General features: G+C 40.5%; 2 protein-coding genes and 1 long non-coding RNA gene across 9 annotated transcripts; 2 read left to right on the top strand and 1 right to left on the bottom strand.

The window, feature by feature from the left end:
* Positions 1-22,782: 22,782 nt before the first annotated feature.
* On the top strand, positions 22,783-75,138 carry LOC129730164 (proton channel OtopLc-like). Of its 2 annotated transcripts, none has more exons than XM_055689281.1 (6): positions 22,783-22,984; positions 61,172-61,519; positions 61,583-61,803; positions 62,137-62,280; positions 73,600-73,890; positions 74,091-75,138. In XM_055689281.1, exons 1-6 carry the CDS (start codon positions 22,911-22,913, stop codon positions 75,110-75,112), a joined length of 2,100 nt encoding a protein of 699 aa, XP_055545256.1. In that variant the 5' UTR covers positions 22,783-22,910; the 3' UTR covers positions 75,113-75,138. The 2 variants fall into 2 exon arrangements, with proteins under 2 accessions (XP_055545256.1, XP_055545246.1); XM_055689271.1 differs by lacking the exon at positions 22,783-22,984 and adding an exon at positions 60,941-61,089.
* On the bottom strand, positions 46,090-51,680 carry LOC129730174 (uncharacterized). The gene is made up of 4 exons (XR_008728803.1): positions 51,473-51,680; positions 51,297-51,376; positions 50,626-50,771; positions 46,090-46,287 (listed from the first exon to the last, which is right to left on the bottom strand). It is a non-coding gene; the product is annotated as an uncharacterized LOC129730174 (long non-coding RNA).
* Positions 75,139-100,328: 25,190 nt separating the features above from the next.
* On the top strand, positions 100,329-143,783 carry LOC129718140 (proton channel OtopLc-like). Of its 6 annotated transcripts, none has more exons than XM_055668579.1 (6): positions 100,329-100,793; positions 101,110-101,254; positions 141,338-141,799; positions 141,859-142,076; positions 142,136-142,525; positions 142,584-143,783. In XM_055668579.1, the coding sequence occupies exons 2-6, from the start codon at positions 101,163-101,165 to the stop codon at positions 143,633-143,635; spliced, it is 2,214 nt and encodes a 737-aa protein (XP_055524554.1). In that variant the 5' UTR covers positions 100,329-100,793; positions 101,110-101,162; the 3' UTR covers positions 143,636-143,783. The 6 variants fall into 6 exon arrangements, with proteins under 6 accessions (XP_055524554.1, XP_055524553.1, XP_055524552.1 ...); XM_055668577.1 differs by lacking the exons at positions 100,329-100,793; positions 101,110-101,254 and adding an exon at positions 120,665-120,902 and having other exon boundaries at positions 142,136-142,255; positions 142,322-142,525; XM_055668578.1 differs by having other exon boundaries at positions 100,329-101,254.
* The last annotated feature ends 396 nt before the right edge of the window (positions 143,784-144,179 follow it).

Genomic DNA, 144,179 nt, shown 5'->3' with positions numbered 1-144,179 from the left:
CCCTTTCCGACCGAGCCCACATAATTGTGTAGGTGGAAAATGACGGATAACAAAACCTAAATCGAAGCAATTCCTATATTAAAACACTTGCTTGCTCCGGTATTTTGTCTCGTAGCAGCTGCGATGTTGACGCTAGCATTGTTAACAACAAAACAATGAATAGAAAGTTCAAAAAGCGAGAGAGAAGGTTTTGTTCAAGTCACCTTCTACCTACGCAATTATATGGGCTCGGTGGGAAAAGGGCAAACACGATGAAACGGTAAAAAATCCTAGTAAACACATTAAATCGAGAGGGGTTAATCAACCGACTTTTACTTCTTTACACTTGTCTCCGAAACTAAGACATGTCTTTACATCTGGCATCCCTGTCATGAGACGTGAACCAGGGTTGTATTCCCTACAGACCAGCAACCGAAATGACAGTTTGTGCATTACTTAGGGGCCAACCACATTCCAGTAGAGATCTAAGGAAAATTATCAAGTGCCTAGCGAAACGATTAGAATACGGAAAAGCATGATCATTACTTTTGTGGAAAATCGCAAGTATTCGAGTTCTGGACGGTTACTAGAATGTAATTTATCCCATTTCGTTTAAAATAAAACCGAAGCTTTCTTTTCGAGTTTTCAACTCAATATTGATTTCTTTTCGACCATTCTTTTTTTTTTCGTGTTGAGTGTTTTTGTCACTGCGACCAATTTTTTGAAATTTTGTGAAATATTCCCGCTTTTTAATCTTACTAAGTCAGGATAACATGTCACTATTGGAAGTGGTCGTTATAACCTGACCAAGAGCATTAGTGCCGTCCGGTATTACGCTTCGTATGAAGCGCACAACCGTACTGGGATTTGTTGAAATGCTGTTTTCGACCATGATTCAGCCGAATCGGAAAACAATGAGGAATATCAAACTGTATCAGACTTCTGTAAAAAATATTCGTTGTGAATAATACCGTAGAACGTGGTAGTAAACTCATGATACATTATAACCGCGTTTTAACACAGAACGAAGACGAACTTCAATTTATGTTACAAGGCAAATCGAGAAAAATATCCATCTCATTCAAAATCAGCACTTATTAACAAACACCAAAAGTTATAGATCATTTTAAACCTAAGGTAGGATAATAACATGACTATTTCATAAAAATACAAGTGTAATTGAATACGTTTATCGAATTATGTATTAAAAAAGAAAGTCGTACAATTTTCATGGAAACCGATTCGAGTCCATTAAATAAACTCCGATAAACTTTAAACTTCCGTGGCTTATTGTAGAGGTAAAAAAAACTTGTTAGACCGATACTCAATAAAATCGATAGTTAAAAAAACGGCTGTGAAAATGCGGCAAATCTGATATGTATGCAGTAGTTTGTTTATTTTAAGGTGCACCACGAAATTCTCGCTATTTGTCAACAAATAGCGCCAGCAATAAGGTTAATGTTACTTTTTTAATTTCATTTTAAGAAAACGGCGGCTGAAGCGCATGAAGAATTGAAAAATGTTTACAGAAACGCCTACTTACCTTACCAAACAGTCCCAAGCCGTGGTGTGGCCTTTGCTGTACGTAAGAGTCGTCTCTATTCCATGGCTGCAATTCACCAGCTCTGCAGTCTGCGTAGGGTCCGCAGGTCGTCTTCCACCTGATCTATCCACCTTGCCCGCTGTGCACCTCTCCGTCTCGTCCCTGACGGATTGGTTACAAGGACAATCTTCACCGGGCTATCGTTCGCGATCCTTACAACATACCCAGCCCACCGCAACCTGCCAATCTTAGCGGTGTGGACGATAGATGCCTTCCCAAGCAGCTCCTGCAGTTCTTGGTTCTCCACACTCCGTTCTTCATCTGCAGTCCACCGAAGATGGTACGGAACACCTTCCGCTTGAAGACCGCAAGGGCGCGTTGGTCCTCCACAAGCATAGTTCATGTCTCATGCCCATAGAGGACTACCGGTCTGATCAGCGTCTTGTAGATGGCTAACCTGGTGCGGCGACGAATTCTTCTCGATCGGAGCGTCCTTCGGAGACCAAAGTATGCACGATTTCCTGCCATAATGCGCCGATGAATTTCTCTGCTGGTATCGTTGTCGGCAGTTACCAGTGAGCCCAATCACTCGAACTCGTCAACCACCTCGATTTCATCACCACCAACTTTAACTCGAGGTGGGAGGCTAGCACTGTTTTCTCGTGAATCCCTTTCTTCCATGTACTTCATCTTCGATGCATTGATGACCAGTCCAACCTGTTGGCTTCGGCCTTCAGTCCGATATACATATCCGCCATCTTCACAAAGGTCCAAGCAACAATGTCGATATCGTCGGCGAAATCAAACAGTTGAACTGACTTTTGGAATATCGTGCCACTCGTGTTAATCCCCGCTCTTCTAATAACACCTTCCAGGCAATGTTAAACAGTAGGCACGAGAGACCATCGCCTTGCCTTAAGACACCTCTTCGGGAATCAAAGGGACTCAAGAGTGCCCCCGATACTCAAACTACACACATCACTCGATCCATCGTCGCTTCGACCAACCGCGTTAGTTTGTCCGGATATTGGTAGTCATGCATAATTTGCCATAGCTGGTCTTGATCGATTGTGTCGTACGCCGATTTGAAATCGATGAACAAATGATGTGTGGGCACATTGTATTCGCGGCATTTCTGCATAACCTGCCGAACGGCGAATATCTGATCCGTGGTAACGCGGGCTTCCATGAATCCCGTCTGGAAGTGCCGCACGAACTGCTTCGCAAATGGTGTTACTCGATGGCAGAGTATTCGGGAGAGTACCTTGTAGGCGGTGTTAAGCAGAGTGATTGCCCGGTAATTGCAGCACTCCAACTTGCCATTTTTGTAGATGGGGTACACAATTCCCCTATCCACTTCTCCGGTACTCGTTCTTCCTCCCAAACCTTGACAATGACCCAGTGCACGGCTCTAGCCGGACGTATTACACTAGCTCGCTGGGAAGTTGGTCCACTCCAGCAGCCTCATTGTTTTTCAGCCGGCCAATCTCCTCCTCCACCTCCAGACGACCGGGTGCTGGAATCCTGATGTCTTCTGCTCGTGCACCAAGATCAGTTGTCATACTGTCCTCGCGCTCTACTGCATCGCCGTCTAGATGCTCGTCGAAGTGCTGCTTCCACCTTTCGATCACCTCACACTCGTCTGTAAGGACGTTGCCGTCCAAGCTCATGCACATAACGGCTTGCGGCACGAAGCCATTACGGGAGCTGATCAGTTTCTCGAAAATCTTCCGAGTGTCGTTAGCTTGGTACAGCTTTTCCATTGCTACGCGACCTCGGTCCTCTTGCTGACGCTTCTTCCTTTGGAGGTCCAAGTTTTGGCTGTTCCGTGCCTGTCGGTATGGTTCCACGTTCGCTCTTCCTTCTCGTCGTCGGGTCTTCCTTCATGTGGGCAGTGCACGTTGATGATTCTGTAGTTAAAGAACCGACCCTTTATTCTCAACTTGCACACCATCAGCTCATCATGTTCGCTTTGTTCAGAGTTTCACGCTGCCACCAGGACGTTGATCAGCCGCTCCTAGCATGAAGATCAGACGCTGTTTTGAGCCGCACTGTAATTTCGATGTTAATGACTTTCCATGTGAAGGAGGCCAAAAACCTTCGAAGACGCAGAATTGGAGAAACTTAAAAAGAAACGTACAAATTACTACTTATTCAGTTCGATTCCGCTCATATGAAGACATCAAAAAATGGCTTGATTCGTGATAACCTCAAAAGACGAACACTTTTATCAAGCTTCGTTAAAGTGGTAGCAAATGATGGCCTAAACTTTGAAAGATTTATAGGTAACTAGCTGACCCGGACAATTCGTTACGTCTATTTTTTTTTTCATTTAAATTAGGCCGTTACAAATTTTATTTTCATTTCATGTCAACCCCCCCCCCCCCTCTTCAAAAATTTTGAATATTGGAAGGAGAAGAAAAAATAGCTCGTGCCGTTTTATTCATTTTATTTGTTTTCCGACAGCATTAATGCTTAATTTAGCAATGAACAAGTCCAGTGACAAGAGCGGGGGCCTAGTGTGGTTGGTAACGTCTCCGCCAACCACGCTTGAAGCCTGGGTTCGAATCCCACCGCCGACATAGGTGTCGATGGTTGTGAGGTGGCGTGATCCACTCACAACCAACCCAACTGGTCTAGACTCAATCCTAGCCGACACCGGGAGATTTTCTGAGGCGAAAAATCTCTGGGATCACGCCTTCCATCACATGAGGAAGTAAAGCCGTTGGCGCCGGTCCGTTAATAAACGGGTCGTGAGTTAGGGTCCTGGGTGTGGAGTCGCCTCCCCGGGCGTCGGTGATTGGCCACAACAGTGGCGGAACTAGACCGACGGAAAATAAGCGAGAATAAAAAAAAAAAAGTCCAGTGACAGAGAGTGTCGTCAAAAGGCAAGCGAAATAGATAATAATGATAATAAAGTGTTATTTTTCAACATTTATTTGAGTGCAAGTTACAAACGTCATAACTTGCACACAAACTTTTATCAAAGATATTTCTTTTTTTTCGTCTCGGTGTTATTTATTTTTTGTCACCCCCTTTGCTAAGTTTGATAACCTTGGACATAAAAAGAATTCGAAATTTGTATCAGCCTTATACTGTACTACAGCTTCTGAAGTGACCTTGTGCAAGTTGTGGGTCTTGTTGAATATACTTCGCTCATACTAGAAATGTTCCAAACATCCCTAAAATTTGAAGTTATCATCATCAAGACCTCATACATATTTTTAACTCGCATAAAATTTTTTCAACTCGGTTATTTCTCAACCGATTTTCAATGTGTCAACAGTTTTGAAAAAGAAAATGATAGAGCTTTTTAAATACATTTGTATGTGCTAATTTCACCAAAATATGTTGAGTTATTTGAGTTTAAATCTAGCTGTTTATACTTTTTTAAGCAATTTTTCAACTTAACTTGAAATTTGCCACTGAGTTTTCTAGGAAAAGTACTACTAATATACTAGCACATTGAAAGTATATTCAATAACGAATCAAACAGAACCAGTTTTGTGAAAATCGGTTGACATTTGACTGAGTTATAGCGTTCGTAGTCGATATTCGGCTACTATGCATCATTCCATCCATTTTAGGCTGGATCTATTTGTTTGATTAGTTCTTGAGTTATGCATTCCTGCATTACTTCATTTGTATAAAACCCCTCCCTCAAACTGCCATAGAAATATTTCTTGTTCCTAAGAACTTCCACATGCCAAATTTGGGTTCATTTGCCTAGTTAGCATTTGAGGTATGCATGAATTTGTGTTTCATTTGTGTGGGACCCCTCCTTTCAAGGGAAACGGGAGTGTAAAACTACCACAAAAACTCACCGTATACTGATCGCTGTAAGCTACTTGGCCTTGACACACTTGAACGTCGCCGAAAAATACAGCAAGCTGCTTTCGTTGCGAAAATTATGAATGGAGAAATCGATTCACTGTCGCTTCTGTACCAGCTAAACTTCCGTGCTTTTCAACGTGCCTAACGATATACTGGCCTGCTTCAAACCTCCTTTCACCGCACATCATTTGGATTCTACGAACCAGTCACCGCTGCAGACAGAACCTTCTTGAGTGTTGAAGGTTTTTTTTGAGTTTGGCGAATCATTCGCAAGTTTGTGTTTAAGTTGAAGCAAGCAAACATTTTTTAGACTTGACCCTGATTCATGTTATTTATTAAGACTTTTGTCAGATAAATTGAAGTAAAATAAACGAATAAACAAAAATATTGTTTGCTCCCTAAAACCTCCACACGCCGAGTTCGGTTCTTGAGCTTTGCAGAAATTTGTGTTTCATTTGTATGGGGCTCCTCCCCTCCCTGCCAGAGGAAGGAGGAATCTCACACCATCATAGAAACCTTTCCCAGCCTCCAAAACCCGTACATAAAAAATTTTACGTCGATTGGTAGTTTTCAAGTCTATATGGAACAGACAGACAGACAGAACTGCGTTTTTATATGTTTAGAAAAGTATATTATTTTTCGAAATAAAATTGCATTCTTTTTAGTTGCGCACAAAACAGCTTGTCGGTTTGAGTGTTTTACTGAATTTTTTGTTTACTGTTTTCAGTTCTTAATTCTTAGTTTTTTTCAGCTTTTAGTTATGAGTTTTGAGATAACGACTCTCAGTTTCCAGTTTGTATATTGCATATCTTAAATCCCAGTTTTTAAAGTGAAAATCTTCTTCAGCGTTGATACAGTACTCTTTTCAGATATATATTCAAATATCTATGACCTCACGGGGCTCCCACAGACCGTTATTATAAAAAAATGCACCGAAAAATCTGAGTACACCATTCGATTCATTTTGACGTCCAGAATCTCTGGTCAATTCCTATATCTTCTAAAATTTCATATGGTCCGTTAAATTTTGTTTCTAATTTAGGTCCTTTTTCGGTCTTCACGAGGACCAATGATCCTTTTGGAAAATTTGTGTCTTTGGCGTTTTGATTATTTTTTGAAACTCTATTCGCCTTTACTTTGAGAAGATTCTCCCTAGCTTGTCTCTGAGAAACTTGTAGCTTGTATTTCAAAATACTCGTATAGTCATTTTATAGTCTTACTAATAAAAAATGGATTGTTTTTTTTATATAAATACCAGTTCAAATTTAGCTTGCTACGCCTATGCCTTTTATACTAATTTATTCATACATTTGGCTTACAACTATGTTAGCAGCGCAAAAACCATGCAGTTGTCAGTTTGTCTTCTATCTTTTCGTAGACAAAACTTGGTGAAACGAAGTCATATTACTTAAAATTGTCTACAATATTGATTCTATTACCTTTGATCTTCGTTTGCTGTACCTACTATAAAACAGCTCTTCTTTTATTTAATAACAAAGGAATGTATTTCGCCGTACAGGATCGACACTGGAGCGCATCATATCAGTATCACAATCCGATCCATCCACTTCATGAGACTGCTTTTAATGCAATTTGCAAAAATTTAAATTGTTTCCCTCACTACTTAAACAGGGAGCCAAGCCAAGTGATTCTCTTCGACAATGATAAACTCAATGAACTGATAATTTATTTATAAATAATAAATAACGCATCCAGCTTGGTTCGCTTCATTGCTATCTTGGCCGTCGGAGACTGGCCGGCATGGAAACAAACCGCCGAAAGTCGCTGTCCTAAGGTACACATCAGTATTGTGGGAGTATTTCTGTGGCAGAAACTTTCCAGAAGTAAGCCGTCAGACAACGATCGCTTGAGACAATGAAAAGTTAAGTTCCCCTTCTGTAAGCAGCGCTGGCACCCAAACTCTCCCACGTACGCACCCAGGAGAAAAGAGAGCGTGCAAAAAGCGGCCATAGTCAGCAGGTACATGAAACATGTCTCCATAGATGACTTCCGCTTTTGAGTGACTGACGACTGTCATGCAGGAAGCATACCGTATCTAGGTGTGGTTTGTTGCTTTAAGGAGTTGTTACGAATGCTTGTAGTTTTTCAATTCTCCATGGGATTCGAAGGGAAACGGACCATTTTATTCATAGGGAACGGTAAGTTCGAAAGACACTCATGCAATTTCATCAGGATGGCATGATATGGAAAGGCAATATAATGAGGATGCAGCAGTCATTAGATTTTAAAGGCTAGGAAAAACAACGGCATCAGAGGGGTCCGGTGGAGAGTGAAATTCAATCAACGTTTACCTTCCGATGGTGTCATGTAGCGAGACGGCAAATGCTTTTATAGGTTTGTTGCAAAATATCTGTGCTAGCTGAGAGGAACAAAAGTTTTTACACAATATATCACAGCAGGCGGAATTGTTTTCGCACAATTGAAGAACGCAGTTTTCATCGGATGGTGGAGAAGATGTAACATGGACTTTTTCAGAAAACTACTAGAAAACACAGAAATTTACTCGAACTGCATCGAGCTTAAAAATCAAATTGAAACCTTCCGCTAGTAATGAGCGATAAGTTTGCATAATCAACACTTTGAAAACCGGCCATGTTTGCTACATCCTCGCGATACAACTGTGTTCCAAACAGTTGCAAACCCTAAAAAGGCCGGGGTTCAAAAGATTTATTACACCTTTAGGTTTCACGTTCCTCTTCCCCTGTCGGACTACTACAAACTAGAGTTACTCGCGACTCGAAGCAATTCGCGCTTGATCTGACTTTGAACTAATTTTATTGAGCGGAAAATTTTCTATTACCATATCGCAATCGCTGCTATGCACATGTTGGTGGAGATCTGGTTAAACTCGTACAGATATGTATGCGCTTTTCATCTAGTGCGACTCTCAGGTGCTGGGAACATCCAATGTGGAGCGCCATCATGCTGCAGGATGGGGATGTTCAAACAAGTAAAACTATTTGCGCCCATGCACAGATACCAATTTTACAATAATTCGTGACAAATCCTAAAATATGTCCAAGAATTATTCTACTTCATGTTCAACACTAAAATTTTATTTTGGTTATGAACGAAACAAAAACAGTTGATGAAGCAAACACGGACGAAATGTTTGGAACATCTCAAGTTAGTCTCGACCCTGTCCTGAGGGTGAGTGACGATGATCGAATTTGCTACAGGTAAGTGATTATCAAACGGCGAGTTATTTTATGCCTCCACTATACCTAGCAGCAGAAGCGCCAGACCTGCCATATCATTGCACTTGTATAACCGCTTTCGCTTTAGTAAAATGGAGACTTCCATTCTAGTTCGTTACCAGCTGTAACAGCAGTTTACTTTGTGCTAGTATGAACTTTTGCTCTGACCAATGTCAATCCTCCGTGAGAGACTGACCGCGACATGAACCAGAAGAATGTATCCATTTCAAAATATATTTACAAGTAAATAGATGTTTTTTTGTAACATGTTCAACTTTCTTAGAATGTTATATCCTTACAAACATAAATCACGATGTGAAGAAATGATGAAAACACTTATTGTTTATGTTGGTAAGCATTCCAAAAGGCTGTTTCTTCAATCTGTAAGTGAAATGGATCGAACTCTGTACAAAGAAACGGTGTAAACTATTCAGACATGAATAAATTTTGATTCAATTCAGCTAAATTTGTCTATCCAATTGATACGAATGGTTAATATTGCTAAAAATAGCAACGATCGCACTGTCTACAAATTTTAGACTGATCCAGATTTGCCTTGGTTAACATGTTGATGGCGTGACGTTTTTTACCAAAGAATGGAAAGCCAAATTAGCAAGTCTCTAATTAGGAGTGTTTGCAAGAAAATAATATAAACTGTAGACGCTGCGCAATATTGAGAACCAAAAATAGCATCTCTGTTGTTAGTCCCAACCCGAAAGAAATCAAGTATGAGTAAGTATCGATAAGTTTACACCCGTGCATGACCATGCCAATTTGACTAAGATCACCTGATCAGCCAAATAACTCGACAAGCACGATTGTAGCTTGTTTCTGTTGCTGAGTTTTATCGTATTCACATAACAAAAACTTTGTGCGCGCAATCAGGATAATGCATATTTGGCACACAGCCCCAACCAGAACCCAACAAACCGCCACAACGTCGTTGTTCGTTCACATGGCAGTTCAGTCTTGCAGATTTTCACGAATTTTCCTCCCAGAGCAGCATACTAACCAGTGGTCGGTGCGCTCCATCAACGTCATCACCACTGATGGGGACCTGTCACCGAATGGACGCTTTGAGGTGGCGGGCCTGGTAACGGTTGCGTTGCGGTATAGAAGCTGTACATCGGACGCGATTTATATCAAAGTCATCGTCCGAACGGAGCGGTCGGTCTGTCAGGATGCTTGCACATCGCGCGAACATATGAGCTGAGGTAAATTGAATAAATTGCTAATAAAGTTATGGTAATTATATCAAATAATTATAAACAGTAGCGCGGTTAGCCCGTTGGATGCGCGCAACCCCTTCCGAACATGGTTGGGTAGCAGGCCTTAGCGTAGGATGCATTTCACTGTCAACGGGAGTGTCTTTAAGTAATTCACGGAATGAATCAAACACTGGTTTGATGGGTTAACATCATACAGATCATACAGATGTCGAAAATGGTTACTTTTTGCGCATTTTTAAGGTGGAATTATGAGAGTTTTGGAATAAAAGGTAACTTATAGAAGAATATCTTGAAACAAAAATAAAATACTTGAAAAAAATTTGTTCAAATGTATTTACAACTTTACTAGTGGTTTCTGTTACACTGCTTTTAGTTAAAACCTTCTCATAGAAGCATCAAGTAAGTCCCAACATAACATCGAATTTAGATACACTGCTTTTTGATTTCAAAAATGTTTTTGATCAGAGTCTCATTGCTTGCCATTTTCACTCTACCCAAATAGCCTCAGATAAAGTAATTACGTTCAGAGGTTAAATACACCAGGCTCAAGGAATTTATAAATACTGTATATTTCAATCATAACTGAAGCAACGCACATTGCAGCTTCTCGAGGGATTCATCATTGAGCACACACAGGAAGCATGGACAGTTCAACAATTTAGTGATATCTTGCTTAATTGCATGTTGTTTGACAAAATAAGTTGAAGTTTTTCTTGTTAATTAACCGGTACAATATTTTTAGAACAAAGAAAAAAAATATTTTTAGAACATATTTTATACCATTAGATACCGAGGGATGAGGTGAAATTGATCAATGAGGTGAAAATGATACCCTGAAAGTTCGTGACTAAACATACTGATTACAAGATATTGATCTCACTATAATACTAGATACTGTATGGGTTCAATTATGGCTATTTCGGTCACGGGTTTATTTAAAACACGTTTTACTATGTCAAAGCCGACGTTTCAAGGATATATATTTTTTTTCTTTTGAAACGTCGGCTTTGCCATAGTAAAACGAATTTTAAAGAAACCCGTGACCGAAATCGCCATCATTGAACCCATAAACTATTTATTGGTCAAACACCGCTCAACTAGACAATGTTTACGTCTCCTCAAACACAACTATAACGAGTTTCACGTATTTTTTTTTTTTATTCTCGCTTATTTTCCGTCGGTCTAGCTCCGCCACTGTTGTGGCCAATCACCGACGCCCAGGGAGGCGACTCCACACCCAGAACCCTAACTCACGACCCGTTTCATAACGGACCGGCGCCAATGGCTTTACTTCCTCATGCGATGGAAGGCGTGATCCCAGAGATTTTTCGCCTCAGAAAATCTCCCGGTGTCGGCTAGGATTGAATCTAGACCAGTTGGGTTGGTTGTGAGTGGATCACGCCACCTCACAACCATCAACACCTATGTCGGCGGTGGGACTCGAACCCAGGCGTCGAGCGTGGTTGGCGGAGACGTTACCAACCACACTAGGCCCCCGCCCTAGTTTCACGTATTTGTCGAAATAACCTTTTTATACCCGTTTATATAGTTTCATAAAATTTCTCTAACTTCTCTAACTAATCAAATTTGATCGATCAAGTTTTAAGAAGCCTCAAATTCATTGAACTTTTTAAAGTAAACTAAATGTTGCTAAACTCCGAGAACTGAGAAAAGTTTGACAAAAGCTCAACAAATATTATGATTAACGATGATTGTACCATACTGTTATAGTAACACTAATGATTAACTAGGAAATTACAGAAGTAATCCAGAGCTGAATTTAGGCCTTGTGCAACGAATCGAGTTGAAATCAGATGAACGACGTTCAAATGAAAGCGACATCACCCATGAAGTATTTAAAAAAGAGCGGTAAATCAATCACTCACCTTGAAGAATCAGCTGTTAGGATTAGTTGACGAGTGGGTTGCCCATCTCAAGTCCACACCAAACATTCAACGAATACGGGGTCTATCATGAAGTCACCGATCTTTGCCTAAAATTATCCTCGCTGGTTGATCCTCCGACATTCGTGCCACGTGACCAGCCCTCTGTAGCCTGCCATATTTTATCAGCTTGATGCGTGTTAGTATTTCTTTTTTCACAAGATGATAGAAAACAATATCGCACGCTTAGCCTTGGGGCTAATAGCGGTCTCGATCAACCAGATTAGTTGAGAGAATTCGTTATCGATATTGTTTTTGGCACATTTTGTATGTGTAGGATAAGTACAACGATGATGATGATGATGATGATGGTCCCGCCACATACCCCTACAAAGGTTTGAGCTGGACGATTTATCTATAGATAATTAATGTAGTCACATTTTGATCAGTTATACAAAAAAAACGAACTGATTTTACCTTCAGATATAAACTTCTTCAAAAACTGTATACTTGATTCATAGAGCACACAAAACTAGCACAGGGTTTTCATGACCTCCAGCCAGACTAACCACAACTACTTCATGATTTTCTCTAAGCATTCAAATACCAATTTTAACTTTATTGCTAAAAGAAATCATTTATATCTGAAACCCGCGCGCGAGGCTCAAGCTTTTGTAGTCTCTGCCTATTATTTTTTAAAGCTACAACAACATAAATGGAAAAAAAATCCATCATTATCACCGTGACGAACACAGTAGTTTTGTTGTTAAAAATTTTGAAAAGTCCAATTTAATATAAACATATGAATAAAATTTTACAACACAATCAGATCCGTTCGCATTAACTTCGTCATTTACAAGCTTCAATAAAACAATCAATATATGAATAGAAACCAAAACAAATTATTCATCTAAAATAAATCCGTTTGTTAAAACTTCGTCATTCAAAATCCGTTTGTTCAAACTTCGTCAGGTAAACTCTACATCATTTTGAAAAACTTAGTGTCGTTCTATACAATAGAAACTTTCACGTGTGAAATACAACGATACACCGTGCCCCAGTGCTGAGTCGAGAAAATTTCCAACTCGAAAAGATCCTCGACTCGATCGGGAATCGAACCCGATATCACAACCGTGTGGGAGAGCTAGCCGACCGACATCGCTAACCACAGAGCCACGGGGACCACTAAGATGATAGAGAAATCTGCTTATGAACAGTCGAGAAGATAGCTCAAGGAGTGAGGTTGTTTTCCCGTCTCCAGCCCTCATCTTCACTATACCTGGAGACTGGCAGTTAGCTACCACCGGCGTGTTGGTGGTTGACCAGCCACACACTTTGTAGCTCCAGGACTATCTGAGAGGCTTTTTGAACTAATCTGTCCGGAGTAGTGTCTGGCCCGTTCACTACCATCATGTCGCTCCTCGCGCGCGCAATACGAGAGCATACGAAGAAGACATGCTCAGCGGTCTCCTTCACATGGACGCACTCGGGATATATGGGGGACCTTGTACTAAATGCACACTGACCAGACAGGACCTATGTCAGGTGGAAGTTGACTTCTCTGCGGCGCCTCTCAACCCATTCGTATACCTCCGGAATCCTAGCTGCAGTGAAAATATCACTCACGCCGCGAAACGGATAGCAGTTTGGGGACTGAGTCAACTTCACCGCCAGAACGAACTTCGATCCTCTGATCGAGAATTATCACTTATTCCGCACACGTTGCGGAACCCAAGATCTCACTGATTTTGTATCACACCGGCTTTCGGACAAGAAAAGACGCTCAAACAACTGATATATTGCGTACTGATCTGATATCTAACTCGCTTCGAGATTTATAGATGACAGTAATAATCGAATAATCTTAATTGATCGATTGACCACTACGCACAAAGTATACTGGCGTTCGCCTTGAATTTGATTCGATTCTATTTGTGTTAAGAAAGACTTTTAGCGTGAGTATAGATTTAGGCATTTAACTAATTAGGTTAAGATTTTTTTTTTTTGCTGTGTGGACTTCCTCACTGCGGCCAGAATCGTTGATCTATTGTGAGATATGCCCGCATGTCTGCTGTATCTCGCACTTCTATTATTAGCAATACCGCTATTGAAAAGTGGCATTGCTTATTATTATTTTTTTATCAGTGCTTGTGTGTAATGTGCTACCCTTCCTTTTTACACGCTTATTGTTCTTCTATACCGAGCCTCGTTCCTCCTGCCAAATATCGCCAATTATAATTCCCTGGAGAAGTTTCATTGTGCGTCCTTCTGGCCAGTTTTATTGATTAGACTTATTTTTGTAAAGAGGAAATCAGGCAAAGGTATTGTAGATTTCAGCGTAAAGGAAGATTGATTGGTGGGGAGCCTGAGAATAAACCTATGCTTGACAAAGCGGACTATGTTACCTTGCGGCTACGCAGCTCTCCTTTGGTTAAGATTTAGTTCTAGATTAATTCTAATTTTAAGGTTTACAAATTGTGTTTTAGCTTAGTGGTCAACTCGAACAGTAAGGTTTGTTTCATTTAGAATTTGACCGCATACAATTTCCGATTTCTTCATGAGAAAACAACGTACAAATTTGGTAAAAATATTTTTTTGCAGGGTTTTTATTAAACTTCAAAGAAAAAATACAAGAAAAATTATTTGTCTGCTGTTCTGATGATCTGAATTCCCGGACTGTTCATCGAATACCTCCCATAAATTTCTGTAGAGTGGCAACATTAACCGTATCGGCCATTTTTCTCCACCACTTCGCCATTTCAGATGATATTTTGGTTGATTTGCACACTTCTTCAATTTACACTTGATTATTGCCCAATATCTTTCGATGGGACGAAACTGTGGGCAGTTTGGTGGATTAATCCTTTTTTGGAGAACAATAATATTATTCTTCTTGTACCATTCCAATACATCCCGGGCGTAGTTTATTTATTTATTTATTTCACTTCGTCTTCAGTTCAAGCTGTACAGACTGACCTTAACTAGTTAATATATCTTATACTAATTTTAAAACGTTGTCTAGTTATATTAAAGTCAAAAACATCACTATTACTTAGTAAATTGAAACATTTCTCCAGCGGGTGGTTTAGTCCGAATACTGTTCGATGTCTAGTTGTCCAGAACAGTGAGCGTGGGCGTGATCGATGCGTTGGTACGCAGATGTTTACCTGCTGTAGTAGGTCAGGGCAATCAATACGATTGCTCAGTATATCGAAAGCGAACATGCGTTGCAAGAATGTGCGTCTCTGGTGCAAGGGTTCCAGTCTAATTAATCGGCATCGCTGATCATACGGCAATAATCTTCGAGGCTCAACCCAAGGTAATCGTCGTAGAGCGAAGCGAAGAAAACACCGTTGTATCTTTTCCATGCGAACGATTTGGGCTTCTTGATGGGGTGCCCAGATTTAAACAGCGTATTCAAGAACGCTTCGCACAATCGAGCAGTAGGGTGTTTTAAGCGCATACACGTCGCTGTAGTGCTGCTGCGTCCGCGCTCTGGTGAAGCTTATTATTTTACATTTCGTCGCGTTCATCTCCATGCCATTAAATTTATACCAGAACACTATATTGTCGATGTCTTGCTGTAAAGCGGCACGATCAACCAATAAGCTGATGACTCGGTAAACCTTCAAATCGTCGGCGTACATGAGGTGATGAGAATTAAGGCGGTGGCACAAGTCGTTCACAAACAAAATAAAGATTAAAGGCCCGAGATGGCTGCCTTGTGGTACACCAGAAGGTGTCGAAAACCGAACTGTCTCTGCGGAATTAAATTTTACCATAGCCGATCTGTCCTGTAAGTAGCAGCGGAGCCACAAGATGAGTCAGCTAGAAAAACCTAACTTTTCCAGCTTTCTTAGTGTTAGTTCGTGGGGCACCTTGTCAAAAGCTTTGGCTAAATCTACGTAGACGCTGTCCACTTAGCAGTGTTTTTCTAAATGAGTGTTGAGTTGGGACTCTAAACAGAGCTGACACGATGGTTCCCCGGCGAGACGGGGGTTGGGGAATGCCCAACAAGCCGCCCCGGAAAACAACATGTTACAAACAACGTAAGAGATAATACGGATCGGAACAATCGGCATAGACCTAGGCAACGAAATAAGGACTACGATTGGAAACTTGGGACATGGAACTGCAAATCGCTCTGCTTTCCAGGATGCGACTGGATAATCTATGACGAGCTACATCCATGCAACTTCGAAGTCGTAGCGCTGCAGGAACTTTGTTGGACAGGACAGAAGGTATGGAGAAGCGGGCACCGGGCGGCTACTTTCTACCAGAGCTGTGGCACCACCAGCGAGCTGGGAACCGGCTTCATAGTACTGGGTAAGGTGCGCCAACGCGTGATAGGGTGGCAGCCGATCGACGCAAGGATGTGCAAGTTGAGGATAAAGGGCCGGTTCTTCAACTACAGCATCATCAACGTGCACTGCCCACATGAAGGAAGACCCGACGACAAGAAGGAAGCGTTCTACGCGCAGCTGGAGCAGGTCTACGATAGCTGCCCGCGACGGGACGTGAAAATCGTTATTGGGGACATGAATGCTAAGGTAGGCCGGGAGGCAATGTACAGACTGGTAATCGGACCAGATAGCCTGCATGCCGTGTCTAATGATAACGGCCATCGGTGCGTAAACTTTGCGGCCTCCCGTGGTATGGTAGTCCGAAGTACCTTTTCTCCCGCAAAGATATCCACAAATCCACCTGGAGATCCTACAAATCCACCTGGGCGGTGTATAACACCCGCCGAAGTTGAAAGCCGCGACCAAATATTGAGCAACTGCGGGACGCCGAGGCTGCACAGGAATACGCGCAGTAGCTGGAGGCAGTGCTACCCACGGAAGAGCAGCTTGGCGCAGCTACCCTTGGAGATGGCTGGAGGAGCATCCGATCCGCCATAAGTAGCACTGCTGTAGCGCTTTCGGGTACAAGGGCCCCGAATCATAGAAATGACTGGTTTGACGGCGAATGCAAACGGTTAGTCAAGGAGAAGAATGCAGCACGGGCGAGAATGCTGCAACACCGCACGAGAGCGAACGTGGAACGATACCGACAGGCACGGAACAGCCAAAAACTCAGTCCTCCGAAGGAAGAAGCGCCAGCAACAGGACCGAGATCGCGTAGCGATGGAAGAGCTGTACCAAGCTAACGACACTCGGAAGTTCTACGAGAAGCTGAACAGCTCCCGTAAAGGCTTCGTGCCGCAAGCCGATATGTGCAGGAGCTTGGACGGCAACCTCCTTACTGACGAGTGTGAGGTGATCGAAAGGTGGAGGCAGCACTTCGACGAGCATCTAAACGGCGATGCAGTAGAGCGCGAGGACGGTATGGCAACTGATCTTGGTGCACGAGCAGAAGACATCAGAATTCTAGCCCCCGATCTTCTGGAGGTGGAGGAGGAGATTGGTCGGCTGAAAAACAACAAAGCTGCTGGAGTGGACCAACTTCCCAGCGAGCTATTGAAATACGGTGGAGAAACACTGGCTAGAGCCGTGCACTGGGTCATTGTCAAGGTTTGGGAGGAAAAACGAGTACCGGAGGAGTGGATGGGGGGTTTTGTGTGTCCCATCTACAAAATGGGCGACAAACTGGAGTGCTGCAATTATCGGGCAATCACTCTGTTGAACGCCGCCCACAAGGTACTCTCCCAAATACTTTGCCGTCGATTATCGCCATTTGCGAAGCAGTTCGTGGGGCATTACCAGGCGGGATTCATGGGTGCCCGCGCCACCACGGATCAGATATTCGCGGTTCGGCAGGTTATGCAGACATGCCGCGAATATAACGTGCCCACACATCATTTGTTCATCGATTTCAAATCGGCGTACGACACAATCGATCGGGACAAGCTATGGCAAATTATGCACGACTACGGTTTTCCGGACAAACTGACGCGGTTGGTCAAAGCGACGATGGATCGAGTGATGTGTGTAGTTCGTGTTTCGGGGGCACTCTCGAGCCCCTTCGAAACCCGAAGAGGGCTGAGGCAAGGTGATGGTCTCTCGTGCCTACTGTTCAACGTTGCCCTGGAAGGTGTCATTAGAAGAGCGGGGATTAATACGAGTGGCACGATTTTCCAAAAGTCGGTTCAACTGTTTGGTTTCGCCGACGATATCGACATTGTGGCTCGGACCTTTGTGAAGATGGCGGATACGTACATCGGATTAAAGGCTGAAGCCAAAAAGATTGGACTGGTCATCAATGCATCGAAGACGAAGTACATGAAAGGAAGGGGTTCACGAGAAGACAGTAACAGTATCAGTAACCTCCCACCTCGAGTTCAAATTGGTGGTGATGAAATCGAGGTGGTCGATGAGTTCGTGTACCTGGGCTCACTGATAACTGCCGACAACGATACCAGCAGAGAAATTCAACGGCGTATTATGACAGGAAATCGTGCATACTTTGGTCTCCGGAGGACGCTTCGATCGAGTAGAATTCGCCGCCGCACCAAGTTAACCATCTACAAGACGCTGATCAGACCGGTAGTCCTCTACGGGCATGAGACATGGACTATGCTTGTGGAGGACCAACGCGCCCTTGCGGTGTTCGAGCGGAAGGTGCTGCGTACCATTTTCGGTGGACTGCAGATGGAAAACGGAGTGTGGAGAAGGCGAATGAACCACGAACTGCAGGAGCTGCTTGGGAAGGCATCTATCGTCCACACCGCTAAGATAGGCAGGCTGCGGTGGGCTGGGCATGTTGTAAAGATGTCGGACGACAGCCCGGTAAAGATGGCTCTTGAAACCAATCCGTCAGGGAGGAGACGGAGAGGTGCACAGCGGGCAAGGTGAATCGATCAGGTGGAAGACGACCTGCGGACCCTACGCAGACTGCAGAGCTGGCAAACTCCAGCCATGGACCGAGTGGAATGGGGACGACTCTTACGTACAGCAAAGGCCACTCCACGGCTTGGGACTGTTTGGTAAGGTAAGCATGCTAGCATAAACCATTAGGTTCGTGGTAGTAGAGCGGTTTGAGTGTTTTTGCAGGACAACAGAGAATGGGGGGGCGTCACGGCAGACAATTTCCATGCGCTAGGGAAAGTACCTTCTCGTAAAGACAGGTTGAAAATGCGGCATATCGGTAACGCGAGTGTCTGTGCATCGCTGAATGAAAGCAGGAGGTAGTTTGTCCGGACCAGGGCCCTTTGACGGGTCTACAGATTTCAGCGCGGTGGTAACCTCGGCAGTAGTGAATGTCGGACGTGGCAGGTGTATATCGTACAACGACAAGGAATTCAACAACTCGGGGGAAACAGGTGTAGGGATGGAGTTGTACACTGATTTGAAGAAGGTAGCAAAAAGTTCGACCTAAGCATCAGTGTCGTTGCTGGTTGTGCCCTCGTAAGTCATCACTGTAGTTGCAGCTAGCTATACCAGGCCAGAACTTCACGGGCTTTCGTGTGACTGGATGAGCGACAAAACTATTTCCTTAAAACACTTCTCCTTATAAACTTGTCAATTCATGGTTGCTCCAGTGATGAAAACGTTTGTCTTCTTTCCACAGCTACAGATGGCTTGCCAAATCATCAACTTGTGGGCGAATTTATCCGTGAAAACATATTTGAACCTTTCTGGAGCATTTCCCTTATGGTTAGCAAGGTAAACTTTCCGACCCGGGATTTGTCCAAAGTCCATTTTGATGTATGTTTCATCGTCCATCAAAATACAGCCGTGATACTTTGACAGGACTTGCTCTTGTAGCTTTTTTCCCGGGTTTTGGCAACCAGGTTCTGTTTCAGTATCTTGTTGGGAGGGTTTTCATCGTAATTGTGCACCATTTTTTCTAGTCTCTCGTGTTTCACCTTGGATAACTTTTCAACGCGTGTACCAATGCTAATGCAATTTTCACCACTAAGTAAACAAAACTTTCAGATCAAAACGCTGTTATTAGTTTTTTGGTACGACAACTAGAGACGCTGCAGTAAATAAAAGGAAACGGCCAAATACTAAGTGGAACGAATTGTACCTCCAATTCCGCTTGTGTCATGTTGATCGAAGCACTCTACATCCTCTTTAATGGAGATGCTGGAAGGCGTCATGCTGAACAAGATGCAGATTGCGTCGCACGACACTGTACGATATTCACTCACAACCCTCAGGCTTGTTGCTCTGATTTACGGTTATTCACAACCGTAACCTTATCTTATGGTGCGCTAACTTCAGTTTCCTGGACTCTCCGATCGACTCGCCGTAGACCTCCAGCATTATGTCGTCCGCAAAGCCCACGATGACAACCCCTGCACTATAGACTAGTACTAGAGTCTGGAAATTGGTTTCCGGTGCAATGATGCTTCTGAGAGCAAGCGCTATGGACTCACTCTCCATTCTTCAGTTTTCCGCCAAACATTGAAGGCATTTCGGATGTTACTGATGGTAGGTCTTTTCGAGGACCAGACATCGACTGTGACCGTTATCTCGTCGTTTGTAAGATCCGCGCACGGTTGTCGAACGTGTTGAAATTTCGCACAGAGAGGACGATGCGTCTCAACGCTGATGGCGTGGCGAAAGAATACGCCAGAGAGCTGGATCAACGGATCACAGAACAGCAGGAGGAAGTAGTAATTACGGTACGACGCGTGGGAGACAACGTAAGAGCTGGTTTGATGCTGAGAGGCAGAGAGCGACCGACGAGAAGAACCGTACCAGGAGCCGCATGCTCACTGTAGCTTCACATCAGAACAGAGAGAGAGATACAGGGAGGCAAGAGCGGCCAAAAGTAGAGTCCACCGTCGGAAGAAGCGCGACCACGAACGAAAAACAACGGGCGGAGCTTCTAGAGAACAATCAACAGAGTCAGACTATAAAGCATTACGTTGCTCAACTTCGCATACAAAATGCTCTTCCCTATCCTGTCCATGGAATTGGAAACAATCAATGGAATCCTTCGTCGGCGAATACCAGGCTGGTTTTCGACAGGGATGTTCCCCGATGGATCAAATTTTCACCCTGCAACAGAGCCTTGATAATTTCTGAGAATATAACTTGCAATTTTAAGGCGGCATACGACTCAATTAAAAGCAACGAGCTGGGGCAGATAGTACTGGAACGCGGTTTCCTGACGAAACTGATTAAGCTGAGTCGTATGACGCTGGAGGGATCGAAATCATGCGTGCGGATAGCTGCAAGACATCAGTTGCGTTCATAACGTTAGATGGACTGAAACAGAGAGATGCGCTCTCCATCTTACTGTGTAACAGTAAGATGGAGCAAAAGTGCAAAGAAACGGTACGATCATCGCGAAATCTCACATGCTCCTTGGTTTTGTGAACGACATTGATATTGTCGGTATCAACCGTAGGGCCGTGGTGGAGGCCTTCAGGCTTTTTAAGAGAGAAGCGGCGAGGTTGGGGCTCAGCATTGACTCTGCCAGAACAAAGTACAGGATAGCAGGCAGGGAACGTAGGAGCTCCGGTGGTGTTGGTACGGAAGTGGAAATTGACGGAGAACGATTTGAAGTGGTTGATGATTTCGTTTATCTTGGTACGCTTGTGTCATGTGACAAAGATATGAGCCGCGAAGTCAAACGAGGAGTTTCAGCTGCGAACAGGATCTCCTACGGACTAGGTAACCAGCTAAGATCCCGTAGTTTGAAAACTCGCACTATACTCGAGCTGTATACGACGCTGATCCACTTTACGGACATGAAGCATGGACGCTAAAGGTTGCTGATCGACGATTGCTCGGAGTTTTTAAGTGTAGAGCTCTGCGATCGATACTTGACAATAAATTGGAAGATGAAGTGTGGTGCAGACGCATGAATCACGAGTTGTACCAAGTATACAAACATTCTGATATAGTAAAAGTAATACAGCGGGCCAGGCTTCTGTGGGCTGGACATGTGGCCAGAATGCCCGACGAGAGAGCCACCAACACTATATTCAGTAGAGAACCAGGGAGAAGCTGTCGACTCCGTGGTAGGCCTCGCCTCGGTGGATGTGCGCGGTGGAAGAAACCGCACGATCTGCTGTTGTACAAGATGACTGGACAACGGTTGCCCGAGACAGAAAAAGTAAGTAATGTGTAAACAAAAAACCCGATTGTAATGAAGTTTCAATAACAATTTCTGGGGCGACTAAACGTTTGGACTATTACGTGTTTAAGTAGCAGAATAAAATTTGATTCATATCATTATGAGTGGATGGTAATGTTATTATATTTATTGACGTTGTCCAATTCAATATTTGCAGGTCAACATTCCATACGTACATATCCGTTAATGAACTTATTGTGCTATCGTGGATGTTGAATCAGCACACTACATATAGGGTAAACACGCTACTGCTTTCCTATGATAAAACTGTGCAAAAATATTATAAGTCAAACAGTTTGAACCCGTTAAACTAAAAAATACTAAAAATGCATAATCCGTACAATACTAAAAATGCATAATCCGTACGATAATACGATTGAATGATAACAATAATAATTAACTACAAATTAATTATTTGTCACCGAAAAACAGCACCTGACAATTATCCAAATTTTGTATAATTCGCTTAACTTACCCGAGACAGGCTCTTGTACTTTACAACCTCCCTGGTAAAACTGGTAAAACAGGCGAAAAACGACACCCAATATTTGCCGGGCTCATTACGATTACCTATCACGATTTTATGATATAGCTGCAGCAGCTCATCTTTTGTCACAAATAGATAAAGTTAGCAATAATGCGTGAATGTAATAATGTAAACAGGGGCAAGTGCCAGTCACTTGACTTGATATTTGCTAAGATGCATATCCTCACAGTCGTCTGTCGAAGAGTTCAGGCGTCTGCAAAATCATATTTAATTCCGCTCGAAACAACTTATAACCTACGATTATCTTGAGTAGACATAATCTTGTTTTATTGTTGTTGAACTTTGAAAAGTTTTGGTCATTTGACGTCCTGTCAACCTACGTTCACCATTAATAAGAAGCAGCGAAAACTGCAATACATTTTCAGAAACTTTTGGCACAGTCATTAAAGCAATGAGTCCATTTCCCCCGGTGCACTCTTCTGGCAATATTTCGCGAAACTGTGAACACACCACAATAAACGACGACCCGAACAAGACTTCAATTGCGAGTCGCTTAGTCTGCGGCTGGTTCTAAGCCAATGTGGATCATGCAGTGGACAAGAAACACCACGAAATTAATCTTACGAATCGTTAATCTTACTAACTCCTATCAGTGTTTATTGCTTGGCGAAAAATCGAGTGAACTTTTGGAAAGCGAGTGCAATGGAATCGTCGGTTGCCAACCACAGGAACTTGGAACGACTCAACACGCTAGTTGAAGAGTCTTCCCAGTCAAGGTATGAATTCGTTTTTTTCATCAACGTATGCCAGAGCAAATTGATAAAGTAATTACTTATAAACGAGAGCACCCAAGAAAATCTGACAAAGTCAGTTGGGATTGGACCCAAACCAATTGGATTTCAAAAGGGTCGCATTAACCTCACAATTGCCACCGTCGGCGTGTATTCAATTTGACTATGTTAAAAGAATCGAATCAACAGCAAACAAATAGATTATTAACCATATTGGGGGCGTCCGAAAAAAAAACAACAATCAGCACGTAAGAAAATCAATTCAATTATAATGAAAATTACAAGAAAGCCGATTTTAGTTTTAGTTGAATACCATAGAAACATAATGAAAAAGACATACTGGTAGCTACTTTGGGCGCCATCTAGGAACTGTTAGTGTCTTTGGTACCTAAACCCGCTTTGCGGTGAGATTTTCAATTTCTCTACCTAACATATGATGGAGTTTTGTTGTTTATAAGGTTCATCTAAAGGGTATTTTTAATAAAACGCACGCTAACTATGGGAAAGTGCTACACTGATAGGCAAAATTAAGTGACCACCTTTTTTTTTTTTTGTTCATCTGTAATTTATTTGACACGGCACAAATACAATTTAATGTTTAACGGCGCCAATTATATCTGGTAGCTTACTTTCTAAAGTATCTTAGTGTATCTTAGTATCTTAGTATCTCCTCGCTGCCGACTACGAGCTGAAACTAAATGTAACTTAAGGCTAAAATATTTTGCATTAAAAGCACTGGTTTACTGTATGATGGTTTTCATTGCCATAGGTAAGCACATGTTCCGCTGCTGGGCCAAGAAATTACGGACTGGCATATTGGGTTGTCTCCCTCGGGCCTTGAGAATATCGTGCGGGTCTGATTGCTGTTTCCGGATCCGGGGTCTTAACGTGTTCTCGTCGTTAGACCGGATGCAGGCGGAAGGGGGTAGGATTAAACTGGGGCGTGGATGGATTTCAGGAAAACGTATATAAGGGACATGTAGGATAGGTCACGGCTCACCAAGACATCACGAACAGGAACAGCCGACTGCCTACCTTCGGCCTGCAGGGAAGCTATTAATTTAGACCTGGCGTCACGGTGTACAGGGCATGACCAAACAACGTGCTCTATGTCGTGATAACCTTCACCACAGGCACAGATACCACTTTCCCCGAGCCCAACACGACGGAGATGCGCGTCAAATCTATAGTGATTGGACATAAGCTGGGACATCACGCAAATGAAATCCCGACCTACATCCAACCCCTTGAACCACGGGTTCGTCGACACCTTGGGGATTATGGAATGTAACCACCTTCCCAGTTCCCCTTTGGTCCAAGCATTTTGCCAACTGATGATCGTATTCTGACGTACAAATGAGAAAAATTCATTAAAGGCTATTGGTCACCGTTTGTTGCGCCCACCTTAGCCAAAGAGTCCGCTTTCTCATTGCCCGGTATCGAGCAGTGAGAAGGGACCCACGCTAAGGTAATCTGAGTAGATTTTTCGGATAAAGCACTCAGATGTTCCCGTATTTTCCCCAGGAAATACGGAGAGTGCTCAACATCTTTCATCGATCGGAGAGCCTCAATGGAACTGAGACTGTCCGTAAAGATGAAATAATGGTCCGTGGGCATTTTTTCGATAATCCCTAGGGTGTACTGAATTGCAGCCAATTCTGCGACGTAAACAGAAGCAGGATTATCAAGCTTATGGGAGACGATTAAATTGTTATTGAAAATACCGAAGCCAGTGGACCCATCAAGAAGTGATCCGTCAGTGTAGAACATATTGTCGCAGTTGATGTTTCGATATTTATTGGAAAAAAATTTGGGGATCTGCTGCACGCGTAAATGATCCGGGATTCCACGAGTTTCTTCTATCATGGATGTATCGAAAAACACAGTAGAATCAGAAGTATTTGATAAGACGACACGATTTGGAATATTCGAAGAAGGGTTAATGTTATGGGACATGTGATTGAAATACAATGTCATAAAACGGGTTTGAGAATTAAGTTCGATTAACCTTTCAAAATTTTCAATCACAGGACGGTTCAAGACCTCACATTTGATAAGAATGCGAGAAGACAGGCTCCAGAAGCGGTTTTTCAATGGTAGTACTCCAGCTAAGACCTCCAAACTCATCGTATGGGTCGACTGCATGCAACCCAAGGCGATACGCAAACAACGATATTGTATTCGCTCCAGTTTGATCAAATGTGTGTTTGCTGCGGAGCGGAAGCAGAAACACCCGTACTCAATGACAGACAATATCGTTGTTTGGTAAAGCCTTATAAGGTCTCCTGGGTGGGCTCCCCACCATTGTCAGGTTATTGTACGAAGAAAATTCACTCTTTGTTGACATTTTTTCATCAGATACCTAACGTGACAACCCCAGGTGCCTTTAGAGTCGAACCAGACACCAAGATATTTGTGTACCAAAACCTGAGAAATCGTTTTACCTATTAATTGTGTTTGAAGCTGAGCAGGTTCATGCTTCCTAGAAAAAACTACTATCTCAGTCTTCTCCGGAGAGAATTCGATACCTAGCTGTAAAGCCCAAGCAGACAAATTGTCCAAGGTATCTTGCAATGTTCCTTGCAAATCGGCAGCTTTGGCTCCTGTAACAGAGATTACACTGTCGTCTGCAAGTTGTCTTATCGTGCATGAATTTGCCAGACATTCGTCGATGTCATTTACATAAAAGTTGTAAAGAAAGGGGCTTAAACATGAGCCCATGTAGCTAATGCGAAAAGTTGCCAAATCGCCGTGCGTAAAATGCATGTGCTTTTCGGACAGCAAATTGTGCAAAAAATTGTTCAAAATTGGAGAAAATCCTTGTCGGTGAAGTTTACCCGAAAGAATGTCAATAGAAACGGAATCAAAAGCCCCCTTAATGTCCAAGAACGCAGACGCCATTTGTTATTTGCGAGCATACGCCAGCTGAATATCTGTTGAAAGTAACGCAAGACAATTCGTCCCTTTGGCACGGCGGAAGCCAAATTGAGAATCTGATAGTAGACCATTTGATTCGACCCAGTGGTCTAAACGACGGAGTATCATTTTTCCATCAATTTCCGGATACAGGATAGCATTGCAATCGGCCTATAAGAGTTGTGATCAGAAGCTGGTTTCCCTGGGTTTTGGATGGCGATCTCCTTCACTTGCCTCCAATCCTGCGGTACAATGTTTTGCTCCAGGAACTTATTGAACAAGTTCAACAAGCGCCTCTTGGCATTGCCGGGTAGATTCTTCAACAAGTTGAATTTGATTCTATCTAACCCAGGTGCGTTATTGTTACAGGACAGGAGGGCAACTGAAAATTCTGCCATCGTAAAAGGTGATTCTATCGCGTCGTGACCCGGAGACGTATCGCGAACAAAGTTTTGCGCAGGAACAGAGTCCGGACATACTTTCCTGGCAAAATCAAATATCCACCGACTTGAAGACTCCTCGCTTTCGTTGACCGTTACGCGATTCCGCATTCTTCGGGCTGTGTTCCAAAGAGTGCTCATCGATGTCTCCCTCGACGTCTCGTTCACGAACCGACGCCAATATCCGCGTTTCTTTGCTTTAGCCAGGCTTTTAAGCTTGGTATTAAGCTCCGAATACCGTATATAGTCGTCGGGTATACCTCCCTTCTGGAAGGCCAAAAACGCGGCGGATCTTTGCGTGTAGACATCGGAGCACTCTTTGTCCCACCACGGAGTTGGAGGCCGCTCTTTGATCGTTACGCCGGGATATTTCTTCGTTTTGGCTTGCAACGCGGCGTCGAGAATCAAGCCCGCGAGAAGGTTGTATTCTTCAAGTGGTGGATGATGTTGAATCGACTCGACCGCTTTTGAAATCATTTCCTCGTATAACTTCCAATCGACATTCCGTGTGAGGTCATACGGAATGTCAATTGGTCGCATGCGAGTTGAACCGTTAGTAATTGAAATAAGAATAGGCAGATGGTCGCTACCGTGAAAATCGAGGATTACCTTCCATGTGCAATCCAACCGTAGCGACGTAGAACATAAGGATAGATCCAAAGCGCTTGGGCGCACTGGAGGTTTCGGGATACGTGTCATTTCACCGTTGTTCAAAATAGTCATGTCGAAGTCATCGCAAAGGTTATAGATTAAAGAGGAGCGGTTATCATTGTAGGGGGAACCCCAAGCCACACCATGAGAGTTGAAGTCTCCCAAAATCAAACGTGGCGAGGGAAGTAGTTCTATTAAATCCAAGAGCAACCGTTGCCCAACCTGTACTCTGGGAGGAATATATATTGAGGCAATACAAAGCTCTTTACCTTGTATTGTCATTTGACATGCGACAACTTCGATGCCTGGAATCGAGGGGAGGTTAATACGATAGAAAGAATAGCACTTTTTAATCCCTAAAAGAACTCCGCCATATGGTGTGTCTCGATCAAGGCGAATAATATTAAAATCATGGAAGTTGAGATCAATATTTGAAGTAAGCCAAGTTTCACAAAGGGAAAATGCATCGCATTTGTTTCTATTGATTAAAACTTTAAATGAATCCATTTTTGGTGAAATACTTCTGCAATTCCACTGTAAGACAGAGATAGAATCCTTCGTATACGCAGATGAATTAGGCATCGAAGGATACAATCGCTGCAAGGAGGGGCCATTGGGCAGTCAACTGCTTCAAAAATGATCTAGCTGTTGGGAGGAATGCTGTAAGAAAAATTTTAATTGGATCGGGTATATTGAAATTTTCAAAGATCCAGTCCACAATGTCAGAGAATTTCACAAATCCAGAGTTTGTTTCATCAACTGGGTGTGAAAAGGAACAACTGGGGTTTTAGATGTTCCTGACAGTGCTGGGAACTCCTTCTGGGACTTTAAATTTGCAAGCCCAGGAGGAGTTTGCTTCGGTTTTTCCGCAGCACTGTTTGGTTTATTTGTAACTTTCATTTCACTTTGGGAAATCTTAGGACCATTTCGGGGAAGTTTAGGAGAGGAAATATTTTTCCTCTTTCTAGACGCCCCAGGATTGGCATAAGTTGTTCCCGCTGGTGAATCGTCAGAATCGGTTTCATCAGAGGACAACAGATCAAAGGGGTTCGATGTTATGGTAGAAGTGGTCACGGTCTTCTTCAGCATCTCAGCGTAAGATCGCTTTGAACGCTCCTTAAGTGACCGCTTGATTTTATTTCTGCGCTGCATGTACACCGGGCATGTGGAGAGCTCATGCTGATTTTCCCCGCAGTGAATACATTTTTCAGCATTTACACTGCAAGAATCGTCCGCATGAGTTTCTCCACACTTGCTACATCGTGCCTTATTGCAGCAGTAGGCGGCTGTGTGGCCTAGCTGCTTGCAATTGGTGCAATTCATAACACGGGGTACATACAATCGCACAGGCAGACGAACCCGATCGATCGAGACGTGGCTAGGGAGAGCAGATCCGGCAAACGTAACACGAAACGAGTCTGACGGAGTGTACACTTTTGTGCCGTTGACAAGAGACACAGACCGCAATTGCTTGCAATCTATGATCTTCACTTTTACGTCGTGACACAAAGCATTTTTGAAGCAGCCAAAACCGCTTGCCAAGATACACTCGACCGACAGACTCGAATCGGTTATGACACCGTCGATCTCCACGTCTCGTGCGGGTATATAAACGCGATACTCGCGTGTGAAAAGCTCGGAGCGAGCAATAGCGTTGGCCTGTTCCAGGTCGCTGACCACGACACGGAGCTTGTTGGGTCTGACCTTGGAGATTTCGGTCACGGCCTTGTACCCCTCCGTCAGGTCTTTCGAAATCTGCAGGATGTTTAACGGTTTCGATTTCGGTCCTGCTTTTGGCCGAAATAAAACAGTAAAGCTGCCCTGAGATCCGTCCGGGTAAGCCTGGGGCGAGGGGGGACTGGAGAATTAACAAAGGAAGGGTTGGCAGGAGGGACAGGGTCGGAGGGGTTCGGGGATGGTGGCACGGGAGGCGAGGGATCTACATCCATCGCGCTAAATCTAGCGCGCTAGCGCCGACAGAACACGTACCTCTTTACTTCTCCTTTCAGCAGGGTTGGTTGTCCGAACGGTCGAAGCTGCAGCCGTTACAGCCAGCAGCACCAATACAGCAGCTCCAAACAGCCACCAGCAGCGAGCCGGGTGTGTGATCACTCAGCACAGCGACACAACTCGCTGTCAACTGTTGGCTTCTTCTTTTTCCTCCTTTGTGTTGAGATTCTTGTCCACTGCTGTAGCACAAATCACTTAGCAGCCAAATCGGCTTACGCACCAGCAAACAGCCACGATGCGAAACAGTTGCACAAAGGCGGGCGACCTTGAACCTTCACTCGACCAGGCAAACAATGCCAACACTTGCTCGCGCGTCTTTTGTTTTATATTCTATCGGAGCGATCACCAAACACATCCGATACTGATGCGTGTTCGGCACAGAATGAAGTGACCACCTTATCATTATATGAATTTTTTTCGTTTATTTGATTCAAAATAAAATATCCAAACACACAACACACCGTGGTCTTTTCTGATACATAAGGTATTTTATATTCTTTAAAAGTTTCATTTTTGGGATACTGACGGTCTTCTTAACAGGGCAAGTACCGAAGCTGGTCATTTTGGGACTGTTTGGTGTCTTGTCACTAAAAGGTTACTACTCATACTAAAAAGTCATTCGTTGTTTTGCTTTCGTCTTGATTAGACGCAAATTGTTTATCTCGTTTGATTCGCAAAATAACAATACACGAGTTATCGTACGGGTGTTTTTTTTTTCTTTTTCGATTAGTTCTTGTGTGCGATAACAATAGCCTGCAATATATCGGCAGAAACATCTTCTGCACACTTGTAGGGGCAGGCTACCCCGCCAGTGATCTGATACGCAGCTGATATATCAGCAAGAATAATTCTCCCGCACCGCTGTTACCCCGCTAGCAGCACGGACCATCATACGATCGAGCGAGTGGAAGTCAAATACAAGTGGCATCTACAAGGTTGAGTGTAAGATACGGCCACTGTGTCACAACACGAAGCTGGATCGTCATTGTTTGTTCTGCGGAGACACTCGATTAATCCAACTATCAGCCGTGAGGTCGTGACTTAGACGTTCGGTGAAGTATTCACTTTAGAGTTTTTATCATTATTATTAATATTATTATTATTATTGTTATTATTATAATTATTATTATTATTATTGTTATTATTATTATTATTGTTATAATTATTATTATTATTATTATTATTATTATTACTATTATTACTATTGTTATTAGTATTAGTATTACTGTTTTTTTTTTTGTTTTGATCCATTGTAGTTTGAAAAATTGTTTTTAAAATTTAATATCAACTACTTGATCCCCCCACCCCCCCACATTCGAATATTTATCGTTTGTGAGCGGTAGAGCGTAACGCTCCCGCAAAATGGATGACATGCAGGTGCTACTATTCCTGGATGTGGAAACAAATGGGGAAGAGATTGAGATCTCCCCCATCAATTCCCCTCTACCTTCCCCGCTACCTAGCCCCGTACCAAGGGTCCAACAACACGGGTGAAAGCTTACCCAGATGCTTCGAAAGGTCCGTTCGTAGTTTACTTTAGGCCCATAAAGAAGCCTCTTAACATTATACAAATAGGCAAGGACCTGGCAAAACAGTTTTCGGCCGTAACCGAGATTACGAAGGTGAGGCCGAACAAACTGCGAGTTGTCGTGAGTAGCTTGAAGCAAGCAAACGAAATTGCTAGCTACGAGCTCTTTACAAGGGAGTACCGCGTGTACATCCCTGCCAAGGACGTGGAGATCGACGGTGTGGTTACCGAAGGAAGCCTCACGGTCGATTACATTTTGCGTCACGGGGTTGGCTGCTTCAAGAACCCCCTGATTCAAGATGTAAAGATACTGGATGTCAAGAAATTACATTCAGTATCCATCGAAGAAGGGAAGAAGAAATTCCTCCCTTCGGATTCCTTCCGTGTAACATTCGCCGGATCCGCACTGCCGAACTACATCTCTTTGGACAGGGTTCGTCTGCCTGTACGCCTGTTTGTACCGCGGGTCATGCATTGCCAAAACTGCAAGCAGTTAGGCCATACAGCCACCTACTGCTGCAACAAGGCACGCTGCAGCAAGTGCGGAGGCAATCATGCTGAGACCGCTTGCAGTGAGGATACTGAAAAGTGTCTTTACTGCGAGGGAACTCGGCATGACCTTTCGGCGTGTCCCGCGTACAAACAGCGCGAGGAAAAAATTAAGCGTTCCCTTAAGGAACGATCAAAGCGCTCTTTTGCAGAAATGCTTAAGAGGGCTGAGCCACCCTCGACAGGAAACATCTTTTCCTTTTGGCCAACCGATGAGGGTACATCTGACGATCCCGTCGAAGGGTGTTCTTATGCCTTGCCAGAGGGATCTAGGAAGAGGAGAATGCTCAACTCTCCTAATCATTCTCGCAAAGGTCGTAAGATAACCCCTAGCGGAATGACCAATAAGACAACACAAAAAGGAAGCGGTGAAGAAAAACCGAAGCTAGTACCCCCCGGTTTTAATTTCAAATCAAACCAGGAGTACCCACGCTACAGTACGCTTCCTGAGGCACCAAAAACCCCTCGTACACCCATTTCTCGATCAGAAGACATAAAAGAAACAGGGTTCATAAAATTTTCTGATATTGTGGACTGGATATTTAAAACATTCAACATACCAGATCCCCTTCAAAACATTCTTCTTGCCCTTCTCCCTACAGTGAAAACCTATTTGAAGCAACTCACAGCAACTTGGCCCCTCATTTCAGCTATCGTATCTTTCGATGACTAATACGTCCAAAGAGGTTAGGAATTTTGTCACTGTGTTACAGTGGAACTGCAGGAGTATCATCCCCAAATTCGGTTTATTTTCACATTTGATAAACACATACAATTGTGATGCGTTCGCGCTCTGTGAAACTTTTCTCAATTCAAATGACCAACTTAATATCCACCATTTCAACATCATTCGTCGAGATCGAGACTCACACGGTGGAGGGGTACTTTTAGGGATCAAAAAGTGCTATTCTTTTTTCAGAATCGACCTCCCCTCGATCTCGAATATTGAAGTTGTTGCCATTCAAACGAATATGAAAGGAAAAGACCTTTGCCTTGTTTCGTTATATATTCCCCCATCCGCGCGGATTGAACAGAAGCAACTCTTGATATAGCAGAATTGCTTCCCGCACCTTTTTTGATTTTGGGAGATTTTAACTCTCACTGTTCGCTATGGGGGTCGCTGTACGACGACAACCGATCTTCTTTAATCTGTAACTTGATCGACGACTTCAATATGACAGTTTTGAATACTGGGGAAGCGACACGCATACCTAATCCTCCAGCACGTGAAAGCGTGCTTGACCTATCCCTCTGCTCGACATCACTAGCGTTAGATTGCCAGTGGAAAGTAATCAACGATCCCCACGGTAGTGATCATCTTCCAATCGTTATATCAATTGCTAATGGTTCAACTCCCCCGAACCCAATCAATATTTCCTACGACCTTACACGTAATATTGATTGGAAGTGTTATGAGTCTATTATAGCGCAATCTATCGAGACTCACGAGGAACTTCCTCCGGAGGAAGAATACGCGTTCTTAGCTGGCTTGATAATCGACGCCGCGACTCAAGCTCAGGCGAAACCGATACCCGGGGTAACGATTAGACAGCGCCCTCCCAACAAATGGTGGGACAAAGAGTGCTCTGAGCTGTACGTGCGAAGGTCCGCGGCGTATAAGGACTACCGGGAGTACAGCACTGTCAACCTGCTTCGAAAGTACGAGGCACTGGGCAAGCAGATGGAGAGCTTAGTAAAGGCGAAAAAACGCGGGTACTGGCGGCGGTTCGTAAACGCGTTGTCCAGGGAAACAGCGATGAGCACTCTTTGGGATACCGCCAGGCGCATGCGGAACCGTGACGTTTCGAATGAAAGCGAGGAGTATTCAGATCGCTGGATACTCGATTTTGCCAAAAAGGTCTGTCCGGACTCTGTACCGGAACAGAAAACCTTTCGCGACGCGTTATTAGTAACTACGGAAGAGCCTCCATTTTCGATGTTGGAATTTTCAATGGCTCTCCTGTCGTGCAACAATAAGGCTCCAGGGTTAGATAGAATAAAATTCAACGTGTTGAAGAATCTACCCGACTCTGCAAAAAGACGCTTGTTGAATTTGTTCAACAAGTTTCTTGAGCTAAATATTGTTCCGCATGACTGGAGGGAGGTAAAAGTCATTGCTATTCGGAAACCCGGGAAACCTGCCTCTGATCACAATTCATATAGACCGATTGCGATGCTCTCTTGCCTCCGGAAATTAATGGAGAAAATGATCCTCTTACGGTTAGACAAATCGGTCGAAACAAACGGGTTACTTTCAGATACTCAATTTGGCTTTCGCCGGGGCAAAGGGACGAACGATTGCCTAGCGTTGCTTTCTACTGAAATTCAACTAGCCTTTGCTCGAAAAGAGCAAATGGCTTTTGCGTTCATGGATATTAAGGGGGCTTTTGACTCTGTCTCTGTAGAAGTTTTAAGCGCGAAACTTCATTCGCAGGGACTTTCACCAAATTTGAATAACTTTTTGCTCAATTTGTTGTCAGAAAAGCATATGTATTTCTCACATGGCGATTCGACAACTTCCCGAATTAGTTACATGGGTCTTCCCCAGGGTTCATGTTCAAGTCCTCTCTTATATAATTTTTACGTCAATGACATCGATGAATGTCTTGCAAATTCATGCACGCTAAGGCAACTTGCAGACGATAGCGTTGTATCTATTACTGGTAGCTGCTAGCGATCTACAAGGACCATTGCAAGATACCTCAGACAATTTGTCTGAATGGGCTCTTAAGCTGGGAATCGAATTCTCTCCGGAGAAAACTGAGCTGGTCGTCTTTTCTAGGAGGCATAATCCAGCTCAGCTGCAGCTCCTACTAACGGGTAAAACGATCTCTCAGGTTTTAGTCGCTAAATATCTCGGAGTCTGGTTCGACTCTAAATGCACCTGGGCTTGTCATATTAGGTATCTGGCACAAAAATGCCAACAGAGGATTAATTTTCTTCGTACGATTACCGGATCCTGGGGGGGAGCCCACCCAGGAGACCTTCTAAGGCTTTACCAAACAACGATATTGTCTGTAATTGAGTACGGGTGTTTCTGCTTCCGCTCCGCAGCAAACACACATTTGATCAAACTGGAACGAATACAGTATCGTTGTTTGCGTATTGCCTTAGGTTGCATGCAGTCGACCCATACGATGAGTCTTGAAGTGCTAGCGGGTATTCTTCCGCTGAAACATCGTTTTTGGAATCTCTCTCACCGGTTGCTAATTCGATGCACAGTTATGAACCCATTAGTAATTGAAAATTTCGAGAGGTTGGTCGACCTTCAATCTCAATCCAGATTTATGACTTTATATTTTGACTATATGGCTCAAGATATTAATCCTTCTTCATACGATTCCTCCAATGTCGCACTTTTAGATACTTCTAATAATGCTATTTTCTTCGACACCACCATGAAACAAGACATTTCTGGTATCCCGGATCAATTGCGACCCCAAGAGATCCCTAAAATTTTTTCCAATAAGTTTAAACATGTTAGTTATGATAAAAGGTTTTACACTGACGGATCTAATCTAGATGAGTCCACTGGCTTCGGTGTTTTCCACGAAATTTTCACCGCCTCCTACAAACTCGATGCTCCTGCTTCCGTGTACGTCGCAGAGCTTGCTGCCATTCAGTACTCTCTTGGGATCATCGAAACCCTGCCCATAGACCACTACTTCATCTTCACAGACAGTCTCAGTGCCATTGAGGCTCTGCGATCGATGAAGACTGTGAAGCACACCCCGCATTTCCTGGGGAAAACTCGGCGGTTTTTAAGTGCTTTAACAGATAAAAATTATCGGGTTACCTTGGCGTGGGTCCCTTTTCATTGTTCCATTCCGGGCAATGAAAAGGCTGACGCTTCAGCTAAGGTGGGTGCTATTGATGGCGATATTTATGTAAGACCAATTGCTTATGATGAATTTTATAGCATTTTGCGTCAGAGAACACTCAACAGTTGGCAATCATCATGGAACTCAGATGAACTGGGACGGTGGCTACATTCCATTTTTCCTAAGGTATCGACGAAAGCATGGTTCAAGGGGTTGGATGTAGGTCGGGACTTCATTCGCGTGATGTCCAGACTTATGTCCAATCACTATACGTTAAACACGCATCTCTTTCGTATAGGGCTTGTATACAGTAATCACTGCGTTTGTGGCGATGGCTACCATGACATCGAGCATGTTGTTGGGTCGTGTACCTATTACTGTGGTGTTAGGTCTGAGCTTATAGATTCCCTTCGGGCCCGAGAAAACAACCGAACGTACCCGTTAGAGACATTCTGGGAAGCGGTGATCTCCAGTACATGACACAGCTATACGGGTTTATAAAAAATGCTGGCATTAAAATTTTATTTCTTTTATCTATTTGCTAGAATACAATTTCTGTCACAAACTGAAAGAGAATGATACACCCGGCTGGAGACACTAAAACGAAGGCTCGGCATCTCTATGTTTACGCAGACACCTCAGACCAAAACTGCTCAAATAGAACATCACTGGTTAGCCACGTACAAATGAATACATTCTGTAATATAAAATAGTTAAAAACAAAATTGTAACACCCCTCCTCTCACCTTAAATCCCCACTAGCTCGTAGTCGGCCGCGAGAATAAAAAAAGGCCTCCCTCTTTTCCCTGCTAATTTAGAATTTAAAAAAAATGTACTTGGCTCAGTTAAACATAAAATGTATCGTGCCGTGTCAAATAAACTATTTAAAAACTAAATACTAAAAAGTCATAATTTTACGACAAAATGGTCACTGAAGTCACTGATAAGTAGACAGAATTTTTGCTGTATTGAAACTATCCTAACAGATATTTAAATTCAAATATAATGCAATTATTTACACAATGAGTTTCAAAGCCCTATATTATTCACTTTTTTGTCTAAGGGGGGAAAAGCCTTTAAAGTCACTATTATTCCGAGTCCGCAACCTGTCTTGTCAGTAGGTTTCAGGTCACTGTCCTGCTGCAACACGAACTTCTCTTCCAGACCCGTCTTGATCAGTGAAAACTTTGATTTTCACGTAGATTCTGGTTGTAGCAATCTCATCACTCTCCCGTCGTTTTTCATGAGACTTTTCACTCCATCCGACGGAAACCAATTCCAGACCATCATTTATCCTCCAATGGAACACCGTTATGTTTTGGATATGGCGCTCCTGAGGCTCCTCACTCGATCAGCACCATACACTAGCCTGCCACTTTCGCTTAAGCAGTTTGAATTTCCATGCGTCCAGCTAATTGTTTTCCAAAACTCTAGGGTCTTATCAGCATGCTTCTTTGCAATCTGGAGTCGTTTGGCTTTGTTTTTCTTACTGATAAATGGGCACAGCCAGGCAACTTGTGGAGATCACCGCATTCTCCTTTTTGCGTTTCTCCTAGAAAGGTTTAGCAATTCCTGGCAAAAGATATAAAAGTGTTTTTTTTCTACTGAATCAAAGACGATTATGTGTACAAATACACTAGGCCAAGCCATTTGCTCGAAAATATCAAAACATAAACAACCGAGGGGTCTTATGTGTTCTTAAGTTTGTCGAGCGAGTCAGCCCGTTTTTTTATACAAATTGAATCGTTTTCAAGTCAAACTTTTTTCAGTATTCTGTTTTCAGTAAAATAAGAATAAAAGTATCAAAAAGGACTACAATATGTTTACTTCAATTTGAACCGAATAAATGAGAGGATTTCAACGCTCTATTTCGCCTAGCAGTGTTTCAATAACTTGAGTAGCACCGTAAAGTCAACTGACATTTACACAATACGCTCAAATAACTTGTCTACTATAATTCGTGCTTCGTCAAAAAAAAAACACAAAACATATCCATAAAAGAATTCACAAAATTCTATAATCTTTTAGACGTTTTTATTCCAAAAAATATCTTTAAAAAAATCGTGCTTCACAGTAATATTTTTTAACACTGACACCTGTGTGACTTAGAACAAAGTCAGCCGTCTCCCCTTTCTCAAGCAATAATGACCTACAGAAACGGTGAGGAAAGTAATAAAAACCCGATATGAAAAAGACTTCAATTAAATAGTGTGCTGGATAATTTTGTTGCAATTTTTTAACTCAATGCTAAGACACTTCATAATGAAGTGTGACATGGTGAGAAGTCAAGTGCTAATACACTTGAAATAAAAGTAATCATTTAGTACTGTATAGATAACACTGATCGACAAAAGTGAAAAAATGTTGCCCTACAGCTCAAACTTGTTGCACTAGAAAAATTATACCTTTTTAACCATCCCTGTAAAGCTTGGTGCAACCAGCCAGTGTAGAAATGCGTCAAAGTATCGCATAGCATTTGCTTGCCTGGTTCGTCGCTTCAACGTCATGTTTATGAGAAAACTCATTTAAGTCTCTCAATAATATAGTCGGCTAGAGGTTGACCAGTGTAATCACCGCGAGAAACATATTTTCTGATGTTATCGGCTTACTTTATTATAACAAGACAACAAACACATGAGGTTTCCGACCCAATTACTAGGGCATGACCAAAAATCTGTATCCAGTGGATTCGGTTTCCAAAACCGATGTGTTAGTGTTGATTTCGTGCACTCCCTTCAGTGAACATAAACCCTATGACAGTGGAGAGGATGAGAGGTAACACTGAGAGCGTTGAAATTTGACAATGCTGTACACTCTACGCAAGTTGGTTATTGCTGCTCCATTCAATGTATTGAATGCAACTTCTTGTGGGAAGGGAAAGGTGAGAAACTGAGCGCTTCGCGCCGCTATTCGTTTTCACTACATGCCATCGGTTGAAGGCTTCTAGCAGTGATGCTAGGACAATTCGTAAAATTTCGAATAAAGAATGGAGGTTGGGAAAATCCTCAAGCGATGGAAGTACATATTTTTTTGTTAACAACGACCATATTTTTCGAGCGAGGTCGAATCGCGGGAGAATTCTATCTTGATTTATTGAATATATTCACCCCGGGATAGCAAATTGAAAATATCCGCGGATTTTTGTAGATATTTTCGAAAATGCATGTGTTTTATAATGTATATTACTGGTGATGGCCACCGGGAAGGGAGGGGGAGTTGTTCGTATGGGACAACTTTGAATGCACAGTCAATATCCAAATCCACGATACGCCACTGGTCAAAAGCAGAGAGAATAGAACTGCTTCAATTATCTCTTCTACCATTCAAATCCAATGAAAAACGAAAAACTCACCAGCACAATGTCACCAACACTAATACTTATCTTTCGGTTCCCGCCTCGTACCTGAGCTATTGTGTTAGTGCGAGAAGCATCGCAAGGGAGAGCAACGATCTTCCTGCACACGTGCTTCTCTTGCTTTTTCAAGTTTACCTTGCGCTGCTACTCACACAGATTTATGGCGAGCGCTCGCGGTAAATGCGCTCCGCCACCGAAAAAAATGACTGCTTCCATGGATTATCACTTTAATAGCTACAACTCCGTTGCCGGATATGATTATTAGTGGCAACCAAAATTGCGCTCAGCTTCCACAGATTTTAACATTGGCGTTACTTTCACCGGTAGTACGAAACCGCCTAATTTCGTATTACGTTTTCCACCAGCTTTTGCACTTGAAAAAGTTACGATTACGGGACGGAAAGACTAAATGAATGAAATGGGATCAACAGCTATCATTGGCGCGTTAGCCATATCACGACGGTAGAGGAAATGCTTCGCCAACCTGAGCGTCTGTTCACCAAGATGGTGCGGCTCAAAACAGCGTATGATCCCCATGCTAGGAGCAGCTGATCAACGTCCTAGTGCCCGCGTGGGACGCTAAACAGAGCTGACACGATAGTTTCCCGGCCAGACAGGGGGGTTGGGGAAGACCCATCGAGCCGCCCCGCAAAACACCAAGCGTTGCAAATATCGAAGAAGTAAATACGGATCGGAACAATCGGCACAGACCTGGGAGACGCAATGAGAACTACGATTGAAAACTTGGTACATGGAACTGCATATCGTTAGGCTTTCACAGCTGCGAAAAGATTTTATATGATGAACTCAATCCACGCAACTTCGAAAACGTAGCACTGCCGGTACTTTGCTGATCGGGACAGAAGGTATGGAAAAGCGGTCATCGAAAGACTACGTTTTATCAAAGCTGTGGCACCACCACCGAGCTTGGGACGGGCTTTATAGTGCTGGGTAGGATGCGCCAACGCGTGTTCGGGTGGCATCCGATCAGTGTCAGGATGTGTGAGTTGAGCGGCACTTGGTACAATGGCTCCGAAAAGGAGAAACAACTGGTTTGACGACGAGTGCAAACAGTTAGTAGAAGAGGAGAATACAGCACGAGCGAGAATGCAGCAACATCAAACGAGAGCGAACGTGGAGCGCTACCAACGCGCACGGAATAGGCAAAACTCGGTCTTACAGAAGAAGAAGCGCCAGCAGGAAGATCGAGATCGCGAGGCGATGGAGGAACTCTATCGTTCGAGTGACACAGGAAACACAAGAAAATTCTACAAGAAGCTGAACAGTTCCCGCAAAGGCTATGTACCACAAGCCTAACAAATGTGAGGTGATTGAAAGACGGTGATGTAGCAGAGGAAAACGATAGAGTGGTAGTAGATCTCGTTGTACGTGCAGATGACGACAGAATTCCAAGAGGAGATCGGCCGGCTGAAAAACAATAAAGCCGCTGGAGCTGACCAACTCCCCAGCGAGCTGTTGAAACACGGTGGCGAATTACTGGCTAAAGCGCTACACTGGGTTATTGCCAAGATTTGGAAGGAAGATGAAGGGTACAGTGTGCCCCATCCACAAAAGAGGCGCAAGTTGGATTGCTGCAACTACCGTACAATCACGCTGAACGCCGCCCACAAGGCACTCTCTCAAATTCTGTGCTGTCGACTATCACCGTTTGCGGGGGAGTTCGTAGGGCATTACCAAGCGGGATTTTATGGGTGTCCACACCTTCACGGACCAAATATTCGCGGTACAGTAGGTCCTACAGAAGTGCCGTGAATATAATGTGCCCACACATTATTTGTTTACCGATTACAAATTGCGTCAATCGATTGAGATCAGCTATAGCAGATTATGGCCGTTTGCGGTTTCCTGGATAAACTGACATGGTTAGTCAAGTCGACGATAGGATGATGTGCGTAGTTCGAGTTTCAGGGACACTTATGAGTCCCTTCGAATCTCGAGGAGGGTTACGGCAAGGTAATGGATTATCGTGCTTGCTATTCGACATAGCTTTGGAAGTTGTGATATGTAGGGTTGGTACCGACACGAGTGGCACGATATTCAGGTGGTGTTCAGCTCTTTGGCTTCGCCGATGACATTGATATTGTAGCACGAAACATCAGACTGAAGCCGAACGAATTGGACTGGCAATAAACGCATCGAAGACTGAGTACACGAGAGGAAGAGGTTCAAGAGAAGACAGTATCAACCTCCCACCACGAATTCATATCAGCGGTGATGAAATCGAGGTGCTAGACGAGTTCGTGTACCTGGGCTCACTGGTGACTGCTGAAAACGACTCCAGTAGAGAAATTCGTCGACGCATAATGACAGGGAAACGTCCCTGCTTTGGACTCCAGAGGACGCTCCACTCGAATAAAATCCGCCGCCGCACGAAGTTGACCATCTACAAAACACTGATCAGACCGGTAGTCTTCTACGGCCACTAAACCTGGACCAACGCGCTTTCCAACGGAAGATGCTGCGTACTATCTGTGGTAGAATGCAGATGAAGATGCATCATGGCGGAGGCGGATGAACCACGAGTTGCATCAGCTGCTGGGAGAACCACTCATCGTACAAACGGTGAAAGTCGGGAGACTACAGTGAGCTGAGCATGTCGTAAGAATGTCGGTCAACAATCCGGTGAAAATGGTTCTTGATAACGACCCCAGTGGAACGAGGCGACGGAGCGCGCAGCGAGCAAGGTGGCTCGATCAAGTGGAAGACGACCTGCGGGGCCTCCGCAGACGACGTGGCTGGAGAACTACAGTCATGGGTCATGGGAATGAAGACGACTTCTTCGAACAGCAAGGAACACTTCGACCTGGAGCTGACTGGTAAGGTAAGGGATTAACATATTACACTTTTCTCAACCGTACACGACTTTGGTGGCGCTTCGTCGTACAACAACCGAGAACAATAGCGATAAATAAATCGGCCGGGGGCAATTGAAAATGCGAACCGCACTGGTCGAGTGCTCGCATATGTAAAAATCAACATTCGAAATATTTATCAAATTTCGTGTAACATAACAAAAATCCAAGAGATGTGCTGCCATATTCAATAATATTCAAATGACAAGATGGCTTAATACTTGCTCCTACTTCTATTGACTGTACAAACATTTCTACAGCATAATTTACGATGTTTTCGGTAATACCTTAACGAAATTCTCGGTAATATCTATCGGTAATATCTTATGAAATAATTCCGAAGCTAGTTTTAATATACTGAGGTTATTTCAACTGTCAACGAATAATGAGACCTTCGGTAAAATTCACGTCTTTCGATAAACCCAGCAAACATTGAATTTGTTAGAGCTTCAAGAAACAAAAAATTAAAAAAAGGTTAAAAACCCTAAATTAATCCACCTAGCGGTCAGACTCAGCCTTTCTCATTCAAACTTATAGTTTGTAGAATTAGATTTACATGGACGCTTTAATCCAATAAAAGTATATTCACTCTTTGGGTTCTAAAATATTGATGTTGTAATCTACTAGGGTAACCGCTCCTATATTCATCTCAGTACCTGTATTCATCTCATCACGCCTTTTTGATCAATTTATCGTCAAACTTTACCATATTTTCAACGTAAAACTTTCAACCACTTGAGAAAATCGAGAAGCAAATAGATTTATTTTCAAAAATTTGTAGAAATTTGGCGGTAAATTGGAGAAATGAGAGTAATAAGATGAATATAGGTGCACCAAGCTGTTGAGAAGAATAATGGAGCGATTACCCTATATTAAAATGGAATTCCGTAACGCTTGATCTTATTGATATTATTCCCTCAGTCTCTGAGGTGTACAATAATCATTATCATTTTGAATCGTTCTAAATCAAAAATATAAGCGGTGACATGTAGGTTTTTTAACATAAAAATGTTCGCTGATGTTTAGGAAATACATTAAAAAAAAATAGGTATCTAATTACTAAAATTTGAGATATTATTCACAAAACTACGTAAAACATGCAAAATTATGACTTTCAGGAAAGACATTTGAGGAAAAATAATTAGCATCTCATCACTAAAACTTGAGATATTATTCACAAAACAACGTGAAACATGCAAAATTATGACTTTTTATACTTAATTCGTCTCCAAATCAAAATTCAAAGCGATGACATGTGATTATTTTTTCATTAAAATGTTCGTTGATGTTTAGGAAAGACATTTGAGAAAAAATAACAGGTATCTGATTACTAAAACTCGAGATATTATTCATAAAACTACGTGAAACATGCAAAATCATGACTTTTATGCTGAATTTGCCTCTAAATCAAAACTCGAAGCAGTGATCTGTGATTTTTACTATAATAAAATGTTCGTTGTGTTTGGGAAATATATTTGAGGGAAAAATAATAGGTATCTGATTATTTGAAATTTAAATATTTAAATTTCAATTTCAATTTTCCACAAAACCATATGAAAATGCAAAACCATAATTTTTTAGGCTCAATTTGTCTCTAAATATAATGTTCGTTGATATTCAGGAATGGCATTCGAGAATAAATAATAGTTATCTTATAACTGAAAACAGAGATATTATCCACAAAACTAAGTAAAACATGCAATATCATGAATATTTTGGCTCAATTTGTCTCTAAATCTTAATTCAAAGCTATGATATATAATTTTTTCCGTTGAAATGTTCGTTTATGTTCAGGAAAAACTTTTGAGTAAAAATAACAGATTTTTGATTACTGAAAATTGAGATATAATTCACAACACTACGTTAAACAAGCAAAATCATGAATATTTGAACTCAATTTGCCTCTAGATCGAAATTCAAAGCTATGATATGTTATTCATTGAAATGTTTGTTAATGTTCAGGAAAGACATTTGAGGAAAAATAATAGGTATCTTATTGATAAAAGTTGAGATATTACTTTTAAAACTACACCCATTGCAAACGGGGAACATTTTATTACTTTAGGGCAATTTTTTATTACTTATTGTGTCTTATGACTGCGCATTATACACAAAGAGTAGCAAACAAAAAGGAATCAAAAATTATGACAGCCACACGCTTGTATGTGTTTCTAGAGGAGAACATACAGCCAAGAACCGCAATGCATGTGTTAGCAAGACTTCACTCGCTGCATTTGTATTGATGCAACGATCAGGCTCATTTTTGTCCCCTTCATCCACACATAATCAGAATCTCACCCGTCAACCTCAAATGTCTAATTAGAAACACTATCGTTTCGTCCCCCAGTGTTTACTTGAAATGGAAATATGTAATACTGTCTGACCAGAGTTGCCGAAGTTGCGAACATTGTTCTGGATGGGCACAAGTTTTGTATTTTCAAACAGGTCCAAATGAGTTTCCACGAACCAATGATAATGTACTGTAGATAGCTCTCAAGAAAGCGAATGTTTTTGTTTTTCTCTAACGCAGTTTACAGATCGTGATGTTATTTTAAGGCGCATTTTAAGTCTTTGAAATCATCAACGTTTGCATACTCTATGACGGGGAAAATGCTGCTTGGCAGCTCTTGTCATTTTGTTTCTCTACTCCGTATGCGAACTAATACACGCACACCGGATGAATTGGAGATTGAAGAAACTTGTAACATGTGCAACATATGCGACGCTGTGTGATTTTTTTTTTGCTTGAGATGGAAAGGGAGCAGTTTTCGACAGAAAAAATCGTGCATGTGGTTGAAACGACCATTAATATTTAGTGCTCAATATATGGCAGTATGTGTTGTTACTTGACTGGGGAAGAATTTTATTGCCTTTAAATTAATAGATTTGTTACCCAAAAGGCAATTCTGCGCTATTGCTTCTAAAGTAATAAGGAAAAGTTTTGCGTGTACATAACGGTTGCTTAAGTTCGATTATAATCGAGTGAAATGGGAACGTATAGAGAAGCCGAAATTTGAAACCACTTGTTCAATCATAATTCATCAGTTAACCCTTAACTAGCCCGTTCATCTGATATCAATATTGTTTAAATCGGTTGTGCAGTTTCTGAGATAATGAAGTTTCGTGATTTTCACACTTCGATACATTACAGACGAAGTTACAGTTCGATTACAGTTAAATTCAATAGGGTGTTATGAGGCAGCTGGACCTCTCATTTGACACTAATTCAGTGAAAAACGGTTCAGCCATCTCTGAGAAAAGGGAGTGAGTTTAAGTAGTCTTGTGAATATTTTACTTTTCATTGCTGGATTTCACATTTTTAAACATAACAGGGAAAGTAATAGTCCGATTGCAAAAAAATCAATAGGGTCCTATGGGGCAACTAGACCTTCCATTTGACACCGATTTTATCAAAATCGGTACAGCCATCTCTGAGAAACATGAGTGAGATCAAATAGTCTCGAGAACACGTTTCTTTCCATAACATTTGAACCACATGTCCAATCTGTGACTGTTGGTATAATTTCTATTTAAGAATGGTGAGAGCATCGTGCGAGTAGAATAAATTCCAGTAGAATGTCAAGAAAACTCAGGTGGGATCTGATTACCAGACGTACCCCTCCCACCCTATCTCTGATGAAGCATGCAGCCGCAACGAAACAGCTTCATCCCACCCACCACCAGGGGGCGGAAAATTGAACTAATCTGCAGATGGGTGGTGATGATAAGGCGAAAAAAAAACTTGAGAGAGTAATATTCTTGGCGCGAAAAACTGAGGCTATTGGTCGTGAAAACGAGGACAACTAGAAGGTTGGTCATTTCAATTCCAACCGCCTAAAAGATAGGAAGTTACTTTATAGAAAAGTGGAGAAGTGAAGTTCAAGGAAAAGAGAAGAAGGAAGTTTATTCAATAGAAGCTTGGAGAAGGAGAAACAGGCGGTACGCAAAGCAAACGACAGGTAGGAATAAACCTTCGATCACGCTCACGATCACGACCAATAGCTACTCGACGCTAAAACGTCTTTAAACGACAGGACCCCGTATTTTTATCCTGGAATCGACGCCCATCGTGCATCACCACCACGCCGCCACGACGCCATTGCATTGCCGCCATCACCAGCCGCTGTTACCCACCACCAAAATTTACTGCTACGGTTGCACCCGGCAACCTCGCCCAACCGTTACCCACAGGCGACCCACCAGACCGCTGACCGCAGTCCCGGCTTCAAAAAAGGCGCGCCACCGAGTTTCGAGGTAGGAGTAGGGTGATTAAGAAATCCAAAAGTGGAGATATTAAAAATAAAGGGGGAAGTTTTGGTGAAAGAGAAGTCACAAGTGTTTTCTTGGCAATAAGTCGCGAACCTGTGCCGACCCTGAGGCTTGTTTGGGGGTTCTCATAATTGCTGAATAGCAATATATCCCGTTAGTTACACTTTAGAGAAGTCACAAGTGTTTTCTTGGCAATAAGTCGCGAACCTGTGTGCAATATATCCCGTTAGTTACACTTTGGCGCCCATTGTAAATTTAGAGTCGCGATTATTGTCTCGAAAGTTAACACACTTGAAGGCTTGCTACTTGTCTGCAGAAGTCTCTGGGAAAACTGCCAAAATTCTTGAGGACATCTGACCATACTCACCAAAAAAAATCTATCACTGGTAGAAAAAAAAGCTTTTAAGAAAAATATTACACTTTTGGGGTCCATGATTGTTTGCGGAGCAAGAAAATTTGCATTCCAACGCTAATAAAACAAATTTACACCTGCAAACCAAAGAATATTTAACTTACCAGAATTTCTAACTACAGTGAATATTATTTAGAAAAAAATTTATCGGTTTCGGATGCGGGAAATAATACACAAAACAATACACAAAATTTATTGAAATAGAATAACCACTTCTGACATAAAATAACTATTACTTTATTACAGTTTAGATAAGTGTGCCATATTTATAATTTTGTCGTGTTTTTATTTTGATAAATTTTACCTTCCGAGATCAAACCCAAATCATCGCAATGGAGATACCTTTGTTTTTAGCGCAGTATCAGTCGATGGATCCTTCTCATCTAATGGTGGATGAGTTGGAATACGAGTTGCGTATTCGCGGACTTAATGTAGTCTCGTCGCGTAGTCAACTAGAAAAAGTACTGCGTAACAGTTTGAAACAGGAAAAAGGCAATTCAAATGTAGTATACAATTTTGTTGCAGAATCTGTAGATCGTGAATTTGAAACTTGCTGTGAAATCGTAGATGATATAGAAAACTTTTTTGAAAGTAGACGTGGTAAAAGAGTACCGGAACAGAAGTGGAAGACTAGGATAATTCATGTGTTTTTTAGAATGGAAAGATTGAAACGCCATATCATTGGTGAAGAAAATTTGAATAGTTTAGCAATGAAAGCAGGAAATTGTTTGAAATTATTGCGTGTTTATTATTCGGTGACGTCTCATCTGCCCGAAATAAGAGCAGCCGAACTGGCGTTGATAAACGAAAGTTTAAATCAGATTCGTGCTGAGACTGACAAAAACCAACCAGAGGAGGAAAATATAGAAGAAGACATAAATATAAATCAGAACGTGGAAGAAGGAAACGTGGCTAGAGTTCAGGAGGTTGAATCGGAGATTTCAGATGAGGATGAACAACAAGACGAAGAGAGAGAGGAGGAGGAAGATGGAATAGGTGCCGTGGGTGGTCATAGTAATGAAAAGCCAGATGAGCGAGGAAAAGCGAAACTAATTGCGGAAAACAAAGACCTACTAATAGTGGTAAACCAGCTTCTACAGCGTATTCAGGTATTGAAAGCAAAGCAAGAAAAAGAACATTTAGCGGAAAATCAAGCGAATCCTGTCAATAGCACACAGATTGGTGGGAAAGAAAACCGAATCGTGCAAAACCAGAAGACAAGCCCATTAAATTTTTTAGATTGGATTAAGGAGAGGAACAGTTCGATGGGAAGTGCAAGAACGGCAGAAGGTAAAAACGTCAGTAATCGTTATGCTAGAAGAGACAATACCGTACACAAATGGACCCGTACACAAATGGACCGTGCGCTACGACGGTATGGATAACGGGAGACGACTGGACGAGTTTTTGAAGGAAGTAGAATTCAACCGACGCTCAGAAGGATTTTCAGAGGAAGAATTATTTCAATTTGCACACCATCTGTTCACACACAAAGCAAGATCATGGTTCATGGAAGTAAACGGCGAAAATGAATTGCGAAATTGGAAGAATTTAACACAAGAGCTAAAGAACGAGTTCTTACCGGTGGATATCGATTACTTCTACGAACAGCGTGCGAATAACCGGAAGCAGGGTGTCAGAGAAAAAATCCAGGACTACTACTTAGACATGGTCCGGATCTTTCGCAGCTTATCATGTCCTTGGGATGAGAAACGGAAATTTGATGTCCTTTTTCGTAACACTCGCGACGATTGTAGGGTACCGATGCTTGCTGCCAATGTTTCAACCATACCTAAAATGAAGGAATTCGGAAAACGTTTCGATTCTATTAATTGGCATTTATACCAACGCAGAGAGACTAAATACCCTACAAGAACGCTGCAGGTTGAGGTGGTTGAAAACCAGCGTCAACCGTACACAAGGCAAAATTCACAATTCCGTAATCAAGGTCGACAAGAACAAAATCGACAGCAAAAATACACATCCAATTTTTCCAGAAATTACCAAACAGATAGTAGGAAACAGAAGCAACAAAACTACGAGCAAAAGCCAACAGAGAGCGAACAGAGATATGAAAAAAAGGAACCTGGACACAACAACCAACAAAGAAATAAAAGTCCCGTGGCAGGTCCGAGCGGAACAAGCGCATTGTACCGCATAGTCAAAGCATATGTACCTGTACGGAAAGGGGTATGCTTCAACTGCCACGAACAAGGGCATGGCTTTAGAGAGTGTACTAAGCCACGGAACATTTTCTGCGAACAGTGTGGTTTCCCAGGTTTCCCAGTACCCGATTGTCCCTACTGTCAGTCAAAAAACATCTACAAGACTGCTCAGTGAGGCGAGACAGTTTTATGCACACAACAAGACCTCACAGAAACGGGGTGGAGAAAAAATTTCCCATGGATGCAGAAATCTCAACAGTATTTATAAACCTAAATGGAGATCCTAGACCTTTTGCAAAAGTAGATATGATGGGCATCCCGGTAATCGGACTACTAGATAGTGGCGCTGCAAAAACAGTTATCGGAGTAGGAAGCAGAGAATTGATAAAAAAAACTAAACCTCAAATTAAAACCTTCTAATATAAGCCTGAGAACAGCTGCTGGACAAAGGTTAGAAGTGCTAGGTTGCACAGAGATACCGATTTCTTTCAACAGCCAAACGAAGATACTTCCAGTTTTAGTTGCTCCGAATCTAAGCCGCAGATGCATTCTAGGCTTCGATTTCTGGCAGATATTTGGAATACGACCCACTGTGAGATACATCGAAGCGATTGCTGACGACAGGGAAAATGATCAAGAGAATTTAGAACTAAGCAACGCACAAAAACGACAACTAGAGGAGGTAGAAAATATGTTTCTAGTAGCGAGACCGGGAATGTTTGGGAAGACGAGTCTGATAGAGCATAAAATAGAAATCAAAAGCGAGTTTAAGGAAGCCGAAGCGGTGCGGAAAAATCCGTATCCGTGGAGTCCGGAAATCCAGAGGAAAATACACTTAGCAGTGGACAACATGTTGAGTGATGGTGTGATAGAGCCTTCGGACTCTGATTGGGCTCTGCCAATTGTACCTGTAAAAAAGAGGGACAGTGACCAAGTACGGCTCTGTTTGGATGCCAGGAAATTGAACGAGCGAACAAGAAGAGATGCATATCCGTTACCGCACCAGAATAGAATTTTGAGCCACTTAGGACATTTCAAATATCTATCGACCATTGATTTGTCGCAAGCGTTTTTACAAATTCCGCTCAATCAAGATTCGAGAAAGTATACAGCATTTTCAATTCCAAGGAAAGGCCTGTTTCAGTTTACTCGTCTCCCTTTTGGACTTATAAACAGTCCGGCGACTCTGAGTAAGCTTATGGACAAAGTTCTGGGCTATGGTGCCTTAGAACCATTTATATTTGTTTACCTGGATGACATCGTTGTAGCGAGTAACTCGTTCGATGAACACATAGCAAAATTAAAAGAACTGGCAAACCGTTTGAAAAAGGCAAATTTGTACATTAACGTAGAAAAATCAAGCTTCTGTCGTCACGAGCTACCGTACCTCGGGTACATTCTATCCCGAGAAGGATTGGCTGTGGCTATATTGAGGGAACGAGGTTCACCCTAATAACTGACTCATCAGCGCTGACCTTCATAATGAAGGCCAAATGGAAATCATCGTCACGGCTGAGCCGGTGGAGTATCACCCTGCAGCAGTACGACATGGATATCAGGCATCGGAAAGGAAAGGACAACGTTGTTCCTGATGCACTTTCCAGATCCATCGAAGTGCTAGATGACGAAGAAGAAGACAGGTGGTACAAAAACCTGTACAAAGCTGTAGAGGAAAACCCGGAAAAATACATCGACTTCCGAATCAAAAATAATAAAATTTACAAATTTGTAGCTACCCGGTCCGACATAATGGATTATAGGTTTGAGTGGAAAGAATGTGTTCCAGAGTCAGCTCGGTTAAGGATTATGCAGCAAGAGCATGACGGTAATTTGCACATTGGGTTCGAAAAATGCATCGAAAAGCTAAAGAGAACGTTTTATTGGCCACGAATGAGTACGGATTTGAAGAGGTATATCAAGCAATGTGAGCCCTGCAAAATAAACAAGCACTCGACGAAAGCTACAACACCGGAAATGGGTAATCAACGAATTGCAACCAAACCTTTCCAAATTGTATAGATTACATACAGTCGCTTCCCCGAAGCAAGCACGGTAACGGTCACTTATTGGTCATACTGGACCTTTTTTCTAAGTACTGCCTGCTTGCTCCGGTCCGAAAGATATCCGCTAATAATCTATTACATTGTGGAAGAGAAATGGTTTCGCAGGTTGGGTGTTCCGCAAATTGTCATTACGGACAATGCAACAACCTTCTTTTCCGAAGAGTTTCGAAAATTGCTGGAAAAATATGAAATTCGTCACTGGGCAAATGCACGACACCATAGCCAAGCAAACCCGGTAGAACGTCTAAATAGAACGATAAACGCGATGATCCGCACATATGTTCAGGACGATCAAAAACTGTGGGATAGCAAAATATCGGAAATTGAATATGTACTTAATAACACAATCCACGCGTCGACGAAATTTACTCCCCATCGCATCATTTTTGGTCACGATATAGTAACCCGCGGAGCCGAACATGAATTGGAAGAAGAACCCGATTTTACCGAATAAGAACGAACGGAGAAAATGTGGGGGGCAAGCAAAAAATATTCGAGTTGGTACGGGAAAACTTGCAAAAGTGCCATGATAAAACAAAACGGCACTACGATTTGCGGCATAAACGCTACTCACCATCATTCGACATCGGACAGCGAGTATTCAAACGGACGTTTGGACAGTCAGCTGCAAGCAAGGCCTTCAATGCCAAATTAGGTCCTCAGTATGTTCCGTGTATCATAACCTCGAAAAGAGGGTCCAGTTCCTATGAATTAACTGACCTAAAAGGGAAAAATATAGGAGTATTTTCGGCATCAGATTTGAAAGGGAAAAAGGTTTCAAGAGGGGAAGAAAAGAAGGAAAGTAAAGTATAAGAGAAGTTCAGGGAAATAAGGAAAAACCGGTTTGTTCTTGAGAAATGAGAGTCATGTGGTTAAGAGACATAATCCGTTAATTTGGATACATATCAGGAAGTGGTTGCTCTACCCATTTGCGAAATCTTAGATAAAGGAGAAAAAAGACAGACAGACATTGATTTAGGAAATCGCGATGATGAAGGTTGATCGAAGATAAAATTTGAGCGAAAACAAATTTCGTTTGATTTTTTTAATTCAGAATTTTGAGAAAAGTTGAAAGATAAGGTGGAAATCAATTAGTGCTCACTCATGCATGCACCGAATCATCTTGCCTACAACCCTGTGAAATGTATTTCAAGGGCATAAAGCAAGGGATTGGTGATAACAATGGCGAGAAATTAAGAAAGAGAGTAAAGGCGAAACCGAAGAACATGACCTTGAAATGATTACCGTGCACTACAAACCAAATCGAAACGAAACAATAGAAGTTAAATGCCGTCGTCTCACATATCTTTTGGCTATGCTGAAAACTACGGGATCCGCATAATCATTAGTTATGTCGCATCATGAAATATCACAGCCTGGAACAGAAAAGAGTGAAATTATATAATTTCATTTCTACTCACCTTCTTCAAGACCATCCTGTCTACACTCGATGAACTTTTAACTGAATCTACAGAAATGGAACTACCACAAGAATTAACATTTGAGAGATCATTTGGCCAAATATTTGTTCGACAAAATGTCGCAAAAATGATATTAAATTCTTGATCAAGTGCGCACTTATCGTAGATCTAGTCAAAACTGCATCGATCACCACATGGTGCCATTGAAACTATTGTGACAGTTCTAACTCGCATCCAAGTCACCCACACAGATTAAATAATTGAGTGACCATAAATTTTATTGATTGCAATACAAAGTCGAGCAGTATGAAATATTTCAAACCGTATCATAGTGCGGCGTTGAGAGTACAGTCCTCTCACTAAATTTATTTTATTATTTCCGGAATGTAGAATAGGTTGTAAATAAATTTAAGGATAGGTTAATATTTATTTTATTATGTGTTGGTTATAAGTAAAAGCTATTTTCACTAAGCAGATGCATAGGCATCCTGAAATACAATAAATTCTTAGGGGCTTCGTTCAGATACAGTGATAAAAAAAAGATTGGTGATTGGTCAACTATGGCTCTGGAAAAATTTGGTTCAGAGGTACGCGTCATGTAACGAGTTTTCTTGGGTGATGTTGTGTAATTTTGTGTGGAAAAAATAAATCAAATTTTTTTTTTTTTACCCGAACTGGGGGAGAGTGTGACTGTTGGTATAATTTCTATTTAAGAATGGTGAGAGCATCGTGCGAGTAGAATAAATTCCAGTAGAATGTCAAGAAAACTCAGGTGGGATCTGATTACCAGACGTACCCCTCCCACCCTATCTCTGATGAAGCATGCAGCCGCAACGAAACAGCTTCATCCCACCCACCACCAGGGGGCGGAAAATGGAACTAATCTGCAGATGGGTGGTGATGATAAGGCAAAAAAAAACTTGAGAGAGTAATATTCTTGGCGCGAAAAACTGAGGCTATTGGTCGTGAGAGCAAGGACAACTAGAAGGTTGGTCATTTCAATTCCAACCGCCTAAAAGATAGGAAGTTACTTTATAGAAAAGTGGAGAAGTGAAGTTCAAGGAAAAGAGAAGAAGGAAGTTTATTCAATAGAAGCTTGGAGAAGGAGAAACAGGCGGTACGCAAAGCAAACGACAGGTAGGAATAAACCGTCGATCGCGCTCACGATCACGACCAATAGCTACTCGACGCTAAAACATCTTTAAACGACAGGACCCCGTATTTTTATCCTGGAATCGACGCCCATCGTGCATCACCACCACGCCGCCACGACGCCATTGCATTGCCGCCATCACCAGCCGCTGTTACCCACCACCAAAATTTACTGCTACGGTTGCACCCGGCAACCTCGCTCAACCGTTACCAACAGGCGACCCACCAGACCGCTGACCGCAGTCCCGGCTTCAAAGAAGGCGCGCCACCGAGTTTCGAGGTAGGAGTAGGGTGATTAAGAAATCCAAAAGTGGAGATATTAAAAATAAAGGGGAAGTTTTGGTGAAAGAGAAGTCACAAGTGTTTTCTTGGCAATAAGTCGCGAACCTGTGCCGACCCTGAGGCTTGTTTGGGGGTTCTCATAATTGCTGAATAGCAATATATCCCGTTAGTTACAAATCTTAATGAAATTCTAAAGTTAACGGTTTTTTTAGGTAGCCCGTTGATTTGAAATTAATTTTGTTCAAATCGGTAGCGATGTTTCTGAGATATTGATGTTTCGTGATTTTTACACTTTGATACATAACCTCTAAACTAGAAATCCGATTACAATAAAATTCAATAGGGTCTTATGGGGCAAATAGACATTTTATTTGCGAATAATTTCATTGAAATCGGTCCAGCCTGAGAAACCTGAGAAAATCGAGTGAGATTGGGAGAGCGTTACACACACATACACACACACACATACACACACATACACACACACGTACACACACACACACACACACACACACACACACACACACACACACACACACACACACACACACACACACACACACAGAAAATGCTCAGCAACCCACGTGGACATAAACCTGACTGCAATATTATTGTTTTTTTTTTTTCTGTAAAGTTTCAATTTTGTCTTATGGTAGGGGGATTAGGGGCATAATGAGCACACGGGGCGAAATGGGCACCCCTCTTTTATGCGAAACTACGCACTTTTTAATACAATATGGTATGTGGAACTCTTCCGTACTTACTACAGTATCTCTCTATGTAGAACAAAAGTGGTTTGTCTGTTTGAAATATGGAAATATATTGAAAAAATCAACTTGATTCCCGGATGTTGGAAAAATTATTATTATTGCGCACTACAAAATAAGCTTCTACGGTCGTTTAAATGGCTCTATCAAGTATGTAGACACAGCAATATGACGTATGGGTCGTACCCCAAATTTAACCATCATTGAAGTTTTGATTTTAAGCTATAATTAGTATTAAAATCTCATGTTAACTTTAACTAATTCGATAGGGGCGAAATGGTCACCTTTAGGTGGGGTGAAATGAGCACACCTTGTCACATAAATTTACCTGAAATTCATCTCAGTAGACTTGTGAGTTTGTCTATTTCCATAGTCAGTGTTTGTTTACAGTGATGGTGCGAACATATATTAGAAAATCTTTGAGACCGAATCGGTCAGAAACAGGAACTGCAGGCAGAATCGGCCACCATAAGGCGCGACAGGAAATTTACGAAACAAGCCGCCAAGTATCACGGAATCCCGTGACAAACGTTGGCCCATTAGTTGTACTTCTACACAGTTTCAAGATATGTTCTATTAGAGTGCTCATTATACCCCGTGGGTGCTCATTATGCCCCAGTGGGGTGCTCATTGTGCCCCACACATCGGCTGATTGCTAGTTTTTGATGCATGAATCTAATTTGTGTTCTTCACGATTATACGATAAACATTTCAGTTTGTGAATAGTGTACCTTTAGTTATAGATAGTTAATTCAAGTTTTGCACTGAAGACAGCTTGAAATTTTTGTCGTTTTCCATGCTTAAATCAGCAACCAAGTTAGGGTGCTCATTATGCCCCTATTCCCCCTATATAATTTTTATGAAAGAAAAAAATTACTGTCTACAAGTTTACTGAAAATATTATACCAATCAAATAAATTGCAGCGGTTCTAATTTTTTTTTTTAGAAATTTTACTTGTTATCCCTATTGCTCCATGATCTAATCATATAGGGTATCGAACGTCTTCGTCAGTGGTTTTCTTTGGCCCCCTTTTGCATAAGATTGCTGCAGAAAAACTGGCGAAGAAAACCACTGACGAAGACGTTCGATACCCTATATGATAACTTTTTCCATAGTGCAAAAGCTATTTCTAATTTTAATTTAAGGAGTAAATGTAGTTATGAAGATAGAAAATTAAACTAACTGAAAATATGATTGTAGAAACTACGAAAAATAAAGTTCAGCAGGTGGAACCTGCTGGTGGCCCCACCTGCTGAACTATTTTTCTCGTAGTTTCTACAATTATATAGTTAGTTTAATTTTCTATCTTCATTACTACATTTACTCCTTAAATTAAAATTAAAAATAGCATGACTTTGCTTAGAGTCGAAAAAAGAAAAGTAAAAATGGTTGTTGCGCAAGTCGATGTTGCTGCTGGTAGAGATGGCAACTCACTGGCACGTTTCTATCTCTCACACTGAGAAGTCATTCCAACTTCCACTGAGGGTGTTGAAACAAGAGCCAGCTATAAATAATAGTCTCTACTGAGTAAATGTACGAAGTGCGAGAATTGGATAAGCGATACAAAACTCGATTCTAGAACTACGTCTTTAACGTTCTGCGGTGGTGTAACGGAAACACATCTGATCGGAGATTGGAAGTTGTGGGTTCGTGTCCCACCTGCTGAACTATATTTTTCGTAGTTTCTGCAATCATATTTTCAGTTAGTTTAGTTTTCTATCTTCATTACTACATTTACTCCTTAAATTAAAATTAAAAATAGCATGACTCTGCTTAGAGTCGAAAAAATAAAAGTGAAAGCTATTTCGAAAAAAAAACTCTAGGTAGTCTACTATCTAGTTGCTGAGGTGGGTAATCAATGTGTTTTGTCAATATTTTTTATCACACCTCGTTTTAACAGAAAATGGACCTATGCAATCGATAAGCAAAACGAAAAAGCGCAACCACACCATAACTCTATCTCTTGCCAAAAAACTTGATTAAATAAAATTTAAAAAAAAATCTTTAAGAAAATTTTTATAGATGTTTTTTTAGAAAGACTAAATTATTTTCTAACATTTTGTTGAAAACACTTTACCGATCGAACAAATTGTTATGACTATAACAGATATTTTTAATCATCCTGATTTGTTATTCAGTCAGTTACTCAGTCGAACCAAAAATGGTTGATCAACATCAAATTCGTTGCTCGGAATGGCGCTAATCTTATTAAGGAAAGGGGCAATGGTAGGCAATGTCAAAACAAAAATTTTCGAAACCGGTTCTTCACGATGGATTGCCAGGATTCACAGTAACAAAAAATCACAAGAAGGTTGTATGCGAAGCCACGACCGCAAAGTTGAAGTAGAATACTTTTACCAGAAAGATAACCCGGCTGCTTGCGTGTCAGTCATTTTTTCTAGTAAATAAACGTTGACCGTTCATTGGCAGTTTTGTAATTTCTTTTTGTCTGATATTTTGAATGAAGTTCATTGAATATTTTTAAATTTTGTGCAAATGAGAAGTTGAAGTGCTGCCGAATCTTTTCAAGGCGAAGTAGAGCTATACATTTCAACACATTTCGTCTTGCCGAATCGCATCGCGCCGTTATTTGCGTTCTGAATGACCGTAGCCAAACACTAAGCGACGCAAACACGTAAAAATAATCAGAGTATGCATGTAGATGAGATAATTAACTTTAGATTATAGCGCAAAACGAGAAAATATTAACTCTTCAAATAATCATTTGTGTTCTTCAAATTTCAGTTGTTCAGTTCAATATCCGATGAAATGTTTGTTTATTATCTGATGAAGCTCTTATATAGGCCAAATGATGCATTCCCAATTTACTAGGTCCATAACTCTGCCGACCGTGCTTGGGAAAGCGCGGTATAACGACCAATCAGAGGTCGAATTTTGTGTTTTGACAAGGCTTGACTATTTTCAATAGTACAATAGTTCGAATGATGAAATTGCAATTTCATGCATTTGGTAGGAATCTTAGAAGATTTTCTAATCGATTGCTGCAAAAACGAAGGAAATCCATCGAAAACTAACCGATTTATTAGCATTTGAAATTTTTCTCACTTTTTTCAGTTTTAGATTTTCATTTCACATCCCTATGTAGCCGAACTTCCTGAGAGAAGTATTCTAATTCAAAATTAAATCTTCTTTAATTCATTTGTTGTCCTTATAACGACAATTGTTCAATTTATCGTAGGATGTAGTGTTTATCTTACATCTCTGTGTTACCTTGATAGTGAGGACTAAGGCGCACGGTCAACACAATGAGAAAGGTGTTTTCACATTGAAAACTAGACACGGCTTTACTGGAGGAAGTGTTGGAAAATGCATCTACCCCTAATACGACCGCTATCATACGAAAGCGCGTCGTTTCATGTGGGGAATATCAACAACGAAAAATGACGCGCGTCTAAGCATAACCCGAACTGTTTCGCCGTGCTGCTCCCATTTACCTTTACATCGGCCTCAGGGAAGTACCGGCTGCATCTACATCTACCGCTGAGGCTGTCACTATACTGCTATTGGTACCAAAAGCTATTAACTCTTCAAATAAGTGTTTTATTTGTTCTCAGAAGAACAATTGTTCAATTCAAAATCGGATTTACGCAATCGCATCTCTGTAATATTACCGACAATAATATTCTTCTGAACAAACTGATACAACTTTCCCATTAGGCCTCTGCCATAATAGATGCGAAAAGTGACGCGAACCGATTCGCTCAGCTGTAGGTTAATGTACAGCCATCAGTAGAGCTGTACATCAACCTACGGCCGAGCGAATCGGTTCGCGCCGCTTTTCGCGTCTACTATGGCAGAGGCCTTAGAGAAAGTTGCTGGCTGATGTATTCACTTCATGCAAGCCTGCTGCTGATGCTTCCCGCTACCACACTGAAACAGCATTTTAGTGAAGGGAGTGTCGTTGCATCAGCTGACCCTGCTACTATCGATGCTGATATACCCGCAACAACTACGCTATGCATAGCCATGCCACAGTTGTGGCCGCTATACGCTGGCCCAACTGCTGAGCAAAAGCAACGCTATCCGTAGCCATGCCACAGTTGTGGCCGCCATTGGTATCCGCTGTACCTGCATCTGCTGGCCCTGCTGCTATCGATGGTGAGATCCGCTGAAACTGCTAAGCTTATCCGCAGCCATGCCACAGTTGTGGCCGCTATCCGCTATCGATGGTACCCACTGCTCACTCCCGCTGCTGCTAAGGGAGGACTGCTGTCGTCGCTGTTCAGAACTATTATGAGCGGCTTCGACTAAAACAGGCTCTTATATAGGGATGAAAATAGGAATGAACAGAGTTGCCAATAAAATTTTCGATTTAACTGGAATGAGGCTGAAGAAAAAACTGGAAAAAACTGGATCCCAAATAAATTTAGAAAAATGGAAAAAAAAGATTGTGAAGGAGCTTTTCTGTTACGGGGATTGAACCCAGTCAGTGTCAGTTTTGGATCTTAAGAGATAACTCTTCGCAAAAAATTACTCATTTTAATCAGAACTGTCTTGTTTTGTTACATTTTGTTAAATCTATGAACTGAAAAATTTCCTCTAACAGCAACAAAATTTAAAATTACGCAATCAATCTAACTCAAAATTGAGATATAGAGCTTTTCCATTTACTTTTATATTTAACAAAAGTATTAACGCAACATTTCCTTCCGTTACATCAGTGAAGTTTAAATTTTAATTATTTCTGACTTCGCTATCTTTTGGTATTTAAGTCCTCTAACATTTTTTTAACTGCTACGCAACAGAAAATAAATAGAAGATTTTTTTATGGTCTGGTAAAATCTATTTGTTTGGTTTTATCTTAACCATATCATGCCGTCTTTCATTTGACCGTGTTTCGTGCGAGAAGATGGTATACTGAAAATGCTGTTACAGGTTGTCGAAAACCTGGAAAAACCTGAAAAATCATAGAATGTCAGGGAATTAATTTTTCGATCAGGGAAATCAGAGAAGTGACAAATATTCTGTGATTTCGGATTTGCGTTGATCTACGTTGTACTTTTTTGTGCCGAATGCTGAAAAATATCAGGGAAATTAATGTTAAATTTCAGGGAAAATCAAGGAATTTTATTTTGAAAATTTTTTCGCCGCCCTGTGTTAAGAATTGTCATAATAATTTATTAATCTACAAAATTTCCGCTTTAAAAATATTTCCGAAAACCAATCGGAGCTTGAGTGAATAAAAAACTGGATAAAACTGGCAAATATCTGAAAAAACTGGAAGATTTTGGGAATAAACTGTTTGACTGGATCACTTGAAAAAAACTGGAGGAATCCAGTTTAAACTGGAACATTGGCAACCCTAGGAATGAACTATTTTTCGTACATGGTGGAATGATATAACTTGAAAAATATGTGTCAGAGCGATCATTTGATAAGCTCCACCTCCTTTTTCAGTGTCTAAAGTTTTTCCTCAGTTTCGTAGCACGGATGCTCAAAAATGATTTCTTGTCGAGCCGGACCGATAGCACTCTCATTGAAGCAACAAAATAACATGTTTTGTGTCGTGTTGTGCAGCTTGGTAGAAGAAAATGTTCCCGTCCCCGTGTCGCATGTAAGCAGATTATTGCGTTCAGTAGACAGTATAGAGATAGTGTATCCAGCGAATAAACACCGATGGTGCTCTCACACACGCAACGGCTTTAACCCGTATCTTATTGCGGTTTGTAACATCAAGCGATTTCGTTTGCTCGCTGTTGCGTGTTGCATCATGTTGCAACTTGGCAGCTGGGAGACGACGAAATTCTGTTTATGCTGATGGATTGAATCGACTTCATATTAGCTCTGCATAGTCGAACTAACTGCTTTTGTGAATGCGTACTAACAGGGCAGTTAATTATTCAATGTCGGTTATGCTGATAGCAGCCTTTGCGCTGCCCCTACAGTGGGGGGTTTACTAAATAAAGTGAAAATTAGACAACTACAACAGAATTTGATTGCATCCCGCACAGAATGTCTGCTTGTGTTGATGCCAGAAAATTATTAACCTTCAATTATTTTTTTATTTGCCTTGAAAAAAGCATGTTGCGGTTCAAAATCGGTTGCTAATTACAACCTTTGAGCTGCCCTAACATTGGGGGAATTAAGGTACACGGACAACATGCACTGTGGTAGCTATTTCACATTCAGTAAATTAGACGGGTGCGACAAATTTGAATTGCTAGGATGCAGCACAGAATGCTTGCTTGCGTTGAGAAAAATTATTAACTTTCAATGACTTGTTTATTTGCCTTAAAAAAGGCATTTTGATTTCCGAAATTGGATTTCCTGATGGCAATCATCATGCTGCCCCAACACGAGGGGAATAATGGCTGTCTGGCGACACACGCTGAGAAAATCCGCGCTGCTCCTGAGACGTGGTGACCAACTACAGGGCTAGTGCTGCTGCTAAGGAAGGACGACTGCTGTTGTCGCTGTCTAGAACTATTATGAGCGGCTCCGGCTGAAACAGGCTCTTATATAGGCCAAATAGCATGTTTTCAATTGCAAGGTATATGATCCTGTCGACCGTGCTTGGGAAGCGAGCATATAACGACCAATCAGAGGTCGAATTTTTCGTTTTGACAAGGCTTGACTATTTTCAATAGTACAATAGTGTGAATAATAAAATTACAATTATCTTATTTTGGGAAGAATCTTAGAAGATTTTTCAATCTATTGCTGCAAGAACGAAGGAAATCCATCGAATACTAACCGATTTATTAGCATTTGAAATTGGACATATTTTTCACTTTTTTCGGTTTTAGATTTTCATTTCACGTGTATGTTCTGAAACGAAATAAACCCGAATGCGGTTTAATCCAGAATACATTATGTACTTTTCCATTACTATATCGAAACGATTTCAATATTATTTAAATGAACAATATTAGCATACTATCTCTCATGCGTTGGAGTACAATTACAATTCAACTCTACAATAATGCGCATCTCACTGCATATGTTCATTAGCATGGTTCACGACAAATAAAAGCAACGAGTTCAGTAGTAGTATACCCTATAACGACCACTTTGATGCAGGTTCTTTCATGAAGCTGAACCATTCTCATTTTCCCATACCACTAAGCTGCACGTGCTAAGTGATTTCAATTTGATTTCGATTCTCTATCGGGAGTTATTTGAGCAAATTCTTAGCACAAATGTTCACACCATTCGTAAATCAATGCCTTTAGTTCAAAGTTGCCTAGCTTCGACTCTCGAGACGGGGAAGATTTAGTCATAAATTAGACACCGATAAGTGCTGTAAAATCGGTGTTCTTTGTTGATTAAAATTCGCTGATATTACCTGCGCAAACCATGGCCAAAACGGTCCTTGATAAGCATGATTGCGACAGTTCATGCTCGATGTCCTCGATGGAGAGCGATATCGATCAGCTGCTCCTCGTCCAGAGAATGTAACATTTGTCGTTCGTGATTCTCGTGTGACTTATCTAATTAGATAAATTAACGTATCAATTATTCCGTTCTAAATTATAGCAAACAAATGGCAGCGAACGAGTTCCAGGTTATCGTAACGAAGCCAACGCCAGTTGCTAGTACACCGCAAACACCACGACATCTGACGCCCAACAGCAGCTTTGTGAACAAACCAGAAAACAGACGACACACCGGCCCTAGCTATACTGGCAGTGATGATGGCGATTCACGGCGTCCCTCTATATTTAACGGAATTCATCCAAGACAATCATTCAGCATATACAAGAAACAGTTTGTGGATTTTATACAGCGAACCGGTAGCCGGCTTTCGCTCAATAAAAAGGAAGACTTGAAGGATGAGTCGCCGTTTCTGACTGAAATCCGCAATCGAAATCGTGCAGTTGCAGAGTAAGGCTTCCATATCCACCGAAATCTGTTACAATCACGTGACTAAAGTTGATTCGATTTCAGGGATCACTTCAGCACTGCCGTCTCAGTACTATACGCGAAACTACTCATAGTCCTCGGAATCGCTTTTCCGATCACTGACGTCGTTTCCGAACACACCGTAACGAATTACTACGAGGGGTTTTTTGTGTATTTGTACTTCACCAGCGCATTGTTCATGAGTTACATGTGCTTCGTTTTGTTGCAACACAAATCGAAACTTAAAATTCTCCTCGAAGGATACGGTAAGTAGTCCGGCAGCAGTAACGAATTGTCGTATTTTATGATTGTTGTTTGATGCCGAATCTGCTTCTTTTTCGCCATTTGTTACGTTATCGCTTCGGCACACGTCCGTTTATTAGTCTACACGCGTCATAACAAAGTTAGACAGTATTCAGTCTGCAGTAATTGTTGTTATTACAACACCAATCATAAGATATCTATAAAAGATTAGATACGATGTGCTGAAAGGGAAGAGCCATGTCAATTAATAAAAAATCATGTTACACGCATTCGCAGTCAATCAACGTATAGTAAGGCTGCAAATTATTCACTGAATGCATTATATAAAATTCCAGAACAACCCAGTGACATCCCAGAACTGCTGAAGCCCAAGGTGACCCGGTTCGGGTCGTTTTATCTGCGAGTTGGTGCGATTGCCTTCGGGATTGGCAGCATGGTGTATTCCGGTCTGGAGTTTGGCCAATACTTCGAGCTGAATAGTAAGTCACATATATATGCTAGAGCAGCAAAATTACCAGTCCGATTCTGTTTCGTCTTCCGTCCTCTGCTCCTTCGCTCAGGTTAGCTAATTGCAGCACGAGACATGTGAAATCGTTTCACGGTAGCGCTTCTCTTATTGGCTTGATTGTTATTGTCTACAACAACTGACGTTTCCATAATTTATTGCAATTTTAATATTTTCTAGTTAAACATTATGCTTATAATTTCTATTTTATTGTAAAGTTCACCAATTGAATCTGGTGAGCAATTTTCTCGAGAATGAACCACAGTTACAAATTTTTGTCTCAAGACAAGCTTTGTAAGTCATATAAAATCTTCTTAACCTTTCAAACTAATTTCATTTTTTTGACTTACGGCAACAATTTATTGTCTTTCGATTGAAAATATACCCCATCCAGATCATATCATCTTTTTAAATCATGCAATATCATTGGAATACATTTACATTTTTTTACATATACATTTTTTTAAACATTACAATCAAAGTTCGTTTCTTAACTCAAAACATAATGTTTATTTTGATTGTTTTTTGCTGAAAACATTTTTTTCAATGTATATTTTTTTATTGCGTGACATTATCAATTCCGTTCGTTGAATTTTTTTTCGGTGATTTCTGAGCTACAATACTTTATATAAAGAATATGAAAAATGTATACACCTTTTTAAAAAATAATCTTGAGTCCAAAAACAGGCCTCAATTTGTGAAAAATACTCAGTTTGCAAGCCAAATAACAAGAAAAAAGCAAGATTATTTATTTATTCAGCAATTCCATGCGAAAAAAAGAACTATTAGGATTTATTTTTGCTTCAATCATACTCAAAATCATTATAGTTATTTTTGAACGAAAAAATTTAGACCGCTTTTTTTGCCCTTGGGGTAACTCAGTCATAGTTGGCAAAAATTTCAAATGCAAAAATTTGTAGTTTTTGTGCCGTTTAACCGCTTTTTAAATCTTTTGACATCAACTTGAAGATAATTACTAACCTTTTCAAGTAAAGATATAAAACTGTACTTCTCATAACAATAATCATGCAAAAATTCTGATACAAACCACTTTTGCCGTTTTGAAGGGTTCGAGACCCAATTAATTTTTTTTGTGTTCCTCAGGAAATTTTACATAAAGTATCAAATTTTCACGGAAATATTTTTTTACATTTTAGAGAGAGAATATTATTTTCAATTTGCAATGTCTTCCATAACCACCATGCGTCTCCATCGCAAAAAAGCTAGTGCAATGCGATATCATGATACACACCGTAAAATCCAAAAAAAAATTGTATATTTTATGTGAAATTTCTAAGGAATTCTAAAAAAATGATATAATCTCTTGGACCTCAAGGCCTCCAAAACGGCGAAATATGTTCAAAGCATAGTTTTCGCAAAGTTATTGTTATTTAAAGTGGTTGGTAAATTGCTGGGCACGTGTTACTTGAGACCCTATTGCGGTCATCCACCTTTGTCCAACAACTTCTATCCCAACCTCCACGAGGTGCCGACCGGGATACGAGTAACCTTAGCGGAGATCGGGTAACCAACCCCCGGTGGAAACTATGATCGTATGCCGATTGGGAAGGGCGATCTTAGGCGGCTGTATCCCCATGTTAGGGGCGGCGCACAACAGCGTCTGACTCGAAGCGGGTGGCTGAATCACGAAACCAGCTATATCTAAGACGGCCGCCTCATCGCGAGACTAGGTATCTAAGACCTAGTAAGGCAGCATACCGAATATAAAATACTACGAACAATCCAGATATAAATACGGAACAGTTGGCATAAACCTAGGCAACGAAAAAGGATCATTGGAAACTCTGTACTTGAAATGTAAGGACTCTACTCGAATCGGCGCTTGCAGGTATCCTGGCTAGAGAGCTGCAGAAGGTGAATGTGGAGATTGCTGCCATACCATACCGGCCGAAAACGGGAGAACGCGAATTCCGGGCAGTAGATCCTATTACGGGCACTTCATTTAAGTACCACATCTACTACAGTGGCGGCGTGAAGGAGGAGTTCTATGAGCTCCTGGAAAAGACGTCTGATTGAGTGCCCAGGACACGACATCAACATCGTCATCGGGGATGCAAATGAGCAGGTCGGATTCTTGCGGAGGCGGAAAGTTGCTTTCCCAGGCACGATGCGAGAAGCTTCTACAGGAAGATTAATGAAATCAAGAACCGAAACGTGTCAGCCCCTGTCATGTGCAATTACAGGGAGGGGAACCTGATTACCGATAGAACGGAGGTGGCCAGGCGTTGGAAAGAACATTTTAGTGTGCTATTTAATGGTGAAGAAAACAGCGTAGTCGAAAAGAGCAGGACGGTGATTAAGGATGATGACAAAGCTGTGGACCCACCATCAATGGACGAGGTGAAGAAAGCAGTGAAAGAGCTGAAGAACTTCGAGACAGCTGGTAAAGACGGCATTCCAGTCGAACTCTTCAAAGTCGGGAGTGAACAGCTGTATCGTGCTTTACACCGGATCAAGAATTACCCTCGGATTGGTTGGAGGGTCTAACATGCCCAATCTACAAGAAAGGCCCCCGCCTGGACTGTCGTAATTATCGGACATAACCCTTCTCAACACCGTTTACAAAATTCTCTGCCATATTCTGTTCCATAGACTTAGGCCGTATCGAAGACAGCCTAACGGCTGGTCCGGTGCCGAATGCCAGAGAGCGACAGATGAGAAGCACCGTGCCAGGAGCCGCATGCTCACTGCGGCTACGCGTCAGAACAGAGAGAGGTACAGGGTGGCAAGAGCTGCCGAAAATAGAACCCACCGTCGGAAGAAGCGCGAGAACGAGGAGCAGGTGCTCGCCAGCGCAGAGGACAGCTATGCTCAAAACGACATGCGGAGATTCTATAGAACTGTCAACAGAGTCAGAAGCAGGAATTTCCCTGTGCCGGTCATGTGTAATGACAAGGACGGCAACCTGCTTACTGATAAACCTACGGTTGCAGCCAGGTGGAAGGAGCATTTTCAGGCGCTATTGAACGGTGAGGAGCCGGATGAGCAGAGCAGGAACAGGATGACGATTACGAATGACGAACAAGCTGTGGAGCCACCAACACAGGAGGAGGTGAAAAAGGCGATTAGTGAGCTGAAAAACGGCAAGGCCGCTGGGAAGGACGGTATCCCGGCCGAACTTCTAAAAGTGGGAAGCGAGCGGCTATACTATGCGATCCACCAGATAATTCTAAGGATCTGGGCGGACGAACAAATGCCGAACGACTGGTTGGAAGGCCTCATATGCCCTATCTATAAGAAGGGCCATCGATTGAATTGTGGCAACTATTGAGGGATAACGTTGCTCAACTCCGCATATAAAGTGCTCTCCCGTATCCTGTTCTTCAGATTGAGACCGTTAACGGAATCCTTTGTTAGCGAATACCAGGCTGGTTTTCGACAAGGGCGTTACACGACGGATCAAATCTTCACCCTGCGACAGATCCTCGATAAGTTCCGGGAGTACAACTTACCGACTCACCATCTGTTTGTGGACTTCAGGGCGGCAAACGACTCAGTGAAAAGAAATGAGCTGTGGCAGATCATGCTGGAACACGGTTTCCCTACGAGATTAATAAAGCTGAGTCGTATGACACTGGAGGAATCAAAATCGTGCGTGCGGATAGCTGGCGAGACATCATCCGCGTTCGTAACGTTGGATGGGCTGAAGCGGGGGATTCGCTCTCCAACCTACTGTTTAACATCGCTCTTGAGAGTGCAGTACGAAGAGCAAACGTCGAAAGAAACGGTACGATCATCACGAAATCTCACATGCTTCTTGGTTTTGCGGACGACATCGATATCATCTCTATCAACCGTAAGGCCGTGGAGGAGGCCTTCGTACCTTTTTTAAGAGAGAAGCAGCGAGATTGAGACTTGTCATTAACTCTGCCAAAACGAAGTACATGGTAGCTGGCAGAGAGCGTGGGAGTCCCCGTGGTGTTGGCGCTGAGGTGGAGATAGATGGAGAACGATTTGAAGTGGTTGACGAATTCGTTTATCTTGGTACGCTTGTGACATGTGACAACGATATGAGCCGTGAAGTGAAACGACGAGTTGCAGCTGCGAACAGGGCTTTCTACGGACTGCGTAACCAGCTAAGGTCCCGTAGTTTGAAAACTCGCACAAAACTAGCGCTGTATAGGACGCTGATACTCCCGGTGGCCCTTCATGGACATGAAGCATGGACGCTGAAGGAAGCTGATCGACGAGTGCTCGGAGTTTTTGAGCGTAAAGTTATGCGATCGATACTTGGCGGTAAACTGAAGATGGAGTGTGGCGCAGACGCATGAATCACGAGTTGTACCAGGTATACAAACATGCTGATATAGTGAAGGTTATACAGCGGGGCAGGCTTCAGTGGGCTGGACATGTAGCCAGGATGCCTGACGAGAGAGCCGCCAAAACTATCTTCAGTAGAGAACCAGGAAGAGGCCGTCGACTCCGTGGTAGGTCTCGCACGCGGTGGATGTGCGCGGTGGAAGAAGATGCACGAACTGCTGGTGTACGGGGAGACTGGAGAACGGCTGCCCAAGACAGAAGAAGCTGGACATCTCTAATTCGTTCGGCCCTAGACCGGTGACGGGTCCGTTAGCCAAAAAAGTAAAGTAAAGTAAAGTAAGACTTAGGCCGTTGTCGGCCACCTTTGTAGACGATTACCAATGTGGCTTTCGAGAGATACGCTCCACTACGGTCCAAATGTTCACCCTGCGACAGATCCTCGATAAATTTCAAGAATTCAACTTGCAGACTCACCGTCTGTTCATTGACTTTACATAGAGCAGCGTACGATACAGTTAAGAGAAATGAGCTATGGCGAATTATGCTCGAACCTGGATGGACAAAACTAATTATGCTGATACGTACCACCCTTGAAGGCTCCACATCATGCGTCAGGATATCCGGTGAGAAATCGGACTCCTTGGTGACGTTAGATGTCTAGGTTTTGCGAACGATATCGACATCATTGGTATCATTGGTATCGGACCTCTCAGGAGGGAAGCTGCGAGAACAGGGCTTATCATTAACTCTTCCAAAACGAAGTGGCTGGTAGAGAGCGTGGTAGTCCGACGGATGTTGGTGCAGAGGTGGTGTTAGATGGGGAAGCTTTTGAAGTAGTCGACGAATTTATTTACCTGGGTACATTAGTGATATGTGAGCCGTTGCGGAACAGAGTTTTAGATTTTTTTCAAAAATGTGTTTTTTACATAAACCGCATCTACTGAAGAAGCTGCAGTTAGGAGACTAGAAAAATTTCAAAAAATCGAACTTTAAAGCTGATTTATTTCATGTTGAGATTTCGTCCGAAACAGAATGGCCATTCTTTTTCGGAACAGAGGTGTCTATGTGCATAAATCGAGGTAATACCGTCATGTTGTAAATATTGTTCCAGCTTCAGCAGCGAGCGCTGTAGGGACTCCCTGAACAGCAGCCTCAGGGTCGGCTTACTAAGGAAATTTCGCGGTTCCAGGAAAATGCTTGTCTGAGTCTCTATGTACACAATTTTTATTACTAGCATTCGTCACCCACTTTCTTATTTCTAGCTAACCTTATTCACTTTCGTTCTACTCCGGGGCCCCGTTTCACCGTCAGCGCACAGTCCACTTTCTCGTTGCACCTGGTTCCTGCACACCCACGTTCTGTCCGGCGTCGTCTTGCGGCCTTTGCCGCCAAATTGGCTCCTAATCGGCGTCCTCAGTCACCGGCGAAGGGTCCAATGTGATTCTCGGCGTACTCGTGTTTAATCCAAAACAGCGGGGTTCTGGGAAATAAGCGTTGCTTTTTTTAGCCTGATTGGCTAACTGGTGACGAGGCAATTGTTACGGGACAAGGAGAGTGCCTTACCTGCTGTTCACTATAGCCACACACTTTTTACTGTCTCCTTAGAGTCGCTTGTCTTCTTGGTTTCTAGTTAATTTTCCGCAGGTCGTGACCGTTCAATTCGGAATCTGGTTACTGAGTAAGTGTAGTGGCTACAGCAGGTCATTCCTCCTTGCCCTAAGACGTTGGCCTCGTCTAAATTTTCGCGCCAATAATCGCAGCCGCGCTTTTTCCCCATCTGTCATTTATATTTTCGCCTGCTCTATATTGGGTGCTGGTGTCTGGAAAACCGATGGGTGGTGGGCTGCGTGCTTTAGGGTGCGGTGGACTAACTCTGGCCTATCGGTGCGTGGGGGTGTGACAGCAACTCACGACAAACCCTTCCTGTAGGTCTTGCATTGCATTTCCAATGCCAGCGGTTCATAACTCTCAGCAATCCCTACCACCTTCATTGCTTAAGCTAGCAATGCTTACAATGTAATATGTAACATGTAACATATTACATGTGATATGTAACTTGTCATTTGTCCTGTAACATACTACACGTGATTTGTAATATGTTACACTCAATGTAACACGAAAAACATAACATGTCAAATATCATGTAATATGTAAGATGTAATGTTACACGTCATATGTTCCATGTGAAATGCCATGTACATCATATAACATGTGACACTAGCCATTTTATACGAGTTAACGTCATTTTTTTTATGTTTATGTACATAGACCACTCTGTACCGAAACGATACGAGGATTCCAGTAAAATATATCGTCCCCTTAATGCTAGAACTAGATAACTCGAAATTTGTCAATTTTGAGTTGAGTATGTCATCATATTTATCGCGTCGAGCTCTATAACATATACAAAACTCGTTGAAAAACGATTACAAGAAAAAAAGTTATTCATCAATTAAAAAACTAGATATCTCAACGAAAAACAAGCGTATTTTGTGATAAAAATAAATAACTCGGTTTTTTGTTGATTTTTTCGTTGCTATAACGGGCCTGAAACGATATGGATGCGTTTCATAAAATCTGAACCTTTAATAATTTCAAATGCAATTAATCGTCATCACCAGAATAGGACAAATTTTCAAACTCGTTTTTCTCGAGACGTCAATTTTCGAGTTATCTAGTTCTAGCATTAAGGGGACGATATATGAAATCAGAGTGGTCTATGTACATTGGTGACATAAAATCACCGATTTCGCAAAGAAACTGTTAATTTTATGTATCCCAATGTTAAACCACTTCATAACCGTTATATTAGAACATTTTGTTTGAAAGAATCCGTTGAACAGAATTTTATTCAGATATTTTTTGAAAATGGCTTCTCCTGTACAATTTGCTCGATGGCACATAGACCACTCTGTTCCGCAACGGCTCATGTGACAACGAGGTTAGCCGTGAAATGAAAAAGCGGATAGAAGCGGCAAACAGGGCCTTCTACGGATTATGTAATCTTGGCTTACTTGGCGATAAACTAGAAAACGGTGTTTGGCGCAGATGCATGAACCATGAAGTGTACCAGGTGTACAAATCGGCGGATATAGCCAAGCGGATAAATCACGGCAGGTTGCAGTGGGTTGGACATGTAGCTAGAATGCCGGAAGCACGACCAGCGAAGACTATATTCAGCGGAAATCCTGATCCGTCGATTTCGATGTAGGCCCCGCACTCGTTGGATGTGTGCTGTCGACGAGGATGCCCGCGGGGCGTTAGGGGAGATTGGAGGATAGCAGCCCAAGACCGAGTGACATGGCGACGTATTCTGGATTCGGCATTGGATCGATAATCGGTCTGTCGCCGTAAAAGTAAAGTAGAAGAAGTATTTTTGTTACAATTTTGATTTTTTTTTTCTTGAAGGGTCAATTGCTATAGGTTTAAAGTATCTGGTTTCAATGCATGGTGGTTGTGGTGGATATTATATAAAAAAATCTATCTCCAAAATAAAGAAATTTGTCTCCGTGAAAATTTTATATCTAGAAGTTAAATTTTCTAAGGAATTCTAAAAAAATATTGAACGATGGGCGTTCCTGGGTCACAAACCCTTCAAAACAACAACAGATCCTATCGTTGGATATGTTCGCATTGCAGTTACTCTTCCAATGGAGACGCATAGTGGTTATGGTGGACATTATATATCAACAAATTCTATCTTAAAATTAAAAAAAATTATCATTGAAAATTTGATATTTCATGTAAATTTTCCTGAATAATCCTAAAAAATGTCAAACAAACAGTGGTAAAAAACAATTTGTATCATATTTTTCGTTATTTAATGTACAGTTTGATATTTTTTTTTTGGAAAAACTAATTAAATACCTATAAGTTGATACCAAAAGATTCCAAATCGGTTAAACGGTTCAAAAGTAACAAACTTATGAAATTTAAAAATTTTTAAATACTTAATATTTTGTGCTCTATTATCATAAATATCCTGAATAACGGAAAAAAGCTTAGAGAATAAATATAACAAAGACGTAATCTCACCAATCAATGCAGTATTTTATGTCAGTTGTTTTTAGTTAAAAAAAACGACACAAAAAAAACCAATTACCGTCGTTATGATACGAACCGTTTTTTGCCGCTTGAAGGGTTTAAGACACCAGAGACCTTTCATTTGATTTTTTTTTTCGGATCCCTCAGGAAATTTTACATAAGATAACAAATTTTCAGAGGTTTTTTATTTTGGAGATTGAATTTATTTAATCTGTAATATTCGCCATTACCACCATGCGTCTTCATCGAGAAAAGCTATTGCAGTGCAATATTATGATTGAAAGGTCCATGACCCAAGAGATCCTATCGTTTGATATTTTTGGATTGCAGTACCTTTTTTCAATGGAGACGCATGGTGGTTATGTGAGACATTATATATTCAAAAATTGAAAAAGTGGAAAAGGTTGTTTATACGAAACGACCGCAAGGTTAACGTAGAATTACGACAGCCTGTCTTATGTCAATAATTTTTTGCAATAGCTTTGGAAATACACTCAATTAGGGTTAATCATTTTAATGGTGTGAAGCGATATATTTTTCCGTATTTGATTCGTATATTATTTTTGCTTTAAAAATAAACGGAATCCGTTGGAAACTAGCTGAGTTCAGAACTTTTGAAAGTGGGCAATATTCGTGACGCTCTCGATGCTTTCGGTTTTACAGTTTGTACCCCTATATATGTTGCTGTAAGACATAATTCTACGTCGAAAACGCACTAATCGATGTGCTCAAGTCGACTCTGTTGAAAGAAACAAAAAAAATTGTATAATCAATGCATACATGTTTGAAATTAGTTGTATTTACCAGACAATTGAACTGTGCAGTAACAGTTAATGATTTCAGCCTTGTTAAATGTTTAAAGAAACAAAGCAGAAAGAATTTTAATTTTCCGAAGGTATCGTCGGAATCCATGGTCAAGTATATGAATATGAAGATTGTTTGTATTTCATGATACTGTAAGAAGACGGAGTTTAACCAGAGAAAGGCCAGAATCCTCAATCGGCAAAGATGCCCCTTCTGTAAATTGTTATGAACCATGAGTATGATCGAGATGCTGTAAGAAGTGACTGGTTTGTAATGATGAAAACTTAGTAAATTGACATTTACGGATTTGTTTCGCATATACCGCTTGTGATGCACAGTGTTAATGAATCGTAATATACATCACACTGCTGCGCAATTGCAGCAGCATCAAACTGCAATCAAAGTTGCAATTTAGTAATAACCATTCATTATGCTCTTCCAAATATATTTAGCAGCCTTGAAAAAGACTGGTTGCTGCAGTTGCAAATTTCATTCAATTATCGCATAAACGCTTCATGGTCCATATAGCGCGCGTTATCCGCTCTGACAAAGATTTTTTACGCACGTTGTGGAATGAGATAACTGGAAAAACTATTTCCAGTTATATCATTCTACTACGTTCGTAAAAAAGAGGATGGGCTACGCTGCTCACAGTTTGTCGGTATATAAGCGAAATTTGAGCGTGAAAGCGCATTATTTTATCGTCAACTGTGTACCTGGCAACAAAAGTATCATCATTGAGATTATAAAGGCAACAATATAACATGGTATCGTGTGTTGCACGGCTTGAAGGAAGAAGATGTTCCCGTTCTCGTATCGGATATAAGAGTCGTAATTATGCTGTGATGTCAAGCAACAATCGTCTTCTTAAAGACGTTACATATTTGTTAATGAAGTGTTATGAATTTTCTAAAACGGACTCAGCGCCGTGAGCAGAACTTGCTGAACTTTTCTGTTTGGAATCGGATTTGTTTCGCATATACCGCTTGTGATGCACAGTGTTAATGAATCGTTATATACATCACACTGCTGCGCAATTGCAGCAGCAACAAACTGCAATCAAAGTTGCAATTAAGTAATAACCATTCATTATGCTCTTCAAAATATATTTAGTAGCCTTGAAAAAGACTGGTTGCTGCAGTCGCAAATTTCATTGAATTATCGCATAAATGCTTCATGGTCCAGATAGCGCGCGATATCCGCCCTGACAAAGATTGAAACCCGGCTTTTCTTTCTTCTTCACGATCAGCAACCAACGTCCGTGTGGTATCGGCACAATCATGGAATGAATTATACATAAAACACAAAGCGCACAGTCTTAGTCAACTAGGTATATTCTGTCGACCTTGTTGGGGAAAGAAGCATTGTGCAACCAATCAGAGGTCGACATTTGCGTTTCGACAAGGCTTGACAATTTTCAATAGTACAATCGTTCGAACAATCAGATTACAACTTTCTGCATTTGGACGGGTGCTTGGTTGATTTTCCAATCGATTACTGCAAAAATGACGAAAATCGGTTGGAAACTGACTGAGCTTAAAACGGTTGAAAATGGACAATTTTTGTGACGCTGCCGATGTTTTTGGTTTTTGAAATTGGATCCCTGTAATGAAACTGGTCCCCTGTATATGTTGCCGGAAGACGTAATTCTACTTCAAAAAATTGAAAATTAGGTAAAATTTACTGAAGAATCCTAAAAAAAATGTCAAACGATAGGGTTTCGAATTGATGATTATTGATGTTTGAAGTACAGTTTGATTTTTTTTTCTTGGAAGGTCCCTTGGCCCTTAGTGACCTTTAATTTAGTACCAAAAGATTTAAAAGCGGTTGAACGGCTCTAAAGTTACCAACTTTTAAAATTCAAAATTTAGAAAGACTCAAATTTTTTTGCGTTGTATTATTAAAAATATCCTAGATAATGAAGAAAATGTTAAGAAAATAAAACAATTATTACTAATCAGTTTTTTGTTGTCAGTCATCTTAACTAGAAAAGATGACACAAAGAACAATTCCTGTCGGCTTCAATTGATTTCAGGAATGTCAATGAACTTGTCAATTTTCCGAGATTATATCAATACCAAACGACTCTATGATGTAGAAACACCCTACCTACTGCCCACTAAAAGTCGGTCCATTATTCCGTTCTGTTCTTTCCCAATTGCAGACGACGAAAGATGTCAAAACGTTCTAATTGCATTAATCCCAGTGTCCCGGGTGACACTGTGCCTGCTGCAGATGCAGTTCATCTTCTTCAGCAGCGGTCAGTTCCACATGGAACGTCACAAATTCGTGTCTCGCTTCGGTCTGATGCACATGCTGGCCACAAACCTGTGCGAGTGGCTGTACGTGATAATCGAAGAAGCTAAGCACGAGATTGTCCACATCACACACGGCGAGCTGCATAACGCCGCCGCCGCCACGGGATCGGCCACCAGGGCCCTTGCAGCACAAGCAGGTGAGTGGAGTCACGTTGTCAGGCTACACACTGATAAAAACGAAATTTTTGCCAGTGTGTAACTTCCACACACCCATTCATCAGACCAATCGAAATAGTCTCATACGCATCGAAAAGCTACCTAATTGATTGAAAATTATTGCCCATTCTCCCTAGTCCTGGTCGTGCATTTTCACACATTGGCTTCTTTTCCATTGCAGACGATGAAGGTAGCACTGTCGGGATGAACGGTTTCCAACTGAACGCTAGCCATTACCATCAGCATTCACATGAATCGTCCAACCCCTCGATGGCGTCACCCGTTCCCGCAATCGAGTGCCTCCGGAGCAACATAATGGGGTCATTGATTCAAAATGCTGCTCCCTTTCTGTTTCCCTGCACGATTGAGTACTCGCTCATCTGCGCCGTCATTCTGTTCGAAATGTGGAAAAAACTACGCGACAGCAACCGTGGATCTAATGGATCGCGAAAGGGCTCTCGGAAAAGCCTAACCGGAAAAAGTGCCAATCTGCTGTCCATCGACTGTTCGAACGCCCAGCGGGGTATGTTCGGTGGCATCCTTGTCATAGTACTGACCATCATCGTACTGATTATGTACTTCGTGCTACAGAAGGAACGCTTCTACAAACGGGCCGCGACCATCGAGGTTACAATCTACGAAATCGTCATCTACAGCATTACAGCTTGTGCTGTTGTTTGTGCCATGTTCCAAATGAGAGATTTAAAGTTCTCCCAAAAGAAGGGTGATGCCGGAATCAGCATGGATTGTAAGCTGTTGGCACTGGCTCAGGTTGGCATCGAAATATACTGCGTGTTTAGTATTATTGGAACGTTTTTTTCGATCGGCATTTCCGAGTATGCAACAGTTTACTCGCTGTTGGCAGAGATTTTTTCATTGATACAAACATCCCTTCAAACGTTGTTCATCATGAACGCGTGGTGGCGTCGCTGCAAGGGTGCCAAACAAAACCGCTCCAAGCCGGGGAGAGAAATCATCACCTTTCTGCTGATTGCCAATATGTCAATTTGGTTCATCAACACATTGATCAAAACAAATGCCAGCTTCCGACCAACTTTGATGAACTTCTACGGCATATGGGCTTGGACTATCATCACGCACCTTTCGATGCCATTGGCAATCTTTTACCGGTTTCATTCGACGATTTGTCTGTTCGAGATATGGAAGAACACTTACAAAGTGAGATATGATCGTAAAGCTTGACATTGAAATGGTTAAAGTATAGTTTAAGGTACCCTGTGATGTGCTACTAGGTAGCATACCGAAAGATTATATTTATTCGACTTACCTGAATAACATTGCAATTTTATTGGATTGAAATATTCGAAACCCTAACCGAATCAATCACGGTTAAAAAATATAGCTTCCGTTTCCAAACTGCCACGGATTTTTTTAATTGCAATTAATCATATCGTTAGAGCTATAATTCACTGGTTGAGGATTATATTTTATCGTACTGATTTCTCCACTTGGTGCGTAGATTAAGTTTGATTTTCAGTGCCATTGTTCGATACAAGAGGTACACACTATCCGACGTTCAATTACCAAATCACAGCCTATCAGGTTGCCGAAATTGACCGTATCTCAGATTGGGACATAATTTATTGCTGCGTGGTTGGTAAAGGGAACGATTTTTAATTACGATGTTTTGAACAGGGAACAAAAAACGCACAATCAGGTGCCGCCGCATTTATCAAACTTCACAATAATCGGCACGAGTTTGTTCTTGCTATATATGTGAAATCCATCATTTTCAATAGCACTTACAGTAGCTCAACACCGTGTTCAATAAATTCGGATACAATTTCAAAATTCTATAATGATATGTATAAATCACACGCTTAATTTCTGAGTATTTTTTAAGTACTCTTCATCGTGAACAGCTACAGCAGATGTTCTGGAATAGCCCCTGTCTTAGGTAGCTTCCCACTTCAATCGCCTTTCGAAGCTGTCGCAGGCGGCATTCACGGAATCCCAAAATACCAACGTATTTCATCCCAGATTAACTGCTTTCAGATATTCCAAGTTGAAGGTTTTGTATTCAACAAACTTCTATATCATGTAGAACCAGACAAATAAATCGATTTGGTTCAGATCTAGGGAGCTTGGCGGCTATTTATTGTCCCTATACAAGTCTTCAATAAAATTCGCAGTATGCAGTATCTTGCTGCTGGAACACATAGCGGTCATCTAAGTTTTCGAAGACTTGGGACAAAAATTTTCTCCCAAACTTCCGTTTTATAATAAATGACGCCTCTGTCGATGAAAATCTGGTGGAAGCTTACCTCGCTTGCACACTATCCCCGAAACCATCAATGAAGCTGCACTTTGTAGGGTAAATATGTATAAAACGCCCCCCCGGGGCATAACGCCCCAGTCCATTTATTCGGAAACACACAAAAAATAAGACTATTGGGAATCCGTAGCGAGTCATAGGACCAACCTTCTGTGCAAGTTTGATAATTGTCACTAGCAGCAAAATATAAACAAAAATCAATTTTGATTTGAGCTGCTTCAGATCTAATTTCTCGCAGCGTTTCCGTAACGCTTTTTTTCACTAGCGTATAAAGTTTATTACCTGGTATTTGCGCTTATATATCTCAAATGAACCTCTAATCAGCTGTATCTAGTGAAGAAACGATAGAAATTGTATAATTTGCTTAAGTATTTAATGCTTTCTGCTACCTTACAGCTCCGGGCAATATGCCCCACCGCTAGCCGGGCTGATTTCTTCATTGCTTTAGCGTTTGCTTCTGAGACTTCAAGCGCTGTTTCACTTCGCGTGCTGAGCTGCCATATGAAGCTACTGCATGGGGCATGTTATACTGCATCTTGGGCGTTTTGCCCCGGTAGATTGGAAAGCTTGCAATTTTGTCATATTTTTTAATAAAATTATGGCGTTTTTGTGTAACAGTAATCAAAAAAAAAATAATAGCAGTGCATTACCAACTAAATAGTGTATCCAACTGCGTGAAAGATTTGTTGTTTGTGATAAACATAGCTACAATATTGACGATGTTCCTTAGGGGGGGCGTATTATACCTGTTTACCCTAATTGAGGAACACTCCTTGAGCCTCCGAAATATGACCTCTTGCTGCTGATCACAATCGATCATTTTGTTCATTAAGTGGCTGTTCGTGAACAAATAGTTTCTAATTAGAAAATATAAACTCATGACCAACGTTCCGTGAAAGTATCATTTTCGCTCCATCGAGCCTCTTTCTCTGAGAGGTCTTAGAAATGCCGTTAACTTTACGCTTCTTATAGGCCTTACATCCAAGGTCAGTTGCCGTAATATTGTGAACAGATACAATGGCAAGTTTTCGAACTCCCTCCCTACACTCCCTCACAACTTTAACGACTTGCGATGTCTTGCGATGGCAGACCGCGGACGACCGGATGTCATCTTCTACATTTAACAATTTATAAACAAAATCTCGCTTAGCCTTACACGATTTCAAATGTTTGAATATTGCGCAAGAACGGTTATCGGCCAAAAACCGCTTTACTACGACTTCCCGACATTGCTTCATCGCACATCCAGAACAAAACACAACTGACAGACAACTATGCGTATTTGTGAGTGCATACTAGAGATGGTCGTAATTTTTGAGTACAGATTCGGTGTCATCGATTTATTCTAAAAATCGGTATAACACCGACATTTCTGTACATGCGGCATCCCTGGTCGCAGTGCAAACCACGATTATGCTATCGTTGTCAAATCTCATATATTTGCTATGACCAAACATTTTAATGGTCCGCGGTTTTCCTCACGGTTTTCCTAAGGAACTATTAACTTTCACATAGAAAAGAGATAGCATGATGCCATTCCTTTGGTGCAAACATTGCCGATAACTGTCAGAATAGGTATTGGGCGATCTCTCGTTGAGTGAGAATGGACGGTTTTTTTTTCGATTTTTCCGATTATCGACACTGAGAAAACACCTGGGCTTGAAATGTTAAAAATTATATTCTCATAATGCACGAAAATCGAATTATCCGTACCCGACCAATTGAGAATTTTTCAAACCGGTACCCGATCCGAACCCGAAGCCTTGGTTTTCAATTTACCCTTACCCGACCCGAACCCGTAAAATATTTTTTGACGTTACCCGAAACCCGACCCGAGCTCGTCGGGTACGGGTTTCGGTAAAAAAACACCCGTACCCGACCATCTCTAGTGCATACATAGAGTAGGAACTCTCACTAATACTTACGTCTTTCCCGTTACAGACAAACACTCGAATACGGTACACAGAAGCATGCCGGCGCACAGTGGCAAGTCTCTGAACAAAAGTCGGAAAAAAACTTAAAAGTCTCCTTTAAATGATTTCAAATTACCTAAGATAAATATTGGAGTGGTTCCTTTACTTGTTCTTCATCGAAAAACTTTAGAAACGTATTTTTTTGTTTTGTTCTTAGAGTACTCCTTGTTGAATTAGGATGGTGCAAAAATCGTCATAATTTATTTTTTTCTTATTTTGAAAAATGTTTAGCTTTTAAGCCGTTTGACCAATTCAAGAGCTTTTTATGACAAGTTAGAGGATATTTTAAGTAAAATTATGAGATCGTACGGTACTTTATTTTAACGTCATTGGAAACATAAAAGACGATATATTTTTTCTCATCAATTCAATTTATCTCTTTTTATACATCTTGTAGTACTAAAAGCGGTTCACAAGGTTTGCAAGGTTATATAAAAATGCTTGAGACTACTGGAAAAAACTTCATGTATACTTCCCAGTCTATCATTTTGTTTAAATATACGAAACTGAATATTTTACAACTGACCACCATACGTCTCCATAGTTTTATTATCAAATTATCTCCCTATGAGCAACGATGTGAAAAACGGGACTCAAAAATCTGAGAAGTACAATAAATTTCCATTGATTGTTGGTTATCCGATCGTTCCTAACTGTTTCACAAGAATGTACGGCAGAAATGAAATTAGAAATACATGTTTTTTGGCTTCCCTGCAATATGTTTTACCTCGATTGAGAAATCGGTAGTATTATTGGCAAGTCTTAAAAATCAACCAAAAAGTACATAACTTTCCCTTCAAAATGAAACTTGTTGAATCAAAAGCGGATCAAAACTGAGGGAGATACAGGTGTTTGAAGTTAAGCTAAAAATTGTGATTTCAAGCATGAAAATCATCGCAACATTCAAAGTGCGATTAAAAATTGATATCTCAACCGATTGTCATAAAACTTTGGGAAAGGTCATTTACATTTTGAGAATTTTCGGAGAAATGCAAAACATGAAAAATATTGACATTAAAAATCGAGGTTTTTTCCGACCTCCGACCACTGTGCGCAATTATTGTGCACAAATAATAAACACAAATTTAAATAGTATGCTTTAGTTAGTTTGGATGGATCGAGGAGCCATTTATTTTAGTAAAAATGTCAAGAGGAGAATCACATGCATACATTGCAGTCCACGAAAAAAAAATTGAATTTGATTTTTTCAACGTCAATATAAAGAATGCAGATAGTATTCAAAATTATTCCGCACAGTTTACTGCTCACAATATATGAAAGAACTCTATTGCTCACACATATTATGACTGGACGCTGGAAAGGACGCAGCGTAAAAGTATGAAAAAAATACACACAACAGAAACTGCGTTCGTTCTGATGATGGTAATACAGTGCTGCTTCGATTTTATCACGTTGAAATGAAATTTTTTCGTGAATTTGGCGAAATGATTAAAATCGTTTTCTATTTTGTTGGATACCATATGAAAATTTATGATATTTTGAGTAAAGTTCTACAACGCCTTAAGCCTTAAGTGCTACATTCCGATTTGGAACTTGACCTTCTGTTTATTAACGGGTGACAACTAAAAATCTGGATTTTTTTCGGGGCTCTTTCCACTCCACAGCAAACACGCTCAGAGAGAAATGAGAATATGTATGCATATGAAAGCTCTATCATTCCTCTTCATGCCAGTATTTTTTGTTTTGTTAATGCATGCTCAATTCGGTTCAAAATGGCGTCCAAACAACGAGCATCCTCAACTATAGTCCGCCAAACCTCAATAAAATAGCCGCCAAGCTGTCCACGTGTTATGTGGATGGCCCCCTAGTGGTTTGACTATCAATCAAAATGTATACCAAAACGAATGTTTGAACAACATCATGATTCCAATTCTTACTAAACACCATAAAGATGAAAATTATGTGTTTTGGCCAGAGAAAATATCAGCACAGCCCATCAAAAAACACAAACGTTTCTGAACAACCACTCGACTTCGTTTGTACCCCAAATACACAACACAACAAATCCACCTCAGTATTGTCCAATCGAAGATTTCTTGGGGATTTTGACTTCCTTCGGTGCAAAAATACTATGAAATCAACGAATTGTGAACAGTTGATCAGTAGAATCAAGAGATGCATTCGAAAAGCGGATTTGAAGGCCGTACAACGCTCTTGTTTTGGCGTCATAGGAAAACTTCGTCGGGAAGGCAGTAACGGACCTTTCTCAAATGTTTAATATTTTTTGTTAGTTCACAATGAATGTTTCTTCATGAGAAATAAATCAGTTTTTCTTTAAGCTTATCCACCTTTTTTCGACAGCTGTAGAAAAAAAATCCAAATTTTAAGTTGTCACTTGTTATACACAGACTTCCCAGCCAACTGATTAGTGTTTAGGACAATTGCGGGGCTAAAGCTACGATCCTCCTGACACTAACAGTCTCTTCTGAACCGAGACTCGAATCTACGACAACTGGCTTGTTAAACCAGCATAGTTAAGATAGTGCAGCCAGAGGCTTGGCAATCTGTAGCACTTATTTTACACGCCGGAATATTCAAAAGCACACCTGGATGCACCCAAACAAGGTGACCTGCTCTCAGATCGACCATGTTCCGAACGATGGTCGGCACTTTTCGGACGTTTCAGATCGTTCAGAGGATTGGTCGATTCAGATGACTATTTTGTGGTATGCAAGATCCGCACCAACGTATTGAAGTCGAGGACAACGAGGAAACTACGGTTGAACATCCGACGGGTATCAACTAAAGGAATCGCTGCAGAGTACTTGCGGAAGTTGGTGAGCGGATTGATGAGCAAGTTTGACGGTACCTGAACGAACAGTTGAGAAATTTCCACAGCACGATCATGGAGACATATCCACAGCTCGACAGCGCGAGAAGTGTGGAGTACACTGAGTGCCAGCGAACAACGGATAAGAAGAACTGTGTGAGATACGGCTGTAACACGTCAGAGCGGAGGGATATATCGAGCAGCTAGAGCCACTGAAAAGAGACTCCATCGCCGGACGAAACGTCAGCATTGGGAGCATGTTCCAGGAACGATGCGACGAGCTTCTACAAAAAGATTACCGGAATCAGGAAACGTTTCTGACCCTGTCATGTGCAGCGACAAGGAGAGGAACCTGTTTACCACTAAATCAGAAATGGCCTGAGGCTTAGGAAAACAGTTTAGTGAGCTGTTAAATGGCGCGGAAGACAGAGGTGTCAAAAGGAACAGGATTGATATTGAGAATGATGGACAAGCTCGTGGTCCCCGTGGTTCTGTGGTTAGCGACGTCGATCTGCTAGCTCTCTCACACATGGTTGTGATGTCGGGTTCGATTCCCGATCAGGTCAAGGATCTTTTCGAACTGGATTTTTTTTATCCTACAACATGCAAAATGTGCCAAAAACAATATCGATAACGGATTCTCTCAACTAATCTAGTTGATCGAGACCGCTATTAGCCCTCCAGACTAGCATGCGATATTGTTAGACAAGCTGTGGATCCACCATCCATAGACGACGCAAGCAGTTAGAGAGCTAAAAAACTGCAAGGCAGCTGGGAAGAACAGTATTCCCTTCGAGCTTTTCAAATTCGAGAGAGAACAGCTGTATCGTGCCATCCACCGGATGATGCTACAAGTGTGGTCTGATGAAGAATGGTCCTCGGACTGGTTCGAGAGTCTCATAAGAAAAAGCAAAGCAAAGCGTTAAATGGTTTGAAGCGAGATGACGGGTTGTCACTACGAATGATTTGTTTGTGCAACGTAAGAACTTCGACGACACTAATAACGCGACGCGAGACATGACGCGACACTTATTCTTCTTACAAAAACATAAAAATAACCTTAACGCCATTTGATTTCGGGTGCGGTGCTGCCCGTCAGCTGGACGGTGCTCGAAGTCGACATTTTCATAACTTTTCCATCATCGATGTAACAAGAAAGCAGCAAGCCAACATTGTCCTCGAAGGTAAATCTCATAGCGTCCTCTCCCTTGAAGCAAATGAAAACTGATTTCTAATCGGAAATCTTTTATGCAATGTCCATCTTCGCCCCATCGTCATTTAGGGTCTTAATGAACCGGTTCATATACACCAGCATTGGCTATGTAGCATTTCTGGGAAATTGAAAACCTAATAGGTTTTTCATCATTGTGATCTCGCTTGCCATGGCACGAAATTGAAAATTTATTTATGTATGTATTTATTTATTTATTTATTTATTTATTTATTTATTTATTTATTTATTTATTTATTTATTTATTTATTTATTTATTTATTTATTCGTTTTTTTATCAGACCAATATCGGTCCCCAAGAATGTTAGGTGAAAAAAGCTCACTTGAGGTGGTCAGGAGAACCTTCCTCAAATGTGCGTAAAAACCTCACTATCTTTTAATCTAAAACATATTTTACAAAACTAGAATATAACAATACATAAAATGATCACAACAAATTATTGGAACGAATTGAAGATTCGTCAAAGCTAAACATTTCACTAAAATAATTGAATTGGCGAATCATAAACAAGATGGGGGAGTTTGCGGCGTTCTGTGTTGGCTGGAAATCCATTTGCAGCATAGCTCTTGGTCGTAACGTTCTGGATGGCGCATAGAATCCGATTTCTGCTAGAAGGTCCGGAGCATCGAATTCTGCGGTTATCAGCTTGCACACAAATACAGCTTGTGATACTTGGTGGCGTTGATGTAGTGCTTTTATGCCCACAAGGCGGTAGCGGCCTTCATATGGAGGTAAATTCAGGGGGTCATTTCAGGCAAAATTTCGCAATGCATACCGAACAAATTTGCGTTGGAAACTCTCTAATTTATTTATCCAAACTGCTTGATAAGACCACCATACAATGCTGGCGAATTCTAAAGTCGAACGAACAAGTGCACACTGCTCAGTATAGCGCTTTAAAGCAGAGCGAGTCAACAATTCCCGATGAACAATGTACGATTCTATCCATTTATAAAAGCGTCCATTTACAAAAAAAAAATCTAACAAACACACAGCAGCGTATACTACTGACGAGTGTTGACATTTTCATCATTATTAATAATTTAAACATTTTTGACACATTTGATAATTATGGCATGTTTTACATTTTCACATTTTTCGTATTATTGACATTTATTATATTTTTGTTTCTGAGGTAACCTAAAAACGTTTGAATTTTTTCTTATATTTAAGTATGTTAGAAATAATATACGATATAAACTTTTTACTTCCACAGGAGACTACAGTGTTGAACTAAATTTGCATTTAATTATTCTATTATAATAAATGGTGGTCCAAAATAAAAATTTTGAGCTTGTTTTTGTTGATTCGTTCGACTTTAAATTAAAATGTAATTGCAATTCATTTCATTCAACGTAACATTCGAAATAATACGAGACAATATCAAGAAAAAACAAAAACCTACGTGTCTGTTCGATTTCGGTAGATAAGCTTAACCCTCTAGTGCCCAGTGCCGCCTTTAAACGGTCTTCAGTTGAACCTCTAAAAAGCTTCAATAAGAACTTAAAAAATGTTTATAAAGCTTCATAGTGATTTCTTCGAAGTCCATCTAAAAATTAATGTGGGCACTAGAGGGTTAATTGGTTACTCAGAAGCACTGCTAATCTGCTGTGTTTAATATTGGATGATATTGATGGATTTACCGATAAATCTAGTCAATAACCATATAATTCCAAAATAGAAATATTAATTACATGGTTTTGTTTGCACACAATGCGTCTTGCGACATCGTTACCCAGTATTACGCGGCCTCTTCAATCATGAAAGTTGTAATGATTAAAGTGATCATTTTTTCATTCCATCCGATTTTAAGCTATATGTTGGATCTAGTTAAAATGACGGCTATCTAAAATACAAATTTAGGTTGAATATATATCGCTGGAGGATTACAAACTGCATATATCAAAAGCATAAGTGCTCTCGTCTGAACTTAGGCTTGTGGACGCACGGAGAATGATTACCTCTCAATGTCATGAATCCCCTTTACATCCTCTTACATTATTATATAATTTGAAAATATGCGCCTACAAATGATAAATTGACTGCTTTTTAAAACCAATAATGAAATTAATAAAATTCGCCATAATTACACTCCAAACTTCAGGAATGTTCGGGCAATGCTAAAAGCAAAGCAAAGCCTTGGTGCTACATTCCGTATCGGAATTCGACCTTCTGTTTTACTATACACAGACTTCGCAGCCGACTGTTAAGTGTACAGGACAATTGCGGGGCTAGCGCTACGATCCTACTGACTCTAACAGTCTCTCCCGAGCCGAGACTCGAACATACGACGACTGGCTTATTAGGCCAGCATCGTACCTCGAGACCAACTGGGAGATATGTTCGAATGTTCGGGCAATGCTAGTGTTAACATAACCAACTTCACATAGTTTCCAAGCTCGTTCGGAAACGATCTTGCACACGTCGAATAATTAACAGCGTGGAGTTGGGTTTCTCGCTTGCAGCACCCGCCATTCAGTCGTACTCGCGTACGTACGACAAACTGAACTCCTTTTCTGAGCTATAAATCAAACAAGTCTCATGCATGACGGACACGTCAAACCTGTCGCCCTCGCTAGCTGCAATAATGATATAAATTCAGCCACTATGCTGACCTGCTCAGTGTAGATAGAACGGTTTGAATCGGATGCGCAAAGTTACAATTTTAAATTCAAAAGGGCCCGATAAGCCCTTTCTTTGCGGATAGCAACGTTTTAAAAGTCCTATGATACCAAAAAAGACTCACACCCAGCTCTAACACGATTATGTTTAGTTTTTATTAGCGTTAAAAGAGACGTGTGCCAATAATTTCATTTGAGCTTTGAACGCCTAAGTGCATCTGAATTGGCCATAAAGTGATTAGCCGAATCGGTTGAAGCAGAATGGTATCAGCAATTCATTGCTGGCAGCACATATGCAGTTTTATTGGCATGCCGCCTTAAAACTCATAATTTTGTGGTACGCAAAAGAGACATAAACACAGTAAGGTGAGCATCTGGGAGAATTTTTATTCTTTCAAACCGTCACAAAAATCACCAAAAACTGTGCGATAACGGTCTCGATAACGGTTTATGGAGTAATAAACCATATTTAGGATGCGAACCAGTTTGCGTAGTCAGTAAACTTCTTCGCGAGTATCTTATCACCGAATTTGACGGACGTCAATAGGGGGTGAAATTAGTTAGGTCGCTACTCTTTCATCTTTACGATTACCAGTTTCGTGGTCACTCGTGCAAGATGATTGGTCACTTTTCCCGAGCAACCAAGAATTGTGGCGAGCTTCAGATAGGGTTGTTTGGATTGTAATTCCATCAATCTGAGGGAAACTAGTTTTTGCTAGTTGCGTTGCTTGGATATATTTGAATGCAGCGCAAACTGTTTTTTTTTTTCTGAAATGCCTCAAAAAAATTTTTTTATCTATTCTACAGTGATATTCACTTTTTAGCCCAAGTAGGTAATAAATAGAAATGTTTCCATCGTCATGTCTGCCAGAAAACACGAACTGAATTCGGTTGTCCTCCAAGTCGCAACATGAAACAATTTGTTATGTTTTTGTGGGTCTGAGCAGGCCCGGATTCAAGGGGGGACAAAGGGTGCAAATGCCCCGAGCCTTCCGACACGAGTGGCCTCCTAGTCCTGGGCCAGATGTGAAGACAGAATGGAGACCTTTTTTGCTCGCCACCTTTCAGCGAAGCATTAGGTCATTTCGAATTTAAAAATTTTCTTATCTCTATTTTTTTTTTTTAAGAAAAGAAGGCCCCACGAAAATATCTGCCCTGGGGCCCGATACGATACGATTCAGGTTATTCTTATCGAAAAAACATCCGATATCTCGGCCGCTAGGTGGAATAATTAGTTTCAATTCCTCATGACGTATCGATACCTGGCCTAACCTTTTGATCCCGAAATTTCCTAATCAGTGCTATCGATGACCAATAAAACAGTCAGTAGGCTAGCAGGAAGACGGATCACGATCGATAAATAACCGAAAATTTTTATTGCTAGATCACGGTTAGCTATTTCAAGCTCAATATGTTTTGATTTTATGACCGTACACATTTTAAAATATAATTTCGAAGCATTCGTAATGATAAGCTGTGATTGCGGTTATTCGATATGAACTGTAAATTATGCCGAAATTTTTAAATCCTGTTTCTTTCGCTTTGCGAATTCTATCTAATCTTAAATTCTATCGTTAAGTATTGCTTTAAATCATTTTACAGTACAGATGATAAAGAATATGTACGCTACTCGAATAATACCGCCACTTGAATAATACCGATAGACCCAAAAAATCACACTTGGTCATTGCAACACTCCCAAACAGAAACGGAACTTGAAAAAAAAAACCTGAAATCATCATCCAAGCGACGTGATACGGCATTTCTAATACGTATTGTTTGCATTAATAAATGCATAAATCTTTCGCATATTCTACGAGGTAAAAAATAGCAACATTTCGTAAGAGTTATACAACGGATTCATGATTTGTATATAAACTACAAATATCGGTGTGAATTTGGAACCACCAACCAATTGAAGATTTATTGCATAAACGTATTGACAAAAAAGCTGTTGAGTGTACAGGACAATTGTGGGCTAGCGCTACGATCCTACTACCATTAACAGTCTCTCCCGAGCCTAGATTTGAACCTACGACGACTGGCTTGATGGGCCAGCATCGTACCTTGAGACCATCTCGGAGGTTAACGTAATGACAAGAGATCATTTATTCACTTATTACATAATTGTTTTAGCCATTTAAGTGCATTTTTAAGCGTTTCTGCTCAGTTTGTTTATGTCAGTTTTGATTGCGTGTGAGCATACTTTTCGTACCTCGCAAAATGTACTAAACTTCATTCTGCCACTTCCTAAATAGAGGAACCGCTCCCATATTCATCTCAGTACCTATATTCATATCATCACGTCTTTTTGATCAATTTGTCGTCAAATTTTACCATATTTTCAACGTAAAACTTTTAGCCACTTGAGAAAATCGAGAAGCAAATAGATTAACTTTAAAAAATTTGTAGGAATTTGACGGTAAATTGGACAAATGAGAGAAATAAGATGAATATAAATGCACCAACCTGTTGAGATGAATGATGGAGCGATTACCCTACAAGGTGTTCAATAAGTTGGAATACAGTTGTGTTAAAAATAGTTGGAGAGTTTGTTTATAAGACAAGACCGCAAGGTTAGAGTTACCAGAGCTGGTCTAGTGTCAATATATTTTTGCAATATGTTTGGGAATACACTCGATTGGATTTTTTCAATTCAATGGTCTTGTGCGGTAAATTTCAATAGGTGCATTATTATTTGTTGGGCTTAGGGATTTTTGTTCTGTCTATAATTTTGAGGCTTTCAGCCGGCGGCTGGTTCACCTCATGGGCTTAGGGATAAAAATAACCCGTACTTGTTGCCACGCTCCCGAAATATAGCCTAGAATTAAACTGGATTGAAAGAGTTGTGTATATAGAATGAGCTAACATAAAAAAGGGTTTTCGTACAATGAAACGTAAAATCTCTTTTAGTTTAGAAAATCTGGTAGAATGAGCTAACATAAAAGAGGGAGGAGCCTTCAAACTATGAGCTCGGTTTCATTTCGTTATGGTTTAACCCGTAAAGACCCGGGACGGAACTTGTTTTTTGAAAATACTCGTTCTCAGCACTGGAACGGCCGATTTGGGAAAACTTGGAATTTGATTCAAGGGGAATAGTTGCTCTAAGTTTTGGTAAAGGTGCCACCCCTCTGGACCCCTCCTCGTTTTTGTGAGACGCAAATATGTCTGTGTTTTTTTTTTTCTTATTTTTCAAACAGATTGAGCAAACACTGGGAATTTTCATACGTATCAATTGCTCCATGTATCAAATCATGTCAGGTGGATTAAAGAATGAATTTTGGAGTTACTAAATTATTTCAGTACAAAATCACAAAACTACGTATTTTGATAAAAATTCAAATAACAAAATTGTTCTTCAAATTTTAAGCTCTACATTTTTGAAGTAAGGTCTCCTGAATTCATACGCGATGAAATATTTATTTTAGCACATACAGCATACACTGGGAATTTACATACGTATCATCAGTGCGTCTTGAACTGTCCTACAGATCAGACGTTTTTTCGGTTGCTTGTGGACCGGTCTTTGACTGCCTATAGCTTCAAAGTTTGTGTTTTGTCAGTGTGTCTTTTAAAGACTACCTGAAAGTTATTTCCCATCAGTCTTTCTCAAGACTACCTACTTTTGAATTTAACATTTGTTTTAACTTTTTTCACCTGAAATGGCTGGACGGAAAAAGAAACCTCGCATCGCTGCGGGGAGGAAAAGAGAGGCATCTCTTTCTGACACATCGAGTGTCTGTAGTGACAATCCTTTTGATATTTTGCCTGAGCAAGAAGCTGGTGAAATGGAAGTTACCAATAATGAAACTATACAAAATATAAAATCTTTAAAAAAGGAGAAAGTTCCACCTATTGTGGTAACTATTTCTTCTGAATTTAATATATTCAAAAAGGAACTTTCAACGTTTGTTTCTGACGTTAAAGTTACCTCAAATTGGCCGTAGAGGTGAATGCCGCTTATTAGCCGACTCAGTAAAGGGTCGTGATCGTCTTGTTCAGTATTTAACTGACAAGATGTACAAATTTTTTACATATGACACCAAGAACGCCAAGCCGTTCAAGGTTGTCTTGAAAGGTCTCACCAACGATCAAACCGTTGATGAGATCAAACTTACTTTAACAGAATTACTTGGCATAGCCCCTACCCAAGTAATTCTAATGAAACAAAAATCACGAGGCGAAAACAGTCAGAGAACTGGAATTTCCCTTGTTAATTATTTAATTCATTTTAACCGCAATGAGGTTAACAACTTAAATTTTTTTGAAAAAGCACATGAAACTTATAGGAAGTATGGCGGAGGTGAAAAGCATATCACCCAATGCCGTACTTGCCAACGTTATGGCCATGGTTCCAAATTCTGTAACATGGACCAAAAATGTCTTAATTGTGGAGACTCTTCTCACAAAAAGGACACATGTCCTGTGAAAGAGAGTAAAAATTTTCGCTGTGCGAATTGTAACGGCAACCATATGTCAAATTTTTATCAATGCCCCGTCCGTTTAGCAATTGTTAAGGCAAGGCAAGGTAAACAAAATTCAATTTCTCAATTAAAACCAACTTCAAAACAAAATTCTCCAAGCGTACCAGTGACGCATAGTTTACCTACTCCTTTGCATACCCGTTTAACTTATGCACAGGTTACAGGTAGTTCGAACATTATACCGCCTAGTGTTGGTAGTTCGAAAATGACCGTCAATATGGGTAAGCAAAACACGCTAGAAAATAATTGTACACCTATTACTCCAGCTAATATTGCTGCCGAAAATATTTTTTCTAATGTCAACTGCCTGGGGCCTATTACGGCAGGTAAACTTTCTTTTTTGCAACAGGCAATGTTCGATCTTATGAACGCCATGTTGCAGGCAAAATCAATGTTTGAAGCCACTCAAATAGGCACAAATTTTACTATTAAAATTGTTTCTAATTTAAAATTTAGCAATGATTTTAAATAAAACAATTAAAATATTAAATTGGAATGCTCGCTCATTGAAGGCCAATGAGAATGAGCTTTTGAAATTTTTTAACAGTAAATAATGTGCATATTGCAATTATTACTGAAACATTTTTGAAACCTAACATAAAATTAAAATATGATCCCAATTACGTGGTTCATAGATATGATAGGATTCAGGGTTCCGGCGGTGGAGTTGCAATTGTTATTCATCGCCGAATCAAACATCGTGCTCTTCCCCATCTTGAGACGAAAGTTATTGAAACTTTGGGAATTGAAGTTCAAACTGAACTTGGGATTTTATTTATTGCCGCAGCATATTTACCATTTCAATGCACACGCGAGCACAAAAATTATTTTAAAGGTGATTTACAAAAACTCACCAGAAATCGTTCGAAATTTTTCATAATCGGCGATTTTAACGCTAAACATCGTTCATGGAATAATTCTCAAAGTAATTCCAATGGCAAAATTTTATTCAATGATTGTTCTTCAGGATACTATTCTATTTTGTCTCCGAATAGTCCTACATGCTTTTCTTCTGTATGAAACCCTTCAACAATTGATTTGGTGCTGACAGATCAAAGTCATGTATGTAGTGATTTGATCACACATGCTGAATTTGATTCTGACCATCTTCCAATAACTTTTTCTTTATCACATGAATCAGTTTTAAACCCTATGAGCTCTGTTTTTAATTATAACAAAGCTAATTGGGAAAGATACAAAAATTATATTGAGAGAAATTTCAATAATGAGCTTGATTTGCAAAACGAAGTGAATATTGATTCCGCTTTGGAAGCATTAAAATGTGCAATTGTTGATGCCAGGAATTATTCTGTTCCAAAGGCTCAAGTGAAATTTGATTCACCAATAATTGACGAAAATCTTCAACTTCTAATTCGTTTGAAAAATGTCCGCAGACGTCAATATCAACGTTCCCGTGACCCTGTTTTTAAAACTATTTATAAAGATTTACAGAAAGAGATTAAACATAGATTTACTCTTCTGAGAAATCAAAATTTTGAGACTAAAGTTGAAAAATTTAAACCATATTCAAAACCATTTTGGAAGCTGTCGAAGATTCTTAAGAAACCTTCGAAGCCTATTCCAGTTTTAAAAGATGGTGAACGTTTTCTTGTATCCAATGAACAAAAGGCTCAAAGACTTGCTCAGCAGTTTGAGAGTGTTCATAACTCAAATTTGAATTTTGTGAGTCCAATTGAAAATGAAGTCACACGTCAATTTGATTTAATCTCTTCCCAGAATTTTTTACCAGAAATAATTGAAACTAACTTGAATGCATGCTAGAATAAATCTTTCCCCATCTTTGGATTCAGAAGACGTTAATCTAAAAATATAGAGCTTAAAAATTGAAGAGCTAAGTTGAAACCTACCGTGGGAGGCTGAGAAAATCACATTTCCACGAAAACACGTACTTTTGTGAATTTAAACTAATTTTTCTTAAAATATTTGCATGCTAAAGTAAATATTTCATCGCGTATGGATTCAGGATACCTTACCGCAAAAATGTAGAGCTTAAAATTTGAAGAACGGTTTTGTTGTTTGAATTTTTATAAAAAATCCATAGTTTTGTGATTTTGTACTGAAATAATTAGGAAACTCCAAAATTCACTCTTTCATGCCATATTTCATCCACCTGACATGATTTGATACATGGAGCAATTGATACGTATGAAAATTCCCAGTGTATGCTCAATCTGTTTGGAAAATAAGAAAAAAACACAGACATATTTGCGTCTCACAAAAAATGGGGAGGGGTCCAGAGGGGTTGCACCTTTACCAAAACTTAGATCAACTATTCCCCTTGAATAAAATTCCAAGTTTTCCCAAATCGGCCGTTCCTGTGCTGAGAACGAGCATTTTCAAAAAACAAGTTCCGTCTCGGGTCTTTACGGGTTATTAAAAAATTTTAAAGTCTATTCAATTTAAGATTAAGCTTTCAAAGAGAAAATGACGCAGGAATGGGGAAATTAGCGAGAAATCAGAAAAAGTAACCCTAGAAAAGATTCTAAATTCAATTAAAAAAAAATCCACAATCATATTTAAAATTCTGGCCCTAAAAATATTTGTAATCATCAATACCTTCCCAAAAAGCATTTTCAATAGCTTCACAAAATGAGTCGTGTTGCAAAAAATTAAACCAGTAGCTCAAAATGGGATCTTTTGCCTATGGAAACATCTATGCAATGTTTTAGCCAAATTAAAAATGTCAATTTAAATAAAATATTAAAAACTGGGATATTTTTGTGGAATTGCTTAGTAATAAAAAAACCTATCGCTTTGTTAGTATCAAACCAGATAGTGTTGTATTCATTTTTCTCACCTAAACTCAAAAAACAGTAGTAGCATACTAGTTGTAGTATCAATCGATTTACTACGGTTACTACGTTGATCGCGCGGTGTACGTTGAATATTTTAAAACTCAGCTTGGAAAATAGGTTCAATTGATGGGTTAACACTGATGCTCACCTAATTTTTTTCTTGCATTTTACAGCATTTTTCTCAGCTTTCCAATGCTGGTCTCAGATCGAAAATCGGTAGTTGCGAACACGGTCAAAATTACATTTTTCTTATATAATCCAAGATGGCTGCCAAATTCATGATGGCGGCCTGAATTCTGATTCCTTCAATTGAAAGCCCTATCATTCCTCTTTACAGAAAAGTGCTACTCGTAGTACTTTACATAACGAATTTTAGAGATATAGCTCAAATAATACATCAAGAATTGCTAATATTTCAACTTTTCTGAAAACTGTTTCAACCCTTGGCAGGCTTCGAAACGGTCAGCATTTTTATATGATCTCGCTTCCTCATCGTGCATCACAGTCGGCTTTCGCTCGTAAATGTGAAACAACCGTCGCCGCTCAAACAAAGAAAAGGATGGTCATTCGTCACTCGCGCATCAAAGAGATTCACACTGAAATTCGTTTGGCGATGTTATTTCGGCCTATTTATGTCTACTTCGTTCTGTTTATGTTAAAAAATATTATTACAAGCACAATGATATAAGGCTGATACAAATTTCGAATTCTTTTTATGTCAAAGGTTATCAAAGTTAGCAAAGGGGGTGGCAAAAAAATAAATAACACCGAGACGAAAAAAAAAGAAATATCTTTGATCAAAGTTTGTGTGCAAGTTATGACGTTTGTAACTTGCACTCAAATAAATGTTGCAAAATAACACTTTATTATTATTACTATTTATTTCGCATGCTTTTTGGAGACATTCTCGCTGTCACTGGACTTGTCTGTTGCTAAATAAAGCATTTATGCTGTCGGAAAACCAATAAAATGAACAAAACAGCTTGAGCTTTTTTTTTCTTCCCCTTCCAATATTCAAGATTTTTGAAAGTGGGGGGGGTGACATAAAATGGAAATTTGTAACGGCCTAAATAATTTGTAACGGCCTAAATAATTTCCGAAATATCCGCACCCAACGTGCGTAATTCTCATTTCTAGAAAAAATGTCAAAATACGTTTGAGGAAAAAAACGTCGTGTGCTCGTTTGACATGTTCGTTCAAGAATGTATTAAGACAGCAAGCCTTGCTAGCGTCAGAGGAAGAAGAAGACGATTATCGCAGTAAAAAGTGGTTCTACCGTGACCATTCCGAAGCCTGCCCCTTGGTGACCAAGAAGTCAACAAATCCGATCAAACAAAAATGGCATTATCATTTTTTCTCTATTTCTAAAAACTATGTGCATTTATATAAAATTTGAAAGACCTTGTGCACCTAGTGGCCTAGTTTCAGTGAGAATTGCACAGTTAGTCGAAAATGATTTTTTGTATTTTATTTTTAAATAAGCACTTTGAATAAGGCCAAAATCCGTAACAAAGCTTAGAACTAATTGATGAAATTTCTCAAAGCTTGGAATGATAGAAAATGGTTTCAAAGATTTGTCGTTTCCAAAGGTTTCCAAAAAGGCAGAAACCAGCTCTACAAAACGCCGAAAACCTCAACCAGAGAGTGCAGAGAGTTACAAATATCGCTTTACTTAAACAGGTTAATTAAACCAGTAGTTAATTTACGTAAGTCTAAAATGACAAAAAATTGTTCCAAAGAACGGTTCAAAATAAATTCAAAATTTATGTGAAAATATTCTGAAACATGAAGCACAAATTGATTCCATTATATCTTGATTTTAGCTGAGTGAAATAATGAAAATTTTAAGAGAATGATATTTTCTGCACGTTACACGTTTTGAAAATTAAAAACAAAATTCTCTCACAAATATATTTTGTCAATGAATGAACGTGGTTGGCCTTATATATTTATGCGCTTTAAAACAGGGAAAAACATCAATTTTTAACCGGGAAAACCGGGAAAAACCGGGAATTTAAAATTGGAAATCTGCTGGCCACCCTAGTTCACTAGTTTCGAAGTGATAGCAGGAGCAAAATTGAAATAGCAAAAAAAAATGTAACAATCATTTTTTTTAATTTTATAAGAACCATGTGATCAATTAAAGCATATATTACAGGTTGAAAAGGCGAGCAAGGCCATATGGGTTGACTTTTAATAAAAGCAGCGAAGAAAATCAAAAAGAATGAACAACTTGCTGCGTTCTATGACCTAAATTGAATAATTTTTTTTCACCGAAAATGCCGGGGTCCGGAAAGCATCCGTCCGTCCAGAAGTTTGGTTCCGGTCCGGTCCAGAAAATAATCGGACTTTGAAGGTTCCGGTCCGATCGGACTTCGGACCGGACCGGACTTTTACCGGGCCCTCCCTGGTCCGATGTCGAACACTAATTCCGGTATATTTAGTGTGCGTGTTATAAATGTCGGTAATCACATTTATACATACAGAATAACGCTGCGATGGGTATACTTTTTTGATATTGGGTCAGAAACACTCAAAACATCTTAAAAATGTATGTTATTTTATATAGTTATACCAAAATTTAACCATGTTTGTTATTGTAAACACATCAAATTTACATAAATATCATTACCCAGATAAATAAACAAATATTATTTTGACTATTCTCAAAAATGAAAAAGGGAGGTTATCATGTGGTTAGATACATAAGATACATTTGCCAACAGTTGTCTCATACGTTTAAAGGTCACCAACAATATTTTGCATGGTAAAACTATTGTCGGCGATGGATTCATCAACAAAATACATTTTCTGTTCTCGCCGCGTGGTACACGGTACTTCTTTTTAGGGAGTATATTTTTTTAAATTTTGGAGATTTATTTCGGATGTCTTCCTTTTTCTAACCACCTCTTATTTTAAAGTTGCCATCTAGAATTGTATCAACAACCGTGAACCGAGATAAACTTCATAGTAAAAGAATATAATTCCCATATGTGCATTACGCCCATTTCGAAAACTATGCAAGCATACATCTGATCTGACAAGAACCAGAGAACCAACAAAAACGGGGTACATTCAGTTTATATGGGAGCTGTAAAGATGCTCCCGGGTTAGTTACCTCTCGCAAACAATTTTACTCCGACGTCGTAAACAAACAACGAATAACAACAAATTGACACCATGCACGTCGGTGAGCCTATAGATAACGCTAAAACTGACACCAATACCAACACACAGAATGCACAATGTGTGCACCTACGCAACGATGAAAAGTTGTATTCGAAATTATTGTACACCCTGTTTTTAGACGATACATTTAGAATCCGTTAAATTACGTTTCTTCGCGTAACGTTTGGACCACGAACTTTTCTTTTTAAGGTTATAACTTAAGAGACCTTTTTTTCACATACTTTTGTATTCAAATCGTGCATAGAGGTTCTGAGAAAACAGTGTTATTAGAGTTAGTATACAATGAAAACACTGATTTTGCAAATATCGGTCTCAAGATGTCTGAAAAGAATTAGCGATAAAGACGAACGAACGTGAACGGTGTGAAACCATTTCAATATTATGCAATATTCGAATCGTGTACATCCCCTTAAGGTCTGAAAACAGAAATATCGCTGGAAGGTAGCGTACTGCATCAAATTTCGAAGACCTAAACTATGATATAGCTTCTTGCATTGAAAAATCAACGTAAAATGAATTTTCTCGCTGATCTTAAAAGTTTATCATCTAGGCAGTTGTATTGTTGTTACAATAATGTTTTGTTCATATAGATTTAAACATGTCTTGTAGAGGATTTAGAATTCAGCTTTGGTTCAAATTCCGAACAATCCCGAACAATTCCGCTAAGGCGATAGCCATAAATTACGTAACGCTCATAGGAGGGAGGGGGGGTATCCTTAAGCGTTACGATTTGTTACACAGGAGAGGGAGGAGGTGAGTTCAGCGTTACGTAACGAAACATCTCAGGAGAAACTCTTCAGAAACGAGCATTTTTATCAAGGAAACCCTTCTGCAGCGTTACGTAATTTTTATGGGGGGGTAGATGTTGGCGTTACGCTTCGTTACATATGGGGGGTGCGGGTCCAAAATTTTAATTTAAAAAAAAATAATTTTAATTTATGGATGTCGCCTGATACTATAGCATAACTTATGTTTTTCCTAACGACTACTGATTTCCTGTAAGTGGTCTTACAGTGACAAGCTATCATACATCACAGGAGAGAAGAGACTCCAATGAACGAAACGGTAGATAATAATCATACTTTTTCATTACACTTGCAATAATTATTCACTTTTATTCTTAAGTATTCGAGATTTGAATCAAGACGGTATGAAGTAAGTGAAAAGGCCATTCAAATTCGTACGATTTTCTTACGTTTTCATGGCACTTTTAATATAATACATATATAGCAATTTTTATGTACGGATTAGATAAGGAGCCCGTTTTTTGGAACACCATCTTTCAATTATTGTTTGTTCGTTTGTTTATTGTCCAGTAGCGTAAGATCTAAACCTTTTCAAATTTGCTACCTCCGATTTCATATAAGTAATGATATACATATAATTTTAAAAACTACTCTACTAAGCCTACTCAATTCTCAATCACTGTTAAATGTTTATTTCCTTCGCGAGTTACTCAAACAACATTGTTCCATGCATTTTCCAGAACACAGACACCATAGCTGAAAAGCTAACGGTTGCATTTTTTTACGCTATTTCGTAGATTATGTAGTGCAGTAACGCAGAAGAGCAGCATTATTATCTGCACGAAATTTAGTAAACCAATCACAAACCGTTGATTTTCGTTGCGCAGATCGTGGTTAATTTTTATCCTTCAGAAAGTAATACCAACAAACGACATTCAGATTTCTCCATTATTTTTAGAATAACAAAAATAGCTTCAGCTAAAATGTTATAGCCCATGAACCAATAATCCGAATGCGGTCAAGTTATGACAGGTGTTGATTGAAGAGAATTACTAACTAAAAATTGTAAGAACAGGATGACATTGAAGCCAACTCATAGAAGGCCCGGAACTGAACTGTTAATTTTCTAGACCTACCTTTTTGACGTTATTTCGATCTTCAATTAGTCAGTCTTCAATTAGGCCTTACCATAGGAAGACCCTAAAGTTATTCAACAAAAAATAAACAAAGTCGGGAAAATTCTTAGTTCTAGAACAACCTTTTGAGATTCAGCTGTGTGTTTCAATTTTAAATATACCAACTGCATTAGCATTTAGATGAAACATTAAGAATCGATTTGTTATTCAAGAATTCATGATATTTTGAAAAAACCCCGCGATAAAAATAGTTCAAAAAATACAAAAAATGTCACTGTATTTTACATGTTCAGTGAAGAAGGCAATTTTTATTCTTCATATACATATTTCAAAAAACTGCGACTCTAAAATAACATAACCACCTCTTGTAATGTTTTGTGAAACTGTTCTATAAACTCCTTCTTATATGTTGGTAGAGAAAACCCTTCATACCTCATCCTCGGTCTTTATAGTATAGACACTTATGCTCAACCGAACGCTAGCGGCTGTGCTTTAGTGACTCAATCTACTCAAGATAATTCACGTGACTCTCTAGTAATGCACACATTATAATTATGCCAGTCAGCAGTCAATATAATGAGTGAACAAGTGCCGCCGCTGGAGAAACTGGTAACTCTGTCGCTAAGTAGTGGATAAACGTTCAACAACTGCTGGTTGGCTGCCCTATATCATAAGACTGCACTGTGCACGCCAGCCTAAGGACTGTTCATTTTATCAAACGGACACTTTGTTTTGGTGATATCTTTATTATTTTTCAAGCAATTTCTAGACGGTTTTTTGCAAAATGAAGGTTTAGTTTTCAACAAAAAGTACAAAATGTAAAACCTAACTAAGTTCATCTAACTATAAAACTGGTGAACTTTTCCTCGAACTCCACTCATAAGCCTCTTTACAGTTTCTGGCTTAACTTTTCGGCTTGCAGATGACCACATTTTCTTGAACTCATCAATTGACTGTGTTTCTCTACCATCCTTTCGAAGATACCGCTTGATAATTACCCAATAGCGTTCAACCGGACGTAGCTCTGGACAATTTGGTGGATTATTCGCCTTTTCGACGAATTTAATCGTATATTTCTTCAGCATTTCAAGAGTGGCAGCAGCGTAGTGGGCGGATGCAAGGTCTGGCCAGAACATTGGTGGGGTCTTGTGTTGACGATACACAGCAACAAGACGTTTTTGAATGCACTCCTTCCGGTAATTCTCAGCGCTTATGGTTCCTATTGTGAAATATGGCAAACTTTTTTTTCCACAAGAACAAAAAGCTTGCCATACAAGCACTTTCTTACCAAACTTGTCCATTCTAATCGATCGTTTTACATCTGGTACTTCCCTACCTACAATAGAATTGAAAAATTGTGGCCCCGGAAGTGTTGTTGCGTCCAGTTTTCAGTAAGTCTCGTCATCCATTAAAATGCAACAGTTTCATTGCTTTTTCAGTATCCTATCCAACCTCTGACATCGTTCCTTTGCCCGTTCATGCTGTTCCTCGGTCCGTTTCGGTGTCTTCTGTTTTTTGTAGGTTCTGATGTTATTCCTTCGTTTGATATTTTGAACCGTTCCTATACTAACTCTGAGTTTTTAAGCAATTTTTCGCACAGAGTCACATTCATTGGACAGTAAAAGCTTCACACACTTCTGCTCGATTTGTGGAATAGCCGCACCTTTTCTGGTTTTGGATCTTGGCAAATCTTCAAGAGAATCGTATTCTCCAAACTTTCTGATGATCTGGTACACAGTAGACTTAGACCTTTTCACAAGTTTTGCAATATTTCTACAGGATAGTCCCTCGGAACAGTACTTTTGAACAATCAAAAAACGAGTATCTTGATCGATTCGTGCCATTTTCCGAAACTTAACCGTTCCGACACCAAAACCAAAACACCGGCACAATGTCAACAAACTCAACTACACGATAAAGGAAGATTCATCAAATTTGGAGTTAATGTTTAGTTTTTATCGTCTATTCAAAATGTCCGTTTTATAAAATGAACATTCCTTATACGGATTATCATGTGGCGTCAGGCACTCTCCAATCTGCCGCCGAGCCGAACGTTGCTCAAACAAAACGTCGTAAATTATACACATGCTTTCGGCGCCTCGTGCTGCCGTTTCAAGGTAGGAAAGCGGCTAGAAAAGGGTCTCCACTGTTGACATTTAGTCTGATGAGTTGAACCCCTAACTTGATCAAGGCAAATCATTTAAGCAATTAAAATATAACCGATTCTTTCCATGCTCTGTCAGAACGAAAACATATCCACGGTTTGTCGCCACACCTCGATACCCATTTGCTGTGCCAATATGATTATTTGATAATCATTACAAGGCTCAAATAAACCCAGCAGACCCGATCGTGATCCACTTACTAGGATACATAAATCGATCACGCCTAAGCGTGCTGCATGCAGCAGCCTTATTTATGTTTTGAGATAAATTGACAATCAATCGAACAAGTCTTCGTTCGAATGATTAAAAAGGTGAGAGGTGATCGAGTGTCGTACCTTCGACAAATCGTGTGCTACACATTTAATCCTGCTTCCGCAAATATTTATATCATCTTTTCGTTCTTGGTTATACATTAATACCTTGCACCATGTAGATGGCATTAACGAATACTGCGATAAATTTCTGGTGGGTACAAATTATCAAACAAAATTGTGTGTGTAAATTTTATTCAAATAATTTCGCAGTTAATTTGCATATGCCTTTTTATGAGTGAGTGAACTCGCAGTTATGCCGCAGATTACCTGATAAAATTCCAAGTATTAACAACTACTACGCCCAAATTATATACTTCGAACATCTTTATACACTTCTTTATTGAACCCTAACACAATCCCCGATCAAGGGGAAGCTTTTCTCCGCCAAGCGCCATATTAAAAATATTCCATACATTTATCACCAATTTATCGGCAAACATTGGGTTGTTGTAGACTGCCTTCGATGTGTCATATATCTAGCCGAAACCAACGCTACCTGCTCTGTGGCACCTTGCCGTCTCCGTCTTGCCTGTCTGCTCGTCACCTGCAGTACATAGTTCCGACAAAGTTGACTTTTCAACATGCCTTTTTGCTGCGATGCACGCGCTTCGAAACGCTTTTTTACGCCATCAGTTTAGTTCACTCCGAAACCAGTGTCTCACCGGTCGGGTCGCCATTGCCTCGGTACTCGAGCGAGGATCCTCGTGGTTCTAAACGATCGCATATCTATCGCCAAGAAAAAAAAGTTATCTGCAATATAGTCGGCGTGTCGTTCATAAAAAACTGCGTGGCTACAACATCGTTATCGAAAGTGGTCAAGTTCGACATCAATCAAGCCGTATCGGTTAATATGACCGCTTGACAGCCATCACAAAGTGATAATCAGATAATCGTGCGTATGTTGATGATATTTGCAATTAGATTTGGATTGAACATTCGCTTGAATCGGAAGTGATGACACAGTACCGATGTTTAGTTTTTTAGGTTAGGAAAAAAAGTCAATCAGTATGAAGAAAAAAATAATCCGACAATTTTAGCCGACTAATCTGGACGTGTTCTTATATTTGTGTAGTTACTCTATTTATATATCAAACACACTGATCCCGCGATTTTTTTAAACAGTGAGTGGAAAATAAGTTAAGTTTTTGCGATTGAACTCGCTTCTGAATATCCTAATTTATTGACGCCTTACAACTCGGTTGAAGGTTACCACAGCAAGGGGACGCTGTTATCACTCAGCAATTGCTACGCGTATTATGTTCTCGTGAGCGCTTTTACCATAGCGTCAGGTGTTTATTAGATCAAACCTATCAGAAGGAAAAAAAATCGCTATCGGTTGAAATTGTGCTGCAATTGGTAGTGCGAGAGGACATCTAGTACCGGAAAGCATTTGTGATTGCTATGTAGTGGCAAAGTATATTGGACTAGTTTTTACAGAGAGTGAAATAAGTGATGAACTTCAGCATTGACCAAAACAGTTACCAGCTTGCATGGAAGTAAATATGGTACATAACAATGGTACCAATGGAGGCAACAGTGGTAGCGGTAGTAAAAGTTATAAAAAGAATTCTGTTACTTTCAGGTAACTACTTTCTTAGTTCTAGCATATGTGTAAATTTTTCATGGATATTCGTAGTTCTTTGTGAAACGAATTCAAGGTCAAGTGCACGGTATTTTTAAATTTCAGGTTTTGTTCATGATAAAATTTGTGTTCCAGGTATCGCCAAAATTCTATTTTCCAATTGTTCATTTTCCATTTTCTAGCTCACAAATATTTTTTTTCTTTTAACATTCAATTTTCTTGTATCAGAAAATGACTTCATCCAAGGCCCTATCTTACGATCGTTTGCTTTATTGTAAGGTTTTTTACCTGAATAAATGAACTGATATCTCATTTTTGTTTTTTTATAACATTACAATTTTGTTTCTTCATTAAATATTTTTGTATTTACGAATCGTACTGGATTCTCTGGACTATCAGATTTTTATTTCTTTCCGGATAATCGAATCACAAAAAATCAAATTGGCCTTCAACGAACGTTTTTGTTTTTTGACTGTTTTTTTACTAGTGAGGAAAAAAAATTCTATGAAAAAGAAGTTAAATTATTGCCTGGCAAACAAACAAAATTAGAAACGATTGATTTATTTCACCTAGTTCCGAAACAATTCCATTCCATTCTACTAAGGCACTCACTGAGAAATTCATTTAACTTGAAAATCCAAAACGTCCTGAAAGTAACGAAATGTAAGTTACATCTGTCATTTGACGGATAAACCCCCCAAAAACGACTTGTCATCCCACTATAGATCATTGCACACGAAAAGTAACCTCACTTTTCTGACACTTCCCACGGGTTTGTTTACAATGTGTTCCATTCACTTTTTATGTGATAAGCCCTATTTACAGTTCTAAGCGAAGTGAAAATCTCATACAAAATGTTCATTTTTTCACGCTCGTGAAAAATGCAACCTGCAAAAATTTCACTTCGCTTGGAACTCTAAACAACATCGATGCAGCGAAATCTAAGGTTGTGGATCTTATCTTTTTCACTGATGTTTACTTTTTTCACGCATGCAAACGGTAGTGAAAAAGCAGCAGCAAGCGAAAACTTGCGTGCGTTTATATTCTGTCAGTTGCAGCCAATTTTCATTTCGCTCGGACTGTAAACTCGTGAATTTCGCTTCACTTAAACTGTAAACTGCAGGCTGGTGAAATACCCGCGTGTTACACAAACGAGGTTTCACGACAGATTTCGCAAACGAAAAAAGGGAAAAATTCTCCGCCTATGCGAATTCGTTACTGTGATCTTTTGGTTAATTCTTGGAAACGCAACTTTAAACAAGGCACTTCCGCATTTTCATTCGAGCCGAAAATTTTACTATGTAAACAAACCTGCGACAACTGTCAAATCCCTTTCTTCTTAATGTTTTGTGACGTCATCGTGCAATGATCTATAGTTTATTGCACGACAACGTAATCAACGAAATTTATCATGCGCTCTCTAATGAAACAGGTCACAATTCTCAGTAAGATCGATGACACCGATTTTTCGCTACAAATTCTAACACCTTGTGAGTGACCTTTTGAACTGTAACAAAAAGTAAGGTTAGGTGGCTTCAATGATTGTTTCAATCTATGTAATTTTGTCTTGCTATCGTGCTAGTCGTGTTTCCGTGTGTTGTTTTCCGTTACCAACTACGTTTATGTTTTTTTTTTTTTTCTTCACATAACATTTATTTGACACGGCACAAATACAATTTAATGTTTAACGGCGCCAATTATATCTGATGACTTAAAAACTAAAGCAAATTTTTTATCCTCGCTGCCGACTACGAGCTGAAATTAAGTCTAACTTAAAACTAGCATGGGATTTCCAATCAGTGTTTTGTTGTTCAATGGTCGTCTGATAATCGTCGAATGGCATGTATGGATTCGTTCTGCTGAGCCACGATGTCGTGAGTTGGGACAGAGGCTCGTAGTCCTTGGGTCCTGGTTCTGTTGTGCGGGGTCTGGTTGCTGGTTTTGTGCTTAAGGTTCAAACGTGTTCTTGTCGTTTTGTTGGGTGTAGACGGAGGGGAACGGGACTAGACTGGGGCGTGGATGGATTTCAGGAAAACGTATATAAGGGACATGTAGGATAGGTCACGGCTCGCCAAGACATCACGAACAGGAACAGCCGGCTGTCTACCCTCGGCCTGCAGGGAAGCTATTAATTTAGACCTGGCGTCACGGTGTACAGGGCATGACCAAACCACATGCTCTATGTCGTGATAACCTTCACCACAGGCACAGATACCACTTTCCCCGAGCCCAACACGACGGAGGAGCGCGTCAAATCTATAGTGATTGGACATAAGCCGGGACATCACGCAAATGAAATCCCGACCTACATCCAACCCCTTGAACCACGGGTTCGTCGATACTTTGGGGATTATGGAATGTAACCACCTTCCCAATTCCCCTCTGGTCCAAGCATTTTGCCAACTGATGATCGTATTCTGACGTACAAGTGCGAAAAATTCATTAAAGGCAATTGGTCTTTCATAAATATCACCGTTTGTTGCGCCCACCTTAGCCAAAGAGTCCGCTTTCTCATTACCCGGTATCGAGCAGTGAGAAGGGACCCACGCTAAGGTAATCTGAGTAGATTTTTCGGATAAAGCACTCAGATGTTCCCGTATTTTCCCCAGGAAATACGGAGAGTGCTTAACATCTTTCATCGATCGGAGAGCCTCAATGGAACTGAGACTGTCCGTAAAGATGAAATAATGGTCCGTGGGCATTTTTTCGATAATCCCTAGGGTGTACTGAATTGCAGCTAATTCTGCGACGTAAACAGAAGCAGGATTATCGAGCTTATGGGAGACGGTTAAATTGTTATTGAAGATACCGAAGCCAGTGGACCCATCAAGAAGTGATCCGTCAGTGTAGTACATATTGTCGCAGTTGATGTTTCGATATTTATTGGAAAAAATTTTAGGGATCTGCTGCACGCGTAAATGATCCGGGATTCCACGAGTTTCTTCTATCATGGATGTATCGAAAAACACAGTAGAATCAGAAGTATTTGATAAGTCGACACGATTTGGAATATTCGAAGAAGGGTTAATATTTTGGGACATGTGATTGAAATACAATGTCATAAAACGGGTTTGAGAATTAAGTTCGATTAACCTTTCAAAATTTTCAATCACGGGACGGTTCAAGACCTCACATTTGATTAGAATACGAGAAGACAGGCTCCAGAAGCGGTTTTTCAATGGTAGTACTCCAGCTAAAACCTCCAAACTCATCGTATGGGTCGACTGCATGCAACCTAAGGCGATACGCAAACAACGATATTGTATTCGCTCCAGTTTGATCAAATGTGTGTTTGCTGCGGAGCGGAAGCAGAAACACCCGTATTCAATAACAGACAATATCGTTGTTTGGTAAAGCCTTATAAGGTCTCCTGGATGGGCTCCCCACCATTGTCCGGTTATTGTACGAAGAAAATTCACTTTTGTTGACATTTTTTCATCAGATACCTCACGTGACAACCCCAGGTGCCTTTAGAGTCGAACCAGACACCAAGATATTTGTGTACCAAAACCTGAGAAATCGTTTTACCCATTAATTGTGTTTGAAGCTGAGCAGGTTCATGCTTCCTAGAAAAAACTACTATCTCAGTCTTCTCCGGAGAGAATTCGATACCTAGCTGTAAAGCCCAAGCAGACAAATTGTCCAAGGTATCTTGCAATGGTCCTTGCAAATCGGCAGCTTTGGCTCCTGTAACAGAGATCACACTGTCGTCTGCAAGTTGTCTTATCGTGCATGAATTTGCCAGACATTCGTCGATGTCATTTACATAAAAGTTGTAAAGAAGGGGGCTTAAACATGAGCCCTGGGGAAGACCCATGTAGCTAATGCGAAAAGTTGCCAAATCGCCATGCGTAAAATGCATGTGCTTTTCGGACAACAAGTTGTGCAAAAAATTGTTCAAAATTGGAGAAAATCCTTGTCGGTGAAGTTTACCCGAAAGAATGTCAATAGAAACGGAATCAAAAGCCCCCTTAATGTCCAAGAACGCAGACGCCATTTGTTCTTTACGAGCATACGCCAGCTGAATATCTGTTGAAAGCAACGCAAGACAATCATTCGTCCCTTTGGCACGGCGGAAGCCAAATTGAGTTTCTGATAGTAGACCATTTGATTCGACCCAGTGGTCTAAACGACGGAGTATCATTTTTTCCATCAATTTCCGGATACAGGATAGCATTGCAATCGGCCTATAAGAGTTGTGATTAGAAGCTGGTTTCCCTGGTTTTTGGATGGCGATCACCTTCACTTGCCTCCAATCCTGCGGTACAATGTTTTGCTCCAGGAACTTATTGAACAAGTTCAACAAGCGCCTCTTGGCATTGCCGGGTAGATTCTTCAACAAGTTGAATTTGATTCTATCTAATCCAGGCGCGTTATTGTTACAGGACAGGAGGGCAACTGAAAGTTCTGCCATCGTAAAAGGTGATTCTATCGCGTCGTGGCCCGGAGACGCATCGCGAACAATATTTTGCTCAGGAACAGAGTCCGGACATACTTTCCTGGCAAAATCAAATATCCACCTACTTGAAGACTCCTCGCTTTCGTTGACCGTTACGCGATTCCGCATTCTTCGGGCTGTGTTCCAAAGAGTGCTCATCGATGTCTCCCTCGACGTCTCGTTCACGAACCGACGCCAATATCCACGTTTCTTTGCTTTAGCCAAGCTTTTAAGCTTGGTATCAAGCTCCGAATACCGTAAATAGTCGCCAGGTATACCTCCCGTCTGGTAGGCCTTAAACGCGTCGGATCTTTGCGTGTAGACATCGGAGCACTCTTGGTCCCACCACGGAGTGGGAGGCCGTTCTTTGATCGTTACGCCGGGATATTTCTTCGTTTGGGCTTGCAACGCGGCGTCGAGAATCAAGCCCGCGAGGAGGTTGTATTCTTCAAGTGGTGAATGATGTTGAATCGACTCGACCGCTTTTGAAATCATTTCCTCGTATAACTTCCAATCGACATTTCGTGTGAGGTCATACGGAATGTCAATTGGTCGCATGCGAGTTGACCCGTTAGTAATTGAAATAAGAATAGGCAGATGGTCGCTACCGTGAGGATCGAGGATTACCTTCCATGTGCAATCCAACCGTAGCGACGTCGAACATAAGGATAGATCCAAAGCGCTTGGGCGCGCTGGAGGTTTCGGGATACGTGTCATTTCACCGTTGTTTAAAATAGTCATGTCGAAGTCATCGCAAAGGTTATAGATTAAAGAGGAGCGGTTATCATTGTATGGGGAACCCCAAGCCACGCCATGAGAGTTGAAGTCTCCCAAAATCAAACGTGGCGAGGGAAGAAGTTCTATTAAATCAAAGAGCAGCCGTTGCCCAACCTGTGCTCTGGGGGGAATATATATTGAGGCAATACAAAGCTCTTTACCTTGTATTGTCATTTGACATGCGACAACTTCGATGCCTGGAATCGAGGGGAGGTTAATACGATAGAAAGAATAGCACTTTTTAATCCCTAAAAGTACTCCTCCATATGGGGTGTCTCGATCAAGGCGAATAATATTAAAATCATGGAAGTTGAGATCAATATTTGAAGTAAGCCAAGTTTCACAAAGGGAAAATGCATCGCATTTGTTTTTATTTATCAAAACTTTAAACGAATCAATTTTTGGTAAAATACTTCTACAATTCCACTGTAAGACAGAGATAGAATCCTTCATATACGCAGTTGAATTAGGCATCGAAGGATACAATCGCTGCAAGGAGAGGCCATTGGGCAGTCAACTGCTTCAAAAATGATCTAACTGTTGGGAGGAATGCTGTAAGAAAAATTTTAATTGGATCGGGTACATTGAAAGTTTCAAAAATCCAGTCCACAATGTCAGAAAATTTCACTAATCCAGAGTTTGTTTCATCAACTGGGAGTGTAAAAGGAGCAACTGGGGTTTTAGATGTTCCTGGCAGTGCTGGGAACTCCTTCTGGGACTTTAAATTTGCCAGCCCAGGAGGAGTTTGCTTCGGTTTTTCCGCAGCACTGTTTGGTTTGTTTGTAACCTTCATTTCACTTTGAGAAATCTTAGGACCTTTTCTGGGAAGTTTAGGAGAGGAAACACTTTTCCTCTTTCTAGACTCCCCAGGATTGGCGTAAGATGCTCCCGCTGGTGAATCGTCAGAATCGGTTTCCTCAGAGGGCAACAGATCGAAGGGGTTCGAAGTAACGGGAGAAGTGGTAACGGTCTTCTTCAGCATGTCAGCGTAGGAACGCTTTGAACGCTCTTTGAGAGACCGTTTAATTTTATCCCTGCGCTGCATGTACACCGCACATGTCGAGAGCTCATGCAGATTTTCTCCGCAGTGAATACACTTTTCAGCGTTAACACTGCAAGAATCTTCCGCATGAGACTCCCCACACTTGCCACAACGTGCCTTACTGCAGCAGTAGGCGGCTGTATGGCCTAACTGCTTGCAATTCAGGCAGTTCATGACGCGGGGCACGTAGAGCCTCACAGGGAGACGAACCCGGTGGATCGAGACGTGGCTTGGTAGTGCAGACCCGGCGAACGTAACTCGAAACGAGTCTGACGGAGTGTATACTGTTTTGCCACCGATGATCGATGCTGACCGCAATTGCTTGCAGTCGAGCACCTTTACTTCGGGACACGTTTTGTTCTTAAAGCACCCTTTGGCACTTTGCAGTATACACTCGACGGACAGACTCGAATCGGTTATGACACCGTCGATCTCCACGTCTCGTGCGGGTATGTAAACGCGATACTCGCGTGTGAAGAGCTCAGAGCAAGCTATATCGTTGGCCTCTTTCAGGTTACCGACCACGACACGGAGCTTGTTAGGCCGGACCTTGGAAATTTCGGTCACGCCCTTGTACTCCTTCGTCAGGTCTTTAGAAATCTGCAAGAGGTTCAACTTTTTCGATTTCGGTCCTGCCTTTGGCCGAAAATAAACAGTATAGCTGCCCTGGGCTCCGTCTGGGTAAAGCCTGGGGCGAGGGGGGACTGAAGAATGAACAGGGGAGGGGGTAACAGAAGGGTCAGGGTCAGAGGGGTTCGGGGATGGTGGCGCGGGAGGCGAGGGATCTACATCCATCGCGCTATGTTTAGCGCACTAGCGCTGACAAGAACACGTACCTTTTTATTTCTCCCTTCCAGTAAGGTTGGTTGTCCGATCGTTCGAAGTAGCAGCCGTTACAGCCAGCAGCACCAATACAGCAGCACCAAACAGCCACCAGCAGCGAGCCAGGTGTGAGATCACTCCACACAGCGATACGACTCGCTGACACTGATGGCTTCTTCTTTTTCCTCGTTTGTGTCTCGTCCACTGCTGTAGCACAATCCAGCCAGCAGCCAAATCGGCTTACGCACCAGCTGGCAGTCACGATGCGAAACAGTTGCACAAAGGAACGACCTTGAACCCGGATTTATTTCACTCGACCAGGCAAACAATGCCAACACTTGTTCACACGTCTTTTGTTTTATACTCTATCGGACCGATCACCAAACACGTCCAGTACTGATGCGTGTTCGGCACAGAATGGAGCGTTTATGTTTGTTCAAATTATTATACTACTAGTTGAACATACCCGGCGATGCTCGGGATCAAAGGTTTCAAAGATAGATTTTTTTTTATTTCATTGCTGCATTAGCTCAACTCACTTCATAAATATAATTTACATCTTATACTTCCATCATCTTTAAGTAGGGTGTCGAACGTCTTCGTCAGTGGTTTTCTTCGGACCTTTTTTGCATAAGATTGCGCCAGTAAAACTACCGAAGAAAACCACTGACGAAGACGTTCGATACCCTACTTCAATATTCTGAGAACGCGCAGAACGGAAATACCCATATTGGATTGTTTTTTATGATTTTGGGCTGATTTACAGAAACTGGAAGTCACCATTATGGATTTCAAAATGACGTATGGAGTTCCACTTTCGAAAGTATTGAAATTGTTGGCCAAATATCACTTTAGAAGTCATAAATTTGCATGTTTCATGTAGTTTTGTGAATAATATATCAAATTTAGTAATCAGAAACTTGTTATTTTTCTTCAAATGTCTTTTCTGAACGTTAACAAACATTTTAATAAAAAAAAATGTGTCATCGCTGTAAAATGACGTATGGAGGTCCACTTTCGGAAGTATTGAAATTGTTGGCCATATATCACTTTAGGTTATTTTCCTGAAACCGGAAGTCGCCATTTTTTAATCCACAAAACTTTGTAGAAAATAAGAAAATAAAAGATTTTTAATGCTTAAGCTGCCTCTTAATCGATATTCAAACAAATGAATCGTAACCTTTCCTGCAGCTAGATGTTAGTTCTAGTTTGGATTAACGCAAAAAAAGTAAAACAGTAAGATTAAAAGCTGAATGACCTTCTGGTTAAAATCTCTCTAATAAAAATCAAATTCAAATTCAAAAGTACAAAAGTAAATCGAATGCCGTAAAATGTAACTATTCACAAAACTACGAAAACATCAGAAATGTAAAATGTTCATGCTCGAGATATGGGTTATTCTGCAAAAAAAAAATGTAGATGAAAGAATTTTATTGCAAAAAAACAAATCATTGAATTTTGATTCAGAGGCGAATTGCGCATAAAAAGTCAAAGTTTCGCATGTAATCGTATAAAAACGTATAAATTAAAAAAAAATATTTTTCGGTGATTTTCTGTATTCTGTATGCTGTATATGGTCCTCGTGGCTCTGTGGTTAGCGATGTCGATTGGCTCCCACACGGTTGTGATATCGGGTTCGATCCCCGATCAGGTCGAGAATCTTTTCGAACTGCAATTTTTCTCGACTCAGCTCTGGGGCACGGTGTATCGTTGTTCTTATCCTACAACATGCAAAATGTGCTAAAACAATATCGATAACGAATTTTCTCAACTAATCTGGTTGATCGAGAGCGCTATTAGAGGGCTGCAATATTGTTGTGCTGTATACAGAAAATCATCTTCAAACATACATTTTATATTTTAACATGAACAAACATTTTAATGAAAAAAGAATCACATGTCATCGCTTTAAATTTTGATTTAGAGGCAAATCCAGCATAAAAAGTCATAATTTTGCATGTTTCACGCAGTTTTGCGAATAATATCTCAAGTTTTAGTAATCATATACGTTTTATTTTTCCTCAAATGTCTTTCCTGAACGTTAACAAACATTATAGTGAAAAAAAAAATCATATGTCAACGCTTTGAATTTTGATTTAGAGGCGAATTTAGCACAGAAAGCCATAATTTTGCGTGTTTTCGGTAGTTTCGTGAATAATATCTCAAGTTTTAGTAATCAGATACTAATTATTTTTCCTTACATATCTCTCCTGAACGTTGACAAACATTTTAATGAAAAAAGTATCACATGTCATGGCTTTAAATTTTGTTTTAGAGGCAAATTCAGCATAAAAAGTCATAATTTTGCTTGTTTTACGTAGTTTTGTGAATAAAATCTCAAGTTTTAGTAAACAGATACTTGTTACTTTCCTTCAAATGTCTTTTCTCAACGTTTACAAACATTTTAATGCAAAAAAAATCACTTGTCATCGCTTGAAATTTTGATTTAGAGGCAAATTCAGCATATTTTTGCTTGTTTTACATAGTTTTGTGAATAATATCTCAAGTTTTAGTAATCAGATACTAATTATTTTTTCTCACATGTCTTCCCTGAACATTAACAAACATTTTAGTGAAAAAAGGTGGCATCGCTTTGAATTTTGATTTAGAGGCAAATTTACCACAGAAAGTCAAAATTTTGCATGTTTTACGTAGTTTAGTGAATAATATCTCAAGTTTTAGTAATTAAATACCTATTATTTTATCTCAAATGTATTTCTTGAACATCAACGATCATTTCAATGAAAAAAGAATCACATGTCATCGCTTTGAATTTTGATTTGGAGACGAATTAAGTATAAAAAGTCATAATTTTGCATGTTTTACGTAGTTTTGTGAATAATATTTCAAGTTTTAGTGATCAGATACAAATTATTTTTCCTCAAATGTCTTTCCTGAACATTACCAAACATTTTAGTGAGAAAAGAATCATATGTCATCGCTTTGAATTTTGATTTATAGGCAAATTTAGCACAGAAAGTCAAAATTTTGCATGTTTTACGTAGTTTTGTGAATAATATCTCAAGTTTTAGTAATTAGATACCTATTATTTTTCTTAAATGTCTTTCCTTAACATCAGCGAACATTTTCATGTTAAAAAACCTACATGTCACCGCTTATTATTTTTGGCTTAGAACGATTCAAAATTATAATGATTACTGTACACCTCAGAGACTGAGGGAATAATATCAATAAGACCAAGCGTTACGGAATTCCATTTTTATATAGTAGATGTATGAATATTAAATTAATATATTCATTTGAAGAGCATGTTTGAATACGAAATTAATATATTCATTCAGAGTTTAACTGTCAGTAAAACGCATCTTTTACTTACTTTTATTGCGACAAATCATAGAGACCATATGGAGAGGAGCAGCCCTTGACCGAGTTTAATGGAGGCGTAATCTGGATGCGGTTTCCAGTCCAGTCGCCCCTTACACCCGCTGCACAGAAATCCTCGTCGACAGCACACACTCCACGCGTGCGTGGTTTGCAACATCGATGCAGCGAAATCGAAGGTTGTGGATCTTATCTTTTTCACTGATGTTTACTTTTTTCACGCATGCAAACGGTAGTGAAAAAGCAGCAGCAAGCGAAAACTTGCGTGCGTTTATATTCTGTCAGTTGCAGCCAACTTTCATTTCGCTCGGACTGTAAACTCGTGAATTTCGCTTCACTTAAACTGTAAACTGCAGGCTGGTGAAATACCCGCGTGTTCCACAAACGAGGTTTCACGACAGATTTCGCAAACGAAAAAAGGGAAAAATTCTCCGCCTATGCGAATTCGTTACTGTGATCTTTTGGTTAATTCTTGGAAACGCAACTTTAAACAAGGCACTTCCGCATTTTCATTCGAGCCGAAAATTTTACTATGTAAACAAACCTGCGACAACTGTCAAATCCCTTTCTTCTTAATGTTTTGTGACGTCATCGTGCAATGATCTATAGATTATTGCACGACAACGTAATCAACGAAATTTATCATGCGCTCTCTAATGAAACAGGTCACAATTCTCAGTAAGATCGATGACACCGATTTTTCGCTCCAAATTCTAACACCTTGTAAGTGACCTTCTTGAACTGTAACAAAAAGGCAGCGGGGGCCTAGTGTGGTTGGTAACGTCTCCGTCAACCACGCTCGACGCCTGGGTTCGAATCCCACCGCCGACATAGGTGTCGATGGTTGTGAGGTGGCGTGATCCACTCACAACCAACCCAACTGGTCTAGATTCAATCCTAGCCGACACCGGGAGATTTTCTGAGGCGAAAAATCTCTGGGATCACGCCTTCCATCGCATGAGGAAGTAAAGCCGTTGGCGCCGGTCCGTTAATAAACGGGTCGTGAGTTAGGGTCCTGGGTGTGGAGTCGCCTCCCTGGGCGTCGGTGATTGGCCACAACAGTGGCGGAACTAGACCGACGGAAAATAAACGAGAATAAAAAAAAAAACTGTAACAAAAAGTAAGGTTAGGTGGCTTCAATGATTGTTTCAATCTGTGTAATTTTGTCTTGCTATCGTGCTAGTCGTGTTTCCGTGTGTTGTTTTCCGTTACCAACTACGTTTATGTTTGTTCAAATTATTATACTATGTATGAATATTAAATTAATATATTCATTTGAAGAGCATGTTTGAATACGAAATTAATATATTCATTCATAGTTTAACTGTCAGTAAAACGCATCTTTTACTTACTTTTATTGCGACAAATCATAGAGACCATATGGAGAGGAGCAGCCCTTGACCGAGTTTAATGGAGGCGTAATCTGGATGCGGTTTCCAGACCAGTCGCCCCTTACACCCGCTGCACAGAAATCCTCGTCGACAGCACACACTCCACGCGTGCGTGGTTTGCCTTGAAGTCGTCGCGTCGGCTTCTATCTGGGTTTCCGGGTTGCTGAATATTATTTTTGCCACCGAGTATTGATTACAAGATTCTACGCTCGAAAACCTCAAGAGTTCGCCGATCGACCTCGTTCCACGTCCACGACTCATGTCCGTAGAACGCTATCCAGAGGATCAGTGGCACGTAAATTTTGTACGGATCTATAGGCTAAGGGACCTAAGCTGGCTACGCAATCTGAAATAAGCTAATCATTCCGTGGCTCACCTCGTTATCTTACGTTGCGAGTGTACCAAGATAAACCCATTTATCAACCACTTCGAAAGTATCCCCATCCATCACCAACGCCCGTAGAACTGCCACACTCTCAGTCATCCACCATGTACTTCGTTCTGGCAGTGTTTATGATGAGTCCGATTCTCGCAGCTTCCCTTTTTAGAGCCGTATGAGCCTCCTCCATAGCTCTAGAGGGCGTTTCACTTCAAATCTGCACACACTGATACATACTTGTCTTTTCTCCTCAGAAAACCTCTAGAGTGTAGAAGAACATCTTGCACTGCGAAAACAAGTGCTCTCACACTAAAGAGCAAATCAACGCACATGCTAGAAGAGAGCGACAGACGATTTTTATCTGTTGAGTTTCCTGAGGACACCGCGGTGAAATCTGAAATCTCTCTCTTGCGAGACCATGAACTATGGTGTACTTTTCACACGTATGGACATCACGCACAATAATTACACAGCAGAGCAATCTGCGGTGCGTTTCACAGTTTGTTTCTTGAGCATGGCAGAGGAGGAAAAGAGATTGGGAGAAACAAAAATAGACTGCGTGCCGGTCGTGTTCACTCTGGTCGAATTCGTTTTCGCGGTGTAGCAACACGAGAACTACACCTTTGCCCGGTAGTTTTTTTTTTCACTTTCCGGACTACTCGCCAGTGGACACTGTGGTGTACTTCTGCGTTTTCTCTGTAGAGTGATTCACCCCCCTTGTTTCTATCAGATGTCGGGTGAGTTGGAAGTGTGTTTGTCACTCTGTAAGTTGGTTAAAACACTTTGGAGTGGAGGAAAAAGCAGTGTGGTGAAAGCATTTGCTACACGCAGGCACATACTGAAAGGGAAGTGCGCGGTGATTTTTTTTCTCCGCTCTTCCCACATACTGAAGAGAATGACAAGCATGTACTGATATCGCTCTAACTTTAAATAAAATGGGTAATCAAATTAAATGATATTCTGCGTACACATAGTTTGATGTGTATTGTTCACATGCTCTCAGTTGATTTCATAGAGTGCGCAAAAGTTTTCAAAATGTCGTCGAAAGAGCAGTGCGTTCGCGAAAAAATTTTGCACGGGTACTTTGAAAATGAGCATCTGTCGCACCGCGACATCGGGAGAAAGCTAGGAATCGTGAATTCTACGGTATCTGGTCTGGACATTTCAAAGAACAGTGGATCAGAAGCTCACATCCGAACGGAAAAGCATTAAATTCAACGATCACAAGCGCGTGGATACTGCCTTCAAACCCAAACCAAACGCCTCGGTCCGATCTGTGGCTAAAAAGTTGTATGCGAGTGCGTCTTTCGTGCGGAGGATTAAAACACGAATCAGAAAACGTTCGTTTAAGTTCCAGAAGTCACTAAACCGAGATGAGAAGCAAAACACGACCGCGAGAAGACGTGCGCGGAAGCTGTACGATCAAAAGTTGATCAAGTCACACTGTTGCGTGATGGATGATGAGACGTACATCAAGGCAGACTTCCAAGCAGATTCCTGGAAAGCTGTACGTGACGACCAAGGATAAGTTTGTTGTTCCCGAGGACCTCAGGATGTATAAGGTCTCGAAATTCGCCTAGAAGATTCTGATTTGGCAAGCCATTTGCACAGCGGAGTACTCCATTCGTTACCGATAGCACTATGAATGGACAATATTATCTGAAAGAGTGCTTCCAGAAGCAGCTCCTTCCTTTCCTCAAGGCTCACAATGTTCTGATGCTCTTTTGGTTGAATTTGGCATCCTTCCGCTACTCCAAAAAGGTGGTAGAGTAGTTAAAGGCGGACGAAGTCGATTTGAACCCCCCAAACACTCCGGTACTTCTCCCGATCGAAAAGTACTGGGCCATTATGAAGGGATACCTCTAAAACGATCTAAAGTTGTGAAGAATGTCGAAAAAATGAAGAGGTACACTAAAAACGGTTAATTCTGAAGTCGTACAGAATCTTATGGCTGGGGTTAAGGCTGAGGTTTAAGCATTTGGTTACACAGGTTAAATAAATCAAATGAATAATGCCGAAACAAGCTCCTATTATTTCTTCATACTTTCTGAAGATTTGGTGGCAGCCGAATAAAAACTCGAATTTCGAGTTTGAATTTTGTCTGTGCAGATTTGGAGGAAAACACCCTTTACGATTACCACCGATGATATCGATATCGCCTGCAAAGCCTAGAAACATGTAAGACTTCGTGATGCTAATGCAGCTCCTCTGCACACCTGACCTTCGTATAGCATCATTAAGAGCTATGTTGAACAACAAGTTCGAGAGCCCGTCCCCTTGCTTCAGACCATCCAACGTCACAAACACGTCCAAAATTCCACCCTCTGTCCCGTCCCTTTAAGTGAAGCCGTCAAGAGTACCACGTATCAGTTTGATCAGCTTTAATCTGCTACAACTCTTTGCGTTTCACTGAATCGTACGCCGCCTTGAAGGCTATAAACAGATGATACGTCTCAAGGTGATCCAGTTGGTTTCGAGGTACAAGCCAGGCGTCGTAGGTCCGCGTCTCGGCTCGGGAGAGACTGTTAGCGTCAGCAGAATCGTAGGATTAGCCCCGCAGTTGTCCTGAACAGTTAGCTGCGGAGTCGGTTTGCTTTTTTTATTCACCAACAAAGGCTTCTTGCAACGGCCAGTCTATGGTACAGGATGCGGGTGAGAATATTATATGCGGAATTGAGTCATTTCCAATTATTCTCCTGTTCCCTCCAAAGATCCTCACCGTCCAACACCACTTTGAAGTGTTGTTTCCAGCTGTGACTCACCGGTAATCAGATGCACCTCCCTTCCATTACCTTACCTGGCTGGAATTCTTCGCCTCCGTGAGGACGCAATCGTAGTGTACACGTTTCTTCCGAAGTTGAAACCTTTTTTTGTAAGCTCTAGCTTCACAGTGTCTCACCCGCATCTGATCATTCTTCCGTGGATCCTATTTCATATCTATCATCTCTCGCGCTGTTTCACTGACCGCGTCGTGGGTGGGCTTCCACTACTCGTTGAAGTCCACTCCAACTGGTTCATCGAGCCGTCCATCCACTTTCCGAATGTACTCTGTAGCTACTGGTTCCGCTGGTAGCCTCTAGATGTTCAGACATATCTCCCTCTTCGATTTAAATACAAGGTGTTCAATAAGTTCGAATACACTTCAAATCTGTGGTAAAAACGAAAATACAAGATATTCTTCCCTGAAACAATTTTATTGAAGCAGTGTATATTAATAACCTTTACGACATATTTCAGACTAGCTGGAAGCAAACTCTCTTTGTGCTCTATGACGAGCTCGAGACATGGCCCATCGGTGTCTCGTCATAGATCTTGGAAATAAGATTTTTAAATTGGTCCAAAGTGCTTACGTAACGTAAGTTACGTTATGTTCGCTCTGCTTGTCCAGCACGTATGAATCCAGAGGATTGAGATCTGAAGAGCTGGGAGGTCACATAGTCTTATCGAGGAAATCAGTCAAATTCTCCCGACAGTACACTTGGACCATATTCCTGTTGAAGTACGTAATGATCCTTCCCGTAGAGATCCCAAAATGTCATGGTCACAACCTTTTACAGAACCTCGGTCTTCTCGCTAAACACCAGGTGTTTATTTGGGACGATGGGATGATGGCAAACGCCGACACCGACAGCCGATCATCTCCGACACTGTGTGGCTGTTGCAAGAAAAGAGTTTCTCATCAGAAAACACGAACTACTGAATTGCGTGCCGCAACCAACTTCACGACGGCGTCGCGGTACTCTTTCATCGTGCGCGGTAAACAAACAACAAAGTCGACACCATGCGCGTCGGTTAGCCTATATATTAGGCTATAGCTGACACACACATAATGCACAGGGTGTGCACCTACATAACGATGATAGTTTATATTTGATATTGAACACCCTGTACGTTGGACAGTTGGGTGCGAATCCTACCTACCACGAGATAGTGACCTGAAACGACATTCGGCCCCCGAAAAAACAGCACATCGTTGATGTCTGAAAGGTGCCGGCCGTCGATTAACATGTGGTCGATCTGGGACAAGGCCTCTCCATTGGGGTGTCAGCAGATGTACTTCCGTATGTTTCGACGTGCAAATTTGGTACTATAGATGGCCATTTCCCTTTCTCTACCAATAACAGAGCGAAAGAAGTCCTTCCGTGCGACTTGTATATTAATTTCTCCGACGACGATCTTTATGCCGTGTTTCAAGTACTCTCCATGGGCGGGGGCCTAGTGTGGTTGGTAACGTCTCCGCCAACCACGCTCGACGCCTGGGTTCTAATCCCACCGCGGTGGCGTGATCCACTCACAACCAACCCAACTGGTCTAGATTCAATCCTAGTCGACACCGGGAGATTTTCTGAGGTGAAAAATCTCTGGGATCACGCCTTCCATCGCATGAGGAAGTAAAGCCGTTGGCGCCGGTCCGTTAATAAACGGGTCGTGAGTTAGGGTCCTGGGTGTGGAGTCGCCTCCCTGGGCGTCGGTGATTGGCCACAACAGTGGCGGAACTAGACCGACGGAAAATAAGCGAGAATAAAAAAAAAGTACTCTCCATGTCTGCTCAAGAAGCTCCTAAAACTCCTTCTTTACGTCGTTGGTTTTATCGTTCGTCATCGTAATAACTCCGCCAGGAGTGTAGTGATGGATCCATGTTTCATCCATTATTGTCTCGATTTCACGAATCATCACTAAAAATCCTACCTAGTACACGTAGTCCATGCCAGATTCTCCATCAAAAGTTTAACATGTTGATCGGTTTGATCAATTGTTAAGGTCGTTTGTGATGCTCATGGTCTCAACTAAATCGCTAAATTTCACTTTACGATCATTCTGCACGATCCACGACGTGAATGCCTCTTTTGGCCTTCCTGAGCGTGGCGTATCGATTGTAGAGGTACGGTCACGACGAAATTGAGCAAACCAATACGTAACGGCTAAATTAAGTGGAGCAGATATTCCGTGACACTTATTAAGCCATTGGCATTGCTTTGCTTGAACAGTATTTTTTCCCATCAGGTAGCGATTACTTACTTGGCTAATGGACCGATCACCGGTCTAGGGCCGAACGAATTAGAGATGTCCAGCTTCTTCTGTCTTGGGCAACCGTTCTCCAGTCTACTCGTACACCAGCAGATCGTGCATCTTCTTCCACCGCGCACATCCACCGCGTGCGAGACCTGCCACGGAGTTGACGGCCTTCTTCTGGTTCTCTACTGAAGATAGTTTTGGCAGCTCTCTCGTCAGGCATTCTGGCTACATGTCCAGCCCACTGAAGCCTGCCCCGCTGTATTACCTTCACTATATCAGCATGTTTGTATACCTTATACAACTTGTGATTCATGCGCCTGCGCCACACTTCTTTACTTTACACTTTACGCTCAAAAACTCCGAGCACTCGTTGATGAGCTTCCTTCAGCGTCCATGTTTCATGTCCGTTAAGGGCCACCGGGAGTATCAGCGTCCTATACAGCGCTAGTTTTGTGCGAGTTTGCAAACTACGGGATTTTAGCTGTTTACGTAGTCCGTAGAGCTGCAACTCCTCGTTTCACTTCACGGCTTATATCGTTGTCACATGTCACAAGCGTACCAAGATAAACGAATTCGTCAACCACTTCAAATCGTTCCCCATTTATCTCCACCTCAGCACCAACACCACGAGGGCTCCAACGCTCTCTGCCAGCTACCATGTACTTCGTTTTGGCAGAGTTAATGACAAGCCCCAATCTCGCTGCTTCCCTCTTCAAAAGTACGAAGGCCTCCTCCACGGCCTTACGGTTGATACTGATGATATCGATGTCGTCCGCAAAACCAAGAATCGTACCGATTCTTTCCACGTTTGCTCTTCGTACTGCCATCAGGTAGCGATACCTAATCTAAACACGAAATCCATTTTTCTATTATAAGCAAAAATAAAAAAGTTGTGTCACTTCAAGAGCAACAACTACAGAATGACTAGTCTGAGAGTGCATTGCAACGCTCAGGGAACTTTGCCGCCTCAACAAAGTTATGCTACTTTGGGTACCCCGTCACTGCGGAATGGTAAAAAATGAACATGCCGACAGCCTAGCAAGACAAGAATCTGCTCAACAATTCGTTTGACCTGAACCGTTTCCCCGTGGTTCTGTGATTAGCGGTGTTGGTCAGCTAGCTCTCTCACACGGTTGTGATGTCGGTTCGATTCTTGATCAGGTCGAGGATCGTTTCGAGTTAGAAATTTTCTCGACTCAGCACTGCGGCACGGTGTACATGCAAGATGTGCAAAAAAATATCAATAACGAATTCTCTCAATTGATCTAGTTGTCTAGATCGAGACCGCTATTAACCCTCCAGGGGTGCGATATTGTTTGTTGTTTGTGTGAACCTTTTTACTTAGAAACCTAAGTACTTCCACATTAAAGGTGAACTAAGTACATGGTAAAAGCTAGAAATAGCATCTCATTGACAACATGCGCAGGGTTGTAAACAAGCCAAACAGTTTATCTACCTCAACCTTACGTTATCAAAAACCTACTTAGTTCAACTCGTAGTTAACTACGCATCATCACGGGACTCCTCACTAGACACTGTTCTGCTCTTCATCATTTAAAGAAAATCGACGAAATCCCAACAACTGCCGCTTTTGCACCGCTGAGCCTGAGCTAGTTAGAGTCGGCAGCCTCAGAGATTTTGCAGTTGCAACACCATCTCTACGTCAGGCCATAAACTTTTCGGCCCCTGTAACACTAATGTGAATCATTTGAGGTTGTTTCCTGATCAGTCCGGTCGCTACGGAGGGTGGTTTTCGTTAGTTTTTTTTTTTTTTTGAAGTGTGACATAGAAAAATAATCTTTTGCTTAATTATTTTCGAAATAATTATAATTATCAATTTATCATTTACGTTAACATCAGGAACAGACGATTATAACAAATCGAAACAAAATTGATTATATTGAAATGCACCAAAGCAATGCTAAGCATAATATACTGCAGCCAACAATGATTACCCAAAAATCAATAATAACTCACAGTGTATCGCAGTAACTGCATCGATCGTTAACACAGAAAACCATAACAATGATAACGATTGCTTATCGGAAAATTCGTCTAATCTCTCTTTTCGCTAATCTACCGTCGTGCAAATTGATATCGGGCCCACTGGATGACTACTGGGTTGTCGCACCGCTCCGCATCTTGACGGGCATTTATAAAAGCAACTCGTAGAGTCTCTTTCCCGCTTAGTGAATTCCAAATCACCCGCGTGCAATGACCACGTCGGAACATATAGCTGATTCGTCGGATACTGGCGGCGTAGTTGATGTTACGATACCGTCAGTTCAAGTTCACCATATCTCGAGTGTCCCGCGACTTACCGAACGAGCGAAACCGTCCCCCCCAATGCCACACGAATTGCCGGTTATCACGTGGTCTCTCGGCGCCGATGACAATGATGATCATCGTCAGCGGGATCAGTCGTTCGGGAACGGTTTACGGTAAATTGATGTTTTATTTTTCAATAATTCCAACTTTTTTCATGCCCACGCACGCGAACAAATAGTTTGATTCACGGGCGTAGCGCGGTCTAAATGCCCCGCAGCTCGTTGGATATGATAAACGGCCAATTAGCGCACTGTTAACGTTTGTCTCCGCAAATGCATCACCACGCGTTCACACGGGGAATGCAACTTTCATAGAAACAGTCACACGCGAGTACTACAACCATGCGGAGTGTATTTGTGTCTATAATAAGAAGCCTACAGTGATTTCGTGTGTAAATTTGAACATATTGATCGACAAAAAACATATTTTGGCGTTTTTTCGATGTATACGTTCATACAGTTGAATTCGAAGGATGATATTGCAACTGACAGGTTCGTAACTTTGTAGCAAATAATGACAACTTGTGTGCTGTAGTAAAAGCGAAGGAAAGCTTTGGTGCTACATTCCGTGTGCTGCGGTAAGCGGGTTTGAAAAGCGACATTAAACTTTCTTCTACAACTGATTCTTCTTCAAAATACCACGAATCGAACAAATATGTGCAAATAATAGGAGTTTCGAACATTGTTGAACATTGTTGAAATTAATTCCATTCTGAGCAAAGCGAAAATCTTATCAAAATAATGATGTTTCTTTGATATGCGGGTATGAAAAAATGCAAGCTGCAAACATTTTTCATCTCATTTGGAACCGTGAAAGATTCAATCTAGAGAAATCAACGGTGTTATTTTTTTTTCGGGATTGAACATATGTTCTGTGCACTTAAAATCTATCAGTTGAGGCTAATTATCATTTTACACACGACCAGAAATATTTAATGAAATGTGATATTTTTCAGGTATATTCCTAACTTCGCACTTTATATTATTGGAAGTATCATTATTGCGAGTAAGTGACATGCTTATCATTTCTATGCTTATATGTAAGTTTCTACCCTTCCGTTTTAAGCTCACTGCTCTACTTTACAGAGCTTCTTTTTCTTCTGTTCATATCGTCAATTGCAATTGTCTGGAGATGTCTCAGCAAAGTGACTTATTTTGACAAGCGGAAGGAGTCTAATCGAAACGAAGCCGCCAATTACAATTCCCGGAAGTCTAAAATTCTTCTGGTCGATTTCTTTATAAGAATCTAGATTTTTTCAAGAAAAAGGAGTCTTATAGAAACCTCGTTTCTCTTGCCAATACCGCGCCACAATCACAATTCCCTGAAGAGGACTATTAATATACGTTTCTCTGGCCAGTTTTATTATGGAACGGATTTTCGCAAGAGAAACGTCAACAACGGTACTATATGATCCAGCGTGAAAGAAAACGGATAAAATTTCTTTTGAATTAGATTCCACAACGATTTCACAAGTTTAGCAGTATGTTTAGCAGTAACAGTGGAAACAATAAAAAAAATGCGAACATGAACAGGTACAGCAGTAGTGGAAAAAATAATAGGTGTGAGCATTGCTTAAAAAATTCTGGTATTCGCTAAACTTCACCTGAAGAATCTCAACCACAATGGAGCTAGCTATTTCAATAATATGCTATGGAGTGACGAAACAAAATAGTTCAACTCAGAACAGATAACCGACATTATTTTAGACGGCCCAGAAATAGCGAGAAACTGTTTTAGATTTTCCAGATGATATTTGAAAATGCACCAGTCTTTTTTTTGCAAAGTCTTTTTCATGCGAAAAAAGTTTTTCTGGTATTACGAGCACGGTATTTTCAATCAATCAAGCGGTTCCAGATGGTTTTAGACGTCACCTTCAATTCAAGTTCCACTTTGGCATGGCTATACACACTTAAATTTTTTTGCCGGCTCTCGGTAATTTTTGCCGAGAACGGCACCACTGAGTGCTCGGTTAGAAAAAAAAATGACAGCTGTCACATATTTTCAAAAATCTCGGTTCAACCTAACTGAAGTTTCGGCACAAAATATTAACGAGCCGAAATATCAGTTAGGTGACCGAGATTCACGAAAAAATGTAACAGCTGTCATCATTTTTTTAACCAAGTACTCAGTGGTGCCGTTCTCGGCAATAAATTACCGAGACCCGGCAAAAAATTTTAAGTGTGTAGATGTGACGAATACATCTTTTTTACGAATTTCAGTACTCGGCGGACATTCCTAGAACTAGTTTTCCTTTTCACCCTTGTGTTTCTGATTTCTTCCGGCATTTAGCAGATTTTTCAACTATATTCTGTGAGCAGTCGATGGTTTCTGCTATTTTTTTTTAAGTTTCACCTTCATTTTCTAGTTTTTGATCAGCCTTTTTGTATCAGGGCTGACATGTTTACCGCGACCCTTTACCGATTAACAAAAAGCAAAATTATGAACCCAACTTTTGAAATATTAGTTTTTTAGTACAGACTTACTGTTTCCACTCACAGAAAACCGTAAATCAATATTTTTCAGTAAGCAAATCGTATTCATAGTCACGTCACGGTGTATAGTTTACTTTATACCTAATATTTTTTCCACTTAACCCTTTCCGACCGAAACCACACAGTTGTGTAGGTTAAAAAATGGCGGATAACAAAACCTCAATCGAAGCAATTTCTATAATAATACACTTGCTAGCTCCGGTTTTTTTATTTTCGTAGCAGCTGCGATGTTGACACTAACGTTGTGAGCAATAAAACAATGAATAGGACGTTTAAAAGGGACAGTAAAGGTTTTGTTTAATTCACCTTCTACCTACGCAATTATATGGGCCCGGTAGGAAAGGGTCAAAATATTAGTCAATGAAAGTTTTTTTCCGCTCACGGACAAAATACCATGAATTTTGTTAGATAGCATTTCCTATATATTTCCCATAATGTAAGCAATCTTACACAGATATTACGTTCAAATACGCCGTATACATGTTAGGTTAAAACGCAGATGATATTATAAGGGGGGGGTAGGGTTTTGAAGGCAGAAAAAAACAGGTTTTTACAGATTTTTTTTTGGGCGTACGGTGAAAGTAAATTTATTTCTGATTATTGTACATTAAAAAGTAGTAATTGAACTATATTCTGTAAAATATTGGTTGAAAAATATTGAAAATTGACCGAATGGTAGCAATTCTTCGCAGGCGCCTCAGAAAAAATACTTTTTGCGGTGCACGTCATACCTCAGCACTGGATCATCTGAAATGAAATAACCAAAGTTTTTCCTTCAATTTTTATGTCCCTCTAGGTATCTCTGTCGAGTTTTTACATTTTTTTTTATTTTTGTACTTTTTACAAGACTTGAAAGTGAAAATACCGATTTTTGGCCTAAATTCATGACTATTGTTGTTGATAATAAAAGAAATAAAATCAAAAACGAAAAAATCTCAACCTCATAAATTATGTAAGGAAATACTGTATAAAATTTGAGAACGATCGGTTGAATAGATTTTGAGATACAGAGTGCACCGACTCAAAAAACATCGATTTGAGAAAATCTGCTACCATTCGGTAAATTTTCAATATTTTTCAACCAATATTTTACAGAATATAGGTCAATTACTACTCTTTAATGTACAATAATCAGAAATAAATTTACTTTCACCGTACGCCAAAAAAAAATCTGTAAAAACCTGTTTTTTTCTGCCTTCAAAACACTAAAACACCTTTAATGCTATACCAGAATACTACAAGGTATACAGCCCTAGGGGTTGTATGAAATGGTGACGTTGGACTAAATGTATATATTATATGCTGCGATAAACTGTTCATAGGCAGCACTACCGTTTATATTTGATGGTCGTTATTGTAAAACTAACGATGCATGAATACATGAAAATTTAACACGTAGTTGCGAAAATTCTCAAAACTCTTATCTTCAAGCATCTATAGTTCTGAATAGAACCGATTCCACAATCTTCAGTTATAAATGCGTGCTATAGAACGCTGATGATCGCACCATCGGTAGCATTGAATATTTTGCTTGACCGCGCATAGTAAAGTTTGCTCTCCGCTGTGTCCTCCAGTAGCTGTGCCAGCTAAATATTCTGCAGTGTACGATGGTAACTGTTGCTGCCGTATGCGAAATAAAGGTAACATGTTCCGCATTGCCTGGAAGATGACTCGTATGCAGTATAGTCACAGTATACTTTACTAGTCTGGCGGACTGGATTTCGGGAACCAGTGTGAACTGTCAAAACGGGAACCAGTCCATAGTGCGTCGATTTTCGCATTTGAAGTATTGTAATCGTGCCGTAAAAAGATACAGAATAAATTAGACTCACTAATTGGACTTTTTGTGACAATTGCTATTTTTTTGAGAATAGTTATTGTAATGAATTAATGATATCACAATAACGTTGAATTTATGCATGTGAGAAAATCACAAGGAATAATTTCTTTCGTCGCATCAATAACGTGCTCTTTTTATAATTAATTGTTTATTGATAACATTATACTGCCACAGATTTGCTGTCCTGTCGCTTTTCACGCTGAACTATTATACGGGAAATGCTCAATCAAAACAAAATGATTTTTTTTATAATTTTCTCTTTCAACGAATAAATAAATTATCAGGTAACTCGCAAAATTTTAGCCATTTTCCTCTAATCTCCGCATTCTTTAGAAACCGGAGTAAACTTGTTTGTTTGTTTGTCCTTCGCCAATTGCTGTTACATTTGTTATAAACGCACTTCATTTTCACATCAAATGTTTACTTTCAAAGAAGTCATATGCAACATGAATTATATCCAGTGGTGTCAGGATTTCAATGTGAAGAAGTGGGTTGCCAGTTGCATGGTTCCCCATTCCGCCAGACTAGTAAAATACAGTGACTATAGTATGTAGCTCTCGTTCCTCAATGTCGCGTACCCTCTAACAGCTACACTCCACTCGCTATTGTGTGACAAACTAGACTGAAGCAGAATTGTCTACACGTAGTCTTTTGTAGCGAGTTTAGCGTAGATTTTTGCCATTAGGGCGTGGACACACAGCTCAGAGAAAGACAAACGGAACAAAACACTTTTTTGAGTCAAAATATGTAGGCAGTGGAATATATTCCGTCCATGTGATTTGGAAAATCTATACCGAGCGTCTTAGCAGAGTGAGTGGACTGAATTTTAATATTTATTTCCCAGATTTTTAGTAGAGTCTAACGGAAACCGATAATTATTTCTTTTGAGTCCATGTGATTGTTATCCGTGCTTGGGAAGCAAGCCAATAGCAAGGAAACAGTATGAGAAAGCTTGACCTTGGAACTTTTCACCTTTTTTCACCATTAAGCAGTAAAGCAACAATGTTAAACATTATGTCAAACAATTGTTACACATTTTATCTATCCACCGACATATAAATTACTAAGATGCATTAAGTCGTTCGCTTGCTATAATCGTTTTAAACCTGACGCAACATTTGCCAGTTTCATTTACAATTTCACAAAATGTAATCTATTATAGAAAACAAAGACGTAGTCCTACGTCAAAAGAGATTTAGATTTGGCATTGCAGCATAATAACCCGAGAGGTCGAATGAATCCTGCGTTGAAGGAAACAGTGATAGTGGTTGCAGAAAGGTGCATTAAAAGAAAAAAACAAGGATAGATAAATAAACAGAAGGTCAAGTTCCGAATCGGATTGTAGCACCATGGCTTTGCTTTGCAACCTTATTTACTTTTCACATACCTGATGTGCTTCAATCTTTTATTTACCCTGTTTTATGTTTGTTGCCTTTAATCATTTTTTCATTGACCTTTGTTTGATTGTATTCTTCAGGGTAATTGCTTGATTCTTCGTTTGCTCTAATTCTAGATTTTTCTTGCATTTGAAAAACAATTAGATTAATAATTTGATTTGAATAATGAAAATTAATGTAAATATGCCTGAATTCCGACCGTGTGTATATCTAACTACTGGCTAAGCGTTGGTTTTGAGAAAGTTGGAAACGCAATCTTTTGATTACTATACCTAATTCCTTTACTGAGTCTTCTCCGCACCTCAGTAGAAAGCATGTCTCAGTTGTCACTATAGTGAATTAAAGCTGCTTAATCCGCCAAAGACGATATCAATCAATCTGAATTTATCATGTATTCAATACCAATAATGATCATAATCAATAATGATCAAAGTATTAAATGACCCGAACATTCCACCCAATCGTTGTCATTAACATTCAACTTCGTCTTTTTACGGCCGTAGCAATGGAAGAATCTAATGAGCTTTATATGCTTTTAAAATCATTTATCAATGGTCATGCAATATGTTATTAGGTTAAGTTTTTTTGTTTCCTTTTTTTTATTACAACCGGAAAGCCCTTCAATGTCTTTTCAAAGAACCTTTGGGGTGTTTTGCGACTAGCAACTGGCCTTATTAGGCTGGCTATATATGGCGTAATACATAAACGATAAGAGTATAGTTCGCAAATTTAAAACCAGACATTACTAACTGCAAAACCTCCAAGCCCCTCAAACTGGGACAGGGTTTTTTCGAACGTCAGTGCTAAAAGAAGACGGTTTTGCAGAAAAATTGTTCTGCCGTGGCCATTTACAAACCTGTTCAGGCGTCGTACACAAATTACGTAACGCATGAAGGGAGGGGGGGGAAGTGGGGTTAAGTCTGCGTTACTTATTGTTACATAGGGAGGAGGGGGGGTAGTCGAGATCGTTACGTAACTGTGATGTTTGCTCAAAATTGCAAATTTGGAGGGAGGGACAGGTTGTCCAGCGTTACGTAATTTAGGGGGGGGAGTCATATCGAACGTTACTTATCGTTACATAGGGGGGAGGGGATCTGAAATCTAGGTTTTTAGCGTTACGTAATTTGTGTACAACGCCTTAGAACTAATGATAATACACTAAAGTCGCTTTTTACGCGGGGGATACATGCCGCGTAAAAAAAACCGCGTAAATTCCGGAATCCACGTAAAAAAAACCGCGTAAAAAGAAACCCGCGTAAAAAGCGACCTTAGTGTATACCATAAATGATATAACCTGAACAGACAAATTCATATTCCAAACATTCAAATCTACATAATATTCACCAAGGGGCTAGAATGATGTCAATGTAATTCAAGTGCTATACAAAAGCAAGTGAAACTCGTAATGTGATCACAATAATTTATGTGCATGCCATTAATTACGAGCTTAGATTTGTAAATGCCATTACGGTATTGAATGAAAGAATCTGGCGGTATTTTCAACCTTTGGGTATCAATGAACTCGGATTAGAATCTAGTTTATTGGAAACATTTAAACCTTAAAGAAACAAGATGTCAGAAATAGTTCTACGCGTTGCAAGAATGCACATTTGGACACACACTCCTAAAATCCGAAATACTTCCGGTGTCCTTTAGTCCCGTTAAAATCTCTAGTATTTTTTGGAAACTAAAATAGTAAAATGAAACCGGTTTCATCAAAATTGATTCATTTTTCGTTAAGTTCTGTCTGTTTAAAAATTGATAAAATTTTACTTGTCTCAATCGTTTTTTCTATCTCCTGAATGTGCACTGTGCAGTGCATGTCAGACTTTTTAGAGCAAACTTTTAATACCACGGAAGTTGGCACTGAAAAAATGTTTTGAGAAAAGTACTACTTTATGCTATGCATACATTGAACATCACTTTTGAAGTTAAATTTGTTGAAATTTTTACAACCATTCTTTTATGCCGTCACTTTTGGAATATATCATAGCGGAAATGAAGTTTTTCTTTGGCTCAACGAGCATGAGCTAAACACCAGAAATGGTTACCGGATCAGAATAACTTCCGAATTCCAGTGGATTCTGGTGTGGATTTAGATGGAAGCTTTTTTGACAAAAAAAAATGAAAAAGTAAAGTAGTGTGACAATTATACGGTTGTTTACGCCATGTGACAAACAACTTAATATTTTTTCCACCTTTTTTTTACAAATAAGGGATATTTTTGCGGATGTGAAAAGTACATACTATTTCAAGCATTTCCCCAAAAAAAAAATACACGAAACCCATGAAATGTCGAATGTTACAGTTATGCGATACTGCATAGGTAAAGTGACAAGACGTCCCGCATTTCGTGGGACAGTCCAGCGTTTCAACAAAACGTCCCGCGTAGAAAAACGTCCCGCGAAATGTCCCGCGTTCATTTAACGTGTCCCACGCGTCTTTGCAATGCCACGCAATTTCAATAGAAATGAACTACAAGATATCACTCATTTTTACTGGGACAGTTGGTCGACGTGCGACCAGACCGAGCCAAGCGCCAAACTCATTGTTTTGAGTAATTAGCATTTGAAGTTCGACCACCCATAATTTAATCGTGTTTGAACTTTTCATTAATTCAATGCTAACACGTAATGAATAGGGCTTAATGAATGTCCTGTTATCATAAATACACGAAAAATAGCAATAATTGATAAAATATTTGGCTTTAATTTTTGACACCTATGCACTCAGTTCACTTTGGTCGAACTAAAATTTAAAAAAATGGTCTTCAGTTCGGTCTGGTCAAACGTATTTACTACCGTCTGCCGGGGTGAGATTAAGCCACGGGGGTGAGATTGAGCCAAAACGGGAAATGTTTGTATGTTAAATCACTTGCGGTTTCCAAAACCTAATACCTCAAATTCAATACTTTATGAAACATGACATATTTATTCACAACTTAAAATGGAATATAGATAATATCAGTGAACTGTTTCGCTTCAAGAATGTTTCAAAGTACAGGGTGAAAAACATGCGCAAATAACGTTATCCAAAAATGTCCCAGGAAAACCAACCCGATCAAGAAATCACATCAACTTACTGCTCAGTTGGTACGTTAGGATGTCGTCTCCAATGTGTTGAGGAAATATTATGCATTGAATCTGTGCCGGCTCAGAAAATAATGTTTCTCCAAACTGTACACTTTTCGAGCCCTTTTGGGGTGAGATTGTGCCAAGCTATATTGAACGGCACAGTGTGTGGAATTCACATTCACGACAAAATTATATCAGTATACACCAAAACACTTGCATTGTTTACATTTGGTATGTTTTTTTTCCCACAGCATAAGGTATGTTGTCTAACTATGGTATTCTTTGAAATAATGACTAAAAGCTTGAGAAGCTTACTGTTCTCAATTGTTAGATGGAAATTTTCAATGATTGATATTACTTATGGAATGTAACAAAACTTTGTACACCAATTCTATATAAACAGATGACTTTTGAAGCGAAGAAGGAGGGTTGTGGGTACGTTTCCAGAGGTTTTGAGATCTCCAATGGAATATACAGTTGTCAATGACACATAATAATTGAAACGAAAAGTCTTCTCAAACTTCATGCCCTAACGTTTTCCCTTTTTAGGCTACCTGGAGACGCCACCATGTGTATAGACACTGTCTATAAGCCACGATCTCATAACTAATTACTCTATGTATCAATTTGATCCAGCCATACATTTTTTTATAATTCATATGAAACATAGTTTCTGATTAACCCCCTAAAGCCCCTTAATAGTCCACGTTGTTTATGGTCGTCCCTATACTTACTGTTTTATCATGTTAGTTATGTGGATTGTTCGTAGACACACTACTGTTCATTTAACAGGTATTAAATTCAACTTTTTGTTTTTGGCACAATCTCACCCCATAGAAGGGGTGAGATTGAGCCAAAGTTCATGTATTTTTAGCAAAATTATAGTTTATTGTAACTTAACCATATTTGTTGTAGTTGTTAACAAAACATTCTAGAATGCATTGGTGTATTTTGGATCGAATTCTTTGCTTATATGTGTGCGTTACAAGCTTGAGAACAAAAAAGCATCATTTTTTAGCACAATCTCACCCCGGATGACGGTACAACATATAAACTTGACTTTTAAACAAGCTATTTTTTCTCACTAGTCAAACGTAATACTTAGATATCAACGCTGCTTTATCTCTCAGTCCAATCTGTATCAAAAGTTATACAGCTAATAGACAAGCAAAGCTTTATTTCTGTTGCTCTATTTCTTGGTGCCAAAGCGCACCAAGTGCTAAGTGCTAAGATAGTATCAATATGAAATGCTCTGGTATTTTGAAGCGGGTATTGCCTAATTTTATTGATTTAACGTATATTAACCCAGTTCTGACGTTTGCTACGAGAAAAAATTTATTTTTATTTGAAAAATATCAAATGAAAATGAAATGCACTTGGTTCGGTCTGACTCAACATGATCTTGAAAAAAAGTGATGTGCCCATTGAAACAAAATTCGGCTCTACGAAAACCACCTGGCTGTTTATTCTAATTCTGATGACAGTCGCATTAACGAGCTGTCCGAAGCGGAGAAAACAGTTACTGGTTAAAATAAATTGCAAAGTTTGCTTTTAAATCACAAACAATCACTTTCTTTAGATGCCATGTCTGTGTTTACGGTCACTCTGATCGAACGCAATTACATTCTTTTCACAAACTGCTACAGAAATTTTTTATTGTAACACACCTATGAACTGTTCAAATTATTTCATTTTTTAATGGAACATAGATTATCAGTTTGTACATCCACTGGTGCTAATAACTCAATTTTAAAGAAAATGGCGCTTGGCTCGGTCTGGTCGCACGCCGACCAGTTGTCGGTATCGAGTTTTTTATGCCAAATGTTCTAGAAATTCATGAAACGTCGAGATCTGGTATTATCCCCAAAACATTTTTTGAAAGCATTTGGCTTTCTTGGACTTGAGCTAGGGCCAATGGAGAGTTTCCGGCTCAAAAAGCCCTAAGTCTCAGAGATGTCGATTTTTTTTTTAGATAACACCAGATCGTGACGTTTTATGCATTTCTGAAACAGTTGGCATACAAAAAAAAATCTATACCGAATATTTCATGAACTTGTTTGAGTCACCACTTCTCGAAGGCCGTTTGAGCTGAACTTCTGTATGTGAAAATTATTCGAGAATATAAAACTTTTGAACCTTTTGAAATTCAAATACCTATCCAATTTTTTCCACACAAGTCATTGCCACTCTACTATGCATGTGCAATTTTTTACCATACAGAGTTAAACTGTTGTCCCGCGTTTAAGCTCTAACTATCTGGTCATTTTATGCATAGGCCTGCCCTAATAATCACCTATGTTTGTTTTGATTGCGACACATCACTTGTAAGTACAAGGGAAACTGTCACACCTGAATTTGAGCAGATTATTCATGTACAGGACCATCAAACGACTCGAAGAAACTGGCACGGTTGTCCTTAAACAGAAACCAGCCAAAAAACGGATTGTACGGGCTGTAGCGACAATCAAAGCGGTAAAAGAACGTATCTGGCGAAATACAGCCCGCTTGGTAAGAAAAATGGCTCGTGAAATAAACATAACCTAATCAAACGATTGTAACAAACGGGTAACACAAATGACACAAATGAAGGATGATAAAAAGTACAGGAATATATCAAATTCTGTTATCATACACTGGAATGTCTAAAAGTGTGTTTTTAAGCATATTTATAACAAAACTTGAAACATTCTAACTAATTCTGATCTTTTTCTACCAAAAACCTTACAAAAATTGCTATAATTCGTAATAATCAGTAAGTAACGGGAATTTTGATATTTCAACTATTAACGAGACCAAGTTTAAAACATATGATACAGAAAGTTCGCAACAAACTATCAAGATTTGTTACAATCCTGATATTTTTTACTAATCGGGAAGTTATAACACTATGCAAAAAATAAACAAAAAATGGGCTTGAATATGAAGCTTTCAAGAAACAAGAGATTCACGGATTATCTCGCAGAAATATTGCCGACAGGGTTACCAGATCTCGATTGCTACTGAAGACGCTGCTCACAACTTTTTTTTTTCAGATGAAAAATGGTTTACGTTAGAGGCTGTTTTGAACGAGCAGAATGATTGTGTGTATGGAGCATGTCTTCGTGATATTCCAGCCGATAAAAAAAGAGTGACACGATTTCAGAATGCTTCACCTGTGATGGTTTTGGGAGCAATACCCAACAGAGGAAAGTTGCCACTGCATGCTGTTCATCGACAGGAGTGTGAAAATTAATAGAGAGTACCATCTACAACACGTCATTAAAGACCATTTGCTGCCTTGTGCTAAGTAATTATTTTGAGAAGATAGTTTCTGCTTTCCATAAGATTCAGCGCCAGTGCATAAGGCGTAGATTGTTCAGAAATGGTGCAACGGAAATTTATCGTGTATCATCAGCACCTCTGAATGGCCCGCATCCTCTCCCGATTCGAATCCATTAGAATTCAGCATATGGGGGTACATGCTAGGTGAAATAAAATACATGACTTCGGATATTTTTGAGAACCATTTGGTGAAAATCCGGGATGAAGTGCCGATCGAAGTCGTTTGCGGGCCGTAATCAAATGCAAAGCTAAATACTTCAATTGAACTGATTCAATTGTAACTTTACTACTCTACCAAGATAATAAAAAAAAACAGAAAGGATTATTCATCTGTTATAATTTTAAGGCATAAATAAAGTGTATCACTTTCACGGTGACACTCTGTAGATTGAACATAAGCAAATAAACTGGATTCATTTTTTACGCGTTTGCATGCGTCCGTGCAAAAAAAGAATCGCGTAAACATATCGAAGGTTAAGCTTCAGGCGCAATAGAAACGGCATCGAAATTCGTTCAGTGGCAGGGCTCAAAAGTTGCGCCTTTTCGATAAAAAAAAGAACTATGCACAGTTTGAGCTCAGTTCGTGCTCATCTTCCAACCAGAACAGACGCATGTGCTTCTAACCGCGAGAACAATAGACATTCGATACCCTTTGTTCAATCGAGTTTGCCGTACGTTGTACTTTTGCCGATTCGCAGTGTTTTTTTCTCGTCGCGAGAATAATGGAAACTAATAACGCTATTCCAAGAATGCGTGAGGACACGGTTTGTGTTGATTTTCGTGTTTGCCCAATACGGCCTCCAATTCAAGAGGTGGAAAAACTCCTCAGAGACCGCATGAAACTGGACTTTAGTTTGTGTAAGGCGATACAGATGCACCACGTGCGGCATTGCGTCCTTATAACCTTTCACGGGGGCCGTGAGATAGCTGAACAATTCGTTAAGCAAAACAGTTCCAAACACGCAATTTGCCATGAGCAGAAGCGTTACACTATCCCAGTGCACATGGAAGATGATGCGATTGAAGTACGGGTACACGATCTGCCTATCCAGGTAGAATCGAATGCGATCCGCACGCATATGAAGGCATACGGAGAAGTCGTATCCATTAGACACGACAAATGGAAAAAATTTTTCGGCGGTGTGTATAGCGGCGTACGCATCTTGCGAATGCGCTTGCATCGACCGGTTCCCAGCTACATAAAATTTGAGCTGGGAACTTTTTCGGAACCCCTTTTGAGCCGTGTTTCGTACAATAACCAAAAAGCAACATGCCAATACTGCACTAAGGAAGTGCATTTCGGAATGTCTTGCACTGAAGCAGCGAAACGCAATGCTTCACCACCAGCCGAGATGCACCCAAACACCACTGCCATTCAACAACCCGGTACAAACAGTCAAGCTGAGACTTTAACCCCCAAATCGGTAGCAGAGACAACAGCAAAGACACGAACAACAACGGACGCAGTAGAAGCAGCACCATCTCTTCCAACTAGAGCAAACACGTTACCAGCTCCCGAAGAGTTCACTATCGTAGCGAAAAAACAGGCAAGAAGCAGAAGACAAGTGATCACGAGCAATCCCAAAAGCAGAACGTTTCGGACAGCAGCGAAGATGAGATGAGCATGGACTCGGAGGCCCCACTTTCGAAGGAGGCAAGGACAGAGGTTGCCTCACCACCACGGAAGAAAATAATTGCTCGCGCCAGCAAGCAGCAGCAGTAGTTCTTTTGTATTTTTTGTATCTGGCACTGTAAAACTGAACGGTACTGTGCCGTGTCAAATAAATATATTGTAAAAAAAAAAAACAGTTTGAGCTCAATCGGACTTCAGAAAGTGGAGCTTCAAAGCGATCAGAGTTTCTCCCTTTTGAACGATGGATAAAATGCACACAATTTTTTGATGTCAACTTTCTCGATCAACTTCAAAACTTCCTATATTCCTCGTATTATTTTTTTTTTTTTTTTTTTTTTCTGAGGTTATACCACATCTTAACGTTATATGACACTTGGCATAGAAAATCGATTTTCAAAATTTAGTGAATCTCTACTGTTTTATTTTTTTTAATTTTGCATGTGGACTTTTTTCGCGAAGACGAAGAAGATTTTTGTTCGCGAGTGACTTTTAGGTCGGGACAAAAAATGAAAGCTAGCTCCAATATACTTTTCATATTTCTTATGAATCCTATATCAACTGTGTAAGTTTTCAGATTGAACGGTGGAACTATATTTTTGCGACCGATTTTTAAATTTTCCATTCGATTTTGAATGAGAAAACCTTTATTTCAAAATTTGTTTCCAAGAGATGTTCAGTTAGCTTCTAGAAATATATTGACACATGGTATTTCTCATGGGCGCAACTAGGGGGGGGGGGGCTGTGTTTAGCTTCCTCTAGAATTTCCCAGGGAATGATTGTATTCAATATAAATACATTCCATACTACTTATCACAGCATCAAAATCAACACAAATTGAGATGTCGTCATTCATTGGCTAAGAACTAGTTCTGCACCCAAGATCGATTCTCAAACCTAGCTCTCTTACTCATCTTACCAGTCATACAAGAGCTGTAGTAACTCGTGCTGTATCAAGAAGTTGTCGCCATTTTACTCGGTTTTGGGCCAGTTTTCCAGACGTCTAATCACTCGCAAGTCTCTTTCGATCTGGTCGAGCCATCATGCACGCTGCGCCCCTTACTTTCTGGTGCCGGTAGGATTTGCTGAAGAGAAGTGGTTTCACAGGGTTGTCGTCCGGCATCCTTACGACGTGACCGTCCACCGCAAGCTATTGTCTTTCGCAAGGTGCGCAATGGGGTTCTCTCTAAGCAGCGCTTGTAGCTAATGGTTCATGCGCTGTCGCGCCGTTATCCGTCGTCCGTTTGTACTCCACCGTAGATAGTCCACAGCACCTTCCGTTCGAAAACACCAAGAGGACTTCCGTAGAGGATTACCGGTTATATCAGGGTTTTGTAGTTTTTTGTATCGAAGTGGTCATGTCCGATCAGCACGTACGTATGTAATGTCTGAGAAGAACGGGCCGTCGATAAAAACGTGGTCAGTTGTTTTGCTGTACGTTGGTCGGGGAAAGAAGTGACTTTGGACTGCCAGCCCGCGGGAAACTGCGAAGTCGGTGCATAGCTAGCCGTTGTCGTTCGTCACGGTGTGCAGGCTGTGTGGGCCGATCACCGGCTTATATAAGTCTTTCCTTCCGTTCATGTCCCCAATGACGATCTTGATGTCTCTACGCGAGCTATCGTAAAGTTTCTCCAGCTGTGCGTATAACGTTTCTTTCTGCATCAGGTTTTCCTTCGTGAGGGCAGTGCACATTGGGAATAGTGTAGTTGTAGAACTAGCCTTTTATTCTCAACAAACACAACCTGTCGTTGATTGCCTGCCACTTCATCACACGTCTCTGCATCCTGCCCAGCACTATAAAACCGCTACCAAGCTCATTGGTTGTGCCACCGTTTTGGTGGTACTTTGCCTTGCAGGCAAAGCTCCTGGAGCGCAACGATGCCGAAGTGGCGGGATTCTAGCTAATCCAGCAGAATCCAGTCGACATCCGGGGCGTTGAGCGTTACTGTTACATGTACCGAGCTTCTAATCGTCGTCCTTATTTCGTCGGCTGGATCATTGCCTATTGTTCCGGTTCGTTTTGAATTCTTGATTATTCGTAGTATGTTTATTTCAGTATGCTGCCTTACTAGGGCTGCGATGCCTGGTCTCGCGACGGGGCTGCCGACATAGGTGTATCTGGCGAGACACCGTATTTCATAGTTCAGCCGTTTGGTCCGGATCAGTCGTTGTTTGTGCCGCCCCTAGCCTGTGAGGTTCAGATGAGCTGCTCTCTAAGGAGAACAACGATCCCTTTCCTGTCAGCATACGACCAAGTTCCCACCGGTTCACCGGTTTTTCCTTGGTTGCTCGTCTTCCAGTCGGTAACACGTGGAAGTAAGAGTAGGGCATTATGCCTTAAACCACCATGGGGTCTATTTTATTCCCGTACTAGACGGGTGTGCTGTTAAAAAGCACTGCCCAGCCATTTACCAAACTCCTCAATATCAAATCAGTGTTGCTGAAAGAGGTTGGCGTTGATGCTGTGTTCAAGATATTCAGTACATCCTCGGAGATTCTATCTTGAAGTGATTTTTTCTGCAGTTACGACACTATTTTAAGCGTTATTAAATAAGCATATTAAAACTCCTTTTTCTGTTTTTTAAAATTACATGCATGAAAACTAGCCCCCCCTAGAAATTTTCCTTAGTTGCGCCCATGGTATTTCTTGATATCAAATGCCATACACCTAATTTCCCATGAAAACAAGATGTATGGTTTCTGATATCGAAATACGCGAAATCACGTGATATTCGCTATAGCATGAACGAGCCGTTACGGTCTTCAGGAGAGTTTTTTCTAAGAAAATTTGCTACAAATGTCATGTATCGATATATTTTTAGGAGCCACCAACTGTACTTCTCTGGAGAATTAGTTTCAAAAGTTTGCCTTATAGGTCACTTTTGAGTATCACAATTGAATTTTTAGTTTAAGGATTAAAATTCTGTTGTTTTTAAATGTCAGTAAGACTCACATGAAAATTGGCTTTCTTTGGCTTTGTGTCAATGAATTGCTTGAAGATTAGGATCGTGGTACAAGAGTTATGTGAATAAACGACTGCCTAAAAATATAAATTGGAGATCCTTGAAACCAAACCTGTAGGGTAATGGATGAAAAGCACATGAAAAATATGCATGGCTACCAATGCGATGAATACAAAAAATAATTAGGCAGCGGTGGGCACCATTCCGCTAATTCGCTAATTAGCGACGCTAAAATTCAGTTAGCGATTTAGCGGTTTCGCTAATTTTTGAGCTGGTTAGCGAAACTGTTAGCCTATGACTCAATCAAGACAGACTCAAAGATTCGAAAATCTGTTTATGAAGTCATTATGCAACTACCGAAACGTATCTCTCATTGATTTATCTCAGCTGACTACACAATGTTACGAAAGCTACGAGAGTTGAGTCTACGTTAGCGCCTCGCCACTCCTATCACTTCTTCGTGAAGTGACCCTCTTTATACCGAAAATTATAACACGGTTATAACCAATCTGTAGAAAATACGACCTCATGAAAGGTATCGACGCGAAGTCTCTAGATATTCGGTGACCCGGACATCTGGCTTTGAGCTTAACAGGTCGACTAACGACGTTTCTTGTGAATTGTTCGTCTGTTCTTGAAAAGCGATTTCCTGATTTGAGATCGATTTAAAGCAGAAATAAACAATAGAGAGTTATTAGGGTCACGCACAGGTGTGTGTGGTATATTCTAGTGAAACGCAAAATGTTATACTACACTGTGTGAAACAAATTTCTTTCAGCTGTTGGCAGAAACTTTCAATCGACAATGTTGATACCAACTGCAAAATTTGTGTTCAATAACATCGCATTTCATAAATGATAACGTAAATAGTAGCGCTTGAAATGTCCACCTTCTGTATTAGTCAAGCCATTATCACCTCTCTTGATAGTAACAACAGAGTGACGTTGCAGCTCATTGTTAGTTATACCGAACCATACCGCATTGATATTTTATTATTTTTGTATTCAAGAATTACAAGATAAATTCCAGAGATCGGTTATCTAAAATGATCACACGTAAAAACTTAAGCTATTCTATTGCATTATAGGCTTCAAATAGCAAAACAGCTTATATTCACAGAGTGTTTCAACGAACAAATCCAAAAGTTTGATAAATGCCATACAATCGAGCACAACAAGAATTTTCGCTGTTACCAGAGAGAACATTTATGGGCCATTGATATCATCGTATATTGCAGATTTTTTTTTTTTAAAAGAAAAAAAACATCAGCCCGCGATTGCGGCCATCACCTGTAATTAGTCGCCAAACTCCCCTATGGCACACAATCAAAAACTCTCGGTATAGCTATTAAGCAACCAACGAAAAACACAAGTGTACTTGATAACGACGAATCAAGTCATTCAGATTAAATGTGCCTACCGGTACAACCAGTTACGAGTAGCTAAATTAGCAATCGAATCAGTGTTCGTAAAGCTTCGCAGTGGATTAGTTATTATTTTTGAATAATCAACCAATCCCACCGGTGATTCATCGATTAAAGGATTAACTGTCAAATTTCTTTGAGTGTAGTGTGCTTCCACATTGTGTTGCCAGGAGGATACCCAAATCAAATTTTAAACCGATTCAAACCAGAAACAAAGAACGTGAGATAAGGTACGTTTAATACACTGCCGCTATTGTGAATTATAAAAGGTTCATTCACTCCAAATACAAGAGCTATATAGACCATCCCATCGAATTTCTATAACATCACTTTTCTGACAGTTAGTGGTAAATTTATTTACGTTTTGGATTTTGTGCTTTTTTCTGGTGGAACAATCGTGTGAGTACTAGCACCTCACGCACAACATTTAAAGGGTATTTTGGTCACGACTGAAATGATCTGCTATAATTGAAAACTAAACTCCATTGTTCAAAGGTAAACAAAGTTACCAATATTTATCAAACTCAGATGTGTATCCGCGTTGCGGGCAAACATTCTATGCACATGTTTAACCTTATATGTGTGCGTAAGACCGGTACCAAAAGTAATTCTTCCATACCACACGTGACTGTTTTCTGTGTTGATACTAACAATCGAAAGTCACGTTCGTCACATTCGTCAAAAGGGGGCTTCGGGGAGAGTACGAAAATAAATCAACATTCAGTAGTCTATAATGAAGATATGAGTACCCTCCCTCCTCGTTTGAAAGCTCACCTAATGTCCCTCTTCTCTTAATTGATATGTTGCTATCAATCATTTTAAACTGAGTCTGAAAATTCCATATCGTTGCTGTCAATTGACCTAATCTGTATTATACTGTCAGTTCGAAAAAAAAATCTACCTATCTGTCACAAACATTGACAGTTGAAATGAAGCACAACAAACTTCAATCGAACAAAACACAATCATTTTCCAACTGATAAGACTCTGGTTTCATTAACCGGATATCGTGCGATCAGCGAACTTTTAATAAAAATAATTTTCAAGCTTTTAAAGATACATACATACATAAGATACAGCATTCTAGAACTTTTCATTCTATAATCTAGAATATGCTTTCGCAAAGTTTGTTGTATTCGTGTTATGTCGAAGAAGTATTCATTTTCGCCATTAGTTTCGTTACATGCATTCAAATTTGGCTTCAAAAAAATTCTGATATCGAAAATTTCATGAACACCTCTACATTTTTTCATCGGTCAAAAAAGTCAGTTTAGGCGCTTGGAGGCACGTGTTCCCAAAGTCCGATAGTACTGAAATTAAACATGGGGACTTTTACCAAGAAGATGAATCTTTCGAGCCCTACCTCTCAAACGAAATTCGAAAAGTCGATTTTCATTGCCACCCTAATGAGCACGTAAAAGGACCATCCCATAGACAGACGTTCAAGTAAGAATAATATTGATCGAAAATTCCGTGTAAATTTTCAAGCAGAAATACGTTATAAATCACTTGTACACTAACGCTGCATGATGACTTCGGTAGTAGCACTATCTTGTAACGTATTGGTAATACTATACAATTTTATACATGGTGGGAATTCAGCTTGGACGTCGTCCTCTTGTGATTCCATCATCCCTTTCATTTCGCAGCTGAACTCCTCTTTCAGAATATTGTAATGAAGAGTGCCTCAGCCTCGTATTGTCCATTGTGTGATGATCAATAAGAACTTTTAGAATAAAAACAACGCCTTGAATTTTACAATAAGACAATGTCTTGAATCTTTAACAGTAAAATTCGGTTAAGAAATTCATTTAACCAATGTTATCGGCTGATGATTGTTCAGAAATTATTTTTTTAAGAATTTTAAGAATCGTGTGAATATCTTCAACCGATTCCTGAAAAAAGTGACACCTTGCATTGCAGTCTGTACCTTCAAGCTTCTCACTAAAATAATATTTTTTTTATAACTCACTTAACAGGTACAGGTGGCTTGAATATTATCTGCTTCACAAAATAAAAGTAAAATACAGAATAAGATAAGTCAGTTGATCAATCATCGGATGTCTCTGTTGTTAAAGGTGTTTGCGTTTTGGGCATTTTTTTAATTATCACCTTCTATTTCTAGCGTCTCGTCTGCCAGTATTTGATAATCTTGATGTTTTACCTGTATTGCACAAAAGCTCGGCTGACGGAGACTGTCATATTCCAAAATAGCTTTTATTGCCCGTGAAAATAATCTTTCTCAGTGGATCCGTGAGTGTTGTGAATGGTGTGCCAAATTTTTCACAACTCGTAACCTTATCTAACAGATACCGCTACCTAGAGACAAATCACACCGGTGTGATCTGAGCAGCTTCGGGGTGTTTTATTGCCAATTTTACAGCTACTATTTCTTCTTTACTTCACAGTGAACAGATTGACATCGACTCGAACGTCAGTGCAGGCCATAACCACCTATCAGTACCGCGGGTGGATGATGATTCTAATCTAATAGCGCAATCAAAAACCGCGTCTATCGCCACGATGCCCGTCAAGTATTCCCATCATGGATCGGCCACAATCCTCGATCAGATTCCAGAGGACGAACAACCTTCGAAGAAACCAAGCAGCATGACCCACGCCAATGGTGCGACTTCTCGAAGATCCTCGGTAGCTGTACAGGACATTCTGTCGACGAGAAGGCCTTCGACTATTATGACCGCACTGCGTCGGGGGTCCTTGGCGTGGCTTCCAGGAAGAAACAAAAATGTACACCACGATACAGAATCTAACATGGGCAGCAAGGGATCACTAAGTCAAATTCCATCCGGGCATGGTGCCCTCTCTGATATGGCAATAGAGTCTCGAAGAAAGAATCGCCGAATAGGAGAGTGGGTAACTTCGAACGAATGTATTGCGGAATCAATAACTAATCGATTTTTTTTTTCAGTGATGCCCTGAGCACAGCTTTATCCGCCTTGTACGCCAAGATCATCGTAATATTAGGCATTTCTCTACCAGTGACAGAGATTTTATCTTCGCAAATACCTGCGAATGTCTATCAAGGATTCTATCTATATCTCTACGTAACAAGCATCGCATTTGTTATCTTTGTTTATGCGTCCAACATGCGGCGTAGAGCAGTGATGACACTAATCAAAACTTATCGTGAGCACGTCTTTCATTGTTGCAGTTAATTCTTTTTAAATGTTACAACTTTCTTGCAGATGAGAAAACCAACAACTATCCAATTAAGAAACGAGTTCCACACTTTGGCAGCTTCTACCTGCGGGTTGGAGCAATAGCTTTCGGCATCGGCACTATGGTCTATTCAGGACTAGAACTAGGTCAGTACTTCGAATTGCACGCATCGCCGGGGTGTTCCAGCGTGTTTATAGCCCTAACACCAGCAGCTCGAATGATTTTGTCGATCGTACAGATGCAGTTTATTTTCCTGAACACTTCCGAGCTGGACATGGCCCGGCACAAAGTGTTCGCTCGTTTTGGTCTGATGCACATGGTGGCCACGAATCTCTGCGAATGGCTGTACGTACTGGTCGAAGAAACAAAACATGAAATTCACCATCTGGCCGATCTACACAGTCACAGTCAAATCGGTACGAATGGTCTAGCAAGTATAAAATTCCGTCGTTAACTTTTATTTATTTATTCCAGCATCTACAGTGGCTGAATTCACTACAACTTCTGTTAACATTCAAGCATCGAACGAAACTAACGCAGTTTGGTCCAACCAAAATCACTCCTTGGTGAAACGCGCCTCGAAGGATCTCTCCGAGTACATCGACTGCAAGCGTACCAACATTATGGGCTCACTGGTACAGAATGCGTCTCCATTTTTGTTCCCGTGCACCATCGAGTATTCGCTGATCTGTGCGGTCATTCTGTACGAAATGTGGAAAAAGGTCAAAAATATCATAGAGATTGACCGTACCAGGCGCAACTCACACAAATTGCAAAACAATCAGAATGTCAAAAGTGCTCACCACTTTTCCGTGGACTGCTCGCGAGCTCATCGGGGTATGTTCGGGGGCATCATCATAACCGTTCTAACGATCATCTGCCTGATCATGTACTTTGTACTGCACAATGAGCCCGGGTACGAGTATTTCGCGCTGCAGGAAATCACGATCGCCGAAACCCTGCTCTATTCGGTCACCGCAGCTGGAGTAATAGCTGCAATGATCAAAATGCGAGATTTAAAGTACTGCAAAAAGCAAAACGATCCTCATGCTGGTTCAGTCAGCTTAGATTGCACCTTGCTTGTGCTGGCCCAAACGGGAGTTTACGTGTATGGAATGTTCAGCATCGTGGGCAGTTATTTCTCCCTGCAGCAAAACGTCATTGGAGCTCGTGAAGGCTTGATCGCGGAAATATTCAGTTTGGTACAAACATCAATGCAAACCCTATTCATTCTAAACGCTGTTTGGCGAAAGTGTCGCGGGGCTCAGCAAAACCGTGCCAAACCAGGACGGCAAATCGTGACCTTCCTGCTAGTAGCGAACATGGCGATGTGGTTCATCAACACTCTAATCAAGGGTAGGGCCAGCTTCCGGACATCACATCTGAGTTTCTTCGGAACCTGGGCCTGGACGGTGATTACCCACGTCTCGATGCCGTTGGCCATCTTTTATCGTTTTCATTCGACAATTTGCCTCTTCGAGGTGTGGAAATCAACGTACAAGGTGAAGAGTGGAGATCATCACTAGGGAGTTCCTGAGAACCTGTCGTATTGGAGTGTGTACTTATGTTGAGGCAGACAATCAAAAGAGAACCTCTTCCGATAGAGGGCATGTACAAAACAGTATATTGTCAGTAATTTATTTTCACAGTATTAAGCAACCAGTGATGACTGTATTCGAGATTATTTAATAAATATGTGATCCTCAGAAACAGAGTTATACTCGCATTGCTTCTAAATTTATTGCAATTCCGTCAATGAAATACGAAAATGAGTTCAGACGAAAACACCTTTTGCTCTAACTCCAATAATATATCTTAAATTTCACCTCGATCGTTGACTTATTTCCAGCATATGTTTGCTCAATTGCTCATCTACAAGACGGGTATTGCAGCTTTTGCGGTTCCAGCAATATGCGAAACACTTTACTTTCTGCTAGCTAGGCTACACAGAAAAATTTCCGCTTTTGATGGCAGAGAACATGTGGAGAATTTGAGTTCAAGTTTTTGAAGATCGGACAATTCAAATGCTTGATCCTCACTGGTTGAATCAATCACCGTGTGCGTTTACTT

Source organism: Wyeomyia smithii, chromosome 1 (assembly GCF_029784165.1).
Source record: "Wyeomyia smithii strain HCP4-BCI-WySm-NY-G18 chromosome 1, ASM2978416v1, whole genome shotgun sequence".
Lineage (NCBI taxonomy): Eukaryota > Metazoa > Arthropoda > Insecta > Diptera > Culicidae > Wyeomyia > Wyeomyia smithii.
The sequence above is the reverse complement of the archived record's forward strand: the minus strand, read 5'-3'. Positions and strand labels throughout refer to the sequence as shown.

What these genes read in the sequence shown, in the direction of transcription:
- LOC129730164 (XM_055689271.1), top strand. Translation starts at nt 60,992, where the DNA reads ATGGCCAAAACGGTCCTTGATAAGCATGATTGCGACAGTTCATGCTCG. An exon ending in AATTCTCCTCGAAGGATACG is followed by an intron (nt 61,804 to 62,136) that starts GTAAGTAGTCCG and finishes ATAAAATTCCAG; the next exon opens with AACAACCCAGTGACATCCCA. An exon ending in GGCCCTTGCAGCACAAGCAG is followed by an intron (nt 73,891 to 74,090) that starts GTGAGTGGAGTC and finishes TTTCCATTGCAG; the next exon opens with ACGATGAAGGTAGCACTGTC.
- LOC129718140 (XM_055668576.1), top strand. Translation starts at nt 120,676, where the DNA reads ATGACCACGTCGGAACATATAGCTGATTCGTCGGATACTGGCGGCGTA. An exon ending in AAGAATCGCCGAATAGGAGA is followed by an intron (nt 141,800 to 141,858) that starts GTGGGTAACTTC and finishes TTTTTTTTTCAG; the next exon opens with TGATGCCCTGAGCACAGCTT. An exon ending in GACACTAATCAAAACTTATC is followed by an intron (nt 142,077 to 142,135) that starts GTGAGCACGTCT and finishes ACTTTCTTGCAG; the next exon opens with ATGAGAAAACCAACAACTAT.